The sequence below is a fragment of the Raphanus sativus genome, chromosome 9, assembly GCF_000801105.2.
Source record: "Raphanus sativus cultivar WK10039 chromosome 9, ASM80110v3, whole genome shotgun sequence".
NCBI lineage: Eukaryota > Viridiplantae > Streptophyta > Magnoliopsida > Brassicales > Brassicaceae > Raphanus > Raphanus sativus.
In genome coordinates this window covers 23,789,355-23,910,404 of record NC_079519.1, presented here as the reverse complement: position 1 = coordinate 23,910,404, position 121,050 = coordinate 23,789,355, and the positions used below count along the sequence as shown (strand labels likewise).

General features: G+C 32.1%; 20 protein-coding genes and 1 long non-coding RNA gene across 29 annotated transcripts; 15 read left to right on the top strand and 6 right to left on the bottom strand.

The window, feature by feature from the left end:
- The first annotated feature begins 3,722 nt into the window (after nt 1-3,722).
- LOC108825568 (uncharacterized protein At4g00950) lies at nt 3,723-17,909 on the top strand. 2 transcript variants are annotated; one of them, XM_056995405.1, is made up of 3 exons: nt 3,723-4,137; nt 16,315-17,279; nt 17,504-17,883. In XM_056995405.1, exons 2-3 carry the CDS (start codon nt 16,476-16,478, stop codon nt 17,507-17,509), a joined length of 810 nt encoding a protein of 269 aa, XP_056851385.1. In that variant the 5' UTR covers nt 3,723-4,137; nt 16,315-16,475; the 3' UTR covers nt 17,510-17,883. The 2 variants fall into 2 exon arrangements, with proteins under 2 accessions (XP_056851385.1, XP_018454383.2); XM_018598881.2 differs by having other exon boundaries at nt 3,820-4,137; nt 17,488-17,909.
- LOC108825058 (uncharacterized) lies at nt 6,884-8,745 on the top strand. The gene is made up of 2 exons (XM_018598400.2): nt 6,884-8,214; nt 8,301-8,745. The coding sequence occupies exons 1-2, from the start codon at nt 7,076-7,078 to the stop codon at nt 8,743-8,745; spliced, it is 1,584 nt and encodes a 527-aa protein (XP_018453902.2). The 5' UTR covers nt 6,884-7,075.
- LOC130500390 (uncharacterized) lies at nt 12,444-13,405 on the top strand. Its single transcript, XM_056995406.1, has 2 exons — nt 12,444-12,600; nt 12,697-13,405. Exons 1-2 carry the CDS (start codon nt 12,446-12,448, stop codon nt 13,304-13,306), a joined length of 765 nt encoding a protein of 254 aa, XP_056851386.1. The 5' UTR covers nt 12,444-12,445; the 3' UTR covers nt 13,307-13,405.
- Nucleotides 17,910-20,096: 2,187 nt separating the features above from the next.
- On the bottom strand, nt 20,097-21,664 carry LOC108826684 (uncharacterized). The gene is made up of 3 exons (XR_001945513.2): nt 21,444-21,664; nt 21,270-21,372; nt 20,097-20,469 (listed from the first exon to the last, which is right to left on the bottom strand). It is a non-coding gene; the product is annotated as an uncharacterized LOC108826684 (long non-coding RNA).
- A 176-nt stretch (nt 21,665-21,840) lies between these two features.
- LOC108824302 (protein SET DOMAIN GROUP 41) lies at nt 21,841-24,579 on the top strand. The gene is made up of 4 exons (XM_018597702.2): nt 21,841-22,691; nt 23,276-23,410; nt 23,485-23,583; nt 23,647-24,579. The coding sequence occupies exons 1-4, from the start codon at nt 21,960-21,962 to the stop codon at nt 24,436-24,438; spliced, it is 1,758 nt and encodes a 585-aa protein (XP_018453204.2). The 5' UTR covers nt 21,841-21,959; the 3' UTR covers nt 24,439-24,579.
- Nucleotides 24,580-26,090: 1,511 nt separating this feature from the next.
- On the top strand, nt 26,091-28,219 carry LOC108834516 (dof zinc finger protein DOF4.1). 2 transcript variants are annotated; one of them, XM_056993535.1, is made up of 2 exons: nt 26,091-26,248; nt 27,029-28,219. In XM_056993535.1, the coding sequence occupies exon 2, from the start codon at nt 27,061-27,063 to the stop codon at nt 27,910-27,912; it is 852 nt and encodes a 283-aa protein (XP_056849515.1). In that variant the 5' UTR covers nt 26,091-26,248; nt 27,029-27,060; the 3' UTR covers nt 27,913-28,219. The 2 variants fall into 2 exon arrangements, with proteins under 2 accessions (XP_056849515.1, XP_056849516.1); XM_056993536.1 differs by lacking the exon at nt 26,091-26,248 and adding an exon at nt 26,369-26,385.
- Nucleotides 28,220-38,573: 10,354 nt separating this feature from the next.
- LOC108824387 (aluminum-activated malate transporter 10) lies at nt 38,574-40,586 on the top strand. The gene is made up of 6 exons (XM_018597806.2): nt 38,574-39,022; nt 39,128-39,265; nt 39,372-39,644; nt 39,724-39,848; nt 39,926-40,069; nt 40,143-40,586. The coding sequence occupies exons 1-6, from the start codon at nt 38,683-38,685 to the stop codon at nt 40,575-40,577; spliced, it is 1,455 nt and encodes a 484-aa protein (XP_018453308.1). The 5' UTR covers nt 38,574-38,682; the 3' UTR covers nt 40,578-40,586.
- An 88-nt stretch (nt 40,587-40,674) lies between these two features.
- On the bottom strand, nt 40,675-42,143 carry LOC108824388 (protein LEAD-SENSITIVE 1). The gene is made up of 2 exons (XM_018597807.2): nt 41,915-42,143; nt 40,675-41,540 (listed from the first exon to the last, which is right to left on the bottom strand). Exons 1-2 carry the CDS (start codon nt 42,015-42,017, stop codon nt 40,879-40,881), a joined length of 765 nt encoding a protein of 254 aa, XP_018453309.1. The 5' UTR covers nt 42,018-42,143; the 3' UTR covers nt 40,675-40,878.
- Nucleotides 42,144-43,585: 1,442 nt separating this feature from the next.
- Nucleotides 43,586-49,376, top strand: LOC108828102 (calcium-transporting ATPase 2, endoplasmic reticulum-type). Its single transcript, XM_018601669.2, has 6 exons — nt 43,586-43,824; nt 44,446-45,953; nt 46,037-46,158; nt 46,735-47,397; nt 48,208-48,317; nt 48,411-49,376. Exons 2-6 carry the CDS (start codon nt 44,489-44,491, stop codon nt 49,213-49,215), a joined length of 3,165 nt encoding a protein of 1,054 aa, XP_018457171.2. The 5' UTR covers nt 43,586-43,824; nt 44,446-44,488; the 3' UTR covers nt 49,216-49,376.
- Nucleotides 49,377-65,655: 16,279 nt separating this feature from the next.
- Nucleotides 65,656-66,430, top strand: LOC108824224 (auxin-responsive protein SAUR32). The gene has a single exon (XM_018597594.2). The coding sequence runs from the start codon at nt 65,920-65,922 to the stop codon at nt 66,319-66,321; it is 402 nt and encodes a 133-aa protein (XP_018453096.1). The 5' UTR covers nt 65,656-65,919; the 3' UTR covers nt 66,322-66,430.
- Nucleotides 66,431-67,590: 1,160 nt separating this feature from the next.
- LOC130500097 (DNA-directed RNA polymerase III subunit RPC10-like) lies at nt 67,591-68,643 on the bottom strand. Its single transcript, XM_056994807.1, has 4 exons — nt 68,495-68,643; nt 68,315-68,410; nt 68,129-68,219; nt 67,591-67,914 (listed from the first exon to the last, which is right to left on the bottom strand). The coding sequence occupies exons 2-4, from the start codon at nt 68,408-68,410 to the stop codon at nt 67,790-67,792; spliced, it is 312 nt and encodes a 103-aa protein (XP_056850787.1). The 5' UTR covers nt 68,495-68,643; the 3' UTR covers nt 67,591-67,789.
- A 142-nt stretch (nt 68,644-68,785) lies between these two features.
- LOC130500098 (uncharacterized) lies at nt 68,786-69,793 on the top strand. Its single transcript, XM_056994808.1, has 3 exons — nt 68,786-68,889; nt 69,213-69,331; nt 69,438-69,793. Exons 2-3 carry the CDS (start codon nt 69,235-69,237, stop codon nt 69,581-69,583), a joined length of 243 nt encoding a protein of 80 aa, XP_056850788.1. The 5' UTR covers nt 68,786-68,889; nt 69,213-69,234; the 3' UTR covers nt 69,584-69,793.
- A 2,769-nt stretch (nt 69,794-72,562) lies between these two features.
- Nucleotides 72,563-73,156, top strand: LOC130500166 (uncharacterized; the record flags this gene model as incomplete). Its single annotated transcript, XM_056994913.1, has 2 exons — nt 72,563-72,683; nt 72,772-73,156. Coding segments are annotated over 2 exons (312 nt in total), but the record flags the coding sequence as incomplete, so codon positions are not given.
- Nucleotides 73,157-73,535: 379 nt separating this feature from the next.
- Nucleotides 73,536-75,489, top strand: LOC108824299 (probable protein S-acyltransferase 12). Its single transcript, XM_018597700.2, has 7 exons — nt 73,536-73,918; nt 74,115-74,301; nt 74,407-74,498; nt 74,602-74,728; nt 74,836-74,921; nt 74,999-75,064; nt 75,134-75,489. The coding sequence occupies exons 1-7, from the start codon at nt 73,730-73,732 to the stop codon at nt 75,248-75,250; spliced, it is 864 nt and encodes a 287-aa protein (XP_018453202.2). The 5' UTR covers nt 73,536-73,729; the 3' UTR covers nt 75,251-75,489.
- Nucleotides 75,490-75,565: 76 nt separating this feature from the next.
- On the bottom strand, nt 75,566-78,736 carry LOC108828364 (heterogeneous nuclear ribonucleoprotein Q). 2 transcript variants are annotated; one of them, XM_018602023.2, is made up of 9 exons: nt 78,576-78,736; nt 77,488-77,963; nt 77,279-77,395; nt 77,063-77,203; nt 76,807-76,986; nt 76,509-76,710; nt 76,234-76,412; nt 76,042-76,127; nt 75,566-75,954 (listed from the first exon to the last, which is right to left on the bottom strand). In XM_018602023.2, the coding sequence occupies exons 2-9, from the start codon at nt 77,959-77,961 to the stop codon at nt 75,801-75,803; spliced, it is 1,533 nt and encodes a 510-aa protein (XP_018457525.2). In that variant the 5' UTR covers nt 77,962-77,963; nt 78,576-78,736; the 3' UTR covers nt 75,566-75,800. The 2 variants fall into 2 exon arrangements, with proteins under 2 accessions (XP_018457525.2, XP_018457527.2); XM_018602025.2 differs by lacking the exon at nt 78,576-78,736 and adding an exon at nt 78,417-78,569.
- A 220-nt stretch (nt 78,737-78,956) lies between these two features.
- Nucleotides 78,957-80,122, top strand: LOC108824178 (60S acidic ribosomal protein P1-2). The gene is made up of 3 exons (XM_018597550.2): nt 78,957-79,106; nt 79,290-79,366; nt 79,718-80,122. The coding sequence occupies exons 2-3, from the start codon at nt 79,295-79,297 to the stop codon at nt 79,985-79,987; spliced, it is 342 nt and encodes a 113-aa protein (XP_018453052.1). The 5' UTR covers nt 78,957-79,106; nt 79,290-79,294; the 3' UTR covers nt 79,988-80,122.
- Nucleotides 80,123-80,565: 443 nt separating this feature from the next.
- LOC108827617 (uncharacterized) lies at nt 80,566-88,786 on the top strand. The gene is made up of 19 exons (XM_018601059.2): nt 80,566-81,934; nt 82,052-82,360; nt 82,467-82,706; nt 82,784-82,883; nt 82,963-83,120; nt 83,196-83,829; nt 84,252-84,316; nt 84,394-84,495; nt 84,593-84,735; nt 85,000-85,055; nt 85,188-85,837; nt 85,914-86,104; nt 86,192-86,498; nt 86,731-87,024; nt 87,096-87,205; nt 87,301-87,637; nt 87,724-88,125; nt 88,225-88,441; nt 88,530-88,786. Exons 1-19 carry the CDS (start codon nt 80,663-80,665, stop codon nt 88,559-88,561), a joined length of 5,619 nt encoding a protein of 1,872 aa, XP_018456561.2. The 5' UTR covers nt 80,566-80,662; the 3' UTR covers nt 88,562-88,786.
- Nucleotides 88,787-90,278: 1,492 nt separating this feature from the next.
- On the bottom strand, nt 90,279-92,619 carry LOC108824104 (uncharacterized). Its single transcript, XM_018597463.2, has 6 exons — nt 92,529-92,619; nt 92,322-92,451; nt 91,549-91,697; nt 91,156-91,438; nt 90,884-91,050; nt 90,279-90,781 (listed from the first exon to the last, which is right to left on the bottom strand). The coding sequence occupies exons 1-6, from the start codon at nt 92,551-92,553 to the stop codon at nt 90,645-90,647; spliced, it is 891 nt and encodes a 296-aa protein (XP_018452965.1). The 5' UTR covers nt 92,554-92,619; the 3' UTR covers nt 90,279-90,644.
- A 6,789-nt stretch (nt 92,620-99,408) lies between these two features.
- LOC108840392 (glutathione S-transferase T3-like) lies at nt 99,409-103,715 on the bottom strand. 5 transcript variants are annotated; one of them, XM_056993952.1, is made up of 4 exons: nt 103,029-103,657; nt 102,783-102,849; nt 100,508-101,364; nt 99,409-100,403 (listed from the first exon to the last, which is right to left on the bottom strand). In XM_056993952.1, the coding sequence occupies exons 3-4, from the start codon at nt 100,659-100,661 to the stop codon at nt 99,658-99,660; spliced, it is 900 nt and encodes a 299-aa protein (XP_056849932.1). In that variant the 5' UTR covers nt 100,662-101,364; nt 102,783-102,849; nt 103,029-103,657; the 3' UTR covers nt 99,409-99,657. The 5 variants fall into 5 exon arrangements, with proteins under 5 accessions (XP_056849932.1, XP_056849930.1, XP_056849931.1 ...); XM_056993950.1 differs by having other exon boundaries at nt 99,422-100,403; nt 100,524-101,364; XM_056993951.1 differs by having other exon boundaries at nt 99,422-100,129; nt 100,227-101,364; nt 103,029-103,655.
- A 728-nt stretch (nt 103,716-104,443) lies between these two features.
- Nucleotides 104,444-105,492, top strand: LOC108825755 (NDR1/HIN1-like protein 12). The gene has a single exon (XM_018599108.2). The coding sequence runs from the start codon at nt 104,632-104,634 to the stop codon at nt 105,322-105,324; it is 693 nt and encodes a 230-aa protein (XP_018454610.1). The 5' UTR covers nt 104,444-104,631; the 3' UTR covers nt 105,325-105,492.
- Nucleotides 105,493-113,306: 7,814 nt separating this feature from the next.
- On the top strand, nt 113,307-115,971 carry LOC108824141 (WAT1-related protein At4g01440). Of its 2 annotated transcripts, XR_008938419.1 has the most exons (7): nt 113,307-113,604; nt 113,688-113,750; nt 114,039-114,155; nt 114,247-114,646; nt 114,905-115,056; nt 115,327-115,596; nt 115,799-115,971. XR_008938419.1 is itself a non-coding variant. In XM_056993716.1 (6 exons), exons 1-6 carry the CDS (start codon nt 113,420-113,422, stop codon nt 115,499-115,501), a joined length of 1,092 nt encoding a protein of 363 aa, XP_056849696.1. In that variant the 5' UTR covers nt 113,307-113,419; the 3' UTR covers nt 115,502-115,613. The 2 variants fall into 2 exon arrangements, 1 of the variants encoding a protein (XP_056849696.1); XM_056993716.1 differs by lacking the exon at nt 115,799-115,971 and having other exon boundaries at nt 115,327-115,613.
- The last annotated feature ends 5,079 nt before the right edge of the window (nt 115,972-121,050 follow it).

The following is a 121,050-nucleotide window of genomic DNA, read 5'->3' as shown; positions in this document are numbered from 1 at the left end:
TTGGAAGAAAAAAATCTAAATCAGATAATACAATAGTAAGCAAATGTTTTTTAAAGGAAATTAGATTTTGATCCGCGTTTTCGAACGCGCGAGTTTTCTGAGTTATAAAAAAAGTTGGATATGAATTAGTATTTTGGAATTATTATATATATTATTATGTTATAAAACTGTATTATATTGAATAAGGAAATTTGTTTAAAATTATATAATTTATGAATTAGTTTATTTGATATTTCGTATATACACTTTTATATAACTCTTTCTTAGGCATGAAAATTTTACCCGTACCCAAAAAATGAACCGAAATTGACACACAAAATACATGTTTGGGTATGCGATTAGGGAAAAGTTTAAAATTATATAATTTACGAATTAGTTTATTTGAGATTTTGTATATATATTTTTATGTAAGTCTCTCTTAGGCATGAGAACTTTTCACGGATCCAAAAGATGAACCGAAACTGACACAAATACATGTTCGGGTCTAGGATCAGGGAAAAGTACCTACTCGATTTCTTGGACCCGCGGATAACTTCTCGAGTACAGAGACCCAAAGTATCCAAAATGTTTTGTGTATATTATGTATATTTGGGTATTTCATATATGTTTTCAGTTAGAAATGTTTTTTTTATATGTTTCGGGTTCGCTTTCTCGGTTTATAGTTTCAAGTTTTGGGTTAATTTTTAAATTTTTTAAAAAAGTATTTTGGTTTTGGAATAAAAATTTGGATTTTTTGGTTCATTGGGTAAGTTTTCGGATAAAATTTCGAGGTTTTGGGTATTTCAATATTTTTGGATATTTGTTTGACTTTTGGGTATATTTTGTGTTTCGGATTTTACAGATTTTCAGGTACTTTGAGTCTTTATGGCCCTAAATACCTAAATATCGAGCCAGACCCATTAGGTACTCGAATTGCCGGTATTTTATATTATGTACTCGAACTAACCCAAACCCAGATCTAAAAGAAACCAAACTAAATTATTTTTAAATATCTAGTTGGATTCAAATGTCGAGGACCCGAAGACTCGAATTCCCAAACCTAATTTTTCGTTATATTTCGTGTATATTTTATAAGAGTTAAATTTATTAAGTTGGTGAGAATTGATATTTATTTTCGATTATTTTGATTAATTTAATAGTACAGCTTTATAGGTTTTTTTCTAAAAGTTAAACAGAAAGAAAAAAAGATTAGTAGGGTTTTTTTGTCAACGATTAGTAGGGTTTTCAATAACTTTTAAACTTAACTTCAATAACAAATTGTTATTTCTAATTTTTTTTAATAAAAATTAGTTTAACGTAATATATATATTTAACAGATAGTCATTAAAGTGTTTTGTCTAATTTTATTTGTATATATATTTTGATTTATATAAATTTAAAAAATAATTTAATGTAATAGTATCACGATTGATACTATTTTGATTTCTTATGTTTGGCTATTTATATAAGGTCAATATATATATATATATATATATATATATTGGTAAAGAAGGTCGAAAATATGTATATTGCATATTATTAACTTGTTTTGACTTTTTCCTTTCGTAAGAATTGAATAAATAAACTTAAATATTGAGATATGTAAAAAGGTAAGTTTGATGCAAAAATCTCGGGTGATCTAATTATTAACTTGTTTCCATATTTTTTTCTTACGTATGAATTGAATAATAATACACTTCAATACTGAGATGTGTAAAATAATATGTTTAATGCAAAATTGTCGGGTGGTATAATGATGAAACATTATTCTGTTATAAACAAAACTAGATTCTGACCCGCTTTTAAAAGATTGATAATTTTTTCGTTTTAGTTATATAAACTGTGACGTGATCAAGTTTCAATTATGCGGGTTTGTTAAAGTATGTACAATATGACAAAATTTAAAATGCATCATAGCCGTTTTATGTTTGTAAATAAGTTAAACAGTAGTTTTATCCAGTATTTTGAAATCCGGCCCGGACCCGCAGTTGAACCGGAAAACCCGGTGACCCAAAATAAATTCGGGTACAAAACCTAAAATTTAAAAACCCGCAAAAATCCGCTCAAACCCACTAAAACCCAAAACCAGGTACCAGTTGAACTATCGGTTAAACCAGTAGAATATTTTTTTAGTTGTATATCAAATGAAAATAAAAATATAAAAAGTTAAGTTAAGTATTCTAAATGTTTTTAAACATAAAATATATACATATCCAAACTATTATTTTATGTTTTAAATATATTTAGAAAGTAGTAACTTTAGTTTTATATATTTTTATTTTTTTATTTTATTAGCTAATATATTATTATATAATAAAATTAATTCATTTATTAATCTACGGTTCACCCGCGGTTTACCTGCAGTCGACTCAATGACCCAATAACCCGGTAAATTGTCCAGTTCAGTGTTCGGATCAGTTTTCAAAACATTGTTATCCGAAGTTTTTATTTGGGCTATTATATAATTTTAAAGATTTATAATTTATATAAAATATTGCTTAACATACAAACTGACCAATAATATTTTTGATTAAGCCTTATCCCGTGTAGTTACAAATTTTCAATCTCTAATATCAACTTATTAAAATTATTACAAACTTTAATTTGTGGTATTGATATTAAAAAGTTTATGGAATTTGAATTTGATTATATAAAAACATAACCCATTTAATTAGTTAGCAAATCCATCCAAATGTTAAAATAAGCCCATAAAATCAAAAGACACTAATGCCATTAATGATTTTTTTGTTTGTTCATGTCATTAAGGATATTTTTGGAAAATTTAAAACATTCGTTAAGGGTATAATTCAAGAATGATCTTGTTTTAATGGTATTGATCTTAATTTGACATAAATATTAACTGAATTAGGTGGGTTGATTAATTAATGTAATATAAACTATAACATAAACAAAATTATTAAAGGGTGCAACAACCTTTTTTAGTAGATTTTTTCAAAATATTTTTCTTTTTAATAGTATGGATATGGACGATAGTTTAAAAACCCAATAAATATGCTTTAGTATTAAGCCGTGTTGGGCTCTAATATCGGGCTAGAATGTCGATACCTGTTATAATTTACAACCGGTTTGAGATCAATTCATTCTCGGCAGTTTTGTCCTAGGGCATCTCATACCTACTACATTTTATATTTCAAACATCATTCTGAGTAAAATATACTTCAATGCTACTCTATTTTCATTCTATAACAAAATAGTAGGTAAGATTATTCTATAAATAAATGGAGTAACTTTAACTATACCATTTTAGAGTTGAACGTTTTTCTATTTACAAAATAATCATTTAAATTTTGAATGTTTTATTTTATACTTAAATATTTAAAATAATACAATAATGTAAAATAACATGATTTCTATAAGAGATTATTTAATAATTTTATATAAAATACATAAACTAGTAAAAACACAAAACTAATCATAAAATATAAAATAAATATAACATAAAATAAGTAATTTAGTAATCCAGTAAATCATTTCTGGAATCGCTAAAATCGGTGAAGTATAGTCCAAACAATGAAATGACCGATTTAAAAATTTTTTTGCTCGATTTAGAGAAATCAAAGATAAAGAAAACTCATTATTCATTATAAGGTGAATTAGTTGACCATCTATGAAAAAAATATATTACAATGCTCGTTATTGAACCAAAATATCATGTCTTATAATTATTATATTTTTTAAAAATTTAATGTTTAATTTAAATAAATTTTACTTTTATGCAAGTTTTGTAAACATAAGATAGTTGAGGTTAATTGGTAATTTCTTTAAGTAGAAGGTATCACTAACAACTATTAGTTAAATAAAAATGAAATCATTTTAAAATATCTTTTGGATTAAAAAATGGAATAATATATTAAAATAAAACCCAATTTTATTTTGGTGTTGCTAAATAAATAAAAACGGATTAATAAATTAGAGATAATGCTCTTAGAACATGATTCATTGATATGTTTAACAACTCTAATGGAAAACCTAGAAACCAACGTTTTCGTTTTGCATGATCTGGAAAAACTGATACTGTAGGGTTTTCTTGCTGACATTAGTGTTTGACTTGCTAATGTCCACTGTTCTTTTTGGTATTTAGGAAGTAAAAACACTGTTCAATATATAGCTGTTTGGGATGGTCAACAACAAAATAAGGTAATGGTTGTATCGATTGTTACTGAATGAATCCTTTTATTTGTACTAACTAGATTCTGACCCGCCCTTTAAAGGGTGGGTATATTTTTGTTTTAATTTAATTCTCATATTTATGTTTTCTTTGTGATTATATTTGTGTTTTTCTTTGTAATCATATTTGTGCATAAATCTTAATCAAAATATATTTTATTAAATAATAGCAATTTAAAAATTGATCCGGTATATTGCCGGTCGAACCCGCCAACTCGTGGATTTCAATTTTGCTTTGGTCAAAAAATATGACCCACACAACCCGCAAACAAATAATTTGTACCGGCACCTGCCCAATTTAATTTTACGGTTATCCGCGGGTTAAATTTTTTTAAAAATAATTATTTAATTTAATTATTATAAAAATATAACTATATATTTATAATAAAAATTATATATTTTTAAAAAATTAAATTGTTTTTATTTTTAAATTACAGAATTTTTTTAAAAAGTGTTTACATTTTTCTATTTTTATTTTTAAATATTTTTTTGGATCGGCGGGTACACGCAATCCAAAATCTACCAACCCGCACTCACCCCGTATAAAATACTCATAACCCGCATCCGTAAATCGATTTTTTCAAGTAGTTGAACCAAATTTATGATCCGCCCTTAAAAGATGGATATATTTTTTGTTTATGTTTTTTAAGAAATATAATTTTTATAAAATTAATCAATTATATCTCTGAATATTTAATTTTTCTCTAGGATATATTTAATTTTTTCTCACATCTCTGAACCTAAAAATATAGCTGCCAAAATATACAAAATTTGAAATTGAGATTAGTATGATAAGGAGTTCCATATAGATAGCATTTAAAATAAGATTTTAAGTTCCATGATAAAGAGTTCGATATAAAAAATATGAAATTCTTAAAAAAATAGGAATTGATCATTATGTAACTTCTTTGTTGTTGTTGCAGTTATATCTCGGTATATAAATATTTATATATAGGTTGTTGCAGTTATATTTATAGGTTCCATGTATTTTTTAAATTGGACTCAACTATTATCAATTGCTCATACTGTTAAATTAATAGAATATATTTTTTTAAACGAATAAACTATTTAAAACCCGTTGAACTAAATGTGTTTTATGAATATTTATTTCTATTAAAAGTTCATTTAAACCTTGTTAAATTCTATTTTAACATCATGTGCTTTGTTAATTGATAAATTTAATGTCTGTGTAAACTATTCAAAATGTAAATTAATTAATGTCTAGTTGACTAAATTCTATTTTTTTAGGCTGAAATGTAAATTATGTTGTTGTAGTGTGATAATGATTTTTGTAAAATATATCAAAGTTTATTACTCCCTCTGTTTCATTATAAGTGTCGTTTTAGACTTGTGCACACGGATTAAGAAAGCATTTAATTTTGCATATTTTCAATATAAAAACATCATTACCGACAATTCAACCAATAGAAAAATAGAATGGAGAATAAAGTTAATAAATTTTGCATTGAAACTCTAAAACGACACTTATTTTGTAACGAAAAAATTCTCTAAGACGACACTTAATATGAAACAGAAGAAGTATAATTAAACTATAATAGTCGGTAAAAATAATATTTATTTTCTTTCGTAATATTAGAGGTATAAATAGAAAGTGAAATTACTATTTATTTTGTATTTGTTAACAAATATAAAATGTCTGTAATATAATAATTAAATTTTATACTTAGAGTTAAATGGGTCCCACCAGTTACAAATATTAATAGTATTGATGCTTATCTCATTCTCCTTGATGTACGTTAATCAATCCAAAATTAAGTATTAGAGCACCGGTTACAAAAAAAATATAATTGATATTTTGATTATTGATAAGGAAAAAATAAAGTGCGTCCAGTCAGTTACAAATAAAATGTAACTCGTATGTTTCCTGTTTCCGGATGTAACTGCTGTAACTTATAATTAACTTTAGATTCAGTTATACAAAAATAATTAATTGGACATAACTTTTATCAACTGGTCATACAAGAGAATTAATAGAATAGATTAATTAGTGAGTTGCTTGTTCTTCACATTCCGTAATCTTTCTGCGTACTAATGTCTAGTCATCTAGAACTAGAAGTTATGCATTGAACTTTCGAGAATTTATTCTAAAACGGCTCCAAACGGTTTGATTTGCTGACCTTTAATTTGAAACTATCCGTGTTAATATCTACGTAGCATGGAATCGTTGTTGGCCATGCGTTTCGTGCTTCCGAAGCAGAAACGGAACCGGAATCACTCGGAAGCGCTCGGAATCGACATGGAATCACGATTCCGATTTTGAGGCTTTTGGAATCGCCATGGAAGCGCACGTTTCACAACTGGAAGCGTCGATGATGGTGATGTTGGAAGCGTAGAAGATTAAACAAGTTTTTTAGAAAACTGTAAATTATTTTAGGCTTTTTAATTTTGATTTGTTTTGTGAATATGTAAGTTAAAATAACCCGTTTAGCCCATTATAATAACAAAACCCTAGTTAACAAATAAAATAAAAAAATTAACAGTTTTTAGAATTCACATACCGTAAGAAGCTTAAGAAGAACTAAGGAGCAGTTTCTGGTACTTTTCAATTTCAACCTTTATCCAGAGAAGAGAAGAGAAGACAAGGTACGTAACTCATAGACTTGATAAATAATCAATTATCATATTTTGTTTGATGTGTTGTCACTTGTTTGTCTTTTATGCATGTGGTTTGTAAAACTTGTTCGTGAATCGTGAGTCCCTGTAACATGTGTGCTGTACTTTTAGAGTTTCAATTTAATTCAAAAAAATATTTTAGGTATAGTATTATATTAATTGCTGTGTACGTAGATCTTAATAATCGTTGATATAAATTGCATATTTATATTATACTTGGTAGATTAAGATATTGCTATTCATAGAAAACTAATATATTTTTTTTACAGGACTGATGTCTCAAGATCCTTTAAATATTGATGAGTCCTTGGAAGTGGATGACAAAGCACCCTTGTGGATCTACGTGAAGAAAATTGAGAAGTTACCTGGAGGAGGATCATGGAAGTTTGAATGCAAATTCTGCAGAAATTCATACGTCGGTTCTCATAGTAGAGTTTTGACTCATCTTTTGAAAGAGGGAAAAGGAATCAAAGGATGCTTGAAAGTTACTCCTCAACAAAGAGTCAACCTGAAAAAATTAGTTGATGATTGCAAGGAGAGGATAGAACGTGCAGCTACTAAACCAGTTCCACTTCCTTCATCATCAAGGAACATGTCTAGTTCTTCTCTTGATTATGATATGAGCTACAAAGTTCCTAATGCAACTGAGTCTGATCCAAAAAAGAGAAAGGGTCCTTTGGAAAAAGCATTTAATAATGAAGCTAGGGAGCAGTGCGATGGTGAAGTATCTAGGATGTTCTACACTGGTGGTTTGTCTTTTAACCTTGCAAGAAATCCTCACTACCGCAATTCATATGTGCGAGCTTCCCAAATTCCAGGATATGTTCCACCAGGGTATAATGCATTGAGAACTACACTTCTTCAGAAGGAAAGAAAGAATATTGAGATGCATTTACAACCTTTGAAGAACACATGGAAACAAAAAGGAGTGAGTATATGCAGTGATGGTTGGTCAGATCCACAACGAAGACCAATATTCAACTTGATTGCTGCAAATGAGAGTGGTCCAATGATGTTAAGGGCGATCAATACTCATGGTGAGATAAAAACCGGTGAGATGATTGCAGAGCTGATCATAGGAGGCATAAAAGAGGCAGGGCATGAAAATGTGGTCAAGGTTGTCACTGACAATGCTTCAAATTGTGTAAAAGCCGGTGCACTTATTTCAGCAAAGTTTCCTACCATTTTCTGGACACCATGTGTGGTTCATACTTTGAACCTTGCTCTGAAGAATATATGTTCACCACTACTGAGCACAAGAAATAATGAAGAGGTGTATGATGCTTGTTACTGGATAAAGTCTCTCAGTGAAGATGTGAATTGGATCAAAAATTATATTATGAATCATGCAATGAGGCTTGTAATGTTCACTGAGCATTGTGATCTTAAACTCCTCACAATTGCTTCTACAAGGTTAGTTTTCTATATTTTTATTTTTAATTGAGAATTTACTTATATTCTTAAGTTTTGAATAAATGATCTTATTTTTATTTTTACAGGTTTGCGTCCACCGTTGTGATGCTAAAGAGATTCAAAAAAATAAAGACCGGGTTACAGCAAATGGTGATCAGTCCTAAATGGGATGATTATAAAGAAGACGGTGTAGAGAGAGCATCTGCTGTGAAGAAAAAGATATTAGATGAAATGTTTTGGGAGGAGCTTGAATATGCTTTATCTTTCACTTTGCCCATCTATAGCGTAATTAGAGCTGCTGATACTGATAAACCTTCCACTATAAGAAAACAGCCCATTTGCAAGGGAAATTTGCAACGGAAAATTTTCCATGCAAATTCGCGATGCATTTGCAACGTAATTGCGAGGAAAAAATATAATTCTCGCAAATTCGTTGCAAATTTGCGAGGGAACTATTCTCTCGCAGTTTTGCGAGGGATTTGCAAGGGAATTTACAGAAACCTCGCAAGTTCCTCGCAAATTTGCGAGTAAAATATTTCCTTGCAAATTTGCAAGAGTATTGTGAGAACTTTGCAAGTCACTCTTAGTTCCTCTTAATTCCTTCACAAATTTGTGATGTATTTGCAAGAGACTAGACTTGTGTATACAGTATATTGCAATTTTCTTGAAAAGTCTATCTTTCCGGAATTTGAACGGTTTGATTTTCATCAAGGATTTTGGTGTCGGATAATATATTTTATTAAATTATTTAGTGTTTAAAATGTATATCAAAAATTATTTTTCCAAAATTTAGTCAACTATGGTTATGAATTTAGTTCCCGAAACTACTATTACGAAGTACTTAACATTTAAACCTTATAACTTATGTAACTAATATACGTCAACTAAATTTCTGAAAAATGTTAAACATACTTTCACATAATTTTTTTTGAAACCGAATACATAAAATAATACAGTCCGAAAACACAACAAAACCTCAAACGAACCCCTAAAATACATTGACATGGATTTGCAAGGGACTTGCAATGGAACCCTCGCAAATCCCTTGCAAATTTGCGAGAGTTGCAAATTCCCTCGCAAATTTGCAAGGGATTTGCGAGAGGTCCATTGCAATTTCCTTGCAAATCCATCTTTCCAGAATTCGAACAGTTTGGGTTTCATCAAGGATTTTGGTGTCGGATAGCACATTTTATTGAACTATTTAGTGTTTAAAATGTATGTCAAAAATATTTTCAGAAATTTAATCAATTATGGTTATAAACTTAATTCGTGAAACTACTATTACGAAGTACTTGACATCCAAACCTTATAATTAATATACGTCAACTAAATTTCTGGAAAATGTTAAACATATTTTCACATAAATTGTTTTTTGAAACCGGATACATAAAATAATACAGTCTGAAAACACAACAAAACTTCAAACGAAACCCTAAAATACATTGACATGGATTTGCAAGGGACTTGCAATGAAACCCTCGCAAAACCGTTGCAAATTTGCGAGGGTTGCAAATTCCCTCGCAAATTTGCAAGGGATTTGCGAGAGATCCCTTGCAATTTCCTTGCAAATCCATCTTTTGAACGGTTTGGGTTTCATGTCGGATAACACATTTTATTGAACTATTTAGTGTTTAAAATGTATGTCAAAAATATTTTCAGAAATTTAATCAATTATGGTTATAAACTTAATTCGTGAAACTACTATTACGAAGTAATTAACATCTAAATCTTATAGCTTATGTAATTAATATACATCAACTAAATTTCTGGAAAATGTTAAACATATTTTCACATAAGGTCTTTTTTGAAACCAGATACATAAAGTAATACAGTCTGAAAACACAACAAAACCTCAAACGAAACCTTAAAATACATTGACATGGATTTGCAAGGGACTAGCAATGGAACCCTCGCAAAACCCTTGCAAATTTGCGAGGGTTGCAAATTCCTTCGCAATTTTGCAAGAGATTTTTGAGAGATCCCTTGCAATTTCCTTGCAAGTCCATCTTTCCGGAATTTAAACGGTTTGGATTTCATCAAGGATTTTGGAAGAGATTCCTTGCAAATCAAAATTTTGCCAGAGAATTGTGAGGGGTCCATTGCATTTCCCTCGCAAAATCATTTTCCCAACTCAAAATTTAAATAAAAAATATTTTTGTAATATATATAATATCACAAACTATATACAAAAATTAAAATTTTACATTAGACACTTCAAAATCGAAAAAAAAAAACACAAAACAACACAAAAAAAATTAGTAATCTAAACTCTAACACTATATCTACAACCCTAGAATATATATATAAACTCTATACCCCAAATCACTAATTAGTTTTGTATACCCTAAACTCTAAACCTTAAAACTAAATCATATAACATAATAATAAATTTAATCTTCAAACATAAATGGTAAAACTCAAATATTAACCTAAATTCTAAATCTAATCTTTTTAAACTCAAATTCTTCAATCTTAAATCTAAATCCTAAACTATATATTTCAAACCCTTCATGTACTCTAAGTCCTATATCATATTCTAAACTCTATATCATGATACATTAAAACTTAACAATTAAACAAACATCATATACTGAAGCTAATATCCAACACTCCAAAAGTTATAACACTTTTTAAACTAAATCATCAAATTATACACTTTATAAACTTTAAGTAAAATCAGTATATTTTAAAATAATGATGAAATCTAAAACACTAAATACTAATAAAAAGTAAATAATATAAGTAAAATAATTCATAACACTTACTAAAGTTATCAAATTAACAAAAAAAAATTTTGTGCATCATGAAACACAAACCTACGAACCATTAAAATTTAAACCTTACCTCGTTCTCTAATAACAAGATACTTATAAAGATAAATAAAAACTAAAAGAAAACAAGGAAAATTGTGATTGGTCTAGCCACATGTGCAAGGATTCTAATCTTGTCCGTAGATACATTTAATCCAACGAATCAGATTTCTTTTCTTCTCTCCCACATTTCTTTCTTTATCATTCTCTCTGCTTTTCCAATCGTCTCTCTCTCTCAGATTTTGACTTTACCATTTCAGTTACCAGAGTTCCTCACCACAAAAGAGCATTGGAGAAGGAGAAAGTGTACAGATAAGGTTCAAGAACCAGTTCTCTTTATCTTCACCAGAAATAATCGTTAAAGGTAAGTAGAAGAAGAAGCCCTTTACATATATTTTTGTTGCAAACGAAGTACTTTTAAGCTCCACCAGATCTAATCTTGCTTCTTGTAATTTTTAGACAGAAGAGATGGAAAGCTCTAGGCCCATCGCTGCCGAGCTCTAGCCCGTGGCCATCGTCACCTCCTCGCCACAGTTCCTCCTCTCCTCGTCTCCTCCTGTGTAATCTCTTTCTCTCTCTCTCTCTATTTCTATCTGTGTGCGTGTGTTTTCGTTCTCACTTTATCTTTGTTCCTTATAAAGGAATTTTTGCGGCAGAAGAAGATGTGGTAGATTTGCTAGAAGAAGACTAAGACGATTTGTGGTAGATGTGGTAGTCGTTGGATTCACGTCACACGTCACACGACTTGAGGTTGGGAGAGGAAGAAGATCTGAGATCCGGTGAGGTCGAAGACGCGGCTTGAAGCTTCAAGATTAGATTTAGTTTTTTTTTCTGGTTTTACTTTTTTTTTTAATTCTGGTTTAGTTTGTAAACCGGATTTAATTGTAAAACGATTTATAAAATTAGTTACAATGAACTGCGAGGAAATATAAAATTGTATTTTGTGTTTTTTTATTTTTATTTTTCAATTTTGATAATATAAATAATAGCAAAAACAATATTTTTCAAAAAGTTGCGAAGAACTGTGTTTCGTAAATCTATCGAAAATTTGCAATGAATCATTTTCGGTCGCAAATTTGCAACGAAGCATATTCCGTTGCAAGTTTGCAACGAATCATATTCCGTTGCAAATTTGCAACGAACCATATTCCGTTGCAAATTTGCAACGAACCATATTCCGTTGCAAATTTGCAACGAACCATATTCCGTTGCAAATTTGCAACGAACCATATTCCGTTGCAAATTTGTGAGGATATTGCGAGCGTTTTTTATTTGCGAGTAAGGATTTGCAAGGAAACGACTTTCCTTGCAAATTCGTTGCAAATCACGATTTGCAACGGAATTGCGATGCTTTTTTCCCTTGCAACAGACATGTTTTCTTGTAGTGTTCTCTTCATTTGGTTTATGAATGGTGGGAAAGTATGATTCAGAATGTCAAGAAAGCTATCTTCAAAAAAGAAAGGAAACAACTTAATGAAGATTCAGTCTTTTGGAATGCGGTGCATTCGGTTTTGACTTCTCGCTGGAGTAAGAGTAACACTCCTCTTCACTGTATGGCACATTCTCTTAACCCCAAGTAAGATTATAAATTTGTTTTATTCTGTTTTCCTATCAACTTATAAAATGGTAATATTGGTTTTTGATAATTGTTATATATCTTTGTTTAATGCAGATATTATAGTTCGGAGTGGCTTGCAGAAGAAGACAGTAGAAAAGCTCCACATCAAGATTTGGATGTTACCAGAGAGAGAAAAAATTGTATCATGAAGTATTTTCCAAATCAAGATGAAAGGAGAGAGGTTAACGTTGAATACTCTAATTTCTCTTTATGCATGGAGGATTTTGGTAGTGTTGATGTGATCCATGATAGGTTTATCTTGGAACCTTTGACATGGTGGGCCGTTCATGGATCTTCGGCACCAAAGCTCCAAATCTTAGCATTCAAGTTACTTGGACAGCCATCTTCATCTTCCTGTTGCGAAAGGAATTGGAGTACATACAAGTTCATTCATTCTGCAATAAGAAACAAGATTGTTCCCCAAAGAGCTGAAGATTTGGTATTTGTGCACACTAACCTCCGTCTTCTATCAAGAAGGAGCTCTGCTTACAAGGAAGGTCCTAGCAGTATGTGGGATGTTGGAGGTGATCAATTTGATTCACTGGATGAGATTAATCTCGGAAGACTTGAGTTTGAGGATCTTTCTCTTGATGAACCAGAGTTGGAAGCTGTTTTGTTTGGTGGAGATGCTGAAAATGAGATCGACGATGAGCTTGATATTTGAGTTTGAAGTTTAAACTTTATTTTTTTTTGAGTTTTTCTTTGTTAACTTCCATGTTGAACTTTAGTATTTAAGTTTTATGTGTTGGATTTTCATTATTAATTTTTTTATTTTATCTAGTGTTCCAATATATATATATATATATATATATATATATATATATATATATATATATATATATATATATACACGCTTCCAACACGTCCCCGCTTCCTAAATATTTTAAAATTTTTGCTTCCACGCTTCCTTACGTCCCCGCTTCCGCGTCCCCGCTTCCGTTTCCATGCAGCATAGGTTAATATACACTTTAAGGTATTTTCTTGATTCATCAAGTTCTTTTTCCTTTACTCTTTTTTCTACATAGTTGAAATGGTTTTCCTCTTTTTATGTCTTATTCCCTCTAGGTCTGTTTTTTCAATTATAATTTGGAGGGACGAATATAACAGACTGGACATGAAGAAAAGTTCCAAAAATAATCAAGCGGTGGTAGTATAGTGGCAATCTTTCGGTACAAGTGGTTTATATTGTAGGTTATAATAGATGATGGTCCATCTCCGACCATTAGTCGAAAGGTATTTTAAACTCTGATCAGGCTTTTCGGGTTAATCTATTCTGTAGTATCAAATATATTTTTTTCGGAACTGATCGGATCAACCGATAAAATTTATAAAAAGGTTGGTTCCAAAAATAAAGTGGCTCATAGTCTGAGGATAAAACATTTAAATGTTCTTTGGAATCTTCGTTTTCATTACTCTGTGTATTGTCTGTGCTCGTTCAAATCGAGTCCATAACATTACAAAACTGTGTTTTGGGACTGCGTGCAGCCTTCTTTTTTCTTTTTTTGTTATTGTTTACCAATTCTAAAGTAGTTCGTAGTTTCACTATTTCTATGTGTCTATAGAGACATGTTGTCTTGCTTGAATCAATGTTTCTTCTCTTTTCAAAATGAACAAAAAATTACACATCTTTGTCTCGTTTTTACCCTGCTTTTTAAGTACATGCACTTGCTGGTATAAAATCAAGATGAAAATGCATGTATATATGCATTATTATCTCTCTCTCTCTATATATATATATATATATATAATTTTTTTCTTTTCTGTGGAGATTCTCATGCTAATGAAAAAGTAGCATAGTTTATTTAAAGTAGCATAGTTTATTTGTCAACCGTTACTTTTTGCTATGTTCGGTGTCCTCTCTGATGTGTTCAATAATGTATAAATTAGTTATTAGCCAGCTTGGAGATGGCAAATTGACTCTGAAAGTTACCCCACTTCATAACTACTTATGTGATATCAAATCATTTCATTATAACCCCTGTTCTAAAACGCGCCGCCTAGGGCCGCAAAATCGTCGGAAAATCGTGATGCGGCCATCAAGCATGGCGAATAGGAGTGATTCAGTGAAAAAATCGGAATCCCAAAAAAGTTTTAAGTTTTGACCCGTTTTCGCTTATAAATCGTTTGGTATACGTAAGTTTCTAAGAAATTGATTGGAAATAGGAGAAAAAATGGCGGAAAATGATGTAAAACTCATCATATTTGAAGAGCCGTCGCGATGAACTGACAAAATTAGAAAGAGGAAGACGACCTTGAAATGACAAAATTACTCCTCATTAACTCAAAAAACTCGAAATCATGCAAAAAAACACTTACTATTGCTCGAACCCGGGTTGTTCAAGCATTTGATGGGAGGGAATCCCGCTAGGCCATGCCATCTTTATTGTATTCTTTTACAAATGTAAATATATCAACAAAATAAATTGGTGTTTAATCCCCGCAAAATCTCCGATTTTTTCATTCGGCGCTAGGCGCAACCCAAGCGTACGAGGAACGCCTAACGAATTTCCGAACAGGTATTATAACGATGGAGCTCTTTGACACCTACCCTTATCATCACTTGTCAGCAGTCTACTTTGCTCGCTTGTTTTGCTTGAAAAGGTCAAAAGCACTTTACTCATTTTGATATTGATTAGTAATTTTCAAAATATACTTATCTGGATAGTCCTAAACGTTTTCGACTGCCTTCATCCTTCACTTGCTTCAGAGATAAGTCAAACTTGACATTTAACTAATTCCCAACATATGTATATATCCAACATAAAATCTCAAGCTTTCTTTGTTGAATTTTGGCAACAAATTATTTACATCAATTTTATGTACCAAGCGCTGGTCTGATAATTTAAATTTTTGTATAATGAACCATGTTCAAATAAAAAGTTGTGCCACTATTCATTATTTAAAATTTCCATAATGCCCTATTACAACTAAAAAATTATTCCATAAAAAAGTGATGTTCTAAATAACAAGTTCATTTCCTTATGCCCCTGACCGGGTCTACATTTACCAATCATTGAAATGTGTATTCGATCGAAAGGTGAACGAGCTCTAGAGTAAGGTCCAAGTGGCTCCTGTTTGTTCAGTTACTTTGCTTTCATGATCTGTTCTCATAAATAGTCTCTCTTTGATAGGTGTTTGTGTTGGTTCTCTATATTTCTTTATAGGTAACATGTTATGTTGTTTCTTTGCCACGCCTGATTTGAATTAAAGGCTGACGAAAACATCCATACCAGACTTTTGCTAAAGCTTACCTATATCACTTTCCGGCGACTTTTCTTTCTTCTTATTTTCCTTTTGTTTAACGAAGACAAGTTTCTAGATAACTTTCTCTTTTCTATGTAAATTGATTTAAATTTTAATACTTCCCAATCGATTAAAATACCACATAAGTAAACTATATACTCTGTTGAACAAAAAAAAGAAGTAAACTATATACTAGACATTGTAAAACCCGTAGTGTAGATAAGATAAGATGAGACGTTTTAGAAGTTGAAATATTGTAGACATTTGTTGTTTATCATTTTTTCTGTTTTTTCTTTTCTTTTGGCTTTCAACTTGCATCTTTGTGGTAAAAATACATATTCTGCTAATCTTTAGTCTTTAAATTTGAAAAAAATGCTAAAGTATGTTTTGAATTAAATATTCTCTTTTTCTTGTCCTTTTACTGTACAGATCACTGACTCCCAAATCTACACGAAACACTAGAAATAGGGAGAAAACCCCTCAAGTGAAGACACAGCATAAAACACTTGTAAATATAAAAGACACACACACACGTCAGAGAAGAAACGAGAACAAAGAGAGAGAGAGAGATTCAACTTCCACATAGAACCATGGGAGCAGAAAACGAAGCCGAGCAACAAGAGAACTTGACAGCAATGAAACTACCGGTACTACCGATTAAACCTAACAGTCACAGCCACTCTATGTCATCACCCATTCACAGTTCCATAGCAGCGTCTGTCCCCTTTAGCTGGGAAGAAGAGCCCGGCAAGCCCAAGCAACACTCTTCTTCTTCTTCTTCATCCTCTTCCTCACCATTAACTTCTTATTCGTCATCTTCTCCTCAAACCCACAAGTCCTTGGAGCTACCACCAAGGCTACACTCACTTGAAAAGGATGGAGGATCACTTACCAAACTGAACTCACCCATCACTGTCTTTGATGGACCTTACAGCATGACGAGATCAAGAAGGTTGGATTCACCTTCCTTTAGGTTGCTTATGAAAGGTAGTGGTGACTGTTATGGGTCTTTCAGGAGTGACATGTATGGTGATTTAGATGATGTTGATGAGGAGATCAAGCAGCAGAACATGAGTAGTGGTGGCTCTTTGGCTCTTGTGAAGAAGCGAAGAGGACTAGGGTTTTTTGGGTTTAGCAGGAGAAGAGCTTTGAAAAGAAAAACAGAGTTTGGTACAGGTAGTTATGTGTTTCCATCTTCAGTGGACAGAGAGAGTGTATGTGGAAGAAAAGAGGAGGAAGAAGGAGAAGACAAAAGCTTTGACTATGGAGATGGTGATGGTATTACTTGCAGCCAAAGCAGCAGGTTTTGTGAAGTGAATATTGCAAACATTAGCAGAACAGGGAGCTTCTCTACTCTGCCTACACCACCTTCCTCTTCAAAGTCTCACTTCTGGGTAAGTCCGCTGTTTTATATTCTGCCTCAGTTAAACTATTTAAAACCATATGTTAACTCACATAAATATTTATAAAATTAATGTTATTAGACTTTCAGTAAAGATTCCTGAAATATCATATGGATGAGAGCTATGTGTAATATGTATATATATTATATCATGAAGTGTAGAATACGTTAGCTGTTAACGTTGTTTATGTTTGGATCAGACGAATGTGTATGCAGGACTAAAGCAAGTGGTTCCATGGAAAAACAAGAAGTCTACAGGTTAAGATTCTGTTCTATCAAAGATTTGAAAGATCAAACGTCAAACCCTTCTGAGTTTCGCAAGTCTCCTCCAACCCTTTGGTTTATGATACTAGTTTTTTCAAAATTTTCAAATGACATTATCATTAAAAGAGTGTGAAGCCCAGCTTTTTCACGCTTGTCGTTGTTGTTGTGTTTGTGATGGTTTAAATGTTTTTGGAATTTTTGTAAAGAGAAAGAGAGAAGTCTACGATGTATCATGATTATGGGTCCAAGGGATATATATATTCACATCATGTTTGTGCTTATTTGGACCAGAAAACAAAGGAGATTTTCTTTTATATGTAACCCAAGTGATTATATCATATTTGCTTCCTTTAAAAAAGCTCTTAACTTGAAAGTTTAACATCACTAAAACAGTCGTCTATCTGAGCCAAGACAAAGCCAAGCCGGTGTGTTTCGTACTGAGTGAGGATTTCTCTCAAAGACTCGTAGTAGCATTATCACTCAAAGATCATGAGTTAAAAAAATTTATGGGTTTAAGGGAAGTTTTCAGATCTTTTACTAAGTTAGATATGATTCCAATTTAGCAATGATAAGTGGTTTGGCCAACTTTTTGTGTATATTACAAATCATTTCCAAATGATTTTAAGGCGCCAAATGTTATAAACAAATTTTGGAGCATAATTTTAAGAAAGTTTTTTTAGTATGGTGGTTTGAGGGTTTATAAATCTCCGAGAAGTATTTGCCCAAAAAAAATAAAAAATAAATAAATAAATAAATCTCCGAGAAGTGTTGGGTTTCGATCTCACTACGAGGCAATTTTATTTTATTTTTTCTTTAAGTAAAGTTGTTCTAGACTGACACTGGAAAGATCATCGCCGGTTCTAGGCATAGAAGCCAGTCAAGCATTGTTGGCCTATGACCCTAAATTTTTTGAAGAAAATGCATAGAAATAGGATTTCAAAATTGTAAAAAAAAAACCAAATTTCTATTGAAATCTCTTACTAAATAGTCTACATCTCCCAAAATATCAGGGTGGCACTATAGATAACATAAATGATCTTAGTTATGGGCTAAGAAGATAGAGATGATGTTTTGCTGTAGAAAAAATATTGCCACTCCATGGTACTGTCAAGACAGCATCGTTCAGATAGGTGTCCATATTCATTTCAACATGTTAGAGCAACTTCATTGAGAGTTTTACTCTAAAACTCTCACATTTTTCCACAAAACAAAACATTAAAATAACTGTGGGGCCCATAGAAAATATAAACCAGTCTCACATAACTCTTTTTCGGTGAACCTGTCTCTTAACTGTTCCGCGGGCCCCACGCCATGTGGCGGCCCGCGATTGGTTCGACTTTATTTTATTTTTATTTTTTTATTTTTAAAAAGAATCAAACGAAAAAAAAAAATTAAAAAATTAGTTTTTGGTCTTGGAATTTGCGCTCTATGTGTATTGCTAATGGAGATGCTCTTAGTAGAGAGATAATGAATGTAGAAGATAAAATAGCCAAGTTAGCTAGACTAGAAAAGAATTATATAAAGTTGCTTGAAATTTGATGTAAAATGTTCGTGTGATTAAATTAAGGGAAATTCGGGAAAAGAGAACTAAAAAGCTATGTCTTTGTCCCCTTAGAACAAAATCAATTTTTTCTACTTTTGGACTACTATTACCCTTTAAGGTTATAAAAATTCATATAAATTAATTTAGAAAGCCAAAAAATAAAGAAAAATATGAAACATGAAGTACTCAAGTATGTGTATATATGAAAAATAAAATTTTTATAAAAAAATATTTGGAATAACAATTTGCAAAATGATCTAAAAGTGTAAATATATCAGATCTACCATCTACGGCGTTTCAGATTATGCAATCTACTACAACTACAATGATCTACAAGTGGTAGACTGCGAAATACACCAAAAACATATAAATCTACACAGGCAGAGTATATAATCTATATTCTATACACTTGTCTGAATAACTGGTAGATCGTAAGCCCTAATAAATGTTCTTATGTCTTCCTTCGGAGAATATTCTTTCTTCTAAGTTCTCATTTGTCTACTGTCTTGGTATTGACTATCTACCTATTCATCCATATTCTACCAGTTGTAGAACGTACCTTCTACCGGATTCGTAACCAAATCCTAAAATCTAGGAAATAACTGTCACAAAATATTACCTAAATCTATTAAATCTTTTTTATTTTCTTTTTTAAAATTATGTTCCCTAATTTTCAGTATGGCTTAGTGAATTCATTTAGGGTAAACTTTAGGGTATATTTAGGAGTTGATATGTTGTATGGCTTAGTGAATTCATTTAGGGTATAGTTAGGGTTTGCCTTGTTAATATTCATTTAGGGTATAGATAGGGGTTGACTTAATACTTACGTGCCTCCTTTATGTAAGTTTGTAATCAGAAGTTATAAACAATAATTTGAAGTAGTGCAGTGGTTGACGTTGTAGTTAGAAGTTCCAAGGTCATGTATTCGATTCTCCCCTTCTACATTTGTTTTTCAAGAATTTTTATCCTACACTAAGCAGTGGATCAATCGTTCCTAATTGTAATAAACGTTCCAAATTTTCCTAATATTTTCAGAACCAAAATAAGAGTCAAAGAATAGATTCATAAACAATGCTAACTAATAGAGTTTACAGTCAAATAAGAGTCAAAGAAGAGATTCACATATACACTTGTTAGACAAATCATAACAGAAATAAAATCATAAAATGGTAAGCGAAGACCGTGTGGTAGGCTTCGGAGGACAGAACAGTGCCATCCGCGTTAAAAGCACAGGATCATTAGCTGCTTCCCATAGGTCATAAGCAATCTTCTGTCGAGCTTCCCGAATGTTGTCTGTCGTCTACACGTGTTGTTGATCTTATCAATCGGGGGCTCAGCTCCTGCTGCAAGCATCTTGGAAACTGGTATGCCATGCCTACAAAAATATAAGCAATAGGTTGAAGATGTTAGTAATGTCTTTAAGGAAACCCAAAAATAAACAAGAAACAAAATAGTGTAACAGAGTGAGATTTAATACTTGCTAATATACAGTTGGGTCTACATACATATAGGATTCCAAAGAAACTATATCGCAAACACACATTCAACAATCTCACAATCAACACAACCACAAACTAGAATGGTTTTAAGGTGAAGAAACATGTTAGAGAGTCTAACAGTTTGATTGAGTTTAAAGATGTCTTCTTCTCTAATAGACAGAACATTATAACAGAGAGCAAGGATCAAACCTCCCATTTGTAACAATGATAACTAAATGTCTTCCTAAGAAGAGGCTAACTTGCGCCTAAGATAACCAAATCACATGAGGTCTTAACCAACAAATAAAAATCTAAACCAAAAACAGTTAGGCTGTTCATCATATATATAAAGCAAATACACAGAATGAATTCTTAGGACCGAGCCCTCTTGTTGTTGCTGCAAGATGGGCACTTATATGAATTCGAAACAACAAACTTGAATCATTTACAGTTTATACTCTATTAAACCTTTTCAAATAAAAGAGATGCATTTGATAAACTATAACACCTTCAAGCACCATCAAACCCGAGAACACACAACATATAAGTCAAAAGAACAAATTAAAAAAATTCCCAAAATTGCTCAATCGATTTATACACGAATTTATACTGATTAACAACAATACATGCACTTGAGTGTGTAACCAATACATGCAAATGAAAAAAAAAGCGAAAAGGGGATCTTATAAACCCTAACCTTCAATTTTGGGTAAAAGAGGGATTGGGCTTTAAATCAACGACGTTTCTCTTCTTAATTAGTAATGGAAGCTCCGTTAGCCTCGTGCCTACTCAGATTTGCACTGTCAGAGAAAAAAAAGTGAGATACGATTTCAGAGAAGTAAGAAGGAGGAGGAAAAGATTTCTACATTACCAGAGAAGAAGGAGGAAGGAGGACGGAGGCCGGAAAGATGGATCGCCGACTTATCGTTCGTCGACGAACGGAGACGCGCCGGAGAAGAAAGTGAAAAAGCCGATCTCTTTTCTCCACCACCGTTCGCGAAGAAGAAGAGGAGAGTTGTTTTTTTTCTTCTATTTTAACCTTTACTTACTTTTAACTCTTCACTTATATTATTATATTATTTAAACATATAAATTGGATTACATACAATTTTGTAAAAACATTATACTTGTTAATTTGAGAAGATTAATTCAGAGGACTGTTTTGGGTTTTATAGATGATTTGTTCTAAGGGGACAAGTATAATCCAAATCATTTTAAGGGGACAAAGACATACTTGTTTTGTTCTCTTTTCCCAAATTTCCCTTAAATTAAAGTAGGGTATTGGGTGCACACAAAAAATGATTAAATTAAAGTATTGTGGCCGGCGGCTAAGAAGAAAAATAAGCAAACCGAAATCAGTAAGAATCAATTCCGGTTAAGGATAAAAATGCGAGTTACTACTGTAGCTGGCATTTTTTTGGTTTACTGTCTGGCCAAGAACAGAGTGACATCACCGCCGGAGATGGAGACAATATCGGCGGAAGATGTTGGCATCGGTGTTGATCTATTTCCTCCGCTCTCTCCTCTCGCCTTCTCTCTCTACGACTCCTTCCTCTCCTCTCACTGCTCATCCTGCTTCTCCCCTACTCCTCCGCCCCACTCTCTCTACTGCTCCGCCGCTTGCTCCCTCCTCATCGATGACTCTCCCGCCGTCTTTCCTCCAGACCTATCCCCGCTTCTCTCAACCTCCGACATCCGAGCAGCTCTCCGTCTCCTCAACTCCATCTCCTCCTCCTCCTCCGCATCCGCCTCTTTACCGCACCGACTGGGCGGCCTTCTCACCAATCACCACCGCCTCATGGCTGATTCTTCCTTCTCCATCGCTATCCAACGCGCCGCCGTTTTCATCTCCGCCGCTCTGAGGTCTGACAGGGGAAACACCGTGTTGGAGGAAGCGGCTTTATGCGCTGTGCTAACGAACGCCGTAGAGGTGCAAGATGGAACCGGAGTTGCTCTCGGGGTCGCGGTTTATGACTCGCGATTCTCTTGGATCAACCACAGCTGCTCTCCCAACGCTTGTTACCGTTTCTTGATCTCTCCTCCTCACACCACCGCAACCACAAGCACAACGTCGTCGTTTCAGAAAACTCTTCCTCGCATCACTGCCAACACAGACAAGGTTCTCTTAACATACATACATTTCTCTTTTTTTCTTTTTGAATACCAGGAGTAGGCCTGCCTTTATTGCCCTAAACGTTTGTTTTTTGATTATTTCGGTTTGAAAGTTCAGTTCAGTTTGACAACTAAAAAAATTTCGGTTTTAGGTTCGGTTCATTCTTTAACCGAAATTCCATATCTAACTAACCAAAATCTGAACCGAACTGACCAAAATTCTGAAATTAGCCGATTCTTTTTTCCAAATTTATTCAATTTAAAAGGAACGTCTAACCAAAAACAACAAAAAAAATTGGCAAAACTATTTGAAACTAAACTAACCGAAAACCGATCCAAACCGAATCAAAACTTTTTTTTGGTTCACTTCGGTTAAATTTTGACCAACCCGAACTAACAAAATACCATACTAACTGAAGAAACCGAACCCACATGCCTAACCAAGATGTTTGGGGCTGACTCCCGTAATCTCCCTAAATCCGATATCACGTAATATTAGTTTTGTTCCATGATCTGTGACATTGAGCTAATGTCTTCTGATTACATTTCTCATTTTTTTTGTTACATAATCCAACTTGTTGCTTCTTCCAGGAACATTATAGCAGCATCACCTCAACTTACGAAGGTACAGTGAGATATGGACCAAAGGTAATTGTTAGAAGCATCAAGAGGATCAAGAGTGGTGAAGAGATTACTGTATCATACATCGACTTACTGCAACCAACGGTTTGTTTTTTTCATCTTCTTTTTGAGGAATCCCTCCCTTCCCTTGTATCTAAAAAAAAGTGTGTTATAATTAGGGATTGAGACAGTCAGATTTGTGGTCCAAATATCGATTTATTTGTAACTGTGGAAGATGTGCAGCATCACCTCCTGCTTATGTGGACTCTATTCTAGAGGTATGTAGAAAAAAATCATATATTATTCGGCATTAGTTGCCTTAATCTTATATCACATTCCAGGGAGTTGTTGCCTTGGGGCATGAAATAACAACCGTTGGTCATCATGAAGACGGAGCCGCCACAGTGGGAAAGATGACCAATCACATCAAGGAAGCCATAGATGATTTTCTATCAGACGACATTGATCCTGCAACATGTTGTGAGAAGATCGAGGGTGTTCTCCATCACGGCATTCTTGATTCTTCGCTGCGGTTACATCCAAGTCACCACGTCGCTCTGCATGCCTACATCACTCTGGCTTCTGCTTACAGAATCCGTTCGATTGATTCCGAAACTGACTTTGGGAGGGCTTTTGAGATGAGCAGGACCAGTGCAGCTTACTCTCTCTTCCTTGCATGTGTTTCTCACCGTCTCGTCTCCGCAGACCTTTCTTTCGCTATTTCTGCTGCAAATTTCTGGACAAGAGCTGGAGAGTCCCTGTTAGAGCTTGCCTGCAAGTTTTTGATGGAGTCTTCCCGAGAATATGATGATGTCAAATGCAGCAAATGTCTTATGCTTGTTGAAAACCATGATTCTCATAGAGAAGATATCAGAGACCAGATTCTCAAGTGTGCAGTCACTGAGAGTGGGAGCTCACAAGTCACATGGAGTTTCCTCACTCGCGGTTGCCCTTACCTGCAAAAGTTTAAGAGTTCAATTGATTTCACCTTTACTGGGACCAATTGCAAGAGAGAAGAAGAGTCGAGCGTAGACCAAAGGGTAAGCGTTCTCCTACTCTCTTTTCATTGCTTACTCTATGCAGACCTTCTGACTGATTTATGTTACGGTCAGAAGTCACATTCGGTGTCTTAATCAATCTGTAGCTTTAATTTTGAGGAATATGTATTTTTTGAATTGTGTCATGTCATCTGTTAATGGCTTTGATACAAGGAAATGTTTATTCACAGGAAAACTGTTAAAAGACAAGGGTAATTTACACTTTAAGACCACTTATGCAAAGTTATATATATATATCAATAAAAGTCATTTTTGACTACTAGGATACTTCTGGGCGGTGAAAAGGACAAAAGTCTTACGGTTGCTACTTTTCTTCCTTGTTTGTAAATGTAAGAAAACCAAAATTCAAATCCTGCACCAATCAATCCAGCAATACGATTTCTTCCATGAAAAGGAAAGTCTTCTTCTTCACTTTATATCTCTTCTCCTTCACTTTCTGCGGTCACAGCAGTTTTGTGAAGTGAATATTACAAACATTAACAGAACAGGGAGCTTCTCTACTCTGCCCTACACCACCTTCTTCTTCAAAGTCTCACTTTCGGGTAAGTCCTCTGTTTTATATTCTATATTAACTGGTGGAGGTTTTCTTTTTGATCTTATGAAAACTCTGTAGGATGAAGTCAACTAGATCTTATTAAAATCAGTGCTATTAGATTTTCAGTAAAGATTCTTGGTACACACTATACCGTAACGCGTAGAACACTAGAGATGTTTTGTGTTTCGACCAGAAGAATGTGTATGCAGGACTAGAGCAAGTGGTTCCATGAAAGAACAAGAAGACTACTGGTTAAGATTCTGTTCTATCAATGATTCTGAAAGATTAAACAACCCACCCCCCCCCCCCCCCCCCAATGATTCGCCCTCTCTCTCTCTCTCTCACTTTTTTTCGGATTCTTTTCAAGTTAGATGAGTTTGCAAACTAATAATTAGTTGACCTGTTTTTTTATTTACGTTATTTAAGATCATTTCTAAATTGGGACGTTGTTCCTGATGTCTTAAACATAAACCGAAACCAGCGCAAACACTCTTTATGGCTAGCAAAGAACTAAAAACTGGCATATCAAGAAGTTCTGTTCGTTGGAGATTGTAAATCTATGTTTGATAGCATTGATGATCTTAGTATGGCTAAGATGACAGAGATGATGTTTTGGTATAGAAAAGATATTGCCACTCCATGATATTGTCAACGGATATGTATTCATACTCATTTAAGTATTGTGGCCGGTAAAAGAATACATAAACCGAAGCCAGTAAGAATCAATTCCGGTTAAGGATACAATTGCGAGTTAGCGATTAGTTCGTATGTCATCGAATTAACTGTATGTGTTTCCATCATAGTGAGCCATGCGTTCTCTTTATCGGATATCCCATTAAAATTGGAAAGGCCCATGCAAGCGGTCGTTGCCTGAAAAGTTAAACATGAGGCCTATTTTGGGCCCGTTTGTATATATCTTGTGTAAGAGGAAAAATTTATACAAAAAGTATAATTTTCGTTATTTGTTAACTTTATTTTACTGTCATTTTAATATCCCATGAAATTTTTGCAAAAGTTTTGATAGGTTTTAAGTATTTTATAATCAAGATCTTTTAATAATTAGTGGAAGATCATTTTGTGATTGTTAAGGTCTCATAATTTATTTAGTGAATTACTAGTTTGATATATTCACTCTATTATTATTTTTGCTGCGAATGAAAACCAATGTATGATGCTACATATCAACTACTTTAACATGATAAAAAAAAGCTTCTATTACAAAAGGAGAAGAAAAAGACAAGTCAAAACAAACACACCACTAAGATGCCCATAAAAGTGAAACCCAAAACTTGTAAACTTTAGCCTCAAAAACATTCTCTCTCTAAGTCATCATCTCTTTGAACTTATCAGGTCAGTTCATCTTCTTCCCCTTTTTCTCTATCTCCTTGTTTCTTCTGCAATTACTTTCTCTTTTCTTTTCTATTTAACTTTTTTTTGCTTTTTAGTTGATGTGTTTATTAGGGTTTTCTTTTTCAACTTTTTCAAAGGTTTATATCTTTCCACCTTCTAATTTCTTTGAATTTTTGTTCCTTTTTAAAAAGGATGTGTGGCTTTTAGAGATCAGCTCCCTAATACCTTTTAATTAGTTGATCTGGAGACTATATATTGAAAAAGTATATGGTTCCTTCTATTGGTCTTATGGCACTTTTCTTGCTCGATCGTACGTTTAGAAAGTGATCGTTTGTTCACACACTCTCAGATCCTCTATTGAATTAATCGACATCACTTTTTATATTATACATAGTTACATGAATATTTCTCTCTATATAGATTATGGTTCATATAACTGTTACTATGTTCTTTTTTTTTTTTGATAAAAACTGTTACTATGTTCTTTCAATAAGTTTTTCTTAATATTTATTGTATGTGCTACGTGTGATAGGTTCCACTTTTCTGATCGTTTGTTTCCACTCTCTGAGATCCTCTATTGATTTAATCTACATCGTTTGTATATATTACATAGTTCCATGTATATATATAGACGTACATTTATTATTATTGGTTCGTATTTTTGTTATATGTTCTTTTTATAAGTTAAAAAAATATATATATGTGTGTGCTACTTGTGATAGTTTACACTTTATGATCATGCTTTTATGTAATCACATGGTTTGATCATATGTCTAACAGGGATTGTATAAATTATAATTGAAGCACACATCATGGACCATCATCACTATACTCATCATGATCCTGATCAATACCAACATCATCAAATGACTATTCCTAACAATAATCCCTACCACACCATCATCACCACACCACCACCAAGAACAACAACAGTGGATTCAACAACAATGATAATGGATGCTGAAAAGAAGATGATAACCACGATGACCAGTAGGCCACAAGAACCAAGAAACTGTCCAAGATGCAACTCAAGCAACACCAAATTCTGTTACTACAACAACTACAGCTTAGCACAGCCTAGGTACTTATGTAAGTCTTGTCGGAGATATTGGACTGAAGGTGGCTCTCTCCGTAACGTCCCCGTTGGCGGTGGTTCTAGAAAGAACAAGAAGCTTCCATTACTACAACCTAATTCTTCTTCTTCTTCTCCCACCAAGAATCTCCCAGATCTCAACCCTCCTTTTGTCTTCACATCTACATCAAACCCTAGCAAGAGTACCCATCAAAATAATGACCTCAGCCTTTCCTTCTCCTCTCCTACTATGCGAGATAAGGAAGCTCAAGGGCACTATGGTCACTTTGCTGAGCAAGCTATGACAGGAGGGCAAAACTGTCTTTTCACAGCTCCCATGGGAATGATTCAGTTTCGTCAGGATTATGATAATGATCACAGCAAAACCGATATTAGGTTTTCATTAGATAGAAACAAGCAGGAGATTAGTGGAGGAGGAAGTAAGTTGATGTTTCCTTATGGAAATGGTGATGAACATCATCATGACCATGAGAGACACGACGATGGTAATAAGACGAGAGAAAGTGGTTCAAGCAATGAGCTATGGAGTGGAATCATCCTAGGTGGTGATAGTGGTGGACCAACATGGTGATATTGAAGAATATTGTCAAAAGAAAAAGACAATAAAGACAAAAACAAACAGTTTCGAGCAAGAATATGTGATTAGATTTGGGTTTTTTTTCAGACCCGGAAGAGTCGCCTTCGGAGGAGCATGATGATGATTCTTCTTGCTGCTTTTTAAAAGTTCCTCTGTTCATTTTCATTGTCTTATTGGGTTTTAGTTTGCTTCTCTAGGACTTTTTAAAACATATATGTGTCTAATCCATATTGTTATAAATATTGTCTCTTCTATCGTATCAAAACTTTATATGATCAATGTTAATTTTATTTTCTTTTAATTTAAAACGAACTATAGTGATGAATTGATTAGTCTATATCAGTTAGGTTTTGATTTTTATTTGCATGTGAATTTCATAATAACCATCAATATACTAATTACTCAAAACTCGAGTTGTGTAGATTTTATGGTGGTAATCTTTCTTTACAAAATAAATCTAAGAACGTGAATATATAGTGGATATATTTAGATATATTGTGAAATTTTTATTCTTATCCTATTAGTTTTCAGATTCGACGATTATGTGTGTTGGGGGACTTATGTGAGACTTAATCTCGAAAGCAAAGTCTAATTTGGAAACTAAGGAGACCCAATTGTCCATGAAGGGAATTGCGTATTGAATACAACACACTGTGACAAACAAATATATCATAAAACTATTCCATTCACAGATGTGACATAGTATGCTTATTATAACACTATTCCATTCACAAATGTAACATAATATTGTATTCTTATTATATTATTAATTTTGTAATGAAAAACACACACGACAATATACCTGCTCCAACTAAAGACTATTCCAATCACAAATCGTTTTCTCAAATACCCACTGAGATTCTATTTTTATTTATGTTTTATTCTCATGAGAAGACCGGCAATGATTTTTGTCTCTTTGCATATTTTTACCAAATAGAAACACTCATAGATAAAATCCTCGAAATATTAGTTTTAAAAAAATCCTGGAAATATTGATAATTTTTGTTAGTTTAAGTGGTACCAGTCTGAATTTTAAGTTAAAAAATATTATATATATATATATATATAATATATATAAGTTCATCTTGACAAATGCTTAAATAGTCTATATGTAATAATAGCCTATATCTCACAAATCTATATTATTATTTGGGAAGTGATTTTCATTTTCGAGCTCTTACATTAAAAGTTATAATGGTTAATATCGTTTATATCCTTAATGAATAAACTATAAATTATTTTTAAAATAAAAATGAATTTAAATGATTTAGATTAAATAAGTGATTAAAATTAATAACAATTATAAGAATAATTATCTGAAACGTAATATATATTTTAAAAATAAAGATTATTCATATAAATATTGTGTTGTTATCTGAAATTATCTTTTAATAAGAAATTTTTTAAAAAGACAGAAAACAGATAACTAAAGATTAATCAAGTAAAATTATTAATTTTCTCTAATTGAAAAGAGAACTCTTAGTTTCACTATTATTTCGAAGCGATTTTTTCACTTACGTTAAAAGTTAGAGCGTTTAAAGTCTTCGTTACCTTTAATAAATAATTAGATTAGATTTGTAAATATATAATTACTCACAAATTAAAAAATAAATTTCATTAATTTGATTATCATCATTATCTAAAACATTATATATAATGTGATTCAAAAATATTTTATATCAAAAATATTTTTAAAATAAATATGAATCCATGTATATAGTTTTATGTATATATGAATATTTTCAAATTTACTTTACGCAGTAAAAATATTTTATTAAAATATATTTTTTTTACTGAATATAAAATTAATCTTTAATAATTATTAAATATATCAAAAGCATGAAATAATTTATTTTAATGATTTTCGAATTGATAATATATTTATTTACTAATTTGTTAAATTATCAAGTCCGTAATTGCGTTAAAACACCTAGTTAAGCATATTCTAGATGCGAACTGTTACATTACTAATCACTAACGCCTAACATTTTTTTTGAAGACTGAATATGACTAATTAAAATGCACAATACGAAACCAACAATCACCTTCGTATTTATTTAGTGATTGTAAGTTGTACAATTTACTTTTAAGGAAAAATGTCAAATTATACTGACCTGTCACCAATAATAGGATTCCTATATATTTCCACAAAAAAATGGTGCTAAAAGATGCATGAACTTAACTAATAACACAAAATCGTGCATAAATCTCAGTAGTGGTGCCTAGTAAGAGTAGCTAAAGGTCTTTTTCCTGTGTGTGGCTCCAATGGGATTTTCGAACATAAGTGGGCATTTGATCCGTCTAAACTGTATCAAGTTGGTAAGTTTGGAAGGCCCTTCCGTGACATATTGATGATGAGATGCATGTCACGAATCATGCTCTTTACGGGCCTTAGGTTTGGGCTTTATGCCCTTCCTCTCAACCCATTACTTCACAATTACCTTTGAAAGGGCAGTGGTTTTTTAAGCTCAGCCATGAAACGCAGCAGAAGAACAACGATCGTCAATCCATGACCCGAGGATGCAACGCGCGATCGAAAACCTCAGATATTAATGGAAGAGAAAGCTCCTCATTGCCTATCCCAATATATCTCATAAGCGATATCTTCTTGAGGCTGCCGTTGAAGTCAATGGCGATATGTCATTGCGTATCGAAGCTCTGCGCCTCCATACTCCGCCGTCCAGATTTCACCGAACTGTACTTAACCAAATCTTCCGCACGCCCACAGTTCTTTCTCGCACGTGTAATAAACCGTGAGCTGTTTTTCTTCTGTTTACCACAACCGTCATATGAAGTTGTCCTTCGGTACGTCTGTTGAAATTAGCTGTGGTCGTCCTGTCCATGGTTTGGTGTGTGTTAGTACTAAACATGTGCTAATCTCAGAGGGAAGGAAAACATGTTGGTGATATGTAACCTAGCACCAGACAAGTCTTGTATTTACCCAAAGTGAAGACGAGGAGACTTGTGATGTGAGGAGCACGTATGGTTATGATCCGATTGATAAATAATTCATAAGTATTGTGCATGACACGGTTAGAGGATGGCGGCACAGGTTTTCAAGAGCATCAAGTTCTGACATTAGGAACTCGAAACAGGTCATGGAGAATGCTATCGAGCGTTGCATACGGCATTATGATTATTCGTCACCTCAAGAGATATGCATCAATGGTGTTTTGTATTTTAAATCTATTAATCCGTCAATAAAGACTTATTTAATAGTTTGCTTTGATGTTAGGTCTGAGAAGTTCAGTTTTATTGAAGTAAATGTAACAATAATACAAAGAGCACTGCTCCATGGAGTTCTGATAAATTACAGTGGTAAATTGGGTTTATTTATGTCTGAAGATAATGAAGAGAATTTTGGCGGCTTTGTTACGGGAAGAAGCACAAGCGTTCAGTTGTGGGTTCTAGAAGATGTCGAAAAACAGGAATGGTCGGATCATATCTACTCATTGCCAGCTTTGTTGAAGAATAATAGTTGGAAGATTAGTCTTCGCTGGAGTGACTCGGACAAACGAGATTTTGTTGTCGTCGTACTATCCAACCCACCGTTTCTACCTTTTCTACTTAAGTACCAAGAGGAACACTGTCGTCGTAGAATATGTTGAATCCAAGGAATAGATGCGTCTGAATATGAAATGCAGCAGCACACCGTTTTTTTACCATGTGGAGAACGTGAAGCTCTTTAATGTTTAGGTACTTCACAACTTAAAGACTTTGTTTAGCTTTTTGGTTCTCATCAGTTAATCATTGATTCATTATATGTGGATATTTTCTAATCTACTCCCTTTTTCTCTTTAGAGTGATCAATGATCGTTCTAACTTCTGATTTTGTTTGCTAATGTGTCTGAATCATATAGCTAAACAAAATCAATAGCCTTTAATATGGAATACATTTGATTCTCGTAATGCGTTTAACGAATTGTGTAATTAGCAAGAATCTGATTTATAGTTGAAAAGAATTATTGAGCGGATCAGGTGAGAATTTTTTTTTTTTGTCAAGGGGATCAGGTGAGGTAAAACAGTATCTTTTGCAAATAACGCAGTTTGAGAGTTTACTGGACTATTAATAACGAGTAATTATTGGTTTCACTCCCTAGGATGAACCTCTAGTTTCATCCACCAATAGGAATTCACCATTTTATATTTAATATCTTTTAAAAAAGGAAATAAAATATTGTCAAGTTATATTACGTTTTTTTAAATTAAAAAATAAAAGCTCAAGAATTAAAATAAAAAATAATAATAGTTGAAAAAAACTTTTAATACCATCAGCAAAATGCTAAACCCTAAACCCTAAATCCTAAACCATTGGGTAAACCCTAAATCCTTGGACAAATTCTAAATTCTTGATTTTTTTAATACTGTCAGCAAAACACTAAACCCTAAACCCTAAATACTATATCCTAAACCTTTTGGGTAAATCTTAAAACCCTTGGTAAAATCATAAACCTTAGAATTTAAGATTATCCAACGGTTTAAGATTTACCGAAGGGTTTAAGATTTACCCAAAGGTTTAGGGTTTATGGTTTAGTATTTAGGGTTTAGTGTTTTGTCGATGGCATTAAAATTATTATTTTAAGTTTTTTTTGTTTCTAACTAATATTTTTTTATTCTTATCTTTTAATTTTAAAAATATGATAATATTTTCTTTCCTTTTTTAAAAAATATTAAATATAAAATAGTGAACTTCTATTGATGGTTGAACCTAAAGGTTCACCTTAGGGAGTGGAACCCAAAAATTACTCATTAATAACACCTTACAGAGCCATTTGTGTAATTAAATGTTCATACCAATTACGAAAGGCCCGAGAAATCAATTAACTAAACAACTAACAAGGTTGTCAAGATAGAAATCTTTTGTAGTCTTGGGCATCAGGTTCAAGGTTTTCGGATCCAAGAAATTTAGACCCATACATGTATCTATAATTTGTTCAGATCGGTTTCAAATCGGGTTTTGTCGGGACCGGGTTAGTTCAGATTTATAATTTTAATATCTATAAAATATTTGTAATTTTCGGGTTCATATTAGATTTAGAACGGTTTTAGATATTGAATATCCAAAATAAACATGACATACTATATTTAGTCAATATTTGACATATATCTAAAATTTTACAAAATAACTTAAGTTAAACTATTAATAATTAAAATAAAACATTTTAAACTCTAATTTTAAAAATTTATATTACTTAAAAATGTTACAAAATAATAACAAATATTGTTAAAAAGATATTTCAACTAAATTATAAAATAATATATATAAATAAAAATATACATGTTTTTAGTTCAGATACAAATATGTTATTATTGGATTAGGTCTATTCGGGTCTAGGTCTATTAGGATTAGTTCTATTCGGTTTTGGTTGTTTCTAGTTAAATAAATTTAGACCCAAAAAGTATTTGAAAAATTTTCGGTTCGATTTTGAATCGGTTATTTTTGGGTCGATTCCGGTTTTAGGTTTTTAGATCTAGGATAAAATGCCCAGACCTACTGATATGGATCCAATGTTACTTGGAAATTTCTCATTGGTCCCAGCTGGCTTGTGTAGCATATAATTGAGACTGGTTAAGGAAATAAAAGAAAGCGATTTATCTACTTCAAATTGTTAAAATACAAAACGGTTCTATTCAAATAAAACAATTTGTATTTATAAACTACCAATGAATAATTTCTTTTGTAAATATTAGTTTCTTTTTTGGAGTGTATTTATAAACTATCAATGAATAATTTATTTTGTAAATATTAGTTTCTAAGGTAGGAAAAAGAAATGAGAGATAAGAGTATCTCTAATCCATCATTATTTTGACTTCTATAATAGCATCTAGAGCCAAAATCACTCCAACTCAATCTTTATTTTTGTCTCTAAAATAGAAATTGTTATTTTTCTATATTTTGATATCTCTAATTTAGAAAACATATTGAAGTAAACCTCATCTCTATTGTAGAGTTTGGAGTAAAACTCATCTTTATTATAGAATTCATCTATTTTAGAGGTATACATTATTTACCAATTAAAAATATAATAATAATAATTAGATTTTGATCCGTACAACCGTGCGGGTGATTATCTTATTTTACACATATAATTACTTTTACATAATTAATTTTACTATTTATTATATTACTGATTGTTTAATATAATATTTAAAAATACAACAACTTTATAGTTTACATGCAATAATTTAATTTATTTATTTTAAATTTTTATTGATAGCATATTTTAAATCATGTGATACAAATTTCTAAAATGAAAAATCTTATTGTTTAAAGATAAAATTTCTATTGAAAAGTATTATATTAAATTAATATCACAGTTTAATACAAAATTATACATGAGTTTAGTTATAATTACAAAATTAATTAGATATTTTAAAAGTTTGTTTAGTTAAAGAGACATATAAATTTAGTTTTAAAATAAACACAACATTAAGTAAATATTTTAAAAATTAAGTGAAAAATGAAATATACATTTATTTAATTATAAACGAAATTACTTAATTATTTAAAAAGATTTAATTTAATGAAAAATGGAATATGTATTTATATTGTAAATAAAAAGATGAAAAAATATATTCAGATATAATTTCAGAGTAAATATAGGAATATCTATTTTAATTTTTTTGTTTTATAATAATTAAATTAGTTTAAATATTTATACATAAATTAGTTGAAACAACTTTTTAAGGGGTGGTCCAAATTAAAAAAAAAATTACACATGAAAGAAGTCATGACTTATGTTTTAATATATAAGATAATGTATTATTATTAATGTTTTCTTTTTCAAAACCAATAATTATTTCAGTTTTTATTTGATCACTATTATGTATATTTCTTTGTATATTATGTTCATTATTAATAGATAAATTTTTAAAATTACTTAATATTCTTTTTCAATAATATAAAATTAAAAATTTTACTTCATCAATATTTAGTTATGTATTTTCTGTTTTAATTTTTTTTTTATTATTATTATTAGTGAATACTCCCTCCTTTTCACAAAATTATATATCCTATAGAAAAAAATTGTTTCAGAATGATATATTTTCTATATTTTTAATGTATATTTTATTAACTAATTGCAAATTTCAAAAAAAACAATTTCACTTATCGGATTTTTATTGACATAAAATTATGGAGAAAAAAAATCACAAAAATTTATGCAAATTTAATGTGTTTTATTAAAATGTGAGAAAAATATAGAATATGTAACATTTTGAAACAGAGAGAATATATTTTATTCATTAGAGATATAAATGATATTAATCACTCTAATTTTTAATGCGGAAACTCGAATTGCCAAAAAATTATCAAGTAAATAATAGTATACATGATACTGGCGGCTTGATGAATTTGGGTGGCGTGATGACATCTATTTACTCTATTTGTTTGTTGTTGTTCACTTTAACTTTAGGATCCATTTGCGTACTAGTTTTGGTTTGATTCTCATTCAGATATTTGAAGAACGTATTGCTACTAGTAGTCTTGTTGATTACCAATTTAAACGGTTAAAATATTGATTATTTTCTTATATATATATATATATATATATATATATATCTTTATATATTTTTTTTTTAATTGTGAAGGTGTCTATTTATTGTTAATCGCACTCTATATATAAAACTTCAACGTTCATTTATTTGCATTTCTAACAAACAGAAGAAAACTATACTCGGTGCTAATTTTCGATACTCAAAATAAGTAGTCTTGCATAGTCTTCAATCAAGCAAGATTTGAATGGCAACGATTTAGATTATTTTTGGCGAATATACCAATTAGATCTTTAAAAAGAAATATTTCATTCATGACCTAATCCTAACACGATCGATATATGTATAAACAAATTACATAAGACAAAAAAGGAGTTAACCCTCTCTTTTAGTCTTATTATTGCTTCACCAACAAAAGGTAATATTGCTGAGGAGCATTTCACAAGACCCAATAGGGCAACCCCAAGTAACCAATATTTTCTTATTTGTATTCTTCGATTAAGCTTAAGCAATACAGATAATAACTATAAAAAGTAAAATAAAAAAGAGTCTTGATAGGTGATAATATATATTAAGTACGTCCACTTAGGGCAAGATAACCCTTTGATAAGGGACCAAACAATTGAATTAGGTCTAGTTGACCTAAAATTAAGTTAGGTTATGTCATCTTTTTCTTCTAATTGGTTTGATATATATGTACCACACCCAAGAAGTTCTAGCATTAAAAAAAGCAAAAAAAAAAAGGTTCTAGCACAGTATCTAAAAATTAACGAAAATAAAAAATGTGAAAATTATGAGAGAGAATAGAAATGGAATCTGACTGTAGAATTTTTGACAAGTTTTTTAAAACTTCAAATGGTTAGCTGTCAAATTTTAATTGATTTTCTTTGATAAAAAAGAAAAGAAAATAATTATCAAAAAAATATTAAAATAATAACACTTTTTGGTTGAGATCTTCATTTTTGGTATGGTACCAATAAGGTTGCTCTAACTTGTTATATGCCAATATTATTAAATTAAAGGTATCGCTATCCCCTAGTCTATATTTGAGAAGTGATTTGCCACATGTCTTCTCAACAATCGTTTTCACACAAAAATTGTGACGTGGCTATTAAGATTGATGACATGTCATATGGTTAAATATGACATAGACAATTACATTTAATGCTTATATACATTTTTTAGAAATCTTTTTAGAATATGGAAATAACTCATATATTAAATTTAATATTGATTTATATTTTTTGTAAACTTTGTAGAAAATGGTAATAACTCATAAATCATCATTAAAATAAATATATTCAAATATTACATTTTAATTTCGAAATATTATATAGTTTTACTTTTATAATTATAAATTTTCATTATCTAAAATTTTCTAAATTTTCTGAATTTTTTTTTAAAAAAATAAGTCGTATTATTTAGTTTTAATTTTTGATAACTATACAATTTTATATTATTTTAGTAATTTTGTACAAGTTGATTTTATACATTTAACCAAATGAAATAAATAATTTTTTTTAATCTAAGATTATAACTTTATATATATACATATATATTCTTAAATATAATTTAAAATAAAAATATTTACTCTTAATTTTATGCTTAATTAATGATATTTATATTAATTATTGGTCAAAATAATAAAATATATAATATTAATAAATTACATTTTAAAATATAAAATTTAACTTTTAAAAAATTCATCACTACACATGGTGCAGGAAAACACATAGATTAATAAATGTGAAATGACTACTAAAATTGATGACATGTCTTATAGATTAATATGACATGGATTATATTTAATTTTAATTTATATTTTTGGTAAATTTTTTAAAATATGGTAATAACTCATATATTACATTTATTGTCGATTTATTTTTTTGGATTTTTTAAAAATATGGTAATAACTCAAAAATCATCATTAAAATAAACATATTCAATTATGACATTTCAAATTTTGAAATATCATTTAAATTAAAAATATTTCAAAATATATACATATTTTTATAAAATTATAAAAATTAAATCATAAAATCAAATTAAATCGTAAAATCATTAATTTATATATATCTATAGATTTTATAAATATTGTTTAATTTTAATTTTTGACAATTATGCAATTTTACATATTTATTCAATATATTTAATTAAAATAAATAGATAGAAAAATATACCTAAGATTATAATTTTAAATATATACATGCACATTCTTAAATATAATTCAAAATAAACAAAATTGTTTTTATCTTAATTTTAATGTTCAGTTAAATCAAATTTATATTAAAATATTGATAAAAAAGAAAATTATAATATTAATAAAAATTAAATATAATTTATATTTATCTATTAAAGATATTTTAAAAAAAATTTACTGCACATGGTGCAGGAAAACACCTAGTTTGTCAAAATAATGTACTACTTGCATATAGTATATTTGATATCACTTATAGTGCACGCAATAGTAAATTCAAGTCGAACTTCATTGCATGAAAGAAGAAAAAAAAAGACAAATAATTAAATTAGTTTCGTGATACGTGAATTAACCAAAAGGAATATGCGGAAAGCTTTATTTTTAGTTTAGGGCCATCCACTTTCATGTGGGTGTACTTGATGCGAAATCGTGTATATATGTAGTACGCATGCAATAAGCCAATAAACACAAATTAAATACGCACACGTATCTTTGATATCACTTTATTAGTGGCTTACATGCATGTTATAGTAATTTCAGTCCACTGATTTATTCATAGATCGTGTATGTGACTATGATAACACTGAATACAGGTGAAGTGAGGTAGTTAGGGTTTGATAAGTAAAACTCTTCGACTGTCATTTATATGTGCAAATTTTATGAATTGAAACTTCTTATAACTTGTGACATTAAATGTACCGTTATGTACGAAGGTATCAAACGTACCAGTGCGATGACCACTCCTTAACTTTATAATTAGGCCACTCCATATCCAAGTGGAAGAGAGTGATTAATAATATAAATAAATGGTTTTGAACAAAAAAAAAAATAATAATAAATGGTGTTAAATATATATATATATATATATATATATATATATAGATGAGGAATAATATTATTTCACCAATTAAAATGATTTCCAAGAACATCAAACATTGGCAACCCTTATATATGTAACGCCCCAAATTTCATTCCTCGGCAAATAAAACACAAACATTTCTTGACCAAAACACTCCTTCGTTCGATAGGATTTTGAGTCCAGGGTTTAAGGTTTAGGTTTTCTGCATAGTAGTATGGCATCAAACGTGGAAGCAGGGAAGCTAGAGTGGAGGATAAGTGTTGACAATAAGACAACAGAGAGACTAGTTCCTAAATCAGGACCTACTAAAAGGTTTTTTCTTTGGCTAAAGGCTTTGATATTGAAGGTGGTCATCGAGCCAATCACAAAGTTTATGAGGAAGACTTGGAGGATTGGGGCAGATGATCCGGCCAAAGTGGTTCACTGTCTGAAAGTAGGACTTGCACTTTCACTAGTCTGTATCTTCTATTACATGAGACCTTTGTATGATGGAGTTGGAGGAAATGCTATGTGGGCTATCATGACCGTTGTTGTCGTCTTCGAGTCCACTGTCGGTATGTAAACCAAACCCTAACTCAATGGTTTTCAACTTTCTTCTATCATGAGTGAAACTATATATGTTGACTTATATGTATATGTATCTCCTCCATGCACAACAGGAGCAACATTCTACAAATGTGTGAACAGAGTTGTAGCAACTATATTAGCAGGATCACTAGGCATTGCTGTTCACTGGGTTGCAACTCTATCAGGAAAAGCTGAGATTTTTGTGATCTCATTCTCTGTTTTTCTCTTTGGTAATTGTCCAAACCCTAAAAAATAATCTGTCTTTCTTCACTTGCAAGTAACCAAAAAAGCATTGTCCAAACCATAAACTTCCTTTTGTGGGTTTGATTCTTGCAGCTTTCGCAGCTACTTACTCACGGTTTGTGCCGTCATTTAAAGCCAGATTCGACTATGGAGCAGTGATCTTTATGCTCACATTTAGCCTTGTCTCAGTAGGCGGTTACCGAGTAGATAAGCTGATTGATATGGCTCAGCAAAGAGTATCAACTATAGCAATAGGAACATCTATCTGCATTGTCATTACTGTCTTCTTTTGTCCCATATGGGCAGGATCTCAGCTTCACCGCCTTGTTCAATGTAATTTTGTCAAACTTGCCGATTCATTAGATGGTAAGAAAAGGAGAAAAAGAAACTTGTTACACAACAAACCACATTTATCTATTTGAACTGATCATCGTTGAAACTGCAGGCTACGTAACAGAGTACTTCAAGAATAAAGACGTCTCAGCAAATGAGAATGAAGATGAAGATACTAACATGAAGTTGCAAGGATTCAAATGTGTAATGAACTCTAAGGGAACAGAAGAAGCCATGGTAACTTAACAGATTATCTTTGAGGGTAATGAAAAGGTAAACAGATTATCTCATGGCTCCTTTCTTAATCTCTTTAGGCGAATCTAGCCAGATGGGAACCTGCACATGGAAGCTTTAACTTCCGGCATCCATGGCAACAATATGTAAAGATAGGGGCTGCTATGAGGAGATGTGCTTATTGCCTTGAGAACCTTAGTATCTGCATGGACTATGAAACAGAGGTAAACCCTTTCACATGTGTTATCATAGTTTAGACGCTGTGAAACTAAAACTAGTGTCTTCTGCTTTCAACAGGTACAAGACCAGGTCAAAAAGCATTTCAGAGAAACTTGTATGAAACTAAGCGCATCTTCTTCAAAAATCTTGAGAGAATTAGCGGATATGATGAAGAACACTAGAAGATCATCAAAGATAGATTTCCTGGTGTTTGATATGAACTCAGCAGTACAAGAGCTTCAACAGACCTTAAAAACTGTTCCAATCCAAACCAACAAACCTGAAGTAGAAGTCCCATCTGATGAGGACAACAATGGAGACAGAACCATACTGATGAGCCTACATGAAGTCATTCCAGTTGCCACTTTGGTTTCCTTGTTAATCGAAAACGCAGCTAGGATTCAAACAACTGTGGAAGCAGTCGTTGAACTGGCAAATCTTGCAGATTTCAAACCAGACTCAAAAAAGAAAACCGGAGACAGCAACACTAAACAACCACCACTAAGTTCCTAAATCACTTTCAATTACACATCGAAAACTCAACAGGCAATGAAGATCTTAAACCAAGTTTTCATGTATATGAGTTTCCTTAGTGAGATCATGATGTATATAAGGCCAAAAAGCAAGTTATAGAACTAAATCGTGATAATGTTGGAAACCACAATAAAACCTAGAGAATCTTTACAGTTTCACAATAGAAAACAAGAGATGAGATCAAGGACGACAAATCAAGATCATAGCTAAAAACACTGGCCAGTCTTATGTACATGATAGAATCTATGTTCACCTGCAAATGCAAGAGCCATAAGCTTTTTCACCTTTTCTTGAGGGTTTTAATACCAAGGTTCAGAGCCAAATCCTCAACGGGAACCTTGATCACATCGGTTCTAACACCTATATCAGTAGCATACCTGCTCATACAATACATCCCAGCAGTGGCTGTCGCTACACCAACAGGATTTGAAATCAACAGCGTGAGAGGTGAAGAGAGGAGTGCAGCTAAAGGAGCGCCGAGAATGGAGCTGGCTTGACCGCTTCTCCCAACACCGTTCTTATCCAGAATGAGCAGTCCCGTCTTGCAGTAGAGAGCAAAGTCTTCGCAGTTGTTCTGGAAGATGTCGTAGTTACCAAACCCGTTCTGGAGAAGGTGCATTGCTCTGTGGACAACTGTTTGAAAGGGATCAGATGGAGCTGTAGTGCAAGTGCCACCGCGGACTCTAGTAAGGAACATCGATGAGCTGACTCCGTATTCGAAACGGTAGAGAGAGCCGTTCTTGAGGAAACAGTCAAGGCAAGAGAGAAGTACTCCACTGTTTGGTTGTTTGAATCCACAGTCAGGGTATGTAGGGCAAGGAGCTTCTGAAGAATCATTAACCTCTGAAACTGAAGAAGAAGAAGAAGAAGAGAGTGTGGGAGCTGCTTTCAAGGTTTGCTCAGGTTTGAAATGAACCACCTTACAACCACCAACAAACACACCTGCCAACAAGTTGAAATGTCAACAAAAGATTTGAAACAAGATGAAAACAAGAAAGGACCCTCTTGAAGATCAGTCTCATTCACAATCATAAAGTCAATAACTTCGGCTAGAGGAAACCCTAATGTGTGGAAAATTCACAAGCAAACAAGTTTGAATTGTCAACAAAAGCAATCAAAATCTATTTGCTATCACCATTGACTATGATAAAAGTCAATAACTTTGGCAAGAGGAAACCCTAATAACCACAAAATCGGAATCAATTTCACCAATTAGCAGACAAAAGATCTGTCACAATCATAAAAGTCAGTAACTTTGGCTAGAGGAAACCCTAATAACGGCAACATATATATCAATCGAGGATGATACATCATACCGTGGTGAGAATAGGCGAAGACGGCTCGGTAAGTGTAGATGTGATCACCAGGTTTAAGCTCGGCTCTCTCAACCTTATTCGTAATCAGACTCATTGCTTTCATCTCTACTTCGTCTCAGAGGTGAGGAGATTTTCTGACGTCAGCGGCGGAGATTATGTTTAGGTGTTCAAACTTGAGGTTGTTCAACTAACCTCTGTTACGGAATATTTTGACGGCGTTAACTTTTAGTGACTGACGAAACTGATGATGACTGCTGGCAGGGGTAATGTGGTAAAATGTAGCATGCGTGTTTAATCGCCCTACCCTAGCGAGGCTTTTGTAAAGACGACGTCGTGTGTTCATCTAGGATTCTTAAATTAATTTTGTATTGATTTTTTTTTCTTTGAGCAAATTAACAATTACTAATTAACAACATGAAGATAATGGTGACCAAGAAAAAACATGCAGATGATATGGCCAATGATTGTGCGGTTTAAACAACAAACTCATTAATGAATATGTCTATTTTGTTAGTCATAATGTTTCTAGTGACATAATGATACATGAAATCATTGTTTTTCTCTAACAATTTTAAAAGAAAATTTAAAACATTACACGTTACCTATGAAGATCTCATAACATTGGACTCTTACTGGGCTTGAAGAGTACGTTTTCACGGCCCAATAGTGGAATGGGGCTTGAGTCACACTCATTTGACTCATTGCCATCTAGTTTTGTTTTTGTTTGTTTGTCGAGACTCATTTGTTCTTGTTTGTCAACACCTAATTGCTTAATAATTTCCTGCCATTTACAGTTTTAAGTGACGTAATATGCATATAATAATCAAATTGTATAACAGTCTCAAAGGAATATTAACGGGTGGAGTATTTTTTAATCAATAAAAAAATGCATGCTAAAAACACTGTATCCTAGAAATTTTGAGACTGATTTTAAACTCTTTTAAAATAAGTTTTGTGTTTCAAATACAACTTTTTGGTTTTGTTAATATAAAATGTTAATTTTTTAAAATTTTAATATTGAATAAGGGTTATTTTTGATATTTTAAATTATTTTTAAATGTGTGGAAAAAGTATATCATTGTGGAATTTTAAAGTGATGTATTATTTGTGATAAATAAAAATGCAAAAGTGTGGTGGAGCTAGAGGAGAGGCAATTCAAAGAGGCAAGAAACTTCGAGGAACCTCACTTTTTTGTTGTAACCAATGATTATATTTATTTAAAATCGAATATGCTAACAATTAATATGCTGAACCAGGCCGCAGATCTTCAGACAGCACTCCCACTGACAGATGTTCGCAGAGAAAATAAATCCTCTTTAAAACAGTAAAGAACTTTTTTCCATTGGTTATTATTTATTTAAAGACTTAAATCGTTTGACTTTGGTCCTGTAATTAAGAAACCAGCATTAATTAAACACTTATGTGAAAGCAAAATGGAATACACGACTGAGCCGTACGGGAAAGGCAAAGTCAAGAACGTAATAACAGTTAAAAAGAAAGGGTACTATTGTAGTTTCAAAATAAGGAATGGTTAACGTTCCGTTTTCTTTTTGAACAACCGAATCCAAAGGGACCACGACACCCACTAATACGGATACCAAACCTTCCCTTTTCTTTCTGTAAAGCAAATAAAACCACAAGAGGAAGAAACTAATATATTCAAATATATCAGAACCAAGAAAGAAAGTCAGAGAGAGAAACCAAAGACTTGTCTACACCACTCTCTTGTCTTGTTTCCTTATTACTGGTACTTGCACGAATCCAAAACTTGAGAATAAAACTTCTGCTTTGTCTCCAAGCAAACTTTCGGTCAAAACCATATTATTTTATATTGAGTATAGAGTTTTCTCTGCTTCTTGAATTTTCAATGACCAAAGCTTTTTTTTAACTAAGGTGTTCCTCAAGTTTAGGTAAGACTACTCTGTTTGTTACATGCTCTGTCTCTTTCTCACTCTGTTTTTTTTTAGTTTTTAGGTTTGTTTATTCTTGATTCTTTACAGATCTTCTTCTGTTTTATAGAATGGACATTAAACCGTCATTACAATCTCTAAAGACATCAATTTTTAAATGCTGTTTGACTTAAATTTTGTTGCTTGCTTTGTAATTTTCTCCTCAGGGTTTAGGTAAGAGTACTCTGTTTTCACTTTCACTCAGTTCTCTGTTTTTTTGGTTTCTGGGTTTGTATTATTCTCCATTTCCTTTAACACATCTTCCATCAAACCGTCATTACAATCTCTAAAGACCGTGACTTTATCTGTTGTCCAACTAAAAATTTTGTTGCTTGGTTTGTAATTTTCTTTAGGGGTTTAGGTAAGAATACTCTGTTTTAACACGCTTTTGTCTATCTGTCACTTTCACTCAGTTCTCTGTTTATTTGGTTTCTGTGTTTGTATTAGTCTCCATTTTATACACATATAGTTTCTTCTGTTTTATAGAATGGACATCAAATCGTCATTACAATCTCTAAAGACCATGAATTTAACTGTTGTCTTACTAAAAGTTTGTTGCTTTGGTTTTGCAATTTTCTGCAGGGTATTGATATAACAGTAGTTTCGTTCCCAAGATTTTAGATCAATGGAGGAGGAGAAGAAGTCGTTCTCGGCGTGGTCGTGTTCCGTTGACCAATGTCTGAAAGAGTACAACACGACACTAGACAAGGGTTTAACCACCGAAGATGTCCAAACCCGCCGTCAGATACACGGTTACAACGAGCTAGCCAAGGAGAAAGGCAAACCCTTATGGCATCTTGTACTGGAACAGTTCGACGACACCCTCGTGAAGATCCTCCTCGGCGCAGCGTTCATCTCTTTCGTTTTAGCGTTTCTAGGAGAAGAGCACGGCTCAGGTCCAGGTTCAGGGTTCGAGGCCTTTGTCGAGCCGTTTGTGATCGTTTTGATTCTGATTCTAAACGCTGTGGTTGGTGTGTGGCAAGAGAGCAATGCCGAGAAAGCACTCGAGGCTCTTAAAGAGATGCAATGCGAATCCGCAAAGGTTATTAGAGACGGAGTCGTGTTGCCGAATCTCCCCGCTAGAGAGCTTGTTCCTGGAGACATAGTCGAGTTGCATGTTGGAGACAAAGTCCCTGCTGATATGAGAGTCTCCGGTTTGAAAACATCGACGCTGAGAGTCGAGCAAAGCTCCTTAACCGGAGAGGCAATGCCGGTTCTGAAAGGAGCTAACCTTGTGGTCATGGATGATTGCGAACTCCAAGGGAAAGAGAACATGGTGTTCGCAGGAACAACCGTTGTCAACGGAAGCTGCGTTAGCATTGTGACGAGCATCGGTATGGATACGGAGATAGGCAAGATCCAGAGACAGATTCATGAAGCCTCGTTGGAAGAGAGCGAGACTCCTTTGAAGAAGAAGCTAGACGAGTTCGGGAGTAGATTAACCACATCCATATGCGTAGTCTGTGTTCTCGTCTGGATCATCAACTACAAGAACTTTATCTCATGGGATGCTGCGGATGGTACTTACAAGTTCTCTTTCGAGAAATGCACTTACTACTTCAAAATCGCTGTGGCTCTCGCCGTGGCAGCGATTCCAGAGGGATTACCCGCCGTGATCACGACGTGTTTAGCCTTGGGGACGAGGAAAATGGCGCAGAAGAACGCGATCGTGAGGAAGCTTCCTAGCGTGGAGACGCTCGGCTGCACGACTGTGATATGTTCGGACAAGACAGGGACTTTGACAACGAACCAGATGTCTGCAACCGAGTTCTTCACTTTAGGCGGTAAACCGACGATAACTCGAGTGTTTTCGGTTGATGGTACGACTTATGATCCTAAAGATGGTGGGATTGTTGACTGGGGATGTTACAATATGGATGCTAACTTGCAAGCTGTTGCTGAGGTATGTTCGGTTTGTAATGACGCTGGAGTTTTCTACGAAGGGAAGCTGTTTAGAGCAACGGGTTTGCCTACGGAAGCTGCCTTGAAAGTTCTTGTTGAGAAGATGGGTGTTCCGGAGAAGATGAACGGTGAGAGTAGTATCCAGGAAGATGGAAACTTTTCAGACAATGGTAGCTCGGTGAAACTAGGTATGTCTCAATGTTTGATTGGTAAACGTTGTCTTGATTGTTTGTTGATTTTTTTTTTAAAACTACCATTTTTGCTGCACTAGCTTGCTGTGATTGGTGGAACAAAAGATCAAAAAGACTGGCGACATTGGAGTTTGATCGTGTCCGTAAGTCCATGAGTGTTATCGTGCGTGAACCAAATGGACAGAACCGCCTTCTCGTTAAGGTAAACACAATCACTTGTCTTTTTATCCTAAACTGAAAATCCGATCCGAACCATTATAGAAAATGTCTGATCCGAGCCATTATAAAAAGAATCCGAACGAAAGAGCGGGTTTGGACAAAATCTAAACCGAAATCCGAATTAAGATTCGAAAATATCTTAAATTATTTAAATATATTAATTTTTTATATATATATTAAGGTAATTTAGATATTTTATATTGGACGATTTCATACATTGGTTATAGTCTGATCCTAACCGCAACTAGAAGAAACCGACCAATAGATTAGTCAAACTCAATTTATAAGCTAAGTATTGTCAGGTTCAGGACCCGAAAATATTTAAATTAGTTACATATATTAACTTTTTATTATATATATTAAGGTAGTTTAGATATTTTATAGTATTTTGGACGATTTCTGATCCTAACCGAAACCGGAAGCTTGTATTAGTAAAAGTCAACTTATAAGCTTAGTCTCGAAAATCTGAAATCTAAATCTAATGGAACGACACACAAAACGCCCTAGTTGGTGTCTTAACTTGGAAACATTTTGTGAGCTTTCTCTTTCTTTTTTGCAGGGTGCAGCTGAGAGTATACTTGAGAGAAGTTCATACACGCAGCTTGCTGATGGATCTCTTGTCGCTTTAGATGAATCTAGCAGAGACGTGATCCTCAAGAAACATTCTGAAATGACTTCAAAAGGGTTAAGATGTTTAGGGTTAGCTTACAAAGACGAGCTTGGAGAGTTTTCGGATTACTCATCTGAAGCACACCCTTCACACAAGAAGCTTTTAGACCCTTCATCCTATTCCAACATCGAAACAAACTTAATCTTTGTTGGAGTTGTTGGTCTCAGAGACCCTCCGCGTGAAGAAGTTGGAAGAGCTATTGAAGACTGCAGAGAAGCTGGAATCAGAGTGATGGTGATCACTGGAGATAACAAATCAACAGCAGAAGCTATCTGCTGTGAGATTAGATTGTTCTCAGACAATGAGGATCTTTCTCAGAGTAGCTTCACAGGCAGAGAGTTCATGTCTCTTCCTGCTTCGAGGCGAGCTGAGATACTGTCAAAACCTGGAGGGAAAGTGTTTTCAAGAGCTGAGCCAAGGCATAAGCAAGAGATCGTAAGGATGCTTAAGGAAATGGGAGAGATCGTTGCCATGACAGGTGATGGTGTGAATGATGCTCCTGCTTTGAAACTAGCTGACATTGGTATCGCCATGGGAATTACTGGAACTGAGGTACTAATACTAACTTAACTTCACCATTCTTATCTTACTCATTAAGGTACTTTTTTTTTTTAATTACTAGGTGGTTTTATGCCCGTAGACCCTTATATTCAGCTAGGGTGCATATTATGGTATTTACTCCCTCCGTTTCATATTGTAATTAGTTTTAGCAAAAAAGAATTATTTCATAATGTAAATAGTTTTAACATTTCAAGGCAACTTTATATTTATTGAATAGTGTGTGACCAATTCAATAATGTTAGCTATTTTATTATTGGTTGAAATAATACATTAAATGATACTTTTTAACAAATGATTACTTTTCTTAATATTACTTTTAGCTAAAACTACTTACAATTTAGAACAGAGGGAGTACTATTTACTAGGCTTGTAGGTTGGTTAGTTCCGGTTATTCAGTTCGGGTAAGTCCGTTTCGACATAAATCTTACCAAATAAACCTGAAATAAGGTTCGGGTTCGGTATTCGGTTAATTCAAAATCCTTTTTTTGTTTAGATTTTGGTTTCATTTTTCTAAAAAATTGGATAAATTTGGTTATTTTGGTTAAATTTGGTTAATTCGGTTTGAAATTTGGTTAGTTCGCTTGGATTTTTGGTATGGTTTGGTTATAATTTTTAAATAAAACTAAAATAACTGATTGCCGAAATCGAACCGAACCAAAAACCAATCTTTTAAAAAATTACCAAATAGAACGGAACTCCTAACTGAAATAACCGAAAATCTTGGTTCGGTTCTGCGGTTTGGTTCGACAAAAATTCAGGCCTAGTATTTACTGTATAGTGTATACTGTCGAACAATTTCAGGTTGCGAAAGAAGCTTCAGATATGGTTCTTGCAGATGATAACTTCAGTACTATTGTCTCAGCTGTAGCTGAGGGTCGGTCCATTTACAACAACATGAAAGCTTTTATCAGGTACATAAAAGGGTCTTGCATAGTATCTTATCATACCTTTCTTCCTCCGCAAGTAACTGATCTTGTGGTAAATAAATGATTTTTCATTTCAAGGTATATGATATCATCCAACGTTGGAGAAGTCATCTCCATCTTCCTAACCGCTGCATTGGGGATACCGGAATGCATGATACCGGTTCAGCTTCTTTGGGTCAACCTTGTAACCGATGGTCCTCCAGCTACAGCCTTAGGCTTCAATCCAGCTGATATTGACATCATGAAGAAACCACCGCGCAAAAGTGATGACTGTCTCATTGATTCATGGGTTCTTATTCGATATCTTGTGATTGGTTCTTACGTTGGAGTAGCTACCGTCGGCATCTTTGTCTTGTGGTACACGCAAGCTTCTTTCCTCGGGGTTAGTTTGATCACAGATGGGCATACATTGGTTAGCTTCACTCAGCTTCAGACTTGGTCTGAATGCTCTTCGTGGGGAACTAACTTCACTGCCTCTCCTTACACAATCGCTGGTGGGTTTAAGACAGTTGCGTTTGAGGACAACCCTTGTGATTACTTCACTCTAGGGAAAGTGAAGCCGATGACTCTGTCTCTCTCTGTTCTTGTGGCGATTGAGATGTTTAACTCGTTGAACGCTTTGTCTGAAGACAACAGTCTCTTGAAGATGCCACCGTGGAGAAACCCTTGGCTTCTTGTGGCTATGACCGTCTCCTTTGGGCTCCACTGTGTTATCCTCTATGTTCCTTTCTTAGCTAATGTGTTTGGGATTGTGCCTTTGAGTTTCAGGGAATGGCTTGTGGTTATTCTTGTTTCTTTCCCTGTGATACTTATCGATGAAGGTCTTAAGTTCATTGGAAGATGGAGAAGACAAAGAATCAAGAACAAGATCAAGACAATGTAAAAGTCTGATTAAACACACAAGACAGTAACTTTTATATTTATTATTCTTTTCTGAAGACTCTGTATTTGATGTAATCTCTATTACATTACAATCTTTAGTTTGTTGAACAAGTAACCCTGACAAGTTTTGTCGTACTGATAACATCTAGTTCATTACAGATTCTCTCAGACTCCATCAAATAAAATCTCTGCACAACTAAATTTTGATCTTCGCTTTTTCAATAAAAATATTTTCTAATCAAAAATTGGGCCAAAAATAATTTTAATTTCTAGGTTTTTTATCCTTATCAAGATCTTTTTTAATTCAAAAATGTGTTCAAGTTTTAAATATTTGTATCAAATTTTATATTTATACTCCTTACATTTTTTTTTAAATTGAAACAAATTAGAATTCAAAAAATTTTACGTCGTTTAGAGGACAAAATAGTTTCAGGGTATTAAGTACTATTTTTTAAATTTTGATATATTTATTTTTATGTTATAAAAATAATTATTTGTGTACTTAGTTTTATTCATTGATTTCATACCAATCCGGATCCACAACTGACCGGTAAATTCAGTGAGCCAAATATAATCTGATTTAAATTTAATGAAAATACATCAATTAAAATTTCACTTTTCGGTAAAAATCTAAAAAAAACACCACTGGATCCGACACCTGTGACCTAGTAAAAACCTCAAAGAAATCTGATAATATTTTTTAATATTACTTTTTGATGATATTTTCATATATTAGAGAAAATTATATATCTGTTATATGTTTATGGTTTAGAGTATAGGATAGTATAAATATTAACACTAAGTATAGTATGGGTTAGTGTCATAGCACCTGGTATTCCAACATTGGTTCAGAACATTTTCTCTATCCCTTCTTACCCTGAAATTCTAAAATATAATAGTAAACATAACTTGATCAAAAAAAAAATAGTATACATAACAAATGTAGTATGTCCAAACAAATTCAATATTATAATATTTGCTAATACATAACAACTTTGATTAAGAACATGTATAAAAAGGAATCAATATTTTATGAACTAATACATGTTTCAATATAACATTTTATTTATATGTTTTGACGTGCGTAAGACGAAAATCATAGTATATGTATGTATCATATAAAAGTGCATAACGCACTGTTAAAGGTCCACAATATTATCAAACGTAGTTTCCTTTTTGATACTTATAATATAGTGTAAAAAATATTAGGCGAATAATGGTAATACCCAAATCGAATAATAGTCATCCATCTACAGAAATTGGATATTTGTTTGTTTAGCTTACCACAAATAACCTATATTTAATAATGATTAGTTATTAATATTACCTAGAGCTTGACCCGTGCGTCCGCACGGATTGTTATTTTTATTTTTATATAAATGAATATTATTTAAATGTTTGTTGGTTATATTTTAAACATTTATCATATTTTAAATATTTTATAAATACAACAGCCAAATAGTTTACGTGCTATAGAAAATAGTGATCCGTGCCCGCTACTAAACTTTTGACAAAATATTGACCTATTGATATGTTTGAATAATATTTATTTTAACATGAAATTATTTTTCAAATGTAATAAGAATTTAAAAATTTTGATCAGACTTGGATAATAGATACGTTAGAAAAAGAATATTTGGTTATAAACATTAAACATTGTTTTATAAAGATATTTAAATTTTCTTGTTGAAAATAATTAATAGTAAATTAAATGATTAAAAACGTATATGTTAGAAATTTTTGAAATATATATAATCTTAGGTGAGATTATATTATATTAAAAATAATTTACACTTACAAATATTTCATATTGTTCTATAAGTTGTTTAAAGATATTTAAATCTTAACATATATAAATTTTATTGTTCAAAAATAATTAATGGTAAGTTAAACATATATTTTAGGAATATTCATAATATTGTTGTTTAATATCGAATTTAAACTGATTTTTGTTCAAAATAATTAATGGTAACATTATCCAAGTTTAATATAGTTAAATCAATTTTAAATTTGAAATGTCCCTAAAAATTAGCTAATTTGTTTAAAGAAATATATTAAATACGAAAATTAAGTTAAATTTGATTTAGTAAATAGTTTAATAAATAGGAAAAGACATTCTTTAAATATATGTTCATTTAATTACTTCAGTGGCATGTCATTGTAAATAAGTTGGAAAACTTAGGGATATTTTATATTTGTACTTCAGTTTTAATAGATTAGATGTGTTACTTACAGAGATTATAGTTTTTTTCAAGAGTGAACTGGCTGAAAACATAAGAAAATGTAGTAATTAGGAGAAATACCTAAATATTGTAGGGAAAGAATGATGAAGGAGGAAAAAAAACTTAGGGGTAAACAAGGTAGAGAGTGCAAATATGGTAAAAGTTGTACGCATTGAATGAAAATATTCCTTTTTCAAATAATATACTAGAACTAAATTGGATCCAGTTTTTGCTTCTATTTTAATAGTATTGATTGATAGTTAGATTTTAGGTCTTTGAAGTAAGAAATTTAAATTTTATTTGGGTATTTATAAATTTGGTTCAATTTCAACGGTTCTATACGGTGTACAAACTATCATTAAAAGATAAAAAAGAAACACATGTATTTTCAAGGTGTTTACAGTATTTTCTTGTAGTTTTGATTTTTGGTTTTTAGAAAATTTAGTTTTCAACCATTCAAGCTTTCGAGAAAATAGATTTCCTACAATTGTATGGAAACTGGTTTTCAACACTTTTTAAAATTATATATAAAGCCAAAACCACTTATGTTATGTTTTTGAACAAAAGTTACCTTAGTTTTCCAACTTTTATTTTCCCCTTGCTATTTTATCAGCTTTTAACAATATATTTGCTTTTAGATATTTTAATATTAACAGAAATTTTATGTGACCCTCTTTTATTTATGGTTTACAAAATTAAATTGTTTTATAGTGTTAAACTCTAATATTCCATAAAATTTATAGATTGCTTATTCTCGTGATAAATAATCTATATATTTATTATCTTGACCAATAGTAAAAACAATTCGAAATAAATTTAGTCATCAAAATGTAATTTCTTATTAGAATCATTATACGAATAATTTATTACGATTAATAAAATATATATTAAATGAATATGTATTTTGCAAATATAAAGTGATAGATATAGTATTTCTTAATTAGCCTTATAAATTAAATGAAATGTATTATAGTTATATTAATTTAACTTATTAATTTCAAACATGTAAATAAAAAACTTATGATTAAAACATAAAAAGTTTTATTAATAATAATATTATATGTTCAGCTCACAAAAAAGAAAAAAAAATTACCATTTAGTTATTAAAGGATCTAAATTTCTAATGTTCTGGATCAAATTTCTGCATTTATATGAACATGCAATAGTTTTATTTTGTATTTGCATTCTTTTTGTTTTGAAATAATTTCATTAAATAATTTTATGTGTGTTTTTATGACACCATTTTATATTTTATTATATTTAGAATAAACATTCTACTATTAACAATATTTTTATTTTATTAATTTTGAAAGCATAAAGCAAAACCAAAATTTAAGATAATCACATATTTTGTAAAAAACTAAAATCTACTGAAAATCAAAAACCAAAAACTAATAAACTAAAATTTACAAACTAAAATCCATAAAACTAAAGCTAAAATCCAAAGACCATTCGGAGTTTGGCTTGTAGAGTCTTAATTAATATGTTTATGTTGATGAAAAAAATAAAAAACCATCCAAACAATCATCACCCAAATTCTCAAAATTCATAAATAAATTAATATACAACATATAATTTAAAGAGTGTATGACAATTAAATATCTAAAATTAACATGAAAATTAGCTTGATTTGGATATAATTAAGTGAAGAATGGATAGGTATTTCGGATATTTTAACTATTATATTTTGACTGTTTTGAATATTTTCAATTATTTTAGATCATTCGATATACCTTTTAAAATTTTGATTTTTTCAGATATTAACTCTTAAAAATAAATAATATATTTAAAATATAATTGTTATTCAGTTCTTTTCGGGTATCTTAAATATTTCTGGTCAATTGAATTTGGTTCTTAAAATATTAAAGTTTTGGATTTGTTCAAATATTTTACCAGTTTCAGTTTTCAAATATTTTAAAAATATTATTTAATATATATTAAATATTATTGAGTCACTTATAAATAAGTATTTATATTTACTCGTCACATTATATCAAAAAATGCAAAAGTTATATGAAAATATGAGAATAATTTTTATTTGAAACAAAGAAACATCTTAAGATATAAGTGAAAAAAATCCTGAAATGTTGACAGTTGACATTTTCCTACTTATATTATTAAAGAGAGAGAGAGACTGAGAGAGTAAAACTTGGTACAATTTTGTTAGGGACCATCTGTAAAATTGTAGGTGTGGATTTAAGAAGGTGCTATTGCATTGTCCGTATTTTCCATGAGACATAAAGAGCGCATTTATAACTCATATTGGTTGTTCAATGTAGTAGATCATCCTTAACCATCTCTAATGTATTTTATTATTTTTATTTTAAAAGATATATATATATATATATATATACATGAAATTTATTTTAATATATTTTTCTAAAATATATTTTAAAAAAAATATTGAGTAAAATAGATTGCTATTTCTTCTTTTAAATATAGAGCAAAAATAACAATTAATTTTTACAAAAATAGATATCAGTTTATTAGTTATGACTGTAGAATAACCATGAGTCAGAAATGCTCTTAGACATATATAATAGTTTCTCTGTTTCACCAAGAATGTCGTTTTGATGTTTTTCACATATATTAAAAAAATAATTGAAATGAATTTTTGTTTTCATTAATTATAATTATATTATCATATTATTTGAGGTAGATACAGTTTATTATGATCAATAAAGTTTGCAATTAATATCAAACTTTCAAGATAAAGTACTTATAAGTTGTACCATTAAATTTTTTAATATAAATGACACTTTTTGTAACAAGAAAAAAAATTAAAATGACATTTTTGTGAAATAGAGGAAGTACAATTTTTTTTGCCATATGAATTCTATTTATAAATATTTTAAACGAAAACGAAATTAGACTTAAAGTGATTCTCCTTCTATTTTGTAAAGAATATTGTCATATAAAAATTATTTCAAAAGATACATTTTATTAGATAATAAGAATAAATTGTAAATTTTAAAATAACTTCTTGTATTATATGAATTTATATTAGTTTAATATCATCAAAATAGTAATTATAAATAATATACTTATAATCTAAATTTAATATATGTAAAACATAAAATCTATAAATATTTTAGAAACATATAAAATATACAAAATTTCTTATTATGTTACTAATCCTCTATATAAGCAAATTTTAGTTAACGCACTATGCATAGTAGTAGTAATCACCTTTGTCAACCACTTGAATTATTATTTTTTAAAGCTGGTTCTTACTCCATAAAAAGAAACAATGTATTACTTCGAATTAAATACTGCACAAAAGAAACAATGGTTAAAAACAAATTGTGATATTTTGTAGTATCTAGCTAAACTAAAGTTATTGGGAACATCTATGGTCAATAGCGTGATGTTCCAAGTGAAAAATACCCCATGCCATAAAGAAACAAGAGCAATGTCTTAGCATTGACCTTTTCCACTAAAACTTCCAATTAGCTAAGACCTGATTTTACATATCATAATATATCTACGCGCATATAATCATTGTGAATAATTACGAAACTATCATTTATATACACCTTACAGCGAAGGGTATTTAATTTTGATTAAAATGTATTGAGGAAACCAAAGGCAAAATAAACTGTATATGCTTCTCAGCTGTATATCACTGTTTAAGACTGGAGTGTATTTGTATTATGCAAATTAATAAATTGAAACGTTCATAATTGAGGAAGTGGGAACTTGCCAAGGTACCTACACAACTATTCTCAATTGATATAACTAACTATTTCTGACGACTTTCTCTTGCCTCTCTTATGATCTCTCAATTGAATATCCAAAACTTTGTGGAAGCACCGTGGTCCAGTGGTCAAGGTTTAAAAAGCTTCTACACCTAAGTCTGGGGTTCGAATCTCAGGCGACGCAATTTTCTACACCAGGAGGTCTGGGTTTCAATTCCCGGAGAAGGCGAATTATGCAGAATATTGGAGACAAGTCTTACAAAGGATCTTCAGCATGGCGCAAGTAATACCGTCAAGAATGGATCTCATAGGGCAGCTCAGGATGATGCAGTCAGATATGAATTCTTATAAGACAGATAGAATGGTCAACTGTAATATCGTCTATGTAATGTTTCTTGTTGTTTTTAATAGCATAATAAACCCGACAAAAAAAAGAATATCCAAAACTTCCAATTGAAACCTATAGATCTGTATTCTACACTTAATTACATCGACATTCAAAAATAAATAAATAAAGTATTTCATATTAAAAAAATTACAAAAGGCAAGCTAGGGTTTTAGAATGACACGGTGTTTCAGATCTTCTTAAAAGCACATCTCCTCCTCATCATTCTCTCATCATTAGGAACACCATCATTCAGCACCATCTATTTCTATCTCTACTATCACTTTCTCTCCCCATAAATATACAGAAGTCTCTACGATTTAATTGTTACGGTGATTATGAAAAGGCTATTGCCGTTGAGGGGAATGTTGTTTGGATCGAGGATACCATCATATGATACGATGCTAGCAAATGTGCATATATGGAATCGTCGGACCAGGCTTCATTCCCCTCAACACGTTATTGCCTTCAATCACCAGAAACTACAAAACCTAATAATTCTCGTTTCGTATCTGTCTTTAAGATAATCGTCTTAACACTATTTTTTCTTTTGGGTCTCTATATTTTCATCCTTTCGATGGTTACTTGTTTAATGTCTTACACTGTGTTTCTGTTGATACATAATAAATATGTTTATATACTCAGTACTCACCAAAAAATGTCCAGTTACAAAATGTGATCCTTTTAAGAATTTCTTTTTCACATGATAATCTCATTAAAACATATACATTGGCAATGTGCATTTATCAGGTTCAACACTTGAATGACCGCTTTTCTTAGTGAGCAAATTTGCTGAGCAGCTCATAAATAATGCATGGAGATAGTGAATTAGGTGAAAAGGCTGTAGGTCTCACCGAAGAGTTTATGTGGGTTTAGAGAAAATCACATGTTAGCCAAAAATTAATTTATTTTATGTTGCTCATTTAATACAAAAGTCATGTTATAATATCTCTAGTCAAATTCAAAAAAAAAATCTCTAGTCGATTTCTTAATTATAAATAAATAAAATAACACATTTTTATGTCAAAATATGCAACTCTTTATATTAAAATATGCGACTATTTAAATTGAAAAGATATGATTATTAAAGGATTTTAAAAATCTATAAATAGTCCATATCCACATTTTTCTGAAAGAGTTGTGAAGAATTTTTTAGCAAAAACAAAAAAAAAAGAGTTGTGAAGAATATCACATCCTTTGTTTATGACCTGACTAACTTTTTAAAATTGCATAATTTACTACTCATACATTTCCAGTTCGATTTGTTGTAAAAATCCTACGGTTGCAACTTTTTATTATTGTTATATATACGTATTTTACTAACTTTTTAAAAATTTCATAATTTACTACTCATACATTTCCAGTTCGATTTGTTGTAAAAATCCTACGGTTGCAACTTTTATTATTGTTATATATACGTATTTATTTCTAACCGTTTAACTTTTTAAACGTTGCATATGTTAACACCCGTACCTTTTCAATTCTATTTAAATACTTTTGAGTCAACATTTTATACATAAAAATATAATGCTCGATGTATCACACATGTACGTGATCAAGGAGTTGTCTCCTCCACTGTTATGAATTTCACTGATCATATAGTATCAAGTAGCGCAAGATTTTTTTAGGAGTAAGGAGTTTTTCTGATAAATGTTCCTAAAACTAAATTACTTTCAGTTGCAATCGTGTCGCTTTGATTGGTTACTGAAAGTTTGCATGTGACTGACTACAGCTAGCTAATGTAATGTGGCTATTATGTGAAGTGAATTGTATAGATAAGTTCTTGACTCAATGAACTATGAGGAAAAATAGTTGAGATTGAAGAGTCTTTTGTTTTTGATTTGTCACTTTTTTTTTGGACAACGATTTGTCACTTTATGTCACAAGCTTTCCAAGTATTTATTGAGATGTGACATCTTCTCGCAATAACTTAATCACGACTTCCTGCACAGACATAAATGCCCATGTGCTAATATTGGATGTTGGTCTGAACCAAAACTTTTATGTTGCTCATCGGGTAATGTAAATATCAGGTTTTTTAGGTTTTGGAAAAAGTAAGAAAAGGATAAGCTCTGATTCAGTTATACACTCTAGATTATTTGGGTACAATCGTTTTGCTTTAATTACAACTTACAAGTCATGACTGATGTACAAAAAAAAAGATATACCATCCTTGAACTTTATAAAAGTAACTGCTTTTTTGCGTTTATATATATATATTAATATATATATATATTATATGTGTTATTTTGGTTGAAAGAAATGTGATTGTTAAGTTTGTAACCTTACATCACTAAACAAGTATATATCTTTTTACCTTCTAAACTATTAAAACTGAAGTACAAAAAAGAAATAACCCTAAATTTTACACAATAATTACCATTCTATGCCACTAGCATAAAACTCAGCCGTTTTACATCTAACCGTTTTACATCTAAAGCATTTGTCGCTAACAACAACTGGCTTGACCAAAAATCACTATGACTTTCCTATACCATCTTCTACTTAATTAAATTTGACCACCACCGTAGGATATAGATGTAAAACGACCATACACTATGACTATTTTCTTTATTTTTTTTACCCTGAGTCAGTGTTACGTGATTACTTTTCATCACTGAGTTTGTCAGTAGAAATCAAATACAAGCAATATAACCTTTGTTCATGCTTTATCATCTTGGCAATGATAATTCATAAGTATAACCTTTTTTTTTGTCAACAATTCATAAGTATAACCATATTAGAAAGATCTGACAATCAAATGTTTTCCAACTAAAATAATGCTAGCATTTAAGAAGTAAATCAATTAAGAAGTGTGGTTTAAAATCGACAAACCAAAATGGTGTAGCTTTAGATTAAAAAAATTACATTTATGGTGAATACTATTTTATTTCTATTCAAAATTATTAAATATTTTCAAAATTTTCAAAATATATCAGTTTGTTAGTATTGTGATATTCTAGATTTAGAAAATCTTAACTACAATCACCATTTCGTTGGATTTTTTTTTTCAAAAATTAAAATAACAGAATCTTACATGAATATTCTCTGTCGATGAGAATTTTGTATTTCATATTTTGGTATCATAAATCAGTATTTCCAAATATCTAGATTATAGTTTTCATTAACTAACCAAAATATTTATATCAAAACATTTACGAAATTTTAAGGTATTGGCATTTTAATAAGATAGATTCTATCTAGAGAAAGTTTTGGTTTCTATATTTTCTATATGTTTGGGAATGTGTTTCTAAAAATCTAAATTACAACTCATTTTTCAACTAAAGGTTACAATTTTTATAGGATATTATCAAAATAAATGTTCATAATATTTATGTTGATAATATTTTTCTTTTAACTGACTCAAATAAATCCTAAGTATCTTGAAAAGAACGAAACACCAAAATATATAATTAGATGAAAATATATTAGATAAATTTATTATTATTTTGTTGACAGAAGGAATGGTATAGCAAAAAATGATATAAAATATTTTATAAAAGGAATGAATTTTGAAAAAATCGAAAGTATATTCACTTTTTAATGCGTGAAAATCACAACTAACAAAATCTATTATAAAAAATTTTCATTTACCCTATCTAAGTTCTTTTATATTTCTCTAACCAGATTCTTCGTAATTCTGATTTTAACCAGAATAACAAAATATGTGGTTTGTTTCATTAATCTTTTATGTATATGTCTAAATAATATATTCGTTTTATAAGATATCAAAATAAAATTTGAATTTTATAATCATATTTAAATCACAATATTTATGGTAAAATTTAATAAAAATCATTTATATACTTAAAATTCTAATATTTTACACTTTAATAGTTACTTTCCCAAGCGAAATGAATAAAGATAAAATAAAGAAAACACAATCTTATAATTTATAAATAGACGCTAAACAAGTTGAACGAGATACATCAACATTAAAAGTCAATGAATCTAGAAAAATACATTGTCAAAATGAAACATATAATTACGAAGAACAAACACCCGCACGGGAGTGCGGGTCAAAGGCTAGTTGGTAATTAAAATCCAATTCTGTTTCGAAAAGAAAACGACTAATTTCCCAAACATATAGTACATCCCACAAATAGCCTCCTAAAAGAATAAGGCCTACTTTTTCGGCCCATTTTACTTTTCGTTGGACAAGTTAACGAACTATCTTTAATTTCATAAACGAAGCATTATTTTTTGACATATTAATGTATTTAATTTCAAGTGGGAATTTACCTTTATTAATTAATATATGTACTAATATTCTTCGCTAGATATTCCAACAATCTATGAGGTTGTGGCTTCTTTGTACAATGATTCGTACTTCGATGTAACAATAAAAATGTCTATTTCAAAAGTTCTAATTGGAAAATATATATCAATCCTCCTATATATAGAAGTCACTTAAATATATAGAAATTACTTAAATTACTTTTGCTTATGCGTCGTTCATAGGTAAAATATTAATAATTATTATAATTCGATTGGTTAATACTTTTTATTAATTATTTATTCTATTCGGAACTAAAAATAAAAAGAAACTCTGGAACTCATTAATACAAATTATCATATAATAAATATAATATTACAAATAATAGTTTATGGTCACTAATTGTAGAAATAATATATAATATGTCATCAGTTTGTTTAGTTTATCATTTTTTTTATAAAATACTAATATAATTTTTTTAAATAACTATAATGGTTGTATACTTTTATACAAAGAATTATATTTCTATTTTATGCATTATTAGAACTTCTTATGTTTTTAAATTCCGCACATGGTTTACAAATTGTTTATATATATTTTGAAATTATTTAAGATCATTTTTTTCATTCTAGCTTACAAAGTAATTTTATTAGAGTTTACATATCATTTATAAGACTTTTATTTAATCATTATAAAGGTTTATAAATTCATTTATAATACTTATAAAATGTTACAAAATCATTTGTAAATTCTTCTAAATCTATTTATTATTGTATAAGTGTGTAGTTATGATAACTATGTAAATCATAAATAATTATTCACACTTATTGTTATATATTAAACAAAAGTCATTTAAGTGACTTTTGGTTACTATGAGCATATGTGAAACTTTAAAGATTATTATAATTTTGATGGGGTTTTAGATTTGATTTATTTTTATTGATTCTAAATAAAAATTAATTATAAAATCAACTATCTTCAAATTTTATTAATGATGGATTGTATTATTAAGTCAACTAGTTAAAGAATTGTAAACAAGATGAACCACAAAAAACTTATAAAATTTATAAATAATTGTTTGTAAATGTTTATAAACGTATTTATAATTGTACGAATGTATATTTATAAGGATTTGTAAATCATATAAAATTATGTCACACTTATTATTATCTATTAAAAAGAAATATTTAAGATATTTTTGGTTACATGTAGTTAATAACTGAAATATTAAAAATTGTTACAATTTCAATAGTTAATGATTTTAATTTATATTTATTTTTATCAGTGTTAAAATGAAATCCCAAAATGAAAAGTGATTCTACAATCAATTATTTGGAGTTTTTGGATTTTAATAAATCTAAAATAGAATGTTATTTATTTTTAATCATATCCAAAAAAATTGTTTTCGACAAATATTTTAAAAACACACATTAAAGAACAATTAAATTTCGTTAAATTTAAAATATATTTAAAATAATCAAACAAATAAAAAAACATAAGTAAAAAAAATCACCAAATTCGATGTAAGAGTTATAAAAACCTATGATCTTCATCTTGGAGCTATAAATAAAAAACTACTTATTCTTTTCTCTATGAAAATTAGAGTATTTACAATTTTTACAGATTAAAATAAAATACAATCAATTATCTTAACTAATTATAATATTGATTTCATGTAAAAAATTTTTTAGTGACTTAGATTTAAATTGTTGAATTATCTTAAATTTTACAGTTCTTCTAAAAAATAAATGTGAAATTTTTGATTATCAAAATATGAATTTAAATTTTAATAATTCTAATTATTATTCAATAATTATAATATTATAAACAAAATACGTATTTATTCGTATATTATTTCTCTCCGCGAAATCGCGGAAAACACCTAGTACTGCATTATATAGACACCACCAACTTCGTCAAACTTCGGCTTTTTTGTGTTGTCATATTACACATATGAGTTTCTTTAGCAGAAGTTGATATACACAATAAAAAAAGTTGTGCGGAAAATACTTTGTGGTAATGGCAACATTTGTATAAGTTTATTGATAAGATTCCAAATATGTAAATCAAACGCTAGCTTTTGACTTTTTTAATTGATACGATACTTTTAAAAGTAAATATAATTGAATTTGAAGAACGTAAAATATACGACGACATGACCGGACTCCTTTTTCGCCGTGTACAAGAATCTAACTTTTTTTTTGTAAATTAACAAGAATCTAATTTTTCCTACCACTACACCACCACTTTACTTCTTTTTGTTCTTTGTCTTAATGATTCTGTTGATATATCTTTTGAATAAATAAAACATTTTTTTTTCATTTTTTTGAGCAACAAACATTTTTTCCATTACATGAGGAGAAATCCACTTACGACTAACAAAACCACATTTTAGGCGACAGCTTAGCAAAAAAAAAAAACTAATTACCAAATAATATTGTGAATTTTTTGTAAATATGATTCACAACTCAAAGTAAAAAAACCTGTAATTATTTTTTAGAATTTTCATTTGCCATATTTATCCTAAAATTTTGGATTATTCATTAAATGCCATTATTACTTTTTTCTTTCGAAAATGAGTATTTTACTCTATCATTTTTATTTTCATCAAATATTTAGAATATTGCAATTTTCATCAATACACCAACCAACATAAACAACCAACCAATTTGAAGCTCTTAATGTACATACAAATCCATTTTCAATCCTCCTATCTCGTATTTTATACTCAAAACAACATAATTCACTTTCTCGTTACATTCATAAAAGCCCCAATATTTTGATTCTAAACTTTGTAAGGTTCAAGCTCATGATTCTTGGTCATTAACAAGTAGATCTTTTTGTAGTGAAATTTTGTGTGCTAACAGAATCTAATCAAGTTATCTCACTGGTTGAAAGTATGAAACTGTTTTTTTTCCAGATCTGTTCATCAGAAGACTTCCATGTAAGTTTTCTGGTCGTAGAAGACCTATACGGAAGTCTTATGCTCAATGCAGAGGTTACTTTGCAATTGACTTTATGTGTGTTTACTAGAGATGACTTCTCTGGAAATCTTTCAACTTTTCTTTGTTAACAAAAAAATCTCAAAATACCAAAGAAAACTTTCTCATTAGTCGTCTAAGATAAATATGTTAGTTTTGCAATTGATCGAATTGGTAAAAAATTGAACCTTCACTAGACGACTTACACATAAGTCTTACGCCAGAAGACTTCCATGTAAGTCTTCCGACTCTCGGTGGAAGTCCTCTCACTGCTGGTAAAAGTCGTCTCAGATTACTTTTGCAATTGAAAAATAAAACTTAAATATTTGATTTAACTAGACGACTTCCATGTAAGTCTTCTTAGAGACGACTTACACAGAAGTCTTTAGAATTTTGTTCTGAGGTCCTCGTCAAACCTTGGTTATCACAAAAGACTTCCATGTAATTCGTCTGACGGAAAACTTACATGAAAACCGTCTAACTAAAATTAAATATTTACGTTTTATTTTTAGTTACAAAAGTAACTTGAGACGACTTACATTTAAGCCGTCTAATTAAATGTAAAATTTAATTTTTATTTTTCTGGTGGAAGACTTCCATGGAAGTCTTGTAGAAAATTCAATTTTCTGATACAATTTAGTCAATTGCAAAACTGACATATTTATTCTAGAAGACTTATTGGGAAGTCTTCTCTGGTATTTTTGATTTTTTTTTTTCAAAAACAAAAGTAAGCTAATATTTACAAAGGAAGACTTCTAGAGAAGTCTACTATAGAGTAAACGTATCTGGAAGTTTTCATTTGTAAATTTTCAATTACAAAATGACATGAATGGAAGACTTCCAAGACGTATTATGGACGACTTCCGTGGAAATATTCTACGTTAAAGTTTAATAAACTTTCATTTTTTCTAAAACTATAAAGAGTTTTTAACATTTTCTAGTGAATTCATGTACATTAGTCGATATTGAGGCTCCTGAATGAAATTTATAACTTATTTGATTTTAATTATGAAGTTACCAACATTCATGCTTATTAATGTTTTTAACTAATCCGAGAAGATATCCATAGAAGTCTTCTACATTAGTCTTTGTAAACTTGTTAAGTAACTTTAAGATATGTTTTTAACTCTAAAAAATGTTAAGTAACTTCAAGAATCAAGTCATATGGTTTAATGTGTCTTCTTAGATCATAAGATATACTTTTTTAAATTTCATGAAATTTGAAATTTCAATTTTCACTTATAATTTTAAAACCTGCAAAAAGGTAAATAAGTAGAAGATGAGAGAGATCTACCTTAAAGAACACAAAAAAATACATATCCAGAAATTTTAGATTTACTTTTAAAGTAATGGAAGATGAGAACCATGTGATAAAAAGCATGCAAAAATAAGACAAATTAGTAAGAAAGACATGAGATTAAAAATTAGAAATTGATATAAAAGCTGAGACTTCCGAGAAAAATCTTCCAAAGTCTAACCCAGATATGAAAAACATGCATACCCAAACTCAGATCTGAAAAACATGCAAATCCAAAAATGTTCAAATGATTTCAAAAAGAGAAAATAAGTGGAAGATGAGATACATCTACCTTAAAAAACACACAAAATACATATACACATTTTATAGATTTACCTTTAAATGAGTGGAAGATGAGAACCATGTGATTAAAAACCTGCAAAAACAAGATATGTTAGTGAGAAAGACATGAGACAAAAAATGAGAAATTGATATAAAGTTTAGTTTTCAAGTTCAAATAGATTATAGAGAGGTTATAAAGTTTTAGAGTGAGAAACATTACATTTTTGTTGCAACCATTTAAGAGGGATAGAGAAAATGTGTAAATTTTATTTATATAGTGAGACAAAAGTTTTCAATTATGTTAAATATTTTTGATTTAAAAGTCTTCTAACATAAATATAGATTATATTTATAAACTCTGAACTCAAATAACTAACTAAATAGAAACAAACAATTTATTAAACTTAAATTCAATTTAAAGGTGTTTAATATACAAAAACGTAAACGCATATAAGTCAATATATGTTTTTCAAAAAATGTTAAGTTTCCAAAATCTAACCCTAAAAATACATACAATACTACAACATATGTTACCAAATCCTAAACCAATGAATACCATGACTCACTACATTCAGTTATCTATGTTGAAACAATTTAATTTTATTATTTCTTAATTTATATCATTTACAAATGTTTATAATTACATGATTTCAATTTTTTCTCCAACAAAATATTTTTTATAAAATTTATAAATTAATTTTTAGATCTAATATATGAGAAAATTTCACAGAAGTCTTCGAAAAGACTTTCAAAAACTCAAAAGACTTTAAAAAACTCAAAAGACTTTTTGGGATTATATTCGTAAAAATGAATTCTTTTTTTTTTCTTTGATCATAAGGGACTGATTGTAATTTCACAAGGTTTCTAGGTAAGTTTTACATTTGACTGAAGTTTGTAAATATTTTTGCATTTAAAATCAAGTTTTGAGTCACACTTGGTAGATTCTCATAATATTATCTATGTTTATTTAATAGAATAATTAAAAACTCACAAAGAATGCTAAAATGTGATTTCTGTTTAACCTAGTAAAACATTGTTCTTACTTCTTACTTCTTACTTCATATACTTTTTTTCTTTCTTGAAACTACATAGTTCATATACTTTGTCTCTTGATACTACTAAATATATAAATGCGCATATATTACTTACACATATACGATTATGGGTGTCATTATCTCCGTTAATCCAGGGTTTAGCTGGATTGTCTTTTAAGTTTTGATGATGACACAAAGAGAAAAGAACTAAATAAAGCACCTAATAATACATACATGATAAGATCAAAGTTTTCCTGAGTGCTTAAATTTCAAGAAAAAGTAAAGCAAATTATGCGCCCAACTTTGCTATTTATACAAGAAACATCTTCTCTTTTAAAAACAAAAAAAAAAGAGAACAAATGACAAACATACAACATTTTCTTCATCTCCCTCCAAGTCCTACAACCTTCCAAGAACAATTTTCCTTCACTTTCTAGAGAAAACCAAATTTACTTTTCCGGAGGAAAACAAATCAACATGGGAGAGACAGAAACCATGAAGACAAACTAAACCTTAGTACTTTCTTTTTTTGAAACACACCTAAACCTTAATACATATATATTATCTATATACTAGTATATATTCATCCAATGGGCAATGGAGACAAACTCATCAGTCACTGGAGCTTCCATATTCCACGTCTCCATTATCATCATAATCATAATCATAATCATCATGAGCATGAGCATGAAAGGGTACCAAAAGGGTGTTTGGCAGTGAAGGTAGGACAAGGAGAAGAGCAAGAGAGATTTGTGATTCCCGTTTTGTATTTTAATCATCCTTTGTTTGGACAACTCTTGAAAGAAGCTGAAGAAGAGTTTGGATTTGCTCAAAAAGGGACAATCACGATCCCTTGTCACGTCGAAGAGTTTAGGTACGTTCAAGTATTGATCGATCGAGAAAACTCTAAATTTCTCGGTGCTTATAATACTCTTGGTCATCATCACCATCACCATCATCATAGCCATCTGATTCGGTGTTTTAAGGTTTGATTATATATATATACATAAATGTCTCATGTTGTTGTTGTTGTTTTTTTTTTTTTTTTTTTAAATGTTGTTGTTGACTATAAATAATAATCGGTCTCCATATCTTCTTATATATTATGTGGCTTGTTGTTGTTGTTGTTCAAATGTATGTTTTTACGATGATTAACTGTAAGCTTAGTATGATAATGAAAATAAACATTGTGATGATAATAGTCTAATCAGGGCTGAGTCTAAGTACTGGTATTTTGTCAAAAGGTGATGATATATTACTTCTAGTCGACACTTCTAGTTAACTTGTCAAACACTTGACTCTTGCATGGCTGTTAATTTTTTTTTAAAATTGGTCTGAGAAAGGTTTAACAAAAATACTCAGATTATATATAGCTTTACCAACTATTGCAATATATTAATCATTTTCGTATATAGAGACCCTAAAACACAACTTCATTTACTTTGATCAAAGATATGTGAACCAAGTTTCTTTATTTTATTTTTTTTGACAAAGAACCAAGTTTCTATATATCTTTAAAAAGGTATCCTTCAATATTAAAATTTATCTGATCAAAAATGCCTTTAGTTTTTGTTGTCTACATAATTGTAGTTTATTTAATTTTGACGGTCATAAAAGAAACAACAACGGTTACGCATAAAATTAAACTTTAATCGAACACTTGCAGTAAAAGATAAGAAATATCTAGCTTTACTACATATTAGTCTTCTCTTCTTGATGTTAGTACAGGTACACATATTCTTCTTGATGTTAGTACAGGTACACATATTCGAGAATTAGCGTATTTGTACCTGAAAGTGGAAAGAAATGGACGAGAGGCCTTGACCATTTGTATGGCCAGAATAGCAATAACCCCGTCACTATCATATACGTTATTCTTAATAGCAATAACCCCCATACATATGCTTTTTTTAAAAAAAACACTATTAGTATAATGTCAAAAAGCATAAATTTTATATAACTAAAAACAAATTTTTTTATTACCACAATGTTTAAGTGATAAATCATCAGCTTTACTTGAAATGATAAACAGAGGAATACAGCTTATTAGCTACTTTTTTCTCATCTCGAAAATCAATTATATTGATGTAATCTAAATAGTCAGTTAATACATTTTGGTTTCTCCGGATGAGGTGAGGAAATGAAATCAAAGTCTAACAGAGAAGACAAGGCAATACGTGGCCATTTTATCCAACCTAATAATTGAAGTTTGCATAACATTGATTCACAATTAAAACTCCATTCAGGTGAATGTTGGTATAGAAACATGGAAATCAAAATTGCATAAATCACAGACTCATTGAGCTGAGAAACATCCCAAACAAATTTGCTGACATTGCCAATGGCAGAACAAAACCAAGCATATGCCCAATCGAAGAGCGAGCGACATTAAATGTTTAGATGGATTTAGCGGAACCAAAAAAAAAGAAAAGAAATGAGAGACACAAGGGGGGGTGGTGATCATTCTTCGCGCCAAGTTTGCTCGCACTTGACGCATCTGTAAAATCTGGATTCTGGCTCGTCCGCTGAACGAATCTGCATTGTTTTGAAGTATGCCTTATCGTGTCCGCATCTTGGGCATGGTGCTGATAATAAACAAACAATCCAACCAAAAAAAGATATGATCGAAGATGGAAGCAATTCCAGCAAAACAATACTATTGCTAAGAGAGAGAGAGATCAATGTACTTGTTACCCTGGTTGCTCAATGAGTAAACTAAGTATTCAAGTGTTATCGCACTGACACTCGCAACCGGTCATGATATAGATTTTATAATACTAAATCTTATTAACCAAATACCTTCAGTTTCAGGTCCAGTAGGTATATCATCTTTCTTCAAAACAGGGTCAATTGATTTCTTAACCAGCAATTGCTTCTTCTTTATCTCAACCTGTTCACAAGAGCGATATAAAACTTTTTTACCACCAAACAAAATAGTTGTTTTTTTTTTCGATTAATTAAAAAAAAAAGAATTATAAATAAAACCTGTCTTTCGATGCGGGCAATGTAGGGACAAGTGGAGCAGAAGAACTGAGAAGGACCGTAACGCAGCAAGTTCCCACAAGTAGGACAGAACTCCATCTGAAAAAAGTTTTGTTTCTTCAATTCAAGTTTCAAACAATGAAGAAATACTATATTCATTATATAGAGAAGGAGGTTTCGAACATTATTTACTAAACGATTCAGTCGTCCTCTAGCAGCTTCTGTCGCTCTGTTCTTCACAGACGACAACTCCTCTCCGCCTAATCTTGATTAGCAAGCCCTATATTTTTTTTTAATTATTATTGATTTGAGACTATAATTGTCACCGTGTCTCTTTTGAGCCCATTTGTGTTTTTTTCACAACTTACTAATAGGAGTCATAAAGGTCCAATGGGTAATAGAAATCTGATAAGTGGGTCATTAAGGCCCGCTTGATGCACAGTACATCGAAGAAAACCTGATTTGGGTCGTCATTTCGAGATACGTAAATCAAACATTTAGTTTCAACAGAGAACGATTCTCCTGCGCCTCCTCGCCGTCGTGTTCTCAGCTTCGTCGTCTGTGTGATTTAGATCGAGGTAAAAATCACTTCTTTCTCGAAATCGATGTTTTCTGGTGTCTGATTTGATCTCGGATGATTATGTTGTTGTTAGTCGTCGCGGTGATTTATTTCAATTCATTTTTTTCCCCCACGAGATCTATAACCTTGTCTCGAACAATAGATCTCAAAAACGAGAATTGTTGAGATAGTACCGATTAGAGTCATTAATACATACAGACTTGCTTTACAAAATTGATTTGTGTCATTTCCTTGGCTTGATTATATATATTTTGATCATGGTTGTTTAATCTGTATTACTGTTCATGAGATGGTAATGTTTTGTTTTTTTACATGATTCAGTTTTGAGGGTTAACAAGTAATAATGTCAAGAGGCAAATACATAGTCGGTGCCCTTGTGGGATCTGCCGTAGTAGCCTACGTCTGTGACAAAGTCATCTCTGATGATAAGATTTTCGGAGGCAAGTTCTCCTATTATTCAGACATAACCCAAGTTATTGGCTACTATGATTTGTGTAGATAAGCTAAATGTGTTTGTTTCTTTTAAAAATAAAAAAAAACTTTCAGGTTCTACACCGGGAACTATTACTAACAAGGCATGGGGTGTTGCTACTGAAGAGAGGCTCCAAGCATGGCCAAGAACTGCTGGTCCTCCCGTCGTCATGAACCCTATCAGTCGCCAGAACTTCATCGTCAAGTCACGCCCTGAATAACTGCAATTCCCTTCCTATCTCTCTCTCATTTTGATACAAGATTTGATTTATTTGCTCTCTATGTTGGGCCCTTTTATCTTTTGATTTGAGGATCCGCTATTTTCTCAGTAATAATTTGTGGGGATTGATGGATTTGTTGATTGAATACACATTATTCATTCCAATCTTTTCTTTGTTGATTTTGACGATAATATTAAATTGAGCCAACAAGACTTGAGAGCAATTTTCTTTTTGCATTTTGGTGTATCAAGTTTGGAGTTTTTTGCAATAGAAGAGGCCGTTACGAAAACATCCAACCTTCTGAAGTTCACTCCAAATCGGTAGGAGTAGGACTCACCAACACGACGACGAATAGAATCAAGTAAACTGAAGGTTGTGTATCTGTAAGGTCTCCGATTACATCCGTTACGGTCTCAAAGAAATCGTCTTACCTTCTTCACTTCCCGATCCTCCTCACGTCGTTAAACGCCGCAAATTGACTTGGCACGAGCGATTGATTTCTCGTGAGATTTACCTTCTTTCCCTCTATATTTATTTCTCGTGAGATTTATAGAGTCACTAGATTCTTACCCGCCCTTTAAAGGGCGGGTATATTTTTTGTTTTAATTTAATTTTCATATTTGTGTCTTTTTATGATTATATTTTTATTTTTTTTATAATTATATTTGTGTATAAATATTAATCAAAATATATTTTATTAAATAATAGCAATTTAAAAATTGATTCGGTATATGTTCGATCAGAGCTTGGTTGCCTGTCAAACTCGCCAACCCGCAAGTTTCAATTTTGTTTTGGTCAAAAACATATGACATGCAGAACCAGCAAACAAATAATTTTTACCGGCTCCCGCCCCATTTAGTTTTGCGATTATCCGCGGGTTATAATTTTTTTAAAAATAATTATTTAATTTAATATTATATTATAAAAATATAAAATATATTTATAATAAAATTATATATTTTAAAAACTTAAAATTGTTTTCTAAATTACCGTATTTTTTTAAAAAAGTATTTACTTTTCTTTTTATTTTTATTTTTTTAATGCTTTTCGAGTCGGCGGGTACCCGCTATCCAAATCTACGAACCCGCATCCACTCCGAATAAAATACTCATAACCCGCATCCGCAAATCAATCGCTTCAAATAGTTGAATCAAATTTATGATCCATTTTTAAAAAGACAGATATATATATTTTTATATTTTTAAGGAATATAATTTTTATAAAATCCAGGTTGTAACAATTATATCTTTGAATATTAATTTTTCTCTAGGATATATTTAATTTTTCTCTCACATCTCTGAACCTACAAATATAGCTGCAAAAAATATACACAATTTAAAATTGAAATTAGTATGATAAGGAGTTCGATATAGATAAACAACAACAAAGAAGTTCCATAATAAGGAGTTCGATATACAAAAAATATGATATTCCTAAAAAATAAGAATTTATCACTATGGAACTTCTTCGTTATTGTTGCACTTAAATTCTTTTTGAGAAATTTTATTTTTATATTTGTGTTTAATATTAATTTAATTTAATATATATTCTTGATAGTTATATTAAATATATCAATTTGCATAACTATACACTTGTACAATATAAATTTCAGCATTTCTAAACTTTATTCCTAAGCTTTACAACATATTATGTTTTTTTAGAAGTTACCTAGCATAATTACTCAAGAATATTTGTACCTAGGAAAACCAAATTCGGAATCGATTCCAAAATCAAAGTCTCATACTCTGTTAAACATGGTTCTTAAAGTGTTATATCCGGAAACCAATATCAAACCCAACTCACAATAAAAACTGAATATAACTTTTGAATTAAATTTAATTCTGTTATATATATATATATTCCTATTAGTTCAAGTTCCAGATTAAAATTCTTAAAACCTATCAGTGAATATAATGAAAATAAGTTGATAAAATATGTAATTATATGTTTTCTTAATTTTCTGATAATGCATCTATTTCTAAAATTATCTTCACTACACAAGCCGAAGAACACTGTGGTCTAGTGGTGAAAAACAGAGGCGGGCATGTTCCGAAGATATCGTGTGTTCGAAACGTTTTCTATCATTTTGTTTTCGTTGTTTTTGTCATTAATGGCAAACATGTAAATATTTTGTCTTCTTCCTTAAGAGTTTTCTATCTTTCTGCAATTTTTTTTCTCCAGCGCCGCCTACCATTTTAACGTAATAGATCTACTTATTTGTTGTTTCCTTCTCATTTATGCATAAAAATTCGACGCTTGTTGATTAACATCCAGTTTTGATAAACTCGATTTGTTGGCCGAATTTGATGAGACATCACGGGCAGTCACCACCCAAGTTCTCCACTGTCCTGAAATCGGTTGCTTTGTCCCTCATCGTGGTGTAACAGAAGCACAATTTCTTGCCAATGTGAAACTCAGATTCATCACTTTTCAAATTATTGCATGAATGATTTCTGAGAAACATAACTGTTTTTTTACTGGGTTCCTGCAGTTGGATTAAATCCTAAGAAATTCAATGTTTATCAAAATAATAGAAAAATATAATCGAACTGAATTCTGGAAGAAGATCGATAACTGATTTTCTTATAGATAAAAAATGGTGTTCGTGATTTTAAAATAGATATCATTATAAAATAATTAGTTTTGGTTTATATCGTGAAAATAATTAGTTTAGGCAGTTATCTAAATCCAAATAAGGTGTATCAAAAATTGATTGAATGACAGTTATATAAAATTCAAAAAGTGGACACAACTTTTATCAATAGGTCAAACTGCAAAATTAATAGAATAGATTTGAATCCTTCATGTATACTGTGATTTTTTTGATTGTTGTGCGTAAACATTGATAGGAGAGCTCTGTAATTCACTCCTCCTCACTGTGCCCATAGTAGTTATCAGTGATGAAAAAAAAAAAAAAAAATCTCAATGCTAACCATTTGGATGAAATCTTTAATTTTTGTTTGTAAATTTAGGTGTTGAAGGAAGCTTCAAGGAGGTCCTGAGCTTCGACCCAATGATTACAAGAAGCAGGGTGATGCTGAACCTAAGAAACAATCCAAAGATACTGAGACCAAAGAGCCCTCTGTTTTGGAAGATCTTGGTATGAACCAGCCCACCTACTACTATTGTCTTATCATTTTCATTCCATAATAATCGCATGTTTTTTTTTCATTTAATTTCCGTTACAGCGGTAGCTGCAAGAGGTGGGATGGAGACTTTTTTAAGGCCTGCCTTACATCGTGTGTACATGACACGAGCTTCTAATTACAAAGATGCTCTTGCAAGCTTTATCAAAGGTTACCATGAGGGTGTCCAGCAAGTTATGCAGAGCATAGAAGAGTCTGATGAATCATCCGACAACTCTAGAAAGACTACATGAGCTTTACTTTGTTGCTAGCTCCAGAATCTTGGATTAGGTGATTGCTGACTGTGCTGCTTTGCTAGATCTTGGATTCCTTTAATTGTACCACAAGAATCCAGAGATTTCTATCTACCATGGTAGTCTTTTGTGCAAAAATGTAGCCTGTTTGTGATTCAAATACTAGTAAGAGCAAATATATATATATATATATATATATATATATATATATATATATATATATATATAGCTTGAAAATGTTCAGTTTTCACTTTTTTCGCAGCAGCTTCCCTCTAAAACTGCTGCAAGGAAGGACAGGTTTCAAGAAACTTCTGTTATGAACTTCTTGTTATGATCAAAACTTATATGCATTAGGGGTTCGTCCCGCAGATAAATCAAATGAAAATCTCTAATTACTTCAAAAGAATAAATAAACCGTACATTTGAGTTTAATAAAACAACAGCAAAACAAAACCACTGTAGACTAGTTCCGGTTAAAACGTCAGGTGAAAAACAACATTTGGGCTGCAATATCCAGGCCCATTAAAATATTGCAACAGAAGAGGCTGTTACGAAACAACGAACCTTCTGAAGTTTACTCCAAATCGGTTAGGACTAACCAACACGACGACGAATAGAATCAATCCACCGTCGTCCTCCGAACCAAGCAAACTCCGATCCCTCATTAAAATCCTCTCTCAGCCACCGTGGCTCCGAATATCTTACGACGGTTGTTCCCAGCTCGGACCCGAAGACCCGCCCCGATTATCCCTTTAACCCGGCTGGAAATGAACCTCTTCCGGTTCTGCTCCGGTCTGAAAGTCCTCGGCTACTTCATGATCCTTCTCGTCCTCGCCTTCGTCGCAGTATCTTACTACGCCGTCGTCGTCAACACATGGTGGCCGATCTTAGTCGAAACCGACCATAGAGCTCTCTCTGCTCTCGCCTGCTTAATCATCTTGGTCTTCCACTTCTTGGTAATTTCAAAGTCTCTTCCTTTCAGATTATGGTTTTGCTGCTTAAAGTCTTATCCTTTAAGATTAGGGTTTTTGAAATGATGCTTAAAAGTCTCATCCTTTCAAATTAGGGTTTTGATATTCTATGGGTTTTGCTGCTTAAGGTCTTATCCTTTATGATTAGGGTTTTGATTCTTAAAAGTCTCATCCTTTGCAGTTGATAATGCTGTTGTGGAGCTACTTCACTGTAGTGTTTACGGACCCAGGTTCTGTTCCTGAGCATTTCAGAAGAGAGCTTGGTGGTGATAGTTTGGAGGCTGGTGCTTCGACAGAACAAGGAGCTTTTGGTTACTGTCCGAAATGTCGGAATGTAAAGCCGCCTCGTTGCCATCACTGTTCTGTCTGTAAGGCAAAACCCAATTTAGCTTATGCTCTGTTCTGCTTAGAAGTAAGTGCAAATGCACAGTCATAGAATGAAAGCTTTACTCGGTTCATGTGTCCTTATGCAGGTCAAAGATGTGTTCTCAAGATGGATCATCATTGTGTTTGGATTGTTAACTGTGTTGGAGCGCGTAACTACAAGTTCTTCCTTCTCTTTCTGGTAATAAACTCCTTTCAAGTTGTTATCTTATGGTTATGGGAACCATGTATGATGTGCATTACTCGGTTATGATTAGTTGTGTACCGTATTTTTCGTTTTGTAGTTGTATACGTTTCTCGAGACATTGTTGGACGTTGTAGTCCTGCTTCCTAGTTTCATTGAATTCTTCAGCCAAGCTATCAAGCATTCCTCTTCCCCGGGTCAACTAGCATCCCTAGTTCTGGCTTTCGGTTAGTGTAGTACGGTTCTTTTCCCCCCCCAGAAAGTGCGTAGCTTTTTGTTGTCTCATTTTCATTCTCTTTATGTTTCTTACAGATTCTATATCACCTTGATGCAGTTCTTAACTTAGCGTTCGTTCTCAGCCTTCTCTGTTTCGTAGTCATGCATCTCTCTCTTCTCTCAACAAACACTACTTCAGTCGAGGTGTGTTAGCTTTCAGTAAACAGTTCTCTAGCTTGAATATAAGATAGTCTTCGCTAAATCATTGTTTTTTTTTTCAGGTTCATGAGAAGAACGGAGATGTCAGATGGAAATATGACTTGGGAAAGAAGAAAAACTTCGAGCAGGTGAGTCTTTTGTCTCCATCCTTCCATGGAAAATCTTTAGTTAATTTTGACCAAACTCTTTTGGTGAAGGTTTTTGGGAAGAAGAAGGCGTTTTGGCTTCTCCCATTGTACTCTAAAGACGATCTCAATAACATAACTTCACTTCAAGGCCTTGAGTTTCCAACTCATTCGGACGTCGCCCCTTGATTCAAACAACAATCAATCAACCAAAACATCGTTGGAAAGCTCTCAGATTTCCCTCCAATGTAGATGGATGGCTCTTCTCAAACCACATTACATTTGTTGTAATAGTTAAAAGGATATGATTCATTTGTTACTTTATGTTCTTATAGTGATATGAGAACCAGTGATTAATTGTTGTACAAGTAACTAATCACAGGTGATATCTATGAGCAGTCTCCACCAAAAACTCGGTTGGATTCTCAGTTTCATTTTGTTATGATATTAAACAAGATAGATAAATTTCATAATCAAAACATAAACTGATTAGCACACTAAAAATAATAAGTTCTTGAAGTTAACTGATATTATTAAAGTCTCATAACTTAAAAAAGAAAATATGATCATACCACTCAACCCTAACCCCCTCAGCAATCTCCTTATCAAACTAGAAACCGCAAGTTTTCGATTTCACATTTTTATAACACAAAGAAAGAAACAAACTACAAACAGACATCCAATACAGCTTTCTCTTTTTTCTACTTGCTTCTTTTTTTCTTTCTATTAGCTGGGATGCTTAGTAGGGCCTGTACCTTCGGCCTCCTCCTCGGCTACCATCATGATCATCACTGTTCTCTCGCCCTGACCCTCTGCTTGAGCCATTATTCCGGTCACCTCTTCTGGGTCTTTGTGGTGGTGGTGGTGGTGCCATCTGCATACCAGGCTGCTGCCTGCACATTCCATACAACCCCATATTGGTTTTTTAATCCAAAAGAAAAGAATCAGAATTTTAGTTTAGAAGAACAATTGTGACTTACAGAACATAGCCAACACGGCCATCAGGAAGAAGCATTGGAACCATTTGCATCCCTGTTGGCATTGATCCTCTACCATAGATCATTGGCTGCTCAATGTAAGAATTTAAAAAACCAAAGTTTACACACAAACGGCTGATAATGGTTTCTTATAAGATGACAAACATGTATTTTCTTTAAAACATATATATGTACCTGACTAAAGCTACCGGCAATACCCAAACCAGACCCCATAGCACCATAAGCAGGCGCAGCAAAACCACCGAATGTGGGAAGCGCAAAAGGAGCAGGTGTAGGTGCAGCACCGTAAGTATAAGAAGAGTCATGTTTCCTTTCAGCTTGGGGCTTAGCAAGCACAACTTCTAGCGGTTGACCTGTAGGTTGCAAGTTGGTCAGATGCGTTACTCAATAACATCTCTCGGGACCAAATAAACAAACACTTTTAAAAGTCCAGTGTTTCAATAATTTACCGTTGATTTCATATCTCTCAGAATCTTTAACAGCCCTCAGTGCACTAGACCTTTCAGCATAGTGGACGAACCCAAAATCACGCTTTCCACCCTTCCCAGGAGGTGTGACGATTTTAGTCACTTCCCCATGCCTCTGAAAGAGTTCTTTCAGTTGCTCCGTTGAGGTGTTCTCTGGAATGTTCTTCACATAAAGAGCTTTCACCTGAGTATATAGCACAAAAAAAAGTGATTAGTCAAAAGAAGTGCTAATGATAGGACTTGGTGCAGATAGAGTAAACCCTCTGTTTACAGAGTGTACCTGAGCAGCAGCAGCTGAATTCTCAGGAGAGCTTTTTGGGTCAGCCCACGTCACTGTTGGAGCGTTACCCTCCAGCTTAAAGTTAGAATCAATCATTTTCTGCCTTGAATAGTCAGCACATGCATTGTTATAGTATAGAACAAATGCAAAACCACGGTTACGGGTGGAGTTTGTTGGGTCCTACAAGCATTAAGAAGATAATTAGTCAATGAATCAAGTAAAAGATCATCCTCCTAGATTGATCAAAACCTCTTACTTTTATGAGCTCGATGTTCTCTACCCCAGGACCAACCTCCTCAACGACCTTTCTAAACTCATCCTCAGTCCAATTCTTTGGGATGTTACCAATAAACAATCTGTTCTTAGTTTCAGAAAGAGAGCATCTTATAGTTTTCCCCTGTACAGAAAAGAAGAAGATAAGTACAATACAATGTAAACTAGCAATAATTGATAAGTTAGTGGTTGAGATTACCTTAAACTCTTTGCTGTGCAACTCCTCAATGGCCTTCTGTGCAACGTCTTTGGTTTTAAAACCTACAAAAGCATAGCCTTTGCTCTCACCAGAGTCCCTATCTTTCATCAGTCTCACCTAACCAAAAAAAAAAAGTTAAAAAGTCAGCCGTAAATACAAAGAGGTTCATTCATGCTTATATAGTACACAAAGATTATCATTGTTCCAACCTCAAAGATCTCGCCTATCACTTCACATAGATCCCTCAGGTCCTCTTCTCCGACATCCCTCGGGAGGCCACCGATGAAAACTTCAGAGCCGTGAGGAGGAAGCGAGAGAAGATGGGAGTACTTCTCCCTCTCTTCTTCATCAATAGGAGATGCCGATTTCTCATCATCTTCAGCTGTCTCGATATCGATATGGTTATCGTCATCATCTTCACCTGTCTCAATATCGATATGGTTATCATCATCATCATCTTCTTCAGCTAACTCCTCCCTATTATCCCCTCCTTTCCTCTCACCACCACCATAATCCTCCACTTCATGTTCTTGATTGCCACCCTCTTCTTCATCATCATCCTCGTCTTCTTCCTCTTCCTCAACATACTCCTCTACTTGCTCCTCCTCCACTTCATCCTCCATCTCACTGTAGCTCCCTTCCTCAAAATCCACACGGTCGTCAACATCTCGCGCGTCAGACATATCTGGTCAAACCAATAATTATATCTGGTGAACCACATAACCAAAAGAAAGAGGGAAGTAGAATTGGGGTGAAATGAGAAATGCCCTTTCTTTTTTGTTTTCTTTTCTACACAGAATAAGAGTGTTTATTGTTGTTAAGTGGAGATGAAAAGATGGTTACAAGGTTCTTTTAGTGGCAGAGATACAGCAGAAATGAAGTTCATTTGCTGCTATGAAACAGAAGTATAACGGTAACGAAGTAAATGCTACAAAGATAAAAACTTTGTAAAAAGAAAAGTTTTTTTGTTTGATTCCAGATCCAGTTTCCCTTATAAAGCAGTCAAATTTTCAACAGTACTCGAAGCGCATCCAATCGGATTCGAGATCGTGACTCACAAATCTCCCCAGAATCAAAATCAAGCAAAACCCATTAAAAGGAACCAAATATAATCGAGACCCAGAAGCAAATTACTCACCAGATCAGCTCAGAAACAAGGGAAAAATCTGAACTTTTTTTTGTAACTAGGGTTTGTTTTTATTTTTATTTAGGGAGGGAACAAAAAGAGATCTACGAAACAACCAAAACATATGATGATGTATAAGAAAAGAAGAAATGGAGAATTTTGTCGGCATACCAGACTCGTGTGTTTTGTTTTCGATGTGGATAATTTTGGTTGAGAGAGAGATACCCGACGATAATAACTGTTTTTTTACTCAACAACAAGTTCGTCGGCTATATCTTCTTCATCTCCGGTGGAACAGAGAGCCTTTACCACTCACATGGGCTGTGATCACATGTAACGCACCCCCCTAAGTAACGCCTTTATGGCCCATTTAGTTATTATTGGGCCCATAGCTTTCTACTCCTCCCATATGAGATAATTTTAGACATCCGGGATTCGCAAGCCGTGCTGTTTTTCTCAGGGACATGAAACTGCGTGATGTCTAGCTTGATAAAAGCCTTTCGTTCTTTAACAACACACTTAATTAATAGAAAAGTCGAATTAACAGAAGAAGGGCCCAATGGGCCTTATAAGAAACCCTAAGCCTAGAATTTCTGGAGGTGTTTATTTATAAATCTCGATTGAGAACACTGCGAACCCTAATCTTGTCATTTCCGCGGCGCCATCTAAGAAAATTACCGAGGGTTCCAATCGCAGTCTGAGGTACTTGTTCTTCTTCTACCTCAACGTTTGTTTCTTATTTCTTCTTCGTTACTGTTTTGCTCACTAGTCTTCGGTTTGAGGATTCTCTTGTTCGATTTGCAAATGTTTGATATATACATATATTTTGTTACATTTGCTGTTGTTGAGATTTTGAAATTGTGTGTTTACTGTTTTTGGTTGCAGAGACAATGTCGACAGTAGGAGAACTTGCTTGCAGCTACGCTGTTATGATCCTTGAGGACGAAGGCATTGCCATCACTGTATGCTTGCTTCCTTCTTCTAGATCTCTAGTAGCTATTCGTTTTCATCTTGTCGTCGAGGCTTTCTTGTGTTGTGTCTCAATACTCATTTTGGGCTTTATGTATCATATAATAAGCTAGGTTGTCTAATTAGAAGTTTGGTGTTGTGTTTTATTCCCTATCTTTTACCCTGACTCGAAGACATGTTGTGTTTTTTTTAACAGTTTAACATGTTTCTATTAGTATCGAATCTACCCTAGATAACTTCTTAGTTTGTTTTGATGTAGCCATTTCGATTGTAGTGTCTTTGTTCTGGGTTAATAAAAAAAATGCTTTGCTAATGTTTGTATCCTTTGACCCTATTTTCAACAGTCTGACAAGATTGCGACTTTGGTGAAAGCCGCTGGTGTAGAGATCGAGTCATACTGGCCAATGCTATTCGCCAAGATGGCTGAGAAGCGTAACGTCACCGACCTCATCATGAATGTCGGTGCTGGTGGCGGTGGAGGTGGTGCACCGGTTTCTGCCGCCGCACCTGCTGCTGCTGGAGCTGCCGCAGCAGCTGCCCCTGCCAAGGAAGAGAAGAAGGACGAGCCAGCAGAAGAGAGCGATGGAGATCTTGGATTCGGCTTGTTCGATTAGAGAGTCTCCTTTGTTTTAACTTTTTTTTACAATGTGTTGTACTGCTTTAGTTGATTTGAGATTTTCAGTTTTGGCATTTTCAGACATTACTACTACAGTTTGGTCCATTTGTTATATCATCTATTCAACTTCGAATTTGCAGTCTCTTTTCTGATTTAAACTTAAAAAGGGAGAATATGAAAACTAGACTTCCATTTGGAAAGAGTTATTGATTGTACGTAATGTAACTAAAAATGTTATCCTATTAGTATAAATTACTTATAAACTCGGTGTAATTGTGTAAGTAATTAAACATAATGTTCTAAACTATAAGTAACATATAATGTGGGATTAACTAGAATATAAAAAATCAGAATTTGAGGTCCAATATGAATAACTAATCATGATGTTCTAAAAGCATAAATAGCTGATAGTGGTGTTACTTTTATAGTGCCGTAAAAGTGTAAATAGCTAAAACTTGTCTCAGAAAGACGCTTTCTACTGAAACCTTCTCTCTGACTCAGAAGTTTACCCTCTTTCTTTTTTTCTTTTTTTAAAAAAATCTAATTTATTGTTTTTTTCCCCTTATTATTGGCTCTTTTCTCAGATCATCGGCGGTGACGAGTCCGTCGGAGAGTTGGAAGAACCAATCGGCTACTTGACTTATTAGAGACTAGAGAGAGAAAGTTCACAGAGATGAATAAGTCGAAAATGGAACTCGATCTCGATTCGTTTCTAGTATCCGACTCCGACTCCGAACCCGATTCGGATCCTTCCTCCGTCCCTCACCGTACAGTCGACGAAATCCTCAACGCCTCCAGCTCTTCATCTCCCTCTTCTTCTCCACCACCGCCATCACCTCCGCCGTCAGCCACAGAGCAACTTAACCGCCGTGCCGCGGCGAGACCTCAATCCGAATTCCATCGCGGATTATTAACCGATCCGGCGCGGAGGAATCCGGCTCCGACTACTTCGCTGAGGCAGTTGCCGCTGCCGTCGCTGTTCGCAGGAGTACGGTCCAATGCGAAGCCCGGCGCGGCGCTTGCGGCTGCTGTGGCTGCTTCCAGATTGGTTCCTACGCCACACGCTGCTATCATCAAGTCGAGGAGAGCTAGCAGTAGTGCCAGTAGCGAGTTGCTTTTGGGAGAAGAAGAAGATCATGAAGTCTTGTCATCAAATGGAGATTCTGTTTCTGTGGATAAGGATAAGGATGAGGATGATGCAGTTGTAGTTGCAAGTCAAGATAACGAAGCTAAAGTAATGGAAGTTCAAGCTAGTGATATTGTTGATTATGATAAAAACTCAAAGCCTGACTTAGTCACTGCCTCCTCCTCTGGTGTTGTTGATGTTGTACAAGACGCCGGAGATGAGACAATGTTTGTTGCTTCTTCTTTAGAGTCTTTACATTTGAATGGTTCTGATGATGTTAGGGTAAGTAATGATGAGGAGTCAAGTGCTGAAGATGTTAAGAATGAGGATTCAGATGTAATTTTACCGGATTCTAAAGAAGAAGAAGAAGGAGGGGATGCTTTTATTCCTGATGATGGGAGCTCAGAATTATCTGGCATTTCGGAGCTTGTAGAAGAGAGGATTGAGGAGTTGGAAAAGGAAAGGATGAGTAAAAGGGAGAAACTGAAATCGCGATCTTTTAGGAAGCAGCTTGTCTTGGCTGAAGAGTTTGAGAAGAAACAAGCGTATACTGGTTTGCATTGGGAGGAAGGAGCTGCTGCTCAGCCGATGAGACTTGAGGGTGTTAAGATCGGTTCGACGAATTTAGGTTACTTTGATGTTGATGCTAGCAATATCATCAGCCGAACCATTTCATCCCAGGCATTTAAGCGAGACCATGGTTCTCCTCAGGTTTTGGCGGTTCATTTGAATTTTATTGCGGTGGGTATGTCCAAGGGGGTCATCATCGTTGTACCAAGTAAATATTCTCCCGATACTGCAGATCAGATGGAATCAAAGGTTTTCTTATACATTATTGCTTATGTCCATTTATAGGTTATTTGTATAAGGGAATTCTGGTATTATCTGGGTAGATATTTGCCCAAATGATTCACATTTATGTTCACATAATCGTAGATGATTTGGCTTGGTTTACAAGGAGAAAGATCTCAGTCTCCGGTTACCTCAGTTTGCTTCAATCAGCAAGGGGCCCTCCTGCTAGCCGGTTATGGTGATGGACATGTTACAGTTTGGGACGTGCAGAGAGCGTCGGCAGCAAAAGTGATCACTGAACACACTGCTCCAGTAGTATATGCGTTTTTTCTAGGCCGGGATTCTCAAGGTTCTCGCATATTTAAAATAATTACAAGTGACACTAAGGGTGTTGTTTTCAAACATACTTTCTCTTGGACTCTGCTGTTGAATATGTATACAGTAAAAACACAGGTAAAAATCATGTTTGCTTGTGATTTTGTGTCTGTTTTGTACGGTTGTCCTGTTCAGCCTTACTGGCTTTGATGAATGGGTTTGTACGCTGTTTTGATTGCATCAGTGTCTTCTCGATGGACAAAAAAATGGAATGGTCCTCTCGGCATCACCTCTGCCTGATGAAATTCTTGGAAGCTCCTTGGCCTCTTCTAAGGCGGGTAACACTGCAACTCCGTCCAGCAGTATAAGCAGCTTGGTGGGAGGTGTTGTTGGGGTTGATTCAAGTTGGAAGCTCTTTAATGAGGATTCGTCTGCGGAGGAAGAAGGGGTTGTCGTATTTGTAACCTATCAAACTGTACTGGTGGTAAGGATTCCAAACATCTTTCCATGTTCATTGTACCGATTATGGTTCTAGAAATGAGCCTCTTATGTTTTCTATAGGTAAAGCTCATTCCAGATTTGGAGGTGTATGCACAACTTCCTAGGCCTGAAGGGGTTCGGGAGGGTTCCATCCCATACACTGCCTGGAAATGTTCAATGGGTAATCACGATTCTTCTCCGATTAAAACTGTGTACCTTGCTTATACTGTTTTACTTAACCTTTTTTAAGAATTTTGCAGAAAACTCTTCCAAGGAGGCTGAAGATAGGGTTTCGTTTCTTGCCATTGCGTGGGATCGTAGAGTTCAGGTTGCCAAGTTGGTAAAATCAAAACTAAAGGAATATGCGAAATGGTCGCTTGACAGTGCTGCTATTGGTGTGGTTTGGCTGGATGATCAGGTGTGTATACGAATATAGATAAGTATCTAAGCAAATGCATATTCATGAGTTCTCTGTTTTTCTCTGCATACTCAGTTACTGGTGATCCCAACTGTGACGGGCCATTTGTATCTGTTCACAAGAGATGGTGTAGTAATTCACCAGACAAGCTTTTCTGTGGATGGTTCTTCGGGGAATGACCTGATTTCTTATCATACGTACTTTACAAATGTCTTTGGAAATCCTGAGAAAGCTTATCACAACTCTGTGGGTGTCAGAGGGGCTTCAGTATATATTCTCGGGACTGCGCGTCTTGTTATCTCCAGACTTTTGCCATGGAAGGAGCGGGTTGATGTTTTAAGGAGAGGAGGTGACTGGATGGGTGCTTTTAACATGGCCATGTCACTTTTTAATGGGCAAGCTCATGGGGTTGTTGACCTCCCCAAAACTGTTGACGCCATAAGGGAAGCCATAGCACCCAGTTTAGCAGAGCTGCTACTTTCCTATGTAGATGAAGTATTTTCTTATATCACAATAGCATTTTCCAGTCAGATTGAAAAGAACGGAGTAACTCATGAGCCAAGCAGTGGAACCAATGATGTCAACTTAGAGGTAGAGGAACAATACAATCGTGTTGGTGGTGTTGCCGTTGAATTCTGTGTTCATATTAACAGGATGGATTTGCTCTTCGATGAGATATTTTCCAGATTTGTGGCTGTACAACAAAGAGGTATATTCTTCAGATATATCCATCAACTTCGTTATTTTGGTTCTACGTTTTATCAAGGAAGGGGTTCAATACCATTCCAACTATTTGAATGTTTCAAGTATGCTTACTACATGAGGACTGTGACTAGTTCCGTATAGGTTATCTTATTCGGTTTCTCTCTTCTTTTAACTCCTTAAGGAGGTTTTTAGTCTACCGTTCTTAGAATAGCTTATGTTGGTATCACCTTTGGATTAGTTTTTTTCTTATATGTGCCATTTTCATAATGCATACACATACATGTGCTGCGTAACATGTATCTTTCTATTACTTTTTGAATCCATAAAGTAGTGAAGAATACACATGCTGTGGAATCTGTTGTTCTTTTTGCGCACAGTTTGATCTTGATTTAATCGGTTGTTGACTATTAATTTTCTTCTGTCTAGATACATTTTTGGAGCTTTTGGAGCCTTATATCTTAAAGGATATGCTTGGATCGCTTCCTCCAGAGGTATCTTTTGTGAAATTATAAGTTATTTCCTCAAGAGTTTCGTGGTATTTGTTTTGTGATTTTTCTTTTCATCTCAGATTATGCAAGCTCTGGTAGAACATTATAGTAGGAAAGGATGGCTACAAAGAATTGAGCAGTGTGTTCTTCACATGGATATTTCTTCCTTAGATTTCAATCAGGTCTTTGCAGACAATTCCACGTGTCCGTTTGATCTTTTTTCAATAAGTTGATGTAGTATTATGGTTGAATATTGACATTTTCCTCATTTGTACTTAGGTTGTCAGAATTTGCCGTGAGCATGGGCTTTATGGGGCCTTGCTCTATCTTTTCAACAAAGGTTTGGATGATTTCAGGTCACCTCTGGAGGAGCTTTTGATTGTCTTTCGGAACAGTGAGAGACAAAGGGCTACAGCCATTGGGTATGTTATGTGAAGTCGTTGCAGTTTGTTCCTATATAACGCAAACTGAACTTGAGAGTCCCCACCTCGCTTGAGAGGAAAACCTAGAATTCAAAAGGCCCATTCCTTTCCATCTAACATGGCGTTAATCCTATATAACGCATATATACATATAGCTAATTGCAATGCTTTTGTATAACCCTATATAATTATTTATATAAACAAAGGTATAGTGGTGCAGCCGATTAGTGACGAGTCTTTTTTTTCCATCTGTTTCTTATTCAGGTACCGAATGCTTGTTTATCTAAAGTACTGCTTTCTTGGTTTGGCTTTTCCACCAGGTAGGATTCTACTATGGTTTCACTGAATGTTTTGATCAGCAATTGACTTAGTATGGTATCCGGTGATAACCTATTAACTTGTATAGTCATTTTCCTCTCACAAACTTAATCCATTTTGGGTTTTATCTGCAGGGCATGGAACCCTGGTGCCTACGCGCTTGCCATCCCTTAGGACTGAGTTGATTCAGTTTCTACTGGAGAAATCAAACGCCCATGATTCTAGTAGATGTGTAACATCTCCACGGATTTACTTGAACCTCTACCATCTGCTAGAGATGGATACTGAAGCCACTTTAGATGTCCTAAGATATGCGTTTGCAGAAAGTGAAATGGTAGATCATGAGAGTCATTTGCTGGAGTCCGGTGAAGTAAGTTTGGAGTCCAAGACCGATGGCAGTATCCCGGAAACAAGATGTAACGATATGTTGATACATAATGTGATAGATTCCCTAGTTCAGGTTATTGATGGGGGCTTAAGTCAACTTGATGAATCTGGGTATCCAGATGATTCAAAATCAGATAAAAAGTGGCCCTCTAAGGATGATACAAGTCATCTATTTGAGTTTGTTGCATATTATGCAGCACGTGGTAGAGCTAGCGTTCCCAAGAGCGTATTGGCACAAGTTTTAGACTACTTAACATCAGATCACATTCTTCCGACTTATAACATGTCTCCTAAAATGAGAGAGAACCAATTTCTAAACCTTCTGCAAGCTGTACCGGAGACTGATTGGGATGTAGCTTATGTGTCTCAGCTTTGTGAGAAGGCACATTTTTATCAGGTATCCTCTTGGTAGACTTACAATGCTTACTCTGAAATATTCTCCTTAATATCTGTTTATGGTCTTTAATTTTCAGGTCTGTGGCTATATTCATACTATTGGTCGACGGTACGTTGCTGCTTTAGAAAGCTACATGAAAGAGGCAGATGAACCCATACATTCGTTTTGCTATGTGAACAAGATGCTTTCACAGTTGAGTGGGGATGAATTCACTGCTTTTCAATCTGCAATAATTGACAGGATTGCTGAGCTCCTTGAATTAAGCAGGTAACTACTATATGTGGATTTATTTTCTCTATTGATTAGGTCTAGAGGACCCGGATAATATTTGAATGTCTGGCTTTTTTTTTGCAGAGAGGGAACATTCTTCCTGATCATTGATAATCTGAAAGACAACATCACACGCGTTCAAGAGCAGCTCCATTCTCATCCAAGAAGCTTGTTCCTTTATCTCAAGACTGTCATTGAGGTTCACTTGTCTGGGAGTCTTGATTTTTCTCGTCTAAGGAAACATGAAGCGGTGGATAGTTTGGGTGAAAACATTATAAGGAGTATGCCCAAAGAGACTGAGCTTTATTTGGAAGAACTTAATGGCTTTCCCAAATTCATCCAAGATAATCCAGTCAATGTGACTGATGACATGATTGAGCTTTACTTGGAGGTAAAGCAATTATGAAAACCTTCTCAGTTGAATCTCTCTCTGCTGTCTCGATTTTACCTTATCAAATGCATTAGTTAGATCTTAAACGTAGCTAATCTTCTAATAGATATCAATTTTCTTGCGAGCTTACAGCCTTTTCTTTATTGCTCTTTTATTTTTGTATGGGTCCTTGGGATTATTTGGAATCATCGAATTGTTGCAGTGCTGATAATTCTTTGTGTAATTTTTACAGCTACTATGCAAGTATGAACCGAAGTCAGTCTTGAGATTCCTCGAAACATTTGATAACTACAGGGTGGAACACTGTCTACGCCTCTGCCAAAAATATGGAATTGCAGATGCAGCAGCATTTCTCTTGGAGAGGGTTGGTGATGCAGCAAGTGCGTTGTCACTTACACTCTCTGGACTTGGTGAAAAATTTGTCGCGCTTGAAAATGCAGTCACTTGCCTAATCTCAGAACTAAAGTTGGGTGCTAGCGAAGTAGCCACCTTGGAACAATCCACTAGTGCTCTAGAGTTAAAGGAGGTCCGTACATTTCTTAACAATAAGAAAATTCGCTCTGTATAATTCTCTCATACTCTTTCTGATCCTTTCAGGTAAATGACATACAAGGTGTTCTGCAAGCCTGTATAGGACTGTGTCAACGCAACACTCCTCGCCTTAATCCTGAAGAGTCGGAGATTCTTTGGTTTCGCTTTCTTGACACGTAAGCCTGATGATATCTGATTACCACTAATCAATTTCTCATCATGCTAATTAATACTCACGTCATAGTTACTCTTTAATATTTGCTTCACGCAGTTTCTCTGAGCCTTTGATGGATTCATATCGGGAACCAAGGAATGTCGATGAAATAAACAAAGGCCCTGCCAGTTTTAAATCATTGGAACTGCGTGTAGATGAAGCAGTTGAGACAATCAAGTGGAGGATTCCACGATCTGATACGGCTTTGACACAGATCCTGAGGAAGCTCATGTCTCAGTTTATCAAAGAGATTGTTGAAGGAATGATAGGATATGTTCGACTTCCAACAATCATGTCGAAACTTCTTTCTGACAACGGTACTCAAGAGTTTGGTGATTTCAAACTTACAATACTGGGAATGCTTGGAACATATGGCTTTGAGCGGAGAATACTGGTAGTGTATACAATCTCTAATGCATTTGGTTGGTTAATCTCTATTCAGATGTTTTATTAAAACTCTCAGTCTCTATCTCGAGACAGGATACGGCAAAGTCTTTAATCGAAGAGGATACATTCTACACCATGAGTCTACTCAAGAAAGGTGCTTCTCACGGGTATGCACCAAGAAGTTTGCTTTGTTGTATATGCAATTGTCCACTCACCAAGACGTTCTCTACTCTTCGTGTACGTGTTTTCAACTGTGGCCATGCAACACATCTGCAATGTGAAGTGTCGGAGAGTGAAACGTCATCATCTTCATCAGGTTGTCCTGTTTGTATGACCAAGAAGACCACTCAAAGTTCATCTAAAGGTAAATCATTCTATCTAGACTACGGACTGATAAGCACAGTTTCTTCAAGCACGGGAACTTCACAACGCACTTCGCCTTACTCTTATGAGAATGAAATGATCGATCATTCTCATAGCCAGCAAATATCACGAGTAAGCAAGCTATCCATATCAGATCTTTTTATTATAATTATAAAAATAATAATAATAATGCATAACAGTAAACTTCGTTGTTATCGTTTAACGCTGCAGTTTGAAATGCTAACGAAGCTACAGAAAGATCAGAGACTGGTACAGATAGAGAGCTTGCCTCGACTAAGGCTTTCACCTCCGGCTGTGTACCACGAGAAAGTTAGCAGAGTCTCGGGTTTTACACCGGGAGAGAGCAGCGGTAAAGACACGAAACCATCCCAAAGTGGAGTGAGTACGAAAATGAAAGCGAAAGGATCTATCTTTCGGCCAAGACTTGGTAAGTCTTTTTTCTTTTATAGACCAAGAGTACATCAGGTAATGGGATTATGATTGACATTGATGCTATGTTTTACGACTGTGTTAAGCTTTTGGAAAGGACAAGACGAGCAGAAGATAAGGAAGCTTCTTACAATTTGATATCTGGAACCGGTGCGGCCTAGTGACAACAAACTTGATTGGTATCAAGGACTCGAGACTCGAGAGTTGTTATGTGGCGAGACTTTTTTGTTTGTTCTGTTGTGTAATTAGAAGAAAAATTTAGTTTAAGGTACTTTATTTGACTTCTTGATATATTGTATAGTACCAAGATTAATAAAATTTACAAAATACTCTGTGTTCAAAACTTGCTAGTAAGCCGTTATGTTTTACTATTGTTTTTTTCTTGGAAAATAAAATTATTTTAAAAAGTTATTTTCATTATTAAATAAAGATATTTATATAAGTTTTCATACAACTTATATAAATGTCTGTACTAAAAATATTTCTCAAGAGTATGTAATAACATGATATATTTAGGCTTTAGCGTTAAGTTTTCATACAACTTATAATAAATAACCCAAGCACAAAACAAGAAAACCTAATTCAGAAACTAAAATGTTCCATACCCGATGCTAAATCTTGTGAATTTTTCCGTATTTGACGCATTCTTGATGAATTTTTGTTCTCCTGATCACACAAACACACAGTACGCTGTGTTTTTCAGTGTGCTGCATTCTTATATAGGGTGTGTACTCAGTATGAAGTATCTTTAAATAGGGAAACTAAGTTAAAGATTGATCAACGAAGGATTCGTTAGAGAGATGAATCATTTCAGGTTCAAACGACGAGAACTTGGTCATCCTCCAAGTGATTTTATTACCGAGAGGCTTCTCAGTTAAGCTAACACATTCTGCTGTTCCAGCGTCAGCAAACTCGATCTTATGAAAGCGTGACACCACGAATACAGCATAAATAGTCATTACAGGACATGAGCCAAGTGAATGCTATTCTCATGTCTCTGTATCGTGAATTACACACTACTGTAATTCACGATAGGGAATATATCTAGTTTGATAAGCCGATCTTATCCTGAAACCATATGCGATAAAATAAATTCCGTACTTTTTTATACGTGTGCAGAATGTAAAAAAGAGAGAGATATATAAAGGTAAGAATCAAAAAGAAAAAAAGGTAAGAATCAAATTTTATCAGTTGGGTTTGGATACTTAACTCATGATAAGCCTCAACTTAACATTTTTCTTTTTGCCAAATAAACTTAACATTATTGATATGACTTGCCAACAATTTCATGTTCTTTGTAGACCGGAGATAGACGATTCTTTAGCAAAGATTGATTTAGGTTTTATATTTTTATAATTTTAGGGTTTTTATAAAGGAATATATTTAATATACTCTTTCATTGGAAATATATATATATGATGTTTGTTTTTTTTCATAAAAGATGTTATGAAATGAATAAGAGGTAGAGAAATTGGTGTTGTATTATATGAGAATTAACATATCACAAATTATAAATAACAAAAGAATTGTAATAAAGAAAATAAATTAATAATAGTGTAATTTTATCGTATTCATATAATCATATTACCCATCTTTTTGTATTTAATCCACATTGTTAATTTCTCTGTTTGTTTTGGTTTTATCCATGTTTGGATAAATGGGTAAAATAATGAACGTATTCACCTATTAAATTACATCAATACGTTCCACTATTTAATACATATGTCTCTTTCGTGATCAGATGCTTTAGAGTTGAAGGATTAATGTTGATGCCCTGAAATATAAGCTTTTCTTAAAAAAACCACCAGGGGAACTTTGACTATAAAATGAAGAACTAGAAGAAACTGATACACACCATATATATTATTTCTTTTACACACACTATATATACATATTTTATCAATTATCCATATTCTTAAACTAAGTTTTGACTGACATTAAAACTATTGCCAAGAATAACTGACCATATATGGTTTACATGAAAAAATAAAACGTTTCTGGTTCTAGTTTCCTTGGCTAGGACATCAGCGTGAAAGTTGAGCTCTAGGAACGTTACACACCATATGTATATAGTTTTTCGTCTCTTGGATAGCTGGAAGTTCTCCAAAAAGTATATTCTCCGATCTTATTCATTACATTATATCGCTTATTGGTATAGTAGTTTCACAGCATGACTTTATGAAAGGCAAGAAGCTGCCGAATTAGCAATATGTAGCCACAGAAACGACTTCAAAATCAACTCCCACATACAGTTTATCATTCACCAGATAAGGTTCAACAAGTTTCGTCAGACACATGAAGTCTGCAAAGCCTTTAGATGTCTCCAACCCACCCGAACCTAAAAACAAAGAGCATTAATTATATAAAATAATGCTTTCTTAAAATATTATATAAAATAGTACTTGAAAACTTTTAAAATAAAATCAAGAAACATCCATACATGTTTTCTCAACATGATTGCGGTTAACTTGATCCAATACCCTCAGCTTAAATTTCGCGTAAGTCTCTGTATTTGGCGCGTTGTTGATGAACCCTTCTCCTATTAGATACACAGAAAATGATTCGTCTTTTTCTTCCTCAAACCCTCTTGGATGAACTTGAATTCTCCTGATCAAGAACTCACACACAACATGCAACATCTTCAGTAAGTGATACATTTTTATTATAACTACTTTGTGTATAGAAAGTGAACATAAGATCAGAACTTATCACCATTTCCTGTTTCCAACGACAAATTCATGAGAATGATGAACCTTCTCAGGATCGAAAGACGAGAACCTGGTCATCATCCAAGTGACTTTGTGGTTGGGAGGTTTCTCAATTAAGCTAAAACATTCCGCTGTTCCGGAAGCAGAAGGTTCAATCCCATGAAGCTTGACACCACACATACAACAATCTCCAATAAGGAACCCGTTCCTCTTAAGATCAACAAGAGATATAAGTTTTGGACTCCCCTTGCTAACCGGTTCAGAATAGGTACCAAATACTTTGTGGCCTGCACACATAAACACATCAACATATCAACCACAAATATTGTTGTGACGGACCAGATACCCTTCATGGGCCAGAATATATATATATGTATAACTAAAGAGAAAGAGAGACCAGAAGATTCCCATATCTGCTCTAGTTGACTGACGACAAAGACCTCATATTCGATCTTTACATTTACCGAAGCTTGATTCGTTAAGAAGATAGAAACATGACCCCTTGCTTTCATACGATTACTCCCATTTGGATACACACGAAGTCTCCTGTTTTCATATCACGTCAAGAAGGGTTTAAATGTTTTTTTTTCTTTTCCTTAAAGGAAGTGTTTTTAGCAGTGTTCTAAAATAAAATAAGGTGTATACAACCATGTATATGACGCTTTAAGTTTTACTGTGCAAAGTTGTACCGTTTTGTGGTATACGACAAAAATATGTTTTAAATTATACATTTACTTATGTAGCGTATATATAATGAAACATAGTGTATATACGGAGATTATACAGTTATTATTTATAAAAATTACTATTCCATTAAAAAACAAAATCAAATTGTATTAACATGAGAATATTATGTATAATATATTTTGAATGATGAAAATGTTTAGCATACTTTATGTTCACTAATTATAATTATATTTATAATAATTCTAATTTATAAAATCTTAATTTCTACTATTTATAAACAGAGATTTTATTTAATAACTCAATATAAATTCTGTAAAATATATCATTATATTTTTATTTTATTTCATATATATTCTGTATAAACGCATGTATATACATTAATATCCCATATTGTAGCTGTCTGGCTATCATCTAGCCTATAGCATATTTTAGAACACTAGGTTTTAGAAAGCAAAAAAAATTGTAAAGAGAAAGAAAACTCACCATTTGTGACCACCGAGATCAAAAACCGAGGAATAGACCTTCTCGATTTTGTATTTTTTGAATAACGAGAAGTTGTCTATCTTGAACAAGTGACTTGTTCTGTGACGTGATTTGAACAATCTCACCATTTCTGTGAAGAAGAGATTATATTAAAACTTAGAACTAATACCAATAAAGAGAGACTCAAAGGTATAATGATAGCCTCACCTTCAATAGGTATTGGTCGCGACATTGCTACAAATGGTATGGAACTGATTCTCAAATGAAGCCTTATAATTATATCTAAGGATGCAAGTCTATTAGCTATATTTATAGGCATTACAAGATACCATGTTTTTTACATTACCATTGTAGCCCCAACATTTATCGAATCGAAAAAAAAAACATGTGTCGTAGATCACACGCTACTGTGAGATTCGATACAATATAAGCACCATGTTCATACATCATACATTACATCTTTTGGGCATATATTCACGTGTAATTATCTAATAAATTTTCCTTAAGGTTTTGTTTATTTTATGTGTTCGTTGCCTTGTTGGCACATTTTACTACTCCCTCGGTTTCAAAATAGATGAAATTTTAAGATTGTGCACGATTATTAAAAAACTTGTTTTTTAATCTAAAAAGTATTACTAAAATATAAATTAAAAATTGTTCAACCAATCACAAAATATATTACATTTTATCATTGGTTACACAGTTTTTGATAAAGTTAAAAAGTACATTGATATACTAAAACATCAACTATTTTGAAACATCAAAAATTCCCTAAAACATCATCTATTTAGAAACGGAGGGAATATTTTTTACTGCTTAGATATTTCATCATTTGTGTGACTGAAAAACTTCATCGATGGGCTTGTTGATAAGAATTTTTTTTGTTGTGAAGTACGTGAATTTAATTCAGTTAAGTGGCAAAGAGATATAAGAGATCTGAAATAAAACTGCTTGATAAGCAAAATTCTATATAAGGATCCTTAAATAGATGAATTATATTTACATAGAAAACCAGGTCTAATCTTTTCTCTTGAAAGAGATTAAAACTAGAAACTAGAGAACTTTTGGTTCTCAATTGGCCCTCGGAGACTAAGAGGACTCTTAACTGCCGGCAACCGGCAAAAAAGAACAAAGTCAAAGGAATGTTCACGAGTGGAGGAGATCCTGGAGGAAGCTTGAAACCGAAACAAGTGGATGCGGTTAGGCCTCGCGACCCGAGCCGTCACGGTATCAAGTACAGCTAGTGTTTATCCGGTGAATGCTATTTCTACAATGGTATTTCCGGATTATAAACCGGTGATTGCTCTCCTATATTATGTTGTGGAGATGTTATTTGTGTGTTTTCGACCCTAGAGTCTATATGAATACTCTAATATAAGGATGTAACGATGGAGTCTTTGTGTTAGTCTCTTTTTCCCGCTTCCTATGTCATCTCTAGAGAATCAGTTTCGAGTTTACAATGAAGCATCACTAAGAAAGTTATATCAATTTTTATTAAAGTTATGATCTTTGTTATCAGTCACTTAGAACAACAAAGTCAAAGAGTTTAGAAATGACATTATTATACGGAACAATTGGTATCAGTTTGTCTACTTCTCAGTATTTTCAACGGAATCAATGTATTTTGAAATGTAATTTTCAAGTATGTATATAAAAAGATCAAACTTCCGCATGATAAAATCAGTTTCGAATACTAGTCAAATTAAATCAGAGTTTCTTTTCCCTTGTTTCCTCTCAAAACTTTAAACTGAGTTTAATTTTGCTCTAGCGTCTGGCAACGCGTACGTGCCTGTACTGACGTGGAAGGCTTTCATCGTACGGATGAGGGACGGTTTGTTTCTTACATTGTGTTCAGTGGAGCTTTCTGCCTTTGTCCTTTGGGTTTCAAGTGGTAAGGGATTTTTGGTGTTTTCACTTCGTATATGTATGGCTACTTTGGAAGCGACACGGGAAGACTCTGGCGTTCAAGGAACAAGGTAAATCTCTTTTTCTTATGGTATTCGTTGATAATTGAGAACAGCCTTTGATTCTTATGGGTAGAATCAAAGGCACGGGAAGACTCTAAGGAACAAGGAACAAGGTAAATCTCTTTTTCTTATGGTATTCGTTGATAATTGAGAACAGCCTTTGAAATTAGCTAAAAGTAATCTGATTTTGAAATTTTTGTTTGAGTTGCCACTTGTAATTAAACTCCTAATTCTAGTTTTGGGTTTATTATATAAAATTTCAGTTTTCAGCAAAAAAAATCAGTTTTGAATAAGGAATTTAACCGATAATCTGTTTGCAAGTAAAGCACTGATAAAAACATTGACATTTCGCTTAGTAGGTTTAATTACTTTTAACATATCACATTTATCTTTAATAATTTATCGGTTTTTCCCGAAAAATGAATCAAAACAAAAAAATCAAATGTAAAACTAACCCATTATTTTTTGGAATTTTCATTTGTCATATTCATTCTAAAAATTCAGATTATTCACAAAAATATAATTATTTTTTCTTCCAAAATTGCTTATTTTACTTAATCATCTTCATCTTCCTATTTTATTTATAACATTGTCATTATCATCCACCATGAACAATTAATTTCAAGCTTTAAACGCACATAAAATCAACATATATATTTTCGTATTCTTATTTCTCGCACACACAAACCATCTCCCTTTCAATTCCTCTATTATTTCATCCCAAAATTCCATTTTTTTTATTTCAAATTTTATAAACATATTAGAATTACTCAAGCTCACGATGTTTGGTCAAGAACGAATGGGTAACTTCCATTAAGAAGTGATTTTTGTTTGGAGAAGTTAAACATGAACTTCACTGGATCTAAGAATGATTTTTTTTTAAAAAATCGATTTATTTACCAAGAAGACTTTAGTCTTGTGGTCAATATATATGTTAGTTTTACAATTGATTTTTTGTGTGTATTTTAGAGACTTCTCACGAAGTTTTCCAACTTTTCTTTATTAACAAGAAAAAAATGAAAAGATTTCCTTCGAAATCTTCACGGATAAATATGTTAGTTTTGTATTGACTGAATTATGTTAGAAAATTGACTATCTATATATGACTTCCCAGGAAGTCTTCTCACTGTTAGTGAAAGTCGTCTTAAATTACTTTTGAAATTGACAACTAAAATTTAAACATTTAATTTTAATTAGAAGACCTCCTTGATTAAAATTAAAATTGACAATTGGCAGAAGACTTCCCTATAAGTTGTCCATCTTTATATTCCGAGATTCTGATCAAACTTTTGGTTATGAAAGAAGACTTTAAATTAAAATTAAATATTTAAGTTTTGTCAATTGTAAAAGTAAATCTAAGGCGACTTTCACCGATAGAGATTTCTTCTCTGGCAGTTTCAAGATTTTTTCAAAAAAAAGTAATCCAATATTTACAAAGGAAGAATTAAGATTTTGTATAGTAGACTTCTCTCGAAGTTTTTATTGTAAATTTTCAGAAGCAAAAATGACCTAGTGGTAGACTTCCTAGAAGTCTTCTAGGTCAATGTTTAATACACTTTCACTTTTTCTAAAATTAAAAAGGTTTTTAATATTTTCTTGTTAATTCATGTATATTAGTCAATATTAGGGCTCTTGAATGAAATTTATAACTTAATTGGTGATAATTATAAGGTTACTAACATTCATGTTTATTAATGTTTCTAGCAATGAGAGAAGTCTTCTACGTTAATTTTTGTAAAACTTGTATTTTCAACTTCAAGATATGTTTTTTTAACTTTCAAAAGTATTAAAGAATATCAAATCATATGTTTTAATGTGTCTTCTTAGATCATAAGATTTAAAATTTCATTTTTCTCTTTAAAATTTAAGTTTCCTGCTTAAATTTTCCGCTTATATTTTAATTTTCGGAAGACTTCTAGTAAAAGTGTTATATGTTTGACTAAGTTTTCTTAAGAAGTTTTCTCCCTTCGTTTTAGTAAACTTGACTAAACTTTTATATTATTGTGTTTTACTATTGAAGTTGTATAAATAATTTCAATAGTGTCAAGTATTGTTGACAAGATAATGTTATAGGCATGAACATATTTTCAAATCTACTTTCATTAACATCTCTTAAAACTTACAAAAGAATCCACAATTAAAATAGTACACATACAAATCACAAAAAATACTATAAAAAGAAACTATTACACATGGAGTTAGAAATCATTTTTTCAAAAAGATAAGTTTAGACTCCACTTGACATGAAAGAGGAGACATGGAAAAACACTCCATAAAAAGACTTACAATGCACTATATGTTAGACTTCATTGAAGTCTTCGAGAGTCCGACTCAAATCTGAAAAACCTGCATATCCAAAAACTTTCAAATGGCTTCAAAACAGAGAAAAAAAATGGAAGATAAAATAGATCTATCTTTATGGAATACACAAAAATACATGTTCAAATTATATATCTACATTTAAATGAGTGGAAGATGAGAACCTTGTAATAAAACACATGCAAAAACAAGATAAGTTAGTAAGAAAAACATTAGACAACATATAAGAAACTGATATAAAGTTTGGTGTTTCAAGTTCAAAGAGCTTAGAAAGTTTTAAAGTTAGACACATTACATTTTTGTTGCTTCCATTTGAGAGAAACAGAGAGAATGTGTAAATTTCTTTATATATGAAGACAAAAGAAATCAGTTAGATTAAATATTTTCAGTTAAGAAGACTTTTAGAGAAATCTTCTACCCCTAAATTTACTTTTCGCTCAGAAGACTTTCCTAGAAGTTTTCTAGTGCATTATTTGTTAGAATACTCAAGTCACCTAAACCCCATGTATCAGTTTTACTTATATTTTAAAACTTTTAATGATAGTACAAATTTATTTTAATTTTCCAATTGGTCAAAATTTATTTTATTATTATAATTTTTCATCATTATTATATAAATTAAATATTGTCATTTTACCCGTCTGATACTTGATTTTTAATATTCTAATTTAAATATATATATTAAATTATTTGTTAGTTTATATATCTTATTTTATTATTTGTTTTAATAATTTGAGGTATGTTATAAAATTCATGAATATATTTTCTGTTATTTTATAATTTATAAAATAGCTAATATATGGATTAAGTTACTTTATATTTATTAATTTGTGTAGTAATTTAATTATGAATATAAATAATGTATATACAAATATTATAGAAATGTTATTTCTTATTATATAAATGAAAATGAATCAATAATTCGTTTTTAACTATAGTTAATATTAATTATGACTTTTACTATTTTAAAACTAAATATTAAAAGAAATGTACATTTATATTTTTAATAAAAAATATTAAAAGATAATATCAAAATGTAATTTTAGAAAAATATACTTAAGAATATCTTTTTAGATATTTTATTTTGAAAATATTAGAAAGTTGGTTAGATATGATATATATTTAATAATAACTAAGTTAGTTGTACGAGAAATAATATAAATTAATGTAATAGTCAAAATATATTATTTGCAAATATATAAAAAGTTCTCATGTTTTAATATTATTGATACTCCCGTAGAGTATTAGAAAGATCTTAAACCATAGTCCTACCTATATATTAGAATACTAGGTGATTTTCTCGTGCTCATGCATGAGTATAAATATTTATAAGGTAAATATATTATAATAAATGTTTGATATTTAATTTTAATTTTATTAATTAATAATTTATGCATAATTTATATTAATAATATGATTTAATTAGACATATGGTTTTAGATATATTATATCTAGTCAGTTTTGTTATTTTAAAGTTGATTTAGTTATCATTTGAATATATTAAATTACATTTATTTCTCTAAATTAACTATAATATTTTAATTCTAAATATATAAAGTTTTCATTTTCTCATTTGTATTTAGGTTGGTTGTTGTCTTAGATATATAATATATTTTAGGAATATTATGTATAACTCAAGATATATTGTGCTTAGATTAAAATAAAAAATAAACTAAAGTATTTGATTCCAAATTACATAATTTAATATAAAAATAATATTCTGAAGCCTCATATATATAAATTTTTACAAAAGAACTAAATTGTAACAGTTGATTAATATTTTATTTTATTTGTTAATATGTTCTGAGTTATCTTATACTTTATATTTAAAAAATAAATTATTATTATTGTAAAATTATATATTCTTGTTGCAGTTAGATTTACGATTTTAGATATAAGTTGGATTAGTCGAGTCACTCATATCGTAAGTATATTGAGTTTCATATATTCTTTGAAATTCAAACTGAAGTACAATTATTTTTATTATATTTAAGTTAAATCAAATTAATCAAATTATATATTCATTGTTAAAACTATGGTTAAATAAATTATATTTTTATAATATAGATATTTTTTATGAAATCACATTGTATACAAATATAAAACTTTCATCTAATAAAATATTTTATTATTTCAAAAGTATTTTTATATTATTTAATTCTTTTTAAATGAAATATTACTATTTTGTGAACTTTTCCTTTTTAATGAAATCATATTATATACATATATTTTCATTTTGAAATTTGTAAATGTTTCCTTTTTATTCTATATGTTATTTGTAAAATAGTAAAAAGAAAAATAAATAAAATAGCAATAATAATATCTAAATGTAACCAAGTCATCTTGTATAGTGGTAAAGGGAGTCCCGATAGAGTTTACGCTCTTGGTTCGAATAGCATTGACTATCCATAGACATCTTAAGTGACAAAAAAATCGAGATTTCTATGAGTCTTGTGGGATTAATTAATTTTTGAGTTTAGAAAGACTTTAAAATTTTCACGGTTATCAAAAGGAAAAATATATTCTCAAATAATATCACAGAGATTCCACTATTATATCAAAACTATTATTCCATTTATATATTCTATATTTCCTAAGACTGTGCTAACCGAAAAATATATGGACATATCACCATTGATCGATGTATACACCACATTTTACGCATAAATAGAAATCCCAAAAGTATGGAAGCTCACAAAGAACCTAGGTGTTCTGAGTAAACGCAATAAACTCACATGCATAGGTGGTAACCTTAGACCATGATTATCCCACATATCTATAATGGGTATCTTGATCATAAATTAATAATATTTAAGGAATAAATGTGTTGAAGAGATTGAACAAAGAAACTTGATATTTTGATGTCTCCATTGCTAGTTTCTTGATTTGAGTTTCTTTAAAAATAAAATAATATTAAACTTTTTTATTAATATTTTTTTTATTAAATATTAAACATAATAAAAGATAACATTTAAAACATAATTTAAAAAAAAACATAAAACAAAGATTAATAAAATTCAACGAGATTTATTTGAAAGAAACTTCGGAGATCAGTTGTTGCCTTCATCACGTCCACATCTACGCCATATATGTTGAACCAAATCATCTTTGAGTCGTTGATGCAACTGTCTATCACGAATTGTTATTTCAACATTAATCATTGTTCCGACAGTTGAAGGGGCTGTAGAAAACGTGTCATCGGGGTCTTCTCTTTCTCTCCACTCTGAATCATCTTGTGGAGTGTATCCATCTCGTTCGTCTTGTACTATCATATTGTGGAGTATGATACATGCTCGCATTATCTTTCCAATTTTGACTCTATCCCAAAACAAGACTGGATTTTTAACAATGGCAAAACGAGCTTGCAAGACTCCAAAAGCACGCTCGACATCTTTTCGGTAAGCTTCTTGCCATTGAGCAAATAGAACTGCTTTGGGTCCTTGTGGTAGAGGAATAGATTGGATAAAAGTTGCCCATTTCGGATATATACCATCGGTAAGATAGTAAGCCATATCATATTGCCTTCCATTGACATAGAAAGTAACATTCGGAGCTTGCCCGTTTATTATGTCATCAAAAACCGGTGAACGATCAAGAACATTGATATCATTTAATGTACCTGGAAGTCCAAAAAACGCATGCCATATCCAGAGATCGAATGAAGCAACTGCCTCTAAAACAATTGTTGGTTTACCCGAACCACGAGCATATTGCCCTTTCCAAGCACTGGGACAATTCTTCCACTCCCAATGTATACAATCGATGCTTCCTATCATCCCCGGAAACCCACGACACTCTGCAACATAAAGTAGACGTTGAAGATCAGCCTCTGTTGGTCTTCTTAAGTACTCTTCGCCGAACAAATTTATTATTCCATCCACAAAGTTTTCAACACATAACCGAGTTGTTGACGAACCGAGCCGGAGGTATTCGTCGACGGTATCAGCTGCAGAACCATACGCCAAGACACGAATGGCGGCGGTACACTTTTGTAGTGGAGAGAGACTTTTCCTTCCGAGAGCATCATGTGTTTCCCGAAAATATTGAACTTCATTGGAGAGTCGATCAACAATGTGCATGAACAATGACTTGTTCATTCTAAAACGTCGTCGGAATAAATTAGGAAGATATGTTGGAGTTTCACTGAAATAATCGTTCCATAAACGAATATGTCCTTCTTCACGATGTCTTTCAATATAAGCTCGTTTTTTTCTTTTTTGTCTTCGTTCTTCTTGATCAAGATGAATGGTTAAATGCTCAAAGGCTTGATCAAAACCATCATCAAAAGCTTCATCAAAAGTATCTTCAAAAGCATCATCAAAAGCTTCATCAAAATTATTTTGAGAAGAAGAAGCCATTAAAAAAGATGATGATTCTTATTAAAAAGAGATAATAGAAAATTTAAAGAGAATTTGAAAGTGATGATATGAAAGTGAGAGAAAGTGAGAATATGAAAGTGATGATATAAAAGTGATTAAAGAGAATTTATAAACTTGTTATTAAAGAGAATTTATAAACTTGTTATTAGAGAAAATTAGTACACTTGAGAGATATAGAAGTTTGATCTTGATACATTCATTTATAGACTTTGAGTGAAGCAATATGTGTAATAATACATGTCTCGTGAACTCTCTACTCTACTGTCTCTACTCTCACTTGTCTTTTTCCCTCTTGTCTTTTTCCCTACTCTGCTGTCCGTGACTCTACTGTCCGTGACTCTACTCTGCTGTCCGTGACTCTACTGTCCTCTCTTCTGTCTGCAAAGATACAAAGAAACAATTAAAACAACAGGAACAACAACAATCACAAGAACAACAATCAAAAGATACAAACATAAAACAGAGGAAACACAACAAGTTCATATATTAAACAAGTTACAAACATTAACACAGAGGAACAACAACAAGAACATGATCAACTTAACTAAAACAAACTCTTAAACAAGCGAGACAACACTTAAACAAACTCTTAAACTAGTTCAACAACAACTCATCTATGAGCTTTTTCTTTAGAGCAACTTCGGACTCATCTAAAGCTTCTTTCTTTGCAAGTAAGCTCTCAAGTAACCGCTTTGTTGTTACCCTTTCCTTGGAGACCAAGTCTTTCTGTTTTATTTCCCACATACCCTCAAACTTTGAAAGCGTTTCCTTCAAGTCCACATTCTTCTTCTTGAGCTTCGCTTTTGCTGCCTTAACACCCGGGGGACGCTCCTCCACATTCATTGTGTCAAGTGCCGGTGAACTCTCAGACGCAGAACCATCGTCTAACTTCCTCTTTTTACTGCTTCCAGCTCCTTTATCTGTAGGAACGGCACACCATTTTTGATCATACCGAAGCTCCTTCCAAGCATGCTCAAGAAGAAATTTTTTCCCGTAGAGGTTGAAGAATTTCTCATGAGCTTTGTTGAGAACATCATTTTCATTTTGTCCACTAGTCTTCCCTCTAGTTGCTGCTTCAAAAGCCCCACAGAACTTGTTCACTTGATCGTTGATCTTGTGCCAACGCTGCTTGCAGTTTCCTTCTGATCGGTGTGCACCGGCTGCAATCTTGGGACTTGCCGCAAAGTAAGCGGCTATCCTTTTCCAGAATGCCCCTTGCCGTTGCTCATTTGCCACCACTGGATCTTTGCTTGTATTAAGCCAGCCGCTGATGAGCACAATATCTTCAACAGGCGTCCACATCCTCCGTGGTTCCTTGCGCTCTGCAGAAGGGTCTTGAGGGCAGGTTAAAGCTTCAGTGGCAAAGAGAGGGACTTGCGATGAAGATACTTGGACACTATCTTCATCAAAACTAAAGCTTCCTTGTTGACTCGTAAGGAGATCAACATAGTTAGTCTGACGGTATGGATAGGAATCCATCACAAACAGATAAAAAGAAAAGAAGAAGAAAAAGAAGTCGGACAGAAAGATAGAAGGAAGAGAAGAAGAGGCAATGTTGCAGACGACAGAAGAGAGAAAGCGATGATCACTATTTTAAATACATCAAACAACGCCAACGAGTTGACATCAACCTAACACATTCATCACACTTCAACAAATGTTTCTATCTAACCCTCAACCTAGCCATTACACCTATTTATTACTAACACAACCATAATATATCACTAACCACATCATTAACTACCTATAAGTCGACATTAAAGCAGTCAATAAATTGGACAGAAGCAGACATTTACCTGTATTCTCTGCTTTGCACTCTTTTGCTTTGAGGTTCCTTCCTCTTCTACATTGGATCCACGCAGCCTAAAAACACATAGAAACCTAGCCATTTAAATACATGAAACACAACCACAGACAATAATTAATGGCAAAGACAAGAATTAGGCTAAAGTATTAATAGCAAAGACAAACAGAACCACATAAACGATTTTGATCGATGCAAATATGGATAAAATTTAAATACATGAAAAAATAACCTTTACCTTTGATCGAGGAGAGCCACCGTGAAAGAGCTCTGTCGCCACCGAGAGACAGCTTCATCGCTATGGAGGAGAGCTCCCTCGCCAAATCGAACCGAACAAACAAAAATAAAAACATGAAATTTCGATCAGAACAATAAGAACCAAATTTCGATCAGAACAATAAGAACCGAACCAGTTGAACAATCAATCACATGCATCAAACAATAAGAACCAGATTACCTTTCGATTTGAGCCGAGGCACCGCGGAAGAGTTCCGGCGCCGTCGAAGAGAACCACCGAGAGACAGATGACGAGAATCAACATGGAAGAGCTACGGCGCCGTCGAGGCTCAATCACATGCATAATCGATCAAATCGCCTTCCATATCGCCGAGTAGAGAGCTTTCGAGAGAGAGAGAGAGAGAAACACAAGTTTGAGACGCGGTTTACGCGTAACCAAACCGTCACCTTCTCAAATGTTGACACGCGTCCACCAAGAGGCGTGCCTTCACCAGACAACAAAACCCACGTCTCTTGCTCTTTCTTCTTATTTTTTATTTATTTTTAATCATCAATTAACCAAGATATGGGTTTAGTTAACCCCGATAAACATGGTCTTAGAGATAAGATTCTAGGCATCTCAACGATGTCGAAATTTTATCCCCAAGTCCCAAGATGTGTATCGCGCAACGCTGTTTAACTTTTATCCTCTCTAAGCTGTGTCTTTCCTACACAAACAGTTCAACAACGTTGCGTAATTCAACCTATTGGGCACGAAACCTATATTCGACATATAGCAAGCACCATTTGCTTGTCCTTTCCTGCAAAACCCAGTAAGGAAACAGAAGGTTTCCATCTACTACGTAAGAAATTATGCAGGCCCAGTGGCTTTAGATTTAAACCCAGTAAGGAAACAGAAGGTTCCATCCACTCTGTGTTGTCATTGTCGGTGACTCAGTGTCGGTGCGGTATCTTGGTTGCTGTGTTCACATAGCAGATACTTCGACGAGGTTATTAATTGCTCTTCAAACCTTACTATTCATTTTTAAAAACTATACAAATTAACATTAGTACAAGTAATATTACCCAAAAAATCTCTTAGTACAAGTACATTATTATTTTAAGACATTGAAATAATTATTCATTTGAAACCATCAGATCCGTCACGTGAACATTTGCGCCGAGATTTTGGACTCTTTCTAAAGTACTTCTCTATCATTATTATATATTATTACAATAAATAATAAACCAAACCAGATTGTGTTCAAAACAAAACAAAAAACAGATCAAAATTTACAGCTGCTTTACAAAAGATTAGCCTCTAGAAAGCAATAGAAACACATAACTACAACTCCAAACTTTCTAAGAATAAATAATTATTAAATGTACTCTATAATAAGAGTGATTAGTGTTTTTTCTTCTTTGAAACATGATTAGTGTTAGTTAAACAACAAACAAAACAAAAAAAAGACAAAACCTGCAGCTACTTAAACTTCTTCTCTTGCTTCTTTACCTTCACTCTTCACTACCAAACTCTAAACACTCTTGTTCTCATACATAACCATACCTATAAGCAGTTCAAAAAAAAAACATACCTATACATACACACGTATATATTCATAGATATGGGAGAAGGAGAGGCAAAAGCTGAGCAAGCAGCCAAAGAAGATCACAAGAATGCTCCCTCCGCTTCTTCCACGCCGGAGTCTTGCTCCAAAGACAGCGAAGGAGGAGGAGGCGGAGGAGGAGATGCTCTCCGCGCAATCTGCGGTGCCATCTTCACCGTCCTCGTCTTACTAGGAATCATCGCGTTAATCCTCTGGCTCGTCTACCGTCCACACAAGCCACGTCTCACCGTCGTCGGAGCCGCGATCTACGACCTCAACTTCACTACGCCGCCGTTGATCTCAACCTCCGTTCAGTTCTCCGTCATGGCGCGAAACCCGAACCGGAGAGTCTCCATTCGCTACGACAAGCTCTCCATGTACGTTACGTACAGAGATCAGATCATAACGCCGCCGCTTCCGCTTCCGCCGCTTCGTATGGGACATAAGTCTACGGTGGTGATAGCTCCGGTGTTGGGCGGCGACGGGATACCGGTTTCGCCCGAAGTGGCGGATGGACTGAAGAGTGATGAAGCAAGCGGCGTCGTGAGGATGAGAGTGGTGGTTATAGGGAGGCTACGTTGGAAAGCCGGTGCGATTAAGACTGGACGGTATGGATTTTATGCCACGTGTGATGTGTGGATGAGATTTAACCGATCTTCTAATGGTCAAGTTCCTCTTCTAGCTCCTTCAACTTGTAAAGTTGATGTCTAGTTTTTAATTTTGTCTTGTAGTAATGTTTTTAATTTTGTTTTGTAGTAATGGCTTTCTTTAACCTTTTGTGTTAAAAAAATGAAAAGGTAAGTTTAAAAGTTAAATGTAATTGTAAGCTTTGATCTTCTGTTGAGAATAAATCCAGATATTATAGAATACATTCTAATCTGTGATCTCTCTCTATTTTTCGCTAGATCTGTGGATATAATAAGTTAATATAATATTGTGGGTAGTAGTGTAGCTTACATTACATGGCATGTCGGTGTAAGCATAAACTAATAACATAACAGCTCATTATGTTGCTCTCGAGAGTCGAGACATATGGCTTCTTCTTGCATTATGTTAGGCCGCAACATGATCCGTAGTTTTCGTTCTTGTTTATCAACTTATAATAAAAAAGGATCTAAAATATTTCCGGGATCTCCCAGAAGCGGAAGCTGAATCAGTTGCAGGCTATAATGTAGAATATGCGCCGGACAAAAAAAATTGAATTATGATCTCGAATCAAGAGTTAGGCTTTGCCGGTCAAATGTTGTGCCATACCATACTTCAATTACTCGTAATGTTTTTCCTTTTTTTCTGAATCTCTTGTAAAAGACCATCCCTCTAAAATGCTTATGGTCCTTCACAGATATTTTTGACCCACATCGCTCTGTTTCTGGTAACAAAGGGGAATGGCACCTTTGAGGCCATGGGTTATTACACTCAAGTTGGGTCTACATTTAGCTAAAGCCCAACATACAATTATGTAAGTGTGTTTTCTTTTTGTTTCCATATACTAAATTTTGTATTGGGTCACTAATTGTTTTTTCTCTGAGAAACTGGGTCACTAATTGTTTTCAACGTACAAGTTTATGTATTACATGGTTTTGTTTTACGTTGTACAAGTTTTATGAATAAAATTTTGGAGGGAGTTATTCTCCAAAATAAATAATGTACATGGTTTAAATTTTGTCATAGAGAAGTGTAATTGTTTTCGAACTCAGAATTTCATAATCATTCAAAAAATTACATCCTGAATATTTTTGTCACCAAGTTAGATAAATATATATTTTTTATTTTTATCTGGTATATAAAATTTCATGGTTAATATAATCACCAAAGAATATATTTTAGCATTTCTATTTTTTTGAAATAATGTATTTTCTTTAAAATATGATTTTGGTTTATTTTTATTTTTAATGTTGATTTGTATTTTAATCCAAAACAAATTGAAAAAACTATTATTACAGATATATTTATGTGTAAATAAAACTTTTAGTGGATGTAAAGTTATATTCACTCAAAATATTGTTTTACGCTAAATGCTTTTTCAGAAGTTGTTAAGAATTAAAGAATTTGGAAATATGATGCTAGCTATTTGTCTTAGTGTGGAACCAAGTTGTTACATAATATTCGGCAAAAGTTGAAAAATAAATTTAATTTATAATTATATGCAATCATCAAAAAATAAATTTATTTTTTTGGAATTTTTTATAAAAATATCCAGGATTTTTTTTTAAAATTAATTCAAAATAAAAAAAGTCAAATGCAAAAATAATCCATGATTTTTTTAATGAAATTTTTAATTAATTTATTCATCGCAAAAATTTAGATTACTTACAAAAATACCATTATCTTTTTTTTCTTCTAGAAATGCATGTTTTACTCAATCATCTTCATCTTTCTCTTTTATTTACAACGTTGACATTGTTATCAATACACCAACCGCTATGAACAATCAATTTTAAGTTATAAATGCACCAAAAATCAATATCTACATCTTTATATTGTTATCTTTAACATATACAAACCATTTCTATTTCACTTCCTCTCTTATTTAATCCAAAAATCTTAAATTTTAATTTCCGAGCTTATTAGATTTACTTAGGTTTATGATTTTTGATCAAAAACGAGTGAAATTTCTATTAACAAGTTATGTGTGCTTGGAGAAATTAAATATGAACTCCACCGAACTAAAGAATGATCTTTGAATTTTTTTTTTAAATCAGTTTTTCGAAAAATATTTCACTGAAAGTCTTTCTCATAGAAAATACTTTTAGAGAAGTCTTCTGATCAATGCATATTTAGTTTTCCAATTGATTTTTTTGTGTGTTTTTAGAGAAGACTTCTCTCATAGTCTTCCAACTTTGTAGATAAACAAATTAATTTTATAATTGACCAAATTATGTTAGAAAATTGACTTTCTATAGAAGATTCTTCAGGAATTATACCATCAGGAGACTCCTGGAAAGTCTTCTGTCAAAAGAATCCTGCAAAATCTTTCAATTGTTACATGAAATCTGCTCATTGTTGGTGGAATTCTGTGTAGGTTAATTTTGAAATTAATAACTAGAACTAAAACATTTAATTTGAATTAGAAGAATTTGTTAAATTCTTCTAGATTTTTATTCTGTGATTATGGTAAAATATTTGGTTATGAAAAAAAAACTTCTGTAGAAGTCTTCTGACAGAACATCCAAAAAAATCTTCTTGAAAAACTTTAATATGTTCCATTCGAAAATTTACCTATGTAGATTTGTATCCACAATGAGAAAATTTCATGTGTGTGTAAGAAGAGTTTTTAGAAGTTTTCTTTCTCTAGAAAGACTTTTAGAAAGTCTTCTAAAAAGTCAAATATATTCAAAACTTTGGGCACTTACAAAACTAATCTATTTATCTGGGAATCTTTGAGATTTCACGGAAGCCTTCTCTAGTATTTTTGAGAATATTTCAAATACAAAACTAAGCAAATATTAACAAAAGAAAACTTCTTAAGAAGTCTGCTGTAAAATAGACTTCTGTAGAATTTTTCTTTTATAAATTTTCAATTGAAAAATGACCTAAATGGTATAATTCTTAGAAGTCTTCTACCGGAAGACTCTATTTTTTCTAAAAGTAAAATGACTTTTTAATATTATCTTAATTATTCATGTATATTAGTCAATATTGGGATTCTTGAATGAAATTCATAACTTAATTGATGATAATTATGAGGTTCTCAACATTCATGTTTATTAATGTTTATGAGTATGTTAGTTTTTGTAAGACTTATATTTTCAAAAGTGTTAAGTAATTTCAAGATATTTTTTTTACTTTAAAACTGTTAACTAACTTTAAGAATATCAAGTCATATGGTTTATGGTGTCTTCTTAGATCGTAAGATATAATTTTTAATTTTTAAAATTTCAATTTTCACTTAAAATTTGTTTTTCCGCTTAAATTTTATTTTTTTACTTAAATTAATGTGTGAGAAGTCTCTTGAGAAGTCTTATACTTCCCAAAACAATTCTAATGAAAGTGTTGTATGAATATGATTGAACTTATGTAATGTTTGATCTTTTGTGTACTTGACTATGTTTTCTTGAGAAGTTTTCTCCCTAAGTTATAGTAAATTTTTTTTTGTATTATTGTGTTTTGATGTTGAAGTTGTATTAGTAACTTTAATAATGTCGAGTATTTTTGACAATATAATATTATAGACATGAACATGTTTACTAAATTCTTTTCATTAACATCTCTTCAAAATTTACAAAAAGTTCATGTATTCAGGCGACATCATGCTAGCTACCGTCAATGTCCACTGCCTCACCACCTATGTGAATCGGTGCAATCGGAATTTCAGACTGCCTGACTCTCCTCTATTGATTCGGTTCAGTGATTCAACTAATTTGGATGAGATAACCGAGTCACCTAATCAAGTTGAGTGCACTCTGCCGTATCAGTTAGATGTAAAGGCTTAATCTTCAATCATATAGTGTTCATCATGTAAGCATAATCATTCTCATTCTGTGATTTTAGATCTCTTTGCATTGATCAATAACAGCCAGCATTTAGTAACCCACAAATCTAATGTTATCCTCTTTATGTAACACATGAGAGTTGTGTTTCCTAGATTTGTAGAACTGTAAAACTATTTTTGTGTCACTTGAAATAATCTTGGATTGACTTTTGTATGGTAGCAGAGTTGAAGAGTAATGAAGTAGATCACTTTCCAGGAACGTTCATTCTCTCCAATGAAAGTAAAGTGGTATGTGCAAGTAGTGGCGGAGCCAGAAATTTTTTATACCAGGATCAAATTTTTTTTTCAATAACATAATTTATAATCACTAAAAATTATAAATAATAACTTTACCTTTTAATATCTTGTAGTAGCTTTAGTGGAATTATATTTCTTGTGGTTTTAGATTTTATATTTTTATGGGGTCAATAAATTTTTTATTAAACAAAAACAAATATATTTAAAAAACAGTGGGGTCAGCTGATCCCACTTCCCCTTCAGTACATCCACCCATGTGTGCAAGTGCGTTTCTTTCTGCAAAATTCTTATGGTCCTAGACCCCAGCCTTCAAGCAAGATCGTAGAGCAAGCCGAGCGTATAGCAGCATTGTCTCCAGAAGAGTGGAAACAAATTGGTCATGCACTCAATAAACACCCGCGACTTGTAAAACAACAAATGATTTTGTTCCAACGCATGAGGGACAGAGGCGGCCTTGAGACCAAGCAAAGCAAGCATCTGCTTGCAGCCTCCAATTTCACATAAAAATATAACCTCTAAAAACAGCCTATATTTCTGAAAAATATACAAAACCAGCCACTTTTTCGCTTTTTGATTGCGGTCTTAAGTGAATATGGGAATCTCAGGACTGGCTCTGATGAGGGAGAGAGCAAAACAAGAGACTGGAACCGGAAAAGCAGAGGAAAAGAAGGACGAAGGCCTGTGTTTAATGTGAAGCTACAGCTACAAAAATCAAGTTATAAAAGAAGTGAGAGCATTTACGAGTTTGGGTCTCAAGGAATAGAAGGAGCTTGTGGAGAAAGTTATGGTCGCTATTGTACAAGGCCTGACAAAGGGAGGAAGCTAACTGAATATTAGACTCAAATCACTTGCGGTTTTACCGAAAGTTCTATTGGGCTTTTCACTATTTTCTAAAAAGATACATTTAGCTTTCTTATTTTGAACAACAAACTAGATGTTGAAGCGCGGATACTATTTTCACTTTTATGAAAAATATTATTTGTTTGTATAATTGTTGAATGTATTTATCTTATTAAAACTTTCTTTGTAATAAATTCGACATATTAGAGTGCCTCTGGTAAACTATGCGTTTCTCTGACTTTATTTTATTTCTTTTTCAATCAATATATTTATTTGGCTTATTGTTAGACTAAATAATTTTAGAATATAACTGTGCAATACTTTTACATTGATATTTTGTTTAAATAATGTGACATATTTTTATATTAATTAAATATTTACATTGTAATTTGTATACAATTCAACATATTTGTCTAGTTTGTTGTTAAAAGAAATGATTTTGAATTCAAATGTACAGTACTTTTATAATGTTTTTTCTTCAGTTCATACAATTTTTTTAATAAATTTCTTTCAATATAAGCTATATCAAAAATTAGTCAACTAAAGAATCTATAAACAATTATTTACATAGCAATATAACATATTTATATATTAATTCAGTTTAATATATAAATTATTTATTACTGTCATATTTAAAATGAAAGTTTATTGATATATTTTTAGGTTGCTACAAAGTACAAACCAACCCGGACCGAAAATGATCCAACTCGAACCTCCTATGATATTTATAATATTTGAATGATATTTATTTAATTTAAAAATCTAGGGGGAAAATATTGTGTATCACGAAAACATATATGATCAATTAGTGGTTTCCTAAAATGTAGAAAGTTTAAATAAAAATATAATTCAAGTTTCCAAACAATTTTTTTAACTACAATCCAAGTTTCCAAACAAGCTTATTCTTTATAAATGCTATCCAAGTAACCAAACACACCAATTTTTCTAGGACAAGGCTTGGGTTCACCCTCTATGGTGAACTTTTAAATTCACCCCTTGATTTATGACCAATCAAAGTGATATGTAGATAATTAAAAAAAATATTAAACATATTTAAAAATAGCTAAAAAAAGATTAATGTCAATTCTAAACTCTAAATCTTAATTTCTAAACCCTAAACATTAATTTCTAAATCCAAACCCTATACTCTAAACTGAAATCCTAAACCCTAAATCCAAATCCTAGACCTAAACTCAAACCGTATACGCTAAACCCAAATCCTAGATCCTAAACTCAAATCCTATATCCAAATAATAAACTCTAAACCCAAATCGTATACTCTAAACCCTAATACCTAAACCCTAATTCCTAAACTCTAAACCCAAACCGTAAACCCTAAATCTAAACTCTATACCCTAAACCCAGATCATAGACCATAAACCCAAACCTTATACCCTAAAACCAAATTCTAAACCCTAAACCCAAACTGTAAACCCTTAAGGTTTAGGGTTTAGATTTAAGGTTTACGGTTTGGGTTTAAGGTATAAGATTTGGGTTTAGGGTTTAGGATTTGAGTTTAGGGTTCAGGATTTTAGTTTAGGGTATAGAGTTTAGATTTAGAAATTAATGTTTGGGATTTAGAAATTAAGATCTAAAGTTTAGAATTAATATTATTTTTTTTTAGCTATTTTAAAATATATTTAATATTTTTTTTTAATTATCCACATGTCACTTTGATTGGTTATAAATCAAGTGATGAATTTAAAAGTTCACTAAAGAGGGTGATCCCAAATCTTGTCCTTTTTTAATACTTTTATCTAAGTATCCAAATACATCGAAATTGTATTTCAGCTGAATTTATATCTTAAACAAAAAAAGATCTAAATCACAACCGATTTCTTATTAATATGTGATTTACCGATAGTGATGTTATATTCATGTACAAATTGCGTTCTCCTTTAGTGGATACATAAGCCCATTATCTTCCGATGAAAAAGAAGTCCATCATTTTCGAAGAAATAAAATTGGTCATATAGTTTTTACCTGAAAGAAATAAGGGCTTTATCTCACTTTATCTTTTTCATTGCTTTTCCAAAAGAACGAAAAAGCCAACATATTTCTTTAGTAAAGAAATCTTAAAGGAAAAAAAATTGAAAAATGAAAAGCAAAAACACAGTAGATCACTAGATCTTATAATGACAAATCAATAAGCTAAAATAACAATAACAAAGAGTATTGATAGTTTGAGTTTTATCAACCAACTGTTACGTAACTACATGAAGCTACAACCATTGTTAAAAGTATCGCAGTGAAGAATGAGAATGATTTAAAGAGTTTAAGACAATACACAAATTGGCTCCTTGCTTCACCGTTCTTTTGTTCAGTAATGACGTTTTCGAAACGGTTTCGTTTGACGATAATGACTGCAAAGCAGAAAGATACTTTGAAGTCTAGGAAATAAATAATTTTTTATTTATTTATTTTATGTATGAATGAAAACTGAATAGACATATTACTGTCTTGGGTCAAACTGACCTTTTTAAACGAAGACGAAACAATAGTTTCACGTGTGCGTAAACGTGTACGTCGAAGAACCGTAAAGGGTCTTGTAGATACCGACAGAAATCCTTTGAGAGATTAACGTAGAATACTACATTTGTAGGACGTAGAATACTACATTTGTAGGCTCCAGCCACAGAAAACGTTATTTCTCAAACCTTATAACGTTTTTAGGGCATGTTTACTACAGATTTCTTAGGATGAGGTTTTTAGCATAAAATATATAAGAACTGTTTCTTAATTTTTAACTAAAAAAAACTAAAAAACGTTTTTTTATATTATACTAAGAACTCTACCATAAGAATTTACATGGTCTTAGGCTCTTTCCATCAACCTAAGAACTCACTTAAATAAAATAATGTTAAATATTTAGACTTTTTGAAATATTTCTCTTTTGAGAAATATTTCTTCGCAAGTAAATTCTTGAATGTCTGAATTAAGAGGTAGTTTGCTTTGCTGCATGGTTTTCAATATCAACTGTCTAATTCACGAACAGTGAGTGGGGGAGCTAAAGAGACATAAAAAAAATTCGTTGGATAATGAAAAAGAATAACTACTTCTTTTGCAAAATCTTATCTTATTCGAAATCAGTGAACAAAATCTCTATATATACCTGTTTCTTCCTTCAATCATTCATACACAAAACGCTTAGAGAGGTAAGAAAAATAAAAGAAATAAAAAGGAGAGATAGTTATTGAATACAAGCAATTTATTTTAGAAGTCGATTAATTATCAAGAATGGGTTACTGCGATGGTAAGTGGACGCCGGTAATTATTATGATTACGATTAATTCAGCGCTAGGTTTAGGTAACGCTCTGGTCAAAAAGGTACTCGATGGTGGTGTTAATCATATGGTTATAGCAACATACCGGCTCGCTATTTCCACCTTGTTTTTGGCACCAATAGCATTTTTTTGGGAACGGTAAGTATATGAAACTCATTAAATTAGTTCTTAATATTTTTATTACTATCAACTTATAAAAGTTTTCATTCTTTGTTGCTTAGGACAACAAGACCGAAACTTACGCTCAACATCTTGGTTCAGCTTTTCTTCAGTGCTCTTGTTGGGTTAGTTCTTTAGAGAAAACTGTCAAGATCGAACTCCTAATATTTAGTTGTAGGAATAATTAAATATTTCCAAAAATATATATGTCTCACCGGAATAAATATATAGACTTTTTGAATTCTATTGTTGGGAATCGAAGTTCTAAATTTTTCGATTAAGACTGCTTTGTATGACCTAAAAAGTGAAGACTATTTTTATTGGAATCAAAGTCCTGATTATTTTCATATTTATCAGTAGGCTAAATTATTAATACAGTAAAATTTATTGATAAATGTCCTTTTGTATTTTAGGGCAAGTTTGACTCAGTATTTCTTCCTACTGGGACTATCGTACACATCTGCTACGTTAGCATGTGCTTTTATTAGCATGACACCTGCGGTTACGTTCGTTTTATCTTTAGTATTCAGGTAAATATTTTTCTATATTAATATTAAATGCATATTATTTCCATCCTAATCTAACAAGTTGAAGTTAACACTAACCGTTCTTTGGGCGTAGGGTAGAGAAACTAAACATGAAAAGCAAAGCAGGTATAGGGATGGTGATGGGCACTTTGATATGCATTGGAGGAGCTTTATTACTAACAATGTACAAAGGTGTTCCCTTGACAAAATTTCACAAACTAGAAACCCATCCATCGACCGACAATAAACCCGCATTGAAACCTGAGAATTGGATCATTGGATGCGTGCTTCTCTTTGCGGGTAGTAGCTGTTTCGGGTCGTGGATGCTAATACAATCCAAAGTAAACGACAAATACCCTTGTCAATACTCAAGCACCGTCATACTATCTTTTTTCGGAACCATCCAATGCGCACTACTAAGCCTCATCAAATCAAGAGATATCACGACTTGGATCCTCACAGATAAACTCGATATCATGACCGTTGTTTATGCAGTAAGTTTATATATAAAGGACGGTATTTTGTGTATCTGACAGCATATTTTTGTTCTAATTGGTTTGAAGTCGTAAATTATTTGTTGAATTTAATTAATAAGTGACACAAATGGTAAAATGGAAAGGAAATACTGGTAAAATGGTTGTACAAATATAGTTGTTGTGTGATGGGTATATATACCTTTATGGATGCAGTAAGAGATTACTATTCAAATCAATATAGAAACCTATATATCACAAGTTCGCATTGTGCTATAGGGAGCGGTAGCACAAGGAATATGTACAGTGGGAACATCTTGGTGCATCAGAAAGAGAGGACCGATCTTTACTTCAATATTTACTCCGGTGGGGCTTGTCTTTGCAACCCTATTTGATTTCTCGATCCTTCATCGTCAAATTTGTATTGGAAGGTACGTTTGAATTACATAAAGTGGCGGATGTAGCTTATTAGAAAAGAACTCAATTAACTGACGACACCCATGGAATTTTAGAAACATTGGTTAACTTTTGTCAATAGTTCAAAATTGACCAGTCTTCAAATGTTTTTTTGACCCCTATCAAATTTTAATTCAAATGCAGCCCACTAATGTTTATGCAGTTTTTAAATGATAATCATTTTCACCCCAGTGAGTATATATATTCTGCATGGATTTGAGTGTGGACCTCTTTGATATGTGTAGTGTTATCGGATCTGGGATTGTTATCTTCGGACTATACATATTCTTGTTGGGAAAGGTAAGGCAAATGAAAGAAGAGTGTGCAAAGAAGTTGCCTTCTCATTTTGGTGAAGAAGAAACCAAAGACGATGAACAATACAAAAAGGGTCATCTTATGGTTGTTCCAATGACTCCTTGATATGCTCAGACTTCTCCTTTTCTTCTTCGCTTTGTACATTATCTTGGAAGTAATAATTTCAAACATAAAAGCCAACCAAGGCTTTTATCAATTTGGTACGAACATTGCTCTTTGAATTCTTCTTAATTTTGCCAACCTGCATCCATAAATTAGTGAGCCGATCCAGAGGCAAACGTATGATAATCCCCCGTCTTATTCTTCCTTTTCTTTAAGCAATTAAAGCTAATCAATGCTAGTCCGCCCCCGTCTAATTATAAAATATAGTGACAAAATTAATGTGCCCGCGGTTAAATGCAGTTCTAGATCCACTCCTGAGCTACATGGACGGATCCAACGGGTCAACAGGCTATTCAACAAGCTACCCTTCTTTATTGCTTGTGTATCTATCTTTTTTGTATCCACTATAAGTTCGTTTTAAAATATTTATACATTTTATGTAATATGCTTTGGTTTAAATTGTTTGCATTCCCTATTTTATGTATGATATTTTATTATAGTTTTTATGCTATTATATATTTTAAACTTAATTCTATTATGCGAATTGAACCATTTGTTTTAGGGGTTAAATGCTGACTTTTGGACCTTTGTTTCATAATTTCATATATAATGCTTGATATGTTGCTTTTTTTACGATCTCAAACATTTTAAAACCATATTGAATCATTAAATATATTTCCAGAGTTTTATAATATATAATATAAATCTATTAAATCTTTTCAAATTTCAGACTTTGTTAAATCAATCATATTTTTGTATGTTCTTTTTCGTGTGGTAGCTTTCTAGTATGGTTTGTCTATTTAGATGTTGATATAGAAAAATGTAACTTGTTTTTTTTTCATTTAACTTGTTTGAAGTGCTGAAATATAATTTATTATCTTTTATATATTAAGCATATAATAATTGTTTGTTAAAAATCTTAGATGATCAAAACATTCATAAAAACATAAGCTAATGTTAGGATGTTTTGTTAATATATCAAATTCGAAATTTAATCCTAACTATCATACTAAATTCAAACTACATTTTAAAATTTTAGATTGTTAGACATATTGATTAATTATACTATATTATGTGGATTAAAAAATGATGTGAGTTTAGATCAGTTTGTAAAATGCATGATGGTTTATATGTTTATGCATGCCTGAGTCCACGCTCGTTTTTTGTAACTATATTTTTTAGAGGAACGAATCAGTTTCTATATAGAGACAAATATATTCTTTTGCACATCTTTAATGTGATTAAAATGATAGTAGACAGAAAATTCAAAGTGCGAAAAAGTAGTAATCAGGTTATACATAAACATGTAATATCATGTATTTTAGTATGCATTTGCAGTTTAATTCTTTAGTTAAAACATTAGCTATTAATAAAAATACACAACAAATATGTAATAGTTATGTAACTAAATTTACAAAAATTGTGTCACACATCGATCATGTATATTTATATATAAATTATTTATTCAATTTTTCATCTAAGTTTTTTTTGATCTTCTAACTACTGATCTTATGCTGTTTAATGCAGAAATGATATATAATTAAATGACTAAAAACAATTAAACGAAAATTGATATTCTGTCAACTTGTTAAATTCGGGAAGTTGCTGATTAGTATCCATAATTAAGGTTGATAATATTTTTTAATATTTTTTTAATTACTATCTCTATCATGCATTCATTTGTATTGTTTGAAAATCACCTTATGTTTAACGTGTCTACTTAATATATTTAAATCATATTAACTTTCTAACTAGATTTTGACCCGTGCGACCGCACGAATATTAATTTTTAGTTTTAGTTTTTATTTATTTATACTAAATAGTATATTTATAATATTTGATCGTTTTATATTGATTAAGCTAGGGATGAGTATTTGGATATCCACTCGAATTCGGTTAAAATCTATTTGGGTTTGAGATTTTCGAGAATTCTAGCTCTTTTGGGGTATTTATAAATTTTGGTTCCGGTTTGATTTGGATCTTTGCGGGTTTGATAACCCGTTTAAATTATTTTTAAATTTTCAAAATTTATATATCTTTAAATATCCTTAAATCTAAAAAATAACATGTATTTGAGTAATGTAAGCTAAAGTACATAAATTAAAAATTAAAATAGGTTTAACTTGAATATTTGGATGAAGAATAAATATATATTTTAAGTATTTTTGGTGTTTTGATTATTGTTTATCTACTTTAGATGTTTACTTTTGATTATTTTTATTATTTCAAATATTTTAAACAACTTAAAATAGCTTATATCTTGGATATTAACTCGAAAATAGCTAACATGTTGAAGTATGTAAATATAATTTCAATACATTCGAATATCCGAAATATTTCGTTCGGATAAGGTTTGGTTATGGTTCTCTAGATACCAAAATGGTAAATCCATTTGGATATTATCTAGTTTCAGTTCAAATTTGGTAATACTTTTTTCATTCATATTTGTTAAATGAATAGTTGATATTATAATTTTCATGAATTTTTTGTCCAATAAAAATGTATTTTTTTTTAATTTGACATTGATTTAATTGAGAAGTTAATGAAGTATATTTAATTCAAATTTAATTTTAGAAAACACATTAATGTAAGTGGAAAAGACAAAACATTAAAATAGGAAGTATTATTTAATCGTGTATTTAATTCAAATTTAATTTTGGAAAACACATTAATCAAAGTGAAAAAAAAAACATTAAAATTGGAAGTATTATTTAATGTCAGTGGCATAGAAGTGTAAATAACATTGAAAATTAAGGGGTATTCTATATATGTACTTCTCTTTTAATAGTATAGATTTTTAATTGTGTGCATAACATATTTTATTTTAATCTATAAAATTCTAACTATCAGTTTATTAAACCCTTTAAACCCCTAAAATTTAACAACTATACTATCCTCTTTTTTAACACTAACAACTATTCAAAACATATTTTTTTCCATTTCATATTAAGTGCCGTTGTACTGAAAAACTTTCATTACAAAACAAATGTCATTTTAAGATTTCAAGACAACTTATGCATTAATTTTTTTGCCTCTACATTAATTAAGCAAAAAAATCAATAGAACTCTAACAATTAAATAAAGATAAAACTGAACATTTAACATTGTTCTTAATTAATGTGAAAAACCCTAGAAAGACAACTAATTTGAAATGGAAAGAGTAGTTACTAATGCATAACTAGATTCAAACAGAAATAAGAATTTAGAAATATTTTCGACATAGAGCTGAAATAAGAATTTAGTTACTAAGACCATCTCCAACCCCAGTTCATTTTTCACTTTTTGCTTCATTTTAAAAAAAATTTTGCTTCAATCCTACTTTATTTTTTGCTTCAAAATGAAGCCATGAATAGTATTGCTTCAAATTTTAAGATCTACGGTACATATCTTCATTTTTTAAGATGAACTTTTTCATTGTCAATTGGTCCTTAACTTTTATTTATTTTTATCTTTTGCCAAAATAAACAATATGCTTTAATATAATCCAATTAGTTTCTAATTTCAGTTGTTATTTTCTTTATATCAATTTAAAATATTAAATATACTTAATATTGATCCCTGATGGGAAAACATCAATATTTTCATTATATCAATTCAAAACATCAATTAAAGATCAAGAAGCTCATTTCGCACTTCAAATGATTTAATTGATCACTTATAGAAAAACATATGTCTGAAACTTCTTTATAAAATCTATTTTTTTTTGTTTATTTATTTATGTTTGGTGTAATAATTTTATTATAAGATATGTTGAACATGTTGAAATAAAATAGTTGGGAAAAATTAATAAATATGAAAAACTAAAAGGTGTTATTAATAATTAATGATAAAGTGAAGAAATAATATATTTAGAATATTTATTTTATAAAAAAATGAAGCAAACCAGTGGAATAAATGTTGTTTCATTTTTTTCTTTATTTTTAAAAATACATATTTGAAGATAAAAACGAAACCAACCATTGAAAATGCTCTAGTGCCGTATCTTCAAAAGCTTACAAGGCATCCATATAAAAAACACAAAATTTATGATCTTTATTTTTTCGCTAAAACAAAAAATTTATAATCTATAAACGTGAAATACAACTATTCAAGGGGTCTATTCCAATAGACAAAAGGCTCTCTATAAAGCATATGGTCTACGGTCTACGCTTCAAGGCATTAAAGTTTATGCTGTTCGATATTTATATAAGAAGGTTTTGCTTGGCCTGGCTCTTTATAGTACTAAATTCATGGACGCATTATAGAACAAGATCAAAGTTTGTAGCAATATTTTTTACCTAAATATGATAGTACGTATATTAATACCAGGATACTTTGGGATGTGTAATCATGACTAGCTTCTTTTCCACGTCAGTCATCGTATAGAATAAATCACAGGTTATCGACGACTTTCTTTCCATACTTCCTTTAATCTTTTATTGTGTACACGTTATTTCTGGCCATAATTTTAATAGATAAGCAAATTATATCGTTGCTAAAAAAAAAAAAGCAAATTATATCAAGAGAGCTTATATTCTTCAAAATCTGCATGTACGTACCGTGATATAGGCCGTGACTGAAAACATGTGTAGTAAATATATATACTTGCCATTGACACGGATATATAGTACAGGCTTTTTCTTGGGTTCACCCTCTAAGTTGAGCCTTTAGGTTCACCAACCAATAGAAATTTGTTATTATGGTGTCATTTTTTAATTAAGGAAACAAAAATAACTTGTCAAATTATATTATGCTTTTAAAATGAAAAAAAGATTAAATAAATAAAAATAACAATAGTTCTCAATAAAGATTATTTTTAAAAAATATTTATTTATAAGATTTGAAGTTTAGTGTTTAAGATTTATAGTTTAGAATTTATCCTAATGTTTAGTGTTTTTCCAAGGGTTAGGGTTTACCCAAGGGTTTAGGGTTTACCCAAAGGTTTAGGGTTTAAGATTAGAGTTTAGGGTTTAGTGTTTTGTTGACAACATGTTTAGTGTTTTTCCAAGGGTTTATGGTTTACCCAAGGGTTTAGGGTTTAGGATTAGAGTTTAGGGTTTAATGTTTTGTCGACAACATTAATTTTTTTAATTCGTTTTATATACTATTTTTATTTTTAAAAAAATTTATTTTGAAAAAATAATATAATTTGACAAATTATTTGTTTCCTTAATTAAAAGATACTGAATATAAAATGACAAGTTTCTATTGGTTGGTGAACCTAAAAGTTCACCATATGGGGTGAACCCAAGAATAACTCTATAATACATGCATCATGGTTGGCTCGTGATTCTTTTTTATATTAGTTTTGGCTAGTGACTTAATCTTTTTTTTCAATGCTAGACTGTATTATTAAGCTTTTTAGGCAAATAATTGTAATCAATGGAAATTATCAAAACATGAAGTATGGTACAGGCTCCACACTCTTTTTTATTTTTTCTTTAATAACTATCTTAAATTTATCTATATACCCCTAATCTATATATAACTTACACCATGTACTCCATACTATATAAAGTTCTCCGTCCGCCTCTGGACACTAGTAGAGATTCAAATCAAACAACACACATCTA

Bases quoted from the DNA above. Each gene is read 5' to 3' on its own strand.
- LOC108825058 (XM_018598400.2), top strand. From the start codon at position 7,076: ATGTCTCAAGATCCTTTAAATATTGATGAGTCCTTGGAAGTGGATGAC. The intron at 8,215-8,300 runs GTTAGTTTTCTA...TTATTTTTACAG, and splicing joins CTCACAATTGCTTCTACAAG to GTTTGCGTCCACCGTTGTGA.
- LOC130500390 (XM_056995406.1), top strand. From the start codon at position 12,446: ATGATTCAGAATGTCAAGAAAGCTATCTTCAAAAAAGAAAGGAAACAA. The intron at 12,601-12,696 runs GTAAGATTATAA...TGTTTAATGCAG, and splicing joins GCACATTCTCTTAACCCCAA to ATATTATAGTTCGGAGTGGC.
- LOC108825568 (XM_018598881.2), top strand. From the start codon at position 16,476: ATGGGAGCAGAAAACGAAGCCGAGCAACAAGAGAACTTGACAGCAATG. The intron at 17,280-17,487 runs GTAAGTCCGCTG...TGTTTGGATCAG, and splicing joins CTTCAAAGTCTCACTTCTGG to ACGAATGTGTATGCAGGACT.
- LOC108824302 (XM_018597702.2), top strand. From the start codon at position 21,960: ATGCGAGTTACTACTGTAGCTGGCATTTTTTTGGTTTACTGTCTGGCC. The intron at 23,411-23,484 runs GTTTGTTTTTTT...TGTTATAATTAG, and splicing joins TCGACTTACTGCAACCAACG to GGATTGAGACAGTCAGATTT. The intron at 23,584-23,646 runs GTATGTAGAAAA...ATCACATTCCAG, and splicing joins ATGTGGACTCTATTCTAGAG to GGAGTTGTTGCCTTGGGGCA.
- LOC108834516 (XM_056993535.1), top strand. From the start codon at position 27,061: ATGGACCATCATCACTATACTCATCATGATCCTGATCAATACCAACAT.
- LOC108824387 (XM_018597806.2), top strand. From the start codon at position 38,683: ATGGCATCAAACGTGGAAGCAGGGAAGCTAGAGTGGAGGATAAGTGTT. The intron at 39,266-39,371 runs GTAATTGTCCAA...TGATTCTTGCAG, and splicing joins ATTCTCTGTTTTTCTCTTTG to CTTTCGCAGCTACTTACTCA. The intron at 39,645-39,723 runs GTAAGAAAAGGA...TTGAAACTGCAG, and splicing joins ACTTGCCGATTCATTAGATG to GCTACGTAACAGAGTACTTC.
- LOC108824388 (XM_018597807.2), bottom strand. From the start codon at position 42,017: ATGAAAGCAATGAGTCTGATTACGAATAAGGTTGAGAGAGCCGAGCTT. The intron at 41,541-41,914 runs GTATGATGTATC...ACTTGTTGGCAG, and splicing joins CTTCGCCTATTCTCACCACG to GTGTGTTTGTTGGTGGTTGT.
- LOC108828102 (XM_018601669.2), top strand. From the start codon at position 44,489: ATGGAGGAGGAGAAGAAGTCGTTCTCGGCGTGGTCGTGTTCCGTTGAC. The intron at 45,954-46,036 runs GTATGTCTCAAT...TTGCTGCACTAG, and splicing joins TGGTAGCTCGGTGAAACTAG to CTTGCTGTGATTGGTGGAAC. The intron at 47,398-48,207 runs GTACTAATACTA...GAACAATTTCAG, and splicing joins TGGGAATTACTGGAACTGAG to GTTGCGAAAGAAGCTTCAGA.
- LOC108824224 (XM_018597594.2), top strand. From the start codon at position 65,920: ATGGGCAATGGAGACAAACTCATCAGTCACTGGAGCTTCCATATTCCA.
- LOC130500097 (XM_056994807.1), bottom strand. From the start codon at position 68,410: ATGGAGTTCTGTCCTACTTGTGGGAACTTGCTGCGTTACGGTCCTTCT. The intron at 68,220-68,314 runs GTTTTATTTATA...TCTTGTGAACAG, and splicing joins TTGCCCGCATCGAAAGACAG to GTTGAGATAAAGAAGAAGCA. The intron at 67,915-68,128 runs GTATTTGGTTAA...GTTTATTATCAG, and splicing joins TACTGGACCTGAAACTGAAG to CACCATGCCCAAGATGCGGA.
- LOC130500098 (XM_056994808.1), top strand. From the start codon at position 69,235: ATGTCAAGAGGCAAATACATAGTCGGTGCCCTTGTGGGATCTGCCGTA. The intron at 69,332-69,437 runs GCAAGTTCTCCT...AAAAACTTTCAG, and splicing joins TGATGATAAGATTTTCGGAG to GTTCTACACCGGGAACTATT.
- LOC108824299 (XM_018597700.2), top strand. From the start codon at position 73,730: ATGAACCTCTTCCGGTTCTGCTCCGGTCTGAAAGTCCTCGGCTACTTC. The intron at 73,919-74,114 runs GTAATTTCAAAG...CATCCTTTGCAG, and splicing joins TCTTGGTCTTCCACTTCTTG to TTGATAATGCTGTTGTGGAG. The intron at 74,302-74,406 runs GTAAGGCAAAAC...GTCCTTATGCAG, and splicing joins TTGCCATCACTGTTCTGTCT to GTCAAAGATGTGTTCTCAAG.
- LOC108828364 (XM_018602023.2), bottom strand. From the start codon at position 77,961: ATGTCTGACGCGCGAGATGTTGACGACCGTGTGGATTTTGAGGAAGGG. The intron at 76,987-77,062 runs GTAAGAGGTTTT...TAATGCTTGTAG, and splicing joins AGAACATCGAGCTCATAAAA to GACCCAACAAACTCCACCCG. The intron at 76,711-76,806 runs GTACACTCTGTA...CTATATACTCAG, and splicing joins ATTCAGCTGCTGCTGCTCAG to GTGAAAGCTCTTTATGTGAA.
- LOC108824178 (XM_018597550.2), top strand. From the start codon at position 79,295: ATGTCGACAGTAGGAGAACTTGCTTGCAGCTACGCTGTTATGATCCTT. The intron at 79,367-79,717 runs GTATGCTTGCTT...TATTTTCAACAG, and splicing joins ACGAAGGCATTGCCATCACT to TCTGACAAGATTGCGACTTT.
- LOC108827617 (XM_018601059.2), top strand. From the start codon at position 80,663: ATGAATAAGTCGAAAATGGAACTCGATCTCGATTCGTTTCTAGTATCC. The intron at 82,884-82,962 runs GTAATCACGATT...AGAATTTTGCAG, and splicing joins TGCCTGGAAATGTTCAATGG to AAAACTCTTCCAAGGAGGCT. The intron at 84,496-84,592 runs GTCTTTGCAGAC...ATTTGTACTTAG, and splicing joins CTTCCTTAGATTTCAATCAG to GTTGTCAGAATTTGCCGTGA.
- LOC108824104 (XM_018597463.2), bottom strand. From the start codon at position 92,553: ATGTCGCGACCAATACCTATTGAAG. The intron at 92,452-92,528 runs GTGAGGCTATCA...TCTTCTTCACAG, and splicing joins GCGACCAATACCTATTGAAG to AAATGGTGAGATTGTTCAAA. The intron at 90,782-90,883 runs GTATGGATGTTT...CTTTGTTTTTAG, and splicing joins CAATCATGTTGAGAAAACAT to GTTCGGGTGGGTTGGAGACA.
- LOC108840392 (XM_056993949.1), bottom strand. From the start codon at position 100,965: ATGGCTTCTTCTTCTCAAAATAATTTTGATGAAGCTTTTGATGATGCT.
- LOC108825755 (XM_018599108.2), top strand. From the start codon at position 104,632: ATGGGAGAAGGAGAGGCAAAAGCTGAGCAAGCAGCCAAAGAAGATCAC.
- LOC108824141 (XM_056993716.1), top strand. From the start codon at position 113,420: ATGGGTTACTGCGATGGTAAGTGGACGCCGGTAATTATTATGATTACG. The intron at 113,751-114,038 runs GTTAGTTCTTTA...TTTGTATTTTAG, and splicing joins TTCTTCAGTGCTCTTGTTGG to GGCAAGTTTGACTCAGTATT. The intron at 114,647-114,904 runs GTAAGTTTATAT...ATTGTGCTATAG, and splicing joins TCATGACCGTTGTTTATGCA to GGAGCGGTAGCACAAGGAAT.